This window comes from Ostrinia nubilalis, chromosome Z, assembly GCF_963855985.1.
Source record: "Ostrinia nubilalis chromosome Z, ilOstNubi1.1, whole genome shotgun sequence".
Classification (NCBI taxonomy): domain Eukaryota; kingdom Metazoa; phylum Arthropoda; class Insecta; order Lepidoptera; family Crambidae; genus Ostrinia; species Ostrinia nubilalis.
In genome coordinates this window covers 27583565-27727743 of record NC_087119.1, presented here as the reverse complement: position 1 = coordinate 27727743, position 144179 = coordinate 27583565, and the positions used below count along the sequence as shown (strand labels likewise).

Genomic DNA, 144179 nt, shown 5'->3' with positions numbered 1-144179 from the left:
GGCTTAAATAGAAAGACCCTAAACGTCAAGCCGTGAGTGCGTAACGTAACTCATTAATAAATGTCGCGTTAAGACCCGTGTCTTTCTATTTAAGTCAGAATTAATTTGTTTTAGACTTAAAATTCGAAATTGAACTCTCCCGCCATCGGCATTTGAACAACATTGAATCAGTATTTCCACCAATGATTATAAATCAAAGCCGGTTTCAAGACGTCATCGGATCCAAGGCGAGTTGTTCACACAACAACACGCTTGGCACGTGTCACACGTGTCGTGCGTTTGCAAGACCACACACTATAGTCAATTTTATTCCGAGTCAGTTGTCATACAATTTACCGTGTGACCTGCAAACGCACGAAGACCGACACCAAACGTCTAAATTGAAAGCGCCCTAAGTAGCGACTGAGTACAATCCAACAATGTTAACGAATACCAGTTTGACAACGATATGAGTTTATTTACAGTTGTGATCTCAAATTAAACATCTGACTGTGAAGATTAACTACGATAACGTCGAAGCGTTGTGCGGCGGCTCAAGCGGCGACGCCGGCGGGCTCTCGACGTAAGGTTAATTAACATAATCTAATACCAATATTATCATTGTAATAAATATTTTTCAGTCTTTGGTTCCATTCCAGTTCATTGCATACGAGACACGAGTACGAAGCGTCGCGCGGCCGCGCGGCGGCGCTCGCGCGTCTCTAACTCTAGTATCGCCTACCAGTAACACATCCAATATTCATTATTACAAAATGTATTGCACGGAAATTTAAGTTCGTCAAAAATCACAGGAAGTTTCGCGAGATCTAACATTATCAGCAACGAGCCGCCGCAAGCGAAGCGGGGCTCCGCGGCACCGCGCGCGTGCCGAGCGATCTATATCATACCAACACGACTATAAACACTTATTACCATTACTGTACAAATCAAAGTCCATTCTTAATAATTTAACTCGCACTCGCCAGTTGGAGCGGTGTCGGGTGCAAGCGTCACACACTATGTACACGCCGGCCGCGTCGCCGCCGGAACTTGGCAAACCAACAAGCAGCGCGGAATTTTGAACAACGTCTCTATGCGAAAAAGAACCTCTTATGAGCTCTAACGTGCAACAACAAACAATCGGTTCATAACTTGATATGTTCCTCACGTGACCGCGCCACGTCGCTCGCGCCGCGCGGTCGGCTGAGACATGCGCGAGCTGACAATAATTTATTACAATTTTATTCCCTACGGCGAGTAATATTAACAAAATAATTTTAAATGCTTCTACAGAAAGAGGATCAGTCAGTCTCTCATGAATACAAAGAAACATTTTGAATTTGAAATCAAACCACAGGTGTCCTACATAGCTGTAGAGTGTTCAGGCTTGCGCAGCGGCGCGCGCTCCTCATTCCGCCAGGAGGTCTGCGGACAAACAGGGCGGTTACTGACTGTCGCTGGTGGAGGGTTCCGTAGATGCCCATCTTGGTCGACTATAACTCTAAGACAAACTGATTACAGCTCTCCAGTGCCAGCGGTTTCTTGTCAGGGCTTGATAGGACTACAAGCTGATTACAACTCTCCAGTGCCAACAGTTCCTTGTCAGGACTTGATAGGCCTACGGAACCCTAAAAAACAGTTGGGTTACGAGATAATGTATATGTTGCAGTCAAAACTCATGAATTTTTAATTTTAAACCTTTTTTCTTTGCAATTTGAAATGAAATGGCCATCCAAACACGAGAGGAGTAAATCCGGAATTGTCTGCTTTTTGAGTTTCGCGAGTGTAGTAACACATCAGTTGCGACCAAAAACATTTGCGATTTTTATACAAGTGCATTAGACGTTCATGAATCATCATCATTTCAGCCACAGGACGTCCAATGCTGAACATAGGCCTCCCCCAATGACTTCCACATCGCACGGTTGGTAGCGGCCTGCATCCAGCGCCTTCCTGCTACCTTTATCAGGTCGTCGGTCCACCTTGTGGGTAGACGTCCCACGCTGCGTTTTCCGGTACGTGGCCTCCACCCTTGCTGCCCCATCGGCCGTCAGTTCTGCGTATTATGTACCCCGCCCATTGCCCTTCAGCTTGCTAATCCGTCGGGCTATGTAAGTGACTTTAGTTGTTTTACGGATCTCCTCATTTCTGATTTGATCTCGTAAAGAAACACTGAGCATAGCCCTTTCCATAGCATGCTGTGCAACTTTGAGCTTCTTTATGAGGCCTATAGTGAGAGGCTACGTTTCGGAGCCGTATGTCATCACTGGTAACACATACTGATTAAAGACTTTCGTCTTGAGGCATTGAGGTATTTTGGACGAAAAGATGTTATTTAGCTTCCCGAATGCTGCCCAGCCGAGTTGGATTCGACGATTGACCTCTTTCTGAAATTGGACCTACCTAGTTGAATCGTTTGTCCAAGGTCATAAAAAAACTCATAATACTCATTTATTTCCGAAAATAATCTTTAAAAAAGCACATTTACACATCCCAACTTGTCAACAATCTCGAGAATCGAGCTCCCAACCGAAAACGGGTACGGCTATAAGCTTCGTTTTGTCCATGTTTATCCGAATGTTCCGTTCATGTTCTTGTTCCGTTCATGAATGCCTAAGATGGTTTTCCATATCCAGATCAGCTAATTTGGACCTTTTTTACTGCTATCGATCAGGAAGCTCATCGACATTAAATAACGGACATCCTAATGGGATAAGTGGATTAAAATCCATGTCAAACACTCGAGGAACTGTGAAATACCGTAACTAGCCTTGGTCGATCATCCTGAAACATTTACAGCAGATTCAAAAAATAAGCAGATCAAATGTTCTGGTCTCCCATCTTTCCGAAGAAAATGAGGCCAGCTGATCCATCAAATGCAACTTACTGCTACAACAGCACCATGCAGAACCATTTTTTTATCACTGGAGACGATAAATGGGTTCTATAGGACAAACCAAGACGCAAAAGGCAGCGATTCTCTTCAAATGAATGACTACGAAAAACTGCGAGCCAGGGTCTAAATTTCGAAGAGGCGTTCCAGTATTAGGCTCGTCATTTCATCTCAAATTAAAAAAAAAAGTTGAATATTGGTTTATACACGAGTGTACGTACACCTGTCACAAATCTAGCCGAAGACCCAAGAGCTAGATTGTCCCGACACTATACCGAAGATATCCCGGACGTCCAGTCTGTACGAGATTAGAATGGCTCTCAAACAGCTGAAAAACAACAAGGCACCGGGTGATGATGGAATCATGGCTGAGTTTCTGAAAGCAGGCGGTACGCCGGAACTAAAGGCTCTTCAAAGGCTGTTCGATTCCGTCATACTCGAGGGAAAAACGCCTACGGCTTGGCACAGAAGTGTGGTGATACTCTTCTTCAAAAAAGGCGACAAAACCTTGTTGAAAAATTATAGACCGATCTCACTTCTGAGCCATGTCTACAAGCTGTTTTCGAGAGTCTTGCACGTAGGCTCGACGATTTCCAGACTCCCGAACAAGTCAGTTTCCGAAAAGGCTATAGTACCATAGACCACATACGCCACATTCTAAATTGTTGACAATTATGTATACCTGGGACAAACAGTCCAGTTAGGTAGGTCCAACTTCGAGAAAGAGGTCAATCGTCGAATTCAACTCGGCTGCGCAGCGTTCGGGAAGCTTCGCGATATTCTCACGACCGAAATACCGCAGTGTCTCAAGGCAAGTCTTTGATCAGTGTGTGTTGCCAGTGATGGTATACGGATCTGGGACGTGGTCGCTCACTATGGGCCTCATAAGAGGGCTCAAGGTCACCCAAAGGGCGATGGAGCGTACTATGCTCGAAGTTTCCCTGCGTGATCGAATCAGAAATGAGGAGAACCAGAGTGACTGACATAGCCCGCAGAATCGCTAAAGTCAAGTGGCAACGGGCGGGGCACATAGCTCGGTAGAGCTGATGGCCGCTGGGGTAGCAAAGTTCTTGAGTGGCGACCACGAGCCGGGAGACGTAGCGTGGGCAGGCCTCCGGGCCAGGTGGAGACGGGAGGGCACTGACCGGCGAGCGGGCGGCGCGGGCGGAAGCCGCGGCCGCCGTCGGGCCCGCGCGGCGCGCGCAGCACCACGACGCGCGGCCCGGCCGCCTCCTCCAGCGACGCCGTGCGCAGGCGCGCCAGCAGCCGCTCCGGCCGCTCGCCGCGCGTCTTGCCCGCGGTCTTGCTGGAACACGCATTCGCACTCTTGAGGCCACACCGAATAATGTGAGCGCGGCGTTTAAGTTTTATCATTATCCGATTCCTACAGGAGCGTGATCCTCCCAACTTTACCAGAGGAAAATGAAGGATTTGTTTTTGTTTGTCCTGCACTTCCCACTCTAGTCAGATTACTTGTAAAAGTTTGCATATTTATCACAGTCGCCTTTTACAACATGAAATGAAATAATGCTCTGCCCTATTTTACTATATCGGATCTAATCGGCTATGGTATGTAATGAAATTAAACGTTTTATCTTCAATGATCAATACCAGAGTTGACTAAGTATACCAACATAGATTACAAATCATTTTAAAAACATTCCAACCATTATAGCGGTTAGCCCGATAGCCTAGAAGCTATCAGATATATCTGTTGCTATTAGATACTATCATAAATGCCAAAATGATGGTCCAAATTGAATAAAATATTATTGATTTGATTTGTTGTGTGGGTGTCTGTCGTGAAACTCACGCGACTTTGACGACGTTGCAGGCGGAGGACTTGCCGTTGCGCGGGTTGGTGAGCATGACGAACTCCACGGTGTCGCCGGGCGCCAGCTCGGACGGGTTGCCGCGCACCTCCGACATGTGGAAGAACAGCCGCCGGCAGTCCTCGCCCTCCACCGACAGGAAGCCGAACCCGCCTGCGGACAACGCTCACTGAGCCACGAGCCACGAGCCACGCCTCCAGCCACCACGCCTCCAGCCACACGCGCAGTGGCGCCGGCGGCCGTCTGTACACTCTTGCGAAACTTCGCCGCTTGAGGCAAAGGATGACAAAGGCCTGTTCACTGTATAAACAGGTCCAGGGAAGTTGTGATTTAAATATTAAGCTCTCTTAATTTGAGAGTTTCTAACATAGTTTGTGGGTGATAGAAGTCCACTCTTGATAAATGAAAATAATCCGTGACCAAACTTTAAGGGCGTGGTCTATGGAATTTTTTATCGATGAAAATACTTTACACTTTTTAATACTTCCACACCATCCTAAATGAAAAAAGTCCTCAACGAACGATCATTTAAAAAAAAAAGGTTTCGAAGTCCCAAGTTTTTTGCATTTTTCCGCCAGTAGTAAACTTATCATAAGAATAGATAAGAAATAGTAGTAGACTATAGAATTATCTATTAAAATTGTCCTTACTCCTTTTAAGAGTCACGGTTTATGAGGTAGAACGATTCAAAAGTCAGTCCCTGTATTACTTTAACCCTACCACTGCTTCGGGACAGTAAATGCAATGGGCCAGTGTTGGGAAGAAGCAACGCAAGAAACTCTTGAATAATAAACTTAAAAATAAATGAGAGGTGAATTTAGTACGAATGCAGGTTAGGGCCAACAAAAAATAAATGTAGCGGCTCGGAGCAGTTCACAAGCGAACACGGACTAGCATCAGTGCCACATTACGTATGTAGTGAATGATATGTACATGCGTGTGAACCTTTGATGGCATCGACCGTGGCGCGGCGCTTCTTGCGCACGGGCACGATGTTGGCGGCGCGGCCGTCGGCGTCGGCCTGGAACGTCACGGGGTCGCCGACCTGCAGGATCTCGCGCTTGCACGCCAGCCCCGTGATGCCGAACTCGTACGCCGCGCCCGACCCGTCCGCCTGGATCATGCCTGCGCACACACACACACACACCCGTCTCCGTCAACTTGCTCGCCAATCGCCATGCGATCGACTCATTCGCATTTCACGGAACAGGACGGATACTGTCTCTAGTACAATCAATGCGATCATTTACTAAAGTGGAGTCATTTTAATAGGCAACATTTGACGACTGTCAGTTTTATCTTCATAGAGATGACCTGCTTAAAAACGTCGATTAAAGCGAATGAATCGATCGGACTTCAAACATTATTATGTGAATTTTAAAAATCATCGGTCCAATCCCTGTCTAATTATTATTATTCTTTCGTAAATTTAAGGAGCAAAATAAGACAAGTACATAATTTAAGAAAAAAAATGCATTTATTCCGTTGAACTATCGGAGCTGTTATTATAGTTCCAATGTACAGAACTGTCCTATCCATGACATTGACAGCGGGGCGCCACCGTCAATACCGGATCGCTGGTTCCGATTTTTTGCCATGTTGGAAACCATAATAACTGAACGATGGTAGCGCCCCCCTGTCATTGAGTTTGGTGGGACAGTTCAGCGTGGGTCATCTATAGTATTGTCATCTTCATCACTGCTGTCAGCACTCAAGAGATATTTTCATTTTCAATAATATTGTCTATTCTCACATCTCGTTCAAAATCTTGTAAAATTATTTTCTTTGTTGTCTCTACGACTTTTTGCCAGTCTTCTATAGTGACTTCTGCTCACGCAGTTTGTAGCAGTCATCATTGTAGCAGTACTGAAAGGTGGTTCAGTATTGTTCCGCGCTGCATGACCCTTTATTTGTGCCCAAATAAGCTCGATGGCGTTATAATGGCAATGATAGGGAGGCAATCAAATAACTTCGCGTTATCAGCTTTCGATTTTAAGAATAACATCCCTAGTGTTTTAAGCGTTTAAAAAGAAAAAGGGTTAACTGACGCAACATTGTAACGACGTTCAGTCCTTTAGACCAGAAATTGTTTATTATGTTCAGAATAGTTTATTAGGGAAAGCAAATCTTATCGGTCATAATTATAATAAATATGCAATCGTAATTGAAAAAAGTTAAGCAATTTAGCAGTTGTAAGAAAAAGAAAAATGTTTTATTTCATGGTCGCCGTTACAAGGTTACGTTGTTGAATTTGGATGCGTGGAGTGTGGAGTGGAGGCTCCCTGCAAGTGTCGGGTGTCGTGTGGCGCACCTGAGTAGTGCTGCTGGTCGGGGTTGAGCGCGCGCAGCGTGCGCGTGACGGTGCCGTGCAGCGTGGGCTCGAGCGGCGCGGCCAGCGGCACGGAGCCCCGCGGCAGCGCGCGCACCCACTCGGCGCTGGCGCAGCCGCCGCCGCCCGCGCCCCCCACGCCGCCGCGCCCCACGCTGTACTCCACCTCGGCGCCCGGCTCCAGCGCGTCCGGCGACCCGTCCAGGTTGCTGCGCACCACACCGATACACATCACACCGTTACACACCACACCGCTGCACGAACACCGACCATTTTCAAATTTTTGGTCGATGTGCGTAGCAACGTGGTACATATTAAACAAAAAGAGTTAGCCTAGGCAAGTTAATAGAATATAAAAATCGTGAAACAGTCTGTACTTCACAAATGACGATGTTTAATAAATAGAGGGGTCAATAACTTTTAAAACTTCGTAATAAAGATAATACACTCAGCGGCACGGAATTTGGCCCAAACCTAAACAACCAGATATGAGGCGTCTAGTTTCAAATCCCGCTAAAACGATTTTGATAAGATTTCGAGAAATTGAAAAAACCGCTTATCCATATAGCTTTGGCCTTAGGCAAAAAAAAATATGATACGAATTATTATTGTCATCTGGCAATACTAACAGTAATTGCTATTTATCTTTAAATTAAATATAATTTGAATTATAATGAAAACTATTTTCATTTTGGCGTATTTTGTTACGAACATTCGGTTTTAATGGGATTTGAAACGGACATGTTGTATTTTAGCGGGATTTGATAAGAGCAAATTATGAAGCAACCACGTTATAAAAAAATCTCCATACTGATTTCGCAGTCACGTGACCAAAATACCGTGCTACCATTGGTCAATCAACTTTTAGAGGGTTTTGAAAGAAACGGACGGCGTTTTAGCGGAGTTTGTAACACAAACCTAATTTTAAGTGCTAGTTTAGTAGTCTTTTAGTGTATTTTGATCGAAAATGATTGAACAGTATGATGAGAAAATTGCAGTAGCATCATTTAGAGATATAAACAGAAATTAGTGGCAGGAGCGTTTTAGCGGGTTTTGAAACTAGACGACTCATATGAGGCCAAATAGGTTGTATACTAAGTTTCTTGTGACATGTTAACAGAACATTTATTTTTTTTTTGTTAATTTAAGAGCCTAGGTATATTCTTTTAAAAAAAATGCGTCTGTTTAACTTTTTTGACTCTAGAAACGCATTTCGTTGTTGGAGCGTAAAGAATACGAGTAAGTTTAAATTCTATATTAAATGTTGTAAAGGGTTTGGCGTTATGTTTTTTGTTTTTAAATTAATCTTAAGATTATTCTCGTTTCCATAATTTGAGAATAATGCTAATTACTCCAGCTCAAGTTGCTCAAATAGTGTTGCTTAGAAGTCAAGGGAGTATGCAGCGGGAGATTGGTGAAACTTTCAAATTATCGCGTACAAACTTAAGATAAAAGTTACGCCAGCGTTTACAAACAGCAAGCCCAGTGAATGTCAGTGAGCACACAATAAGAAAAAGAATGGAGGAACATAACCCACATACTCGAAGACCAGCTCGAGGACCAGAACTTCTCCGATACCTTCGCGAAGAGCGACTTAGGTTTCGTAGAGAACAAGCAAATTTTGGACGCAAGGCTAATGGAGTTCGAATCACGATTTTTCTGTTCAGTTTGGGTGGTATTTAAAAAAATGTATGCTCAATGTCATTAACAATATGGTGTAATTTAGCTTGTCTCAAGACTCGAGCACCATTTTGTTGACAAACGTCAGTGATCGGTACTGACTACTGACCGAAGCCATAGGGCTGACTTCGGTAAAATGATGTGTGACGTGAGGTGCCCAACTGCGGAAAATGGCGGAGGAAATACATGAATAAGCATAAATTATATTTTGTGTTTCTATTATTATTCAGGCAGTTAAAAAATACTATACTACATATATCAAGCGACGTCGTACTAAATGGATTCTACTGTATTTTTAAACTAGCTGACCCGGCCAACATTGTACCGCCTATGTTTATCAGAATTAATGTAAAGGTATTCTAATGGTAAAAGAATTTTTCAAATCGGTTCAGTAGTTTCGGAGCCCATTCAATACATCAAATATTCCCTTTTTCAATTTTAACAAAAAATAATTATTTATGAAACAATACTTTAATAAGTATTCTCATGTTTCCAAAACTGAAATATTATCTAATGGTATAGCGCACAAATGAACATGTAAATGAATATGAGATGTATATTTAACATTGCAACAGAAAACAAAGTTACAAAATTGGTCGCATAGCAAACAAATTCAAATAATATGAAATTAATTCAACAAAATTTTAACAAGCAGGTTTTTCTACATTTTGTATACGATATTTAAATGTGTTCAATTTACCGATGGTATCCTAATAGGCATACGTCAAGATCTTTAAATGATTACAGGAGTTATCTGATGACGCAAGCCACTGTACTCCTAGGCGGTTTTCGGCGATGGCTCTCTCGTTATAAATAACTAGCCTGTCCCCGCGACTTGGTACGGGTGAAAATCATTGGAACATTTTTCCTTTTGCGCAACATTTTTCATTGAGGCTTTGCTTTTATTGTTCGTAGTTGTAATCAGGCCAATAGTTACTGAGATTAGCGCATTCAACCCAACAAATAAACAAACAAACAAAAACTTCATAATATGTTTAAAGTATAGTAGATGTTCAAAGGGAGTTTTCGAATACTTCACCATAAAGGTTTTACCACGCTGGAAGCGGTCTGCGGTCAGGTCAAAGCGAACGCAACCCGCATCATGTTTGAACAACATTGTCAATCTCTATACATTTTAACAGGTGAGGGCTGCGTTTATTTGACGCAGCACGCATTCAGCATGACAAATGCTAATTCACAACACATATGTTTACAACAAAAACAAGCTAATAGCATTCGCAAACAGCTTCGCGCGCGTGAATTCGATTTGTTACAGTAATACATTATCGCGAACGTGTTTTCGTTTCAAAAACTTCTATGATATTATTCCTAGGTTAGAAAATATCTCTATACCAAACACTATCTAAGTCGATTCAGTGGTTTAAGCGTGAAAAGGTAACAGATGGGTAGAGTTATCATCATCCAATAATATTGATTAGGCCCGGTTTCCACCAAAGGGAAGCGGAGCAGAGGAGTCTGCTGCATAACCAATCAGATTTCATTATTTCCACTTCTCGTCGTCTCGGGCCGCCGCTGTCAAATTCTATAGAATATTTTGACGGCCCCACACTTCTCCGCTCCGCTCTGCCTTGGTGGAAACGGGGCCTTATGATAATTACCTGCACGTAAATCTGCTTGAGCTCATCAAATGTTCTCAAGTTCATAATATAGATAAACAATAAAAAAATTAAATACTTTCGCAAAAGCTGACTGACCACATAAGTGTTAATAACATTTCTTTATTTGACACGATTCACGATACATATTAGTATCAACGATATAAATTGATGGTAAACAGTAATAATATTTTTGGCTTTGAGACAAAAACTCGTCGTTTATAAGGATGCGCACTTTTTTTTAGCGACTTTGGGTATGTTTACCTGAAGTGGAAGAAGACTTCCTTGGTGTGGTCGGCGGTCTCGATGAAGCCGAAGCCGTCCTTGAGCGCGGCGATGAAGCCGTAGACCAGCGGGCGGCCGGCGCCGTTGGGAGGCGCGCCCGCGCCCGCGCCCGCCGCGCCCGGCGCCACGGCCACCGCCACGCCCTGCGCCACCAGCTCCTTGCTGCGCTTCACCTGCAGCTCGAGAAACGATCACGTTTCACTACTGACAAATGCACTGGACAATAAAAAACAATCACACTTTCGCCAGGAATCTCAATCTTTATAACATTTTGTCTTCGAGTTGTATTACATGCATATTAGAAGTACTAAAGCGTCGTGTCTTTCCAATATTATTTACTCTGTAGTCCTGGGGAATGTCTCCGTCATCCGAAATTGCAACGTTTTTCGATGAAAGAAAGAAACATTTATTGCTATGGACACAAAGACAAAAAAAGGTAAATAAAAAAAAGACAAGAGCTAACACATAAAACATCCAATGGAAGAGAAAGTGAACTGAGCAGTGCCACCCTATCGCACAGCTATGCATATCGCAATGGGACCCCACTCAGCATAATCATGCCGTGGCAGTGGCCCACGGTGAGGAAGGCCACGACGCTGGTTTTCAGTGTGCTCCATGCCGAGTTAGAGTCACGGACACTAACCTATACTGCATAAAATATACATACATAAATAATAATAGTGCGCGAATAAATTTTAAATGTACAGTTAGTAAAAGATGTGATAAGATATCGGCCACAAACCCAAACAGCTATCCTTACTTATATTACGATCAGCCGCGGACACACGCGTTGACGAGCCCGTTAGATACGAATAGAAAATGGCGATGTGACCGGTGCGGCCTCCAAAGCGCGACTGCCCTCAAGTAGTCAATAAAAATCCAACTCGAAGGACGGAGCGCATAAGCAGCACAATATCGCTGCGTTTTGTCACTACATTGATACTTATGCAGAGACATCGATACCCGCGATTATTATGAAAATTAAACGAAAAGTTACGATGACGGAACATCCCGGGTTTCGGCACCAAAAAGAATGTAGCAAACGCACCACGATTAAAAGGCGATTGATGGCCTCCTGCTACACCTGGATCAAACCGTAGAAGGCTTGCCGGTAAAAAGGGATCGATGTTCTGTACGAGCAGTACGCAATGACAAAATACTATGCACTCACGTACCTTGAGCAGATCGTTGACAATTCCACCTCGAGTATATTACAATGCGAAAGTTTGTGAGCATGGATGTATATTTGTTCCTCTTTCACGAGTTCACCACTAAAATGCAAAAGCAAGTAACATAATAAAGCCAACTAAAGTACGGCCAACGAGAAGCGATACCAAATGTAAACAAACCCAATGTCATGGTCAATTGGAATAGTAGGGGTGGGTTGCACCACCTATCTTTAACGGTAACTATGACGATAACCGGTGCTTTTTGTATGGAATTTGACAGATTTTTGACGTTTGTCAAAGTTAAAATAAGATGGTGCAACCCAGCCTAAGGGTTTGACTTTGACATATTTTGTCGGAAGAACGAGACATTACGACAAATACACAAGATGGGAAGAGACAGAATAGATTGTCAGTTCGACAGTCGAATCGACCTTTTGTATCGCTGCTAGTTGGCCGTACTTTATGTGCTCTTGTTCATGTCTGCTGACTAAATAATTGGGCACAAGCAGTTTTGCTGAAGCTCACCTGGTAGACGTCGAACACGACCTTGTCGCCGAGGCGCGGGCTCATCTTGGACTCGCACTTCTTGGCGGAGAACGGGATGGACTTCTTGGCTCCGTTGATCTGACACGTGATCAGTCCGTTGGATTCCTATTTCGAAACCATATATCACCTTAGTTTGTGCACAGTTTTAAACTTTTCACAACTTTTCTATAGAGACGAAATTGCGACGTGCTCGCATTAGTTTTTACCAGCAACCTACTTTCCGCTACCGCTTTGCAGCTGCGCAGTATTTATTTGAATGATACTTGCATGACGAAGTGGCGATAAAAGAATATCTAATATTTAGTGTTTTATATTCAACTAGCTTTCCGCCCGCGGCTTCGCCCGCGTGGAATTTTGTCTGTCACAGAAAAACTTTATCGCGCGCGTCCCTGTTTCAAAAACCGGGATAAAAACTATCCTATGTTCTTTCCCGGGACTCAAACTATCTCTATGCCAAATTTCATCAAAATCGGTTGCGAGGTTTAAGCGGGAAAGCGTAACAGACAGACAGACAGACAGACAGACAGACAGACAGAGTTACTTTCGCATTTATAATACTAGCTTTCCGCCCGCGGCTTCGCCCGCGTGGAATTTTGTCTGTCACAGAAAAACTTTATCGCGCGCGTCCCTGTTTCAAAAACCGAGATAAAAACTATCCTATGTTCTTTCCCGGGACTCAAACTATCTCTATGCCAAATTTCATCAAAATCGGTTGCGAGGTTTAAGCGGGAAAGCGTAACAGACAGACAGACAGACAGACAGACAGACAGACAGACAGACAGACAGACAGACAGACAGACAGACAGACAGACAGACAGAGTTACTTTCGCATTTATAATATTAGTTGGGATGTATATTTGAAGCAAAACAGCAGCAGGGGGCTTATGGCTGATTGAAGTATTTTAGTGTGAGAGTACATCAAACGTATTCGATATCGACTGCGTAAAAAATGACATTAAATGTCTGATGGATTGTACAGCGTCCCTAGCGGATACTTTCAAGACCTAAAATCTTCATACTTTTTTGACGCACTCGATATCGAATACGTTTGATATAAACTGAAACTGAGGATAGCGTTGTGGGCTACATTACTAATATTGTCATGTATTTATCTTTGTTATGATGTTTTGTAATAGTTTGCTCATCCCTTTTAAAATAAAGGACTCCCTTAACGGATCACTTTGTTGTCTGTCCGTCCGTCCGTCTGTCAAGATTATTCACAAAATTAAATAATAGTAGCTCGCTTGTCAAGTCATTTATTTATTGTTTTTGACCTGAATAATCGTACAGGTTGTCATCTATTTTGATCCCCTTAAATTCACACAGGTATGACTAAATTCAAATGTTGCACTATAAAATGCCTCTACACCAGGGTTTTTTTATGATTCTGGTCGGGCTATACTATTTCTACCGATTCTATCTATGTGGTTAATTCCAAAATTCCGTTTTGTTACCGTTCGTTTCTCTACCTTATCACTGCTTCACAACACGTGCATGGCAATACAAAAAAATGTGAGTGTGTGATGATGACCCGCCAGCGTGCAGCTGGTGATGGTGTTGGTGTGTCAGTCGGCAGTGGGCAGTGGGCAGTGGGCAGTGGGCAGTGGGCACGCACCTGGGGCTCGTGCGAGTGCGTGGGGCTGGCGGGCGGCGGCTCGCGCGTCACCACGCCGCGCACGCCGCGCTCCAGCAGCGCCTCGAAGCTCACGGAGCCCGCCGGCAGGTGCTTGATGCGGATGGCCGACTGCCGCGAGCTCATGTTCGAGAACGAGCTCACCGGGTCCACGGTGAACTCCACCTGCACACAGCGCATCGACCGACATCAACGCTCCACGCTTGTCTGCAAGTCTGCACCGTCACCGACCGTGCTCGTGCGCTATCTCAAATACAACCCAAAATCTCACAATTTGAGGAGACAATTTATTACCCGACAATGCCGATTAAAGACCGCTAATTCCGATTCTCGTCGACCGTTGGACTATTTTTTGGAATCTATGAATTAAATGGCATTTCCTAACAGTTTATTCACCTACGCGTTTTTTAACGTCGCCCCCTGACATTTCTCTACGCCCCAAAAAAAAGTTTATTTAAAATTGTATTCATTAAAACATTTTCTCTTTATTTTATTATGCTAGCAGTACACCTTATTGTGTCACGCACACAGTTACGCGTATACAAATATGAGATTTACCACATGTAAAGATTTCATTATGTCAATCGTTGAATAGACGTATTGACACCACCAATCAATCAATTGACGTACTTTTTAAAAATGTCAAAACCTGACTCTCCTCTCAATATCTATATTGTATGGCAATACCTGGCAATACAAGCTAGGAATGAAGTGTCTTTTTAAAAAAGTTGTGATTCCGAATGGTGTCAAATTAGTCTATTGGACGCATATCTATTAGACTAAGAGCTAGTGAACGCCAGACCTACGTCATTTTATAAAAGCTGAAAGTTTGTTAGCGTATGCTCCCAATATAGGATATAATATTAGTGAATTATGAAGTTTGGGTCATGGTGGCTTTGGGCTACCCTAAAAATCTGTCTGGCAAGGAGTTGGAACTGTCAAAACTGTCTGGCTGTTGGGGAAAATACTTCTAATTATTGTCCAAATATCATACATAAAAATCAGATTTTATGGTATAACGTTAGTAGAATTACAGTCTATTGAATATACAGAAAAAGCCACCGTAAAAGTTAGACTAACGGACGAAGTCGGCTCGCATGAGCGTGTCGCACGGATAGTGCCAATCTTAATCAATCGCGCAGATCGCGCTCCTACTTGACCTGACTGCGATGTCAAGGATAACGAAATAATAATGCACTACTGTTTCAACAGCCAGCTGACAGCTAGTTCCAGAGTCACAAGGAGTGGCTTGCCACGTGGCGAGCGTGTGTGGTGTGTGTGTGGTGCGTGTGTGGTGCGTGTGTGCGTACCTCGTCGCCCACGGAGAGCTCGTGGCCGAGGCGCAGCACCTCCGCGAAGTGGAAGAACATGGTCTGGTCGCGCTCCACGCAGCGGATGAAGCCGAAGCCCTCGCGCAGCGAGCACACCACGCCCTGCTCGCGCCTGCACACAACCCGCCGTCAAACAACACAATGCTTCTCAAAACTGATACAATAAGAAATGCATCAACTCGTTACTCGGCTGGCCGCCCAAAGGCTGGCTGCTTGAAGTGCATCTCATTACACCCCTACCGAAAACAGTTGATATTCAGTCAAGTATTTCATTCAAAAACTGATGTCCAAGCTGTGGTCATTTATCAAAAATGCAAGTTGTTCACAAAAATGGAAAATTATTCCTGGATGAAGTGAAAATGTAATAAATAATATTTGTATAATACGCCCGAAAAGGTAGAATTTGAAGCGTTTCTATTGTTAAGCCGTGTATCTGCTATTTTTAGCTAAATTCACATTCACAGTCTTTTCATATTAGGTATTTCATTTTAAAAAAATACATTCTTTGTTAAAACAGTATCGAACACCCTGTCTGTGATCTATTGTAGAAACAAAGTATGCCCAAATGAGTCTGAATAGTAATTATTATGTCAAATTGACAACGCATCAAAGCGTTCAGATATGGCCAGTAGGCCAAGGAAGCGCGCTGTGAAAATATTTTATCGCATTATTTTATAGATGTAACGCGATAAGCCGCATTCTAAAAAAATCGTTTCATTTGTCTAAATGTAAAACATCGATAAGATTGTATCACGGCGCGCATCCCGCAACAGACGCGCACGCAGCACGCAGCACGCAGCACGCACCGCTCGCCGGAGACGTTGAAGGACTCGTCGAGCAGCGAGATGTTGGTGGCGCGCTTGAGCTGGTCGCGCCGGTCCGTGGCCACCTGGAACTGCACCCAGTCGCCGTGCCGCAGCGTGAACTCGCCGCACTGGTCCTTGTCGCCGAACGGCACCTGCGCCCGCCCGCACACTCTTACTCTCATCGATCGACAATGCGGATTCAACACACGCGGTAATATACTAAAATCTCAGTCAATAGCCCGTAATTATTAAATGTACGATTTATTTTGATATTGGTGTTCACCAAAAACGTGAATGTTTCTTAAATTGTTTAGCGACGTTAAGCTCATCCTCGTCACTGACACGGCGTCGAGTGTCACCATTTAGCTGTAATTACCTATATGACCTTTATGACTAATATAATTTTGCTTGATCGTTTGTACTTTACAGCCCCATTGATCTCAATATTACTTAACTATCAATTTTTAATTTGTTGACATTGTACAGGTGCTTCTGCATACCTATTACAAGTACCTACAAAATAATTTCATGTATAATATTGTCTAAAATGATGTAATATCTTGTTGGTTTTAATAAATAAATAAAGAGGGTTCAATTAAATCCTTGCCATAAATTTTCAGCAATAGCATTAACAGTTAGCGGGCAGCGGGCAGCGGTTACAGTACCTCGACCTCCGAGTGGTCGGCGGCGCGGTAGCGGATGCGGCCGGGCAGCGGGTCGTTCTGCGGCGCGCGCGCGGCGCCGCGCTCCAGCGGCTTCAGCACCTGGCCGCGCATGACCTCGGGGCTGACGTCCTCGAACACCACCGAGCCGCCGGGCAGCTTGGTGATGTTGCACGCCACCTCCTTGCCCTGCACACACACACGCACGCGGTCACGTCACGAGCTGCACGCGCGAGCGATACACGAGCTGCGCGTGCGCTGCGAACCGTTCTTACGTTTCTGGTCTGGATGATAAACTCGACGTCATCTCCGAGAGTTAAATCTTCCTTAGTTTTAGTTTCAGAATAATGAAAGAATATTTCTTTCACCACGTCCGCTCTTTCAATGAATCCAAAATTTTCTTTCATAGAACAGACAACGCCATGATACTTGACTGGATGAACGGGATTTTCAAACCTTACGTGGCAGGCGCCCAGAGTTCCCCTAAAACAAATAAAACATTCTCATAATTTAATAGCTTTATATTTCACATACTAATTTAATAAAAATACGTGTATTTATTATTTCCGTTATTGTTTATATTATGTGGCCCCGCATAGGTAAATTATGAGGCTTTTACTCAAAATCTGACAGTTCTTATTAAAATATTGTATTAGGCTAGGCTCCTCCCGTCATTTCTGAAATATTGAGGACCTGAGCTGAGGGGAAATGCGCACATACCCACCAAGCACTTGCTGTAACCTTTTAAGAAAGAAAACCAGCCAAGTGCGAGTCGGACTCGCGCACCGAGGGTTCCATACAAAACTTTGATTTTATTACATTTTAAAAGTATCTACTATAAACCTGAGTATTTGATAAGAATTTCAATTTAATACCTCTACGCGTTCATGAGGAAAGGAGTTATAACTTTAAAATTTATTAAAAAAAATCTACTAACTAGATCTCGATCAAAACAATTTTCGTTGGAAGTTTGCATATTAATGTATATCATATATTTTTTTTTAATTTTGTCATTTTCTTATTTTAGAAGTTACAGGGGGGGAGGACGACACATTTTACGACTTTGGAAGCGCCTCTCGTGCAAACTATTCAGTTTAGAAAAAAATTATATTAGAAACCTCAATATCATTTTTAAAGACCTATACATAGATACCCCTCAAGTATGGGTTTGATGAAAAAAAAATTAAGTTTAAGTTCTATGTGGAAGCCCATAAAAAATATTAGATTATTGTTATTGTTTCATTTAACTGGCCATCCTGCCCTGCTACAGGAGTGGAACCCGGGAAGAGAGCAGGGCAGAGCTACGCATGTGCCGAACCTGTTGCTCTTATTCACACATTTATTATTGACATGCTCGACTCGAATACCAAACAACAGCCGCAAGAAAAAGCAAATGGGTGACTGTATGAGAGCTGTATCAGTAATTCAGTACATAACAGTAGCAAAAGCCCTGCCCTGCCTCCTTCCTTCTGGAGTTGGGTCGTTTACTCCGTCTCTCGATGTAGTATTTTCTGCACTTACCTTTGGTTAGTAGCTATCTGGAAGCTCACGGCATCACCAGTGCGTAATGTCACATTACCCTCAACATCATCTTTTGTGTACGGTAAGAAAAAACATTCACCGCGGTTCTCATATGAAATTCTCCCTGTATTATCTCCAGATCCTTCACCTTTCACCTCAGTCGTGACCGTACCGGTGACGCGAGCTTCGCTCAGCACCTTATTTAAACATAAATATTTTAATAGATAATTGTTTGAGAAAATAACACAAAATTATGTTATTATTTTTATTACTATCTTAACTCATTATTTCTTATCTTCTACATGGGAATTTGTTAGCCTGTTCACGTTCCAGAGTCACACTGTGCTTAGCTGGAGAGATTTACGGGTAAATAAAAAAAAACATTATAATATCTATACTTTCTTTGACTTAGGCGATTATCACACTGCCGCGTGATTTCATATAAAAAATATTTAAAATGTATGTCTTTCATATGACACTGTTTCGGTTTTTTCAAATGCTTTTTTACTGATTTGTGTTTAGTGTCAGTAAAATAAATAGCTCTTTAAATAGGGCAAGAATGCAAACATCGTGTATAGTGTGATATCAAGCCTAGGCGCAGACCACCGACCTTTTGTCGGTCGATAGTTGGGCCCAATTCTGATTTGTATGAAATCGAAATTTTGCGCACTTCCATACATGCCTATACTGATTAACTGTCCAACTAAACTATAAAAGTCGGTGGTCTGCGCCTAAAGCTTTTGAAAAAAAGGAGGTAAGCCAAAATATACAAATATGCAATCTAAGATTAATCATACCACTTCAGGAGCAATCTTAGTGACTGTGGATGCGATGGGTTTCCCAGTGCGCCGGTCATATGTCATTTCAAATTCCACAGGGTCTCCGATTTTAAGATGTTCAATATTTCCACTGAATTGACTAAAGTGAAAAAACAAGCGCGCTTGCCTCTCACAGCACTGTATGAATCCATATGAATGCTAGAAAAAAGCAATAATCTTGATTACATTTCAGATACACACACACAGTATAATATTTTTAAAATTTTACAGGTGTCCCAAAAAAAGTACATCACGCTGATACGATAGAGGAGGTTAAATTCACTGAAAAAGTCTAACATATCCATAGAAAAGTTTCATGAGTTTTGAGATAACCAATTTTAGTGGTTAAATAAATAAATAAAAAAAATAAAAAATTTTTATTTCGAACAACTCATAGTTCATAGTGTGGTCAGTAAACACACCTTAAATGCTAATGTTAGTAATCATTATCAAGTGATTATTATTTTCCAATGTACATAATATCAATATTATAATTAAATCAAATCAAATTTAAAAAAAAAATAATTAATTAAAAATCAAACTAAATTAAATCAATTAAAATGTAATTAAATTAAAAATCAAATTAAATTCAATCAATTAAAACCAAATAAATAAAAGTAAATAAATAAAAGTTAAAGAGCTCTTTAAAAAAAACTGTGATACAAAACAATGTTATACAGACATTATGAAAAATCTGTTATTTTTACAATAACTAAAATTGGTCATATTTTAAAACTCATGAAACTTGCTATAAAACATGTTAGGCTTGTTGTTGTTCGGTGCAGCATCTGAGGCTCAGCTATCTGACCTCCAGCGGCAGTGTGACGTACTAATTTACCTGGACAAAAATTATGTAATCATACTAGGATACTTAAATCAAACTAGGATACTTAAATTTTTAATCAATTTAAATATCATTAGCAAAGTAGATAAAACAATAGCAACTTAAAAGGGTATCTCTTTCATTACAATGCACATTTTACCGCACCAAAAGCTCATCGAAATCAAAGTGGTTTAGAAGTTATAGACTGACTAAATATGTATGAAAAATCATGAGTTACTTGTGATTTTTACCAATTTTTACAATCTATGTTGCAGCCAAAACTCATGAGTCAAAACCACTTTTAACTGCAAAAAATCAGTCAAAAGTGGTTTCGCTTTAATTAAAATTTTACATTCACTACAAATTCATACAAAGTAATGTAGTAAAAATTACCAGGAAATCATCAAAAATATGTTATAAAACAATGTTAAAACCTAATGTTAATGTGATTTGTGCATACAAAATGATGACACCTACCCTAGTTAATAATCTACCTATCTTTAATCTGACGAATATCTAGATTTCTTAAAAATAATGAGAAAAAAATAAAATGCAACATTATTGTAGTACCTACATAAAGTAGATGTGATCAATTTGTAGACACAAATCACTTAAATGTTACACTTTAAAATTGATCATATCATATTACTGTGCCTAAACGGTTCGGACACCAGTGACAAGACACACTGCATAGACAGATGTAGATATTTAAGTACATACTTATTTATACACTCACCAATAGTTTTTCAATGATTCCTGTCTCTCTTATAGGGGGGTGGTTCATGGAGTCATATTGAGATGAGGAGTTGTTGGTAGAGCCAGAAGATGAGTATACTCCGACGGAGTCACCCATGGGGCACCCATCCAGGTTGTAGTTGCCGAGAGGGAATCGGTTGCCACCACCCGTCTTACTCATGTTGCTAAAGTTGTCCCTGGGTGAGCTGGGGTACTCACTGCTGAAGGTGCCTGCAACACAAGGACCGAGTGAGCGGCGAGCGGAGACGACTGCGTGGCGGACAGCACTGGCGGCAGCAGCACTTACCATTGCGGTAGGCCTGTTTTGCCTGCATGTTTGAGTGCTGGAGGTCTAGTATATCCTGCAGGGGAGACGGGTGGGAATCTGGCGGTTGGAACATTTTCCACTGAGGATTACTGGACATTGCTTTTTGACTGTATTCCTTGTATATAGGTCGAAAATCTCAGTTTTATTAATGAATATAAGTATCACAGAAAATCGCGTGGTGTTCAAGTTCCTAAACAGCAGCAGTATTTTTAAATCAAATCACATTTTTTAGTCTTTGTGTTCAAGAGAACACCACTGAGATAGATTGCAGTCACAATTTAAACACCAAAACCACTAATGTTGAAACATAAAATAAAACTACGACTATGATAAAATATATCCTCAGATGTCTTCAATGCTTGCTGAATCGGAGCTCTGCGGTGCATTAGATCGGTTCGGGAGGGTGTATCGTGTGCGGTTACTGTCTGATACGTCCTGACCCGACTCTCACAAGCTGCAACGGACACCGTGATTATTATCGACATACGAAAACACGGGTAAAAATAAAAGCATTAAAGGTATAATAACGACCGATTGCAACATAGCGTTGCCTCGAAATATGCTTCTACATTTTAATATTGCTATGTAGTAGGTAGATATCGGCCGCCCTGACCGACCGATGTGCAAAAATTATAACGCTCTAAAAGACTCGTTTGACTATTTCCATTAAGGCAAACAGCGTATCAAATACATTATTAAGCACTGGATACCATTTTTTAACGAACTTAACCATATATTTTTACAAAACTAATAGTTACAAAACCATGAAATTTAACAAATCTCACCACGACACAGCATAGCACTGACGACATACCGCCATATTGAATGTCAACATTATCACTTTGATTCAGCCATACACAAATTGTATTATTATTTTGTGAAAAGTTTATGAAAATATTGAATTTATTCTGGCCTACACTTACGGTAACAATATGAATTTTTAAATTTTGTGCTTATTTTTTTGTCGAAATGCGAGAGACTATCGTAAAGATTTGATTTTTCTCTTATTTTGTGGCTATAGAAAAGTGGCCATTTATTTTGTGGGTATTAAAAAATTTAGTAGTAGTTTTTAAATATTTAAGTCATCAAAATTTAAAGTACCTTGATTAATTTGCTCAAATTCTAAAAAGTAAAATTTTTATTACAGCCTAATGAAACATTGTGGGTGTTTAAAAATGCCGCCTATTTTCCTAATACTAAACCATCATGCATGCATAATTTTTTAAGCAAATTACATAAATGCGATCCAAATCAAATTTAACCCAACTTGGAACTTATTTTATAATCAAATTTGAATTATTATGTGTTATAGCTCTACAGTTTTCTAACATGATGAATCAGTGTGAAAACTACCAAAATAAATATTTTTTTGGAGTGACAACACATTGGGTCAAAGATTGTATTGTAGCCATGGAGCTAGCTAAAAAGAGTAGAAATTAAACGAGGGCACCACTGAACTGATGTCGTTTACATAGCAACCCTTAAATTATATCTTGCTTTATTTTTTTTAGTATAAAATTACTATACAGGATGTTTGGTGGAAGGTTAGATAAACTTTGTGGGTGTATACGTATAGTATAAGGTAAGGTCATTTTAAAAATACAGATTCGCCCATTTGACCCTAATCAGAGTAAATACAAATGAATAGGTCATCTTCATAGAAACGCACCGAGCGCGGTTTGTATGTGAGCGCGCGCCAATACGTATGCGCCGCGCACGCACACACTGACGAAATTCGGAGCAACTCACCACCGCTAATCAATGCAAAATTTTGTCAGTGTGTGCGTCCGCGCCGCATACGTTTTGGCGCGCTCTATGAAGATGACCTACTCATTTGTATAAATTTACTCTGCCCTAATTGAGCTACTTTTTTTTAAATTTATATTTTCTATATTCAAAATCCATACAAAGTATATTATGGTTTTTTTTAGTTCTTTATTATTTTCTAAAGTGTTTGCAAGGGATCTGTCTGTTGGCCAAAGCCAACTGACCAAGCTGAAGACCGAGGATGGCAGAGACATCAGCAGAGAGTCGGAGCCTGAGTTATTGGAAGAGGTTGAGAAGTTCTACGGACAACTATACACGAGTGTACGTACACCTGTCACAAATCTAGCCGAAGACCCAAGAGTTAGATTGACCCGACACTATACCGAAGATACTGTCCATTCGTTTATTACGTAAGACTATTTTCGCTAGTTTATGACCCTATCTCCCCCAACTATAAGAAAAAATAAGAATTGGCCGACCCCCCCCCCCCCTGTTTAATATTTATTACGTAAGAATCTAAAGGAAAATATTAATTGGTTTGACGACTAGTGCACAAGCAGGGAATTTCCGGGAGGCACAGTGCGGGTAGCGCGGGTCCTTTGCCATGGAAATGGAAATCGTTTACTTTGGCAATCGCGCGGTTGCCCACGCTTTTTCATTCAAAGTATAATTTCACTTTGCGCATTTTTGTAATCTTACGTAAGAACTATCGAGACTTCCTCGCACCTACATTCCTTGTAAGAAAAAATAAGACAATAATTATGGTCGACCCCCGGGGTTCTCTCCTAAATCGTCTTACGTAATAAATGAATGGCCCCTTTTATTATAATTATGACTGTTATTTTATTTTAGTAGTATACAATGTGTTAGGTAAATGGGTTTATAAACCGACTCTAGCCCATGTTAACATCATGGATATAACTAAATGGTATGGTGAAGTCAGGATATCATCATTTAATTTTTTTAAATTTTCATACAAAACAAAGTTTATAAAATCAGATTGTACCTATGAATTAATATTAAATTAACATTAAAATAATTAAAATGACGATATCAATTTTCTGACTTCACCATACCATTTATTGTTAACATAGGCTAGTGTCAGCTTATCATTTACCTAACACCCTGTATAGATAGGATAGCATTAAAACAGCAAGTTATGAGTTTACTTATCTTTATTAACCTTTTCAGCGCCACGGTCTTTTAAAGAAGACAATAATCTAATCACAACATTTTCTTCACTAAAAGTAGGTAGGTAGGGTAAGGTGGGGCACAATGTTACACGGGGCACAATGTTACAATGCACATTTCTCCGTCCCTTTCTATTAATTGTTTGATGTTGGTATACACGTATGTCAAGCTCATAAGCCGCCATCTTTGAACCGTTGTTCCTGCCACAGTTTGTACCGCGCTTGAAAATTAACAAACAAAAATTGTTTTTGTGTTATTAAACGTCGAAAAAACCGTTTCAAAGTTTTTAATTTTTTGCCGGACGTGTTGTATTCAGGTCAATGTTGATATTTTTATTAATTTTTATGTTTATTTAGCTACATATTACCGTTGAATTGTTTGTTGTAAACATACCTTAAAATATTAATTCGAATTTTTCAATTTGGTTTGCCTCTCTGGGGCACTGTGTTACGGGGCACTGTGTGACACTGTAAAAGTCAGCCCCAATTACAAAATGTTTTTGTACCATTTCAAGGTATTAAAAGAAAATGGTGCGGAATCGTAAGAGAAAGACAGATTATGGTCTTTACAGTGAAAAAGATATGGCAGAAGCGATTTTGATGGTTGAAAGCATTATTTTTGAAAATTACTGCCAGATATTGAGGATACGACGACGACGTTAGCTACTTACGTCGAAATGGCAAAATTGACAATCGTCTCTATTTTCCACTTGAACCGAACCTATTATTTTGTTGTAACATTGCGCCCCTTACCCTGTATAACAGTCTACCCCAGATACGGGGCTCAGTGTTACAATCGACTGATTTATTTAAAGTACAATTTAAATTTAGTAGTTCCTAATAATGTTAATGTTTAAGCTATTTCAATTAAAGAGGGATTGTTAAAGTTTATTTTTATACCAAAAACTAGCGGCCGCCCGCGACTTCGTACGCGTGGATCCTGTTTTACCCCCTTTTCCCGAATTTTCTTTGCTATAAACCTCACGGAGCCCGAGACCTTTCCAACGAATGCAAAACCGTGGAAATCGGTTCGTGCGTTCTGGAGTTATAGCGTCAGGGAGGAAAACCCGACTTATTTTTATATAGTAGACTAGCTGATTGAAACAATATTTTTGTCATTCTAGTCCCATACATTTTTTTTGTAACACTGTGCCCCATCTTACCCTACATTTAACAAATCAGCAACCACATTCGTGTCATCCAATATTTTCGGAACTTTGCTTCGCTATTCTTCGCACTGTTCGGTCTACGTACATTGCACAAACGCGGCCGTCAGCATTTTCGCGCATTGGCCTACTTTTTCATTTTAACCATAATTTTAGTTTTATATTCAGTACACGTCGAATCACCATACCAATCGCGAGTGCTCATTACCATTCGACCATTTTAGCGTAATATTAATTATTCGCAATATAGTTATATTTTCTACCAGTGACTTTCATTCATCTATCTACCATCTTCTTTAAATGAGCGGACAGTAACCGAACACACTGTAATTTCAGACACACTTATAACAACAAAATAAAATTAACTGGAGTAAAATACTTAATCCCACTTTCTGTTTACAACTTAAACAAGTGGGTTTGAGTTATAATAAATTTCGTTTGTCACAAATCGTCATAAATTATAGCCTTTATGTTAATTTGGGTTATAAACAGTAATACTGTAAAGTTTCATCAAAATCTGTAGTTTTTGCGTGAAAGAGTAACAACTTCCAGACATTTTCAAACTTTCGCATTAAAATATTAGTAGGATTTACTACACTTCAATGAGAATGTCATGTCACAATAATTTATAACGATTATGATCTTTAGTCGCACTAAATCACCACTATTTACATTTAACCAAATTTTTTATACGTCAAACACTACAAATGTGTACCAACAGATGGCGCTGTTACGAATGCACTATGCTATGGCATACTCCACCGCACGTAGAATCCTGCATCGCGGTGTCGGAGTTTTCTACCCTGCCAAATTTATATAGACAAACCAAGTTGGCCCTTGGTCCCCGAGCCCCCGCTCGAAAGGAAGCACTAAAACCTAGCTTCCATAATGTGGATGAACATTATATCCCACATTGGTGACCCCGACGTGATGTGAGATGTGTGTGACCTACTTAGTTCCATCACCACTATCTTCGGTGATCTTCGGAATCTAATATTAAAATCATAAATAATAAATTAATTTTACTTAGGTATTTCTTGCTTTTTAGTTAACTAATTATTACCTACCTTGATGTTACCACTGAAGGTGGGGAGCACATTGAGACTATATTCATGTCAAGTGTAAAATAAAATTCCCTGCATAATACAGGTTACCATATCGGCAACCTAAAAATACCTTAAACCGTCAGCCCACCTTAAAAACATAAAAGAATACAACTGTTGGTCTATTTGTACCTATAATATTTAAAGAATTACCCTCGAACTCCTAAGCGTTAAGGAGTTGTACCTACCATCACCAGTTCATCATGATGAGATGATGACTATCTGATGCAAACACTTGAATAACTTTATTTATTTATTTTATGGAAAACAAACAGCATATATGCAGTGGCGGCGTAGCATGGGTTGGCACCCGGGGCGATCCCCCCCCCCCCCCGTCATTAGTCCTAAGGCACCCCCTAGGTACCCCCCAAAATTTTGGGGCTAACTACCGATTCGAAGATGAAAGACAATCGCGTATCATGACATAGATCGTAGATTTGCTATGCAGATGCGCCAGTGAGTACTAATCTGCGCGACTTGTGTCACCCCCTGATGCTTGGCACCCGGGGCGGACCGCCCCCACCGCCCCCCCCTTACGCCGCTACTGCATATATGTATTATTAATAGATGAGGCGGTTTATAAACTATACTTATCTATAAAATTAAAAGAATTATCTTCCAACTTCTAAGCATTAAGGAGTTTTTCCTTTATCGTCAGCTCATTAATTTGAGATGACGATTTCCATCATCAATACTTGAATAACTTCAGAAAAAATATGAAAAACGATATACGTGCCTATAAAATTTGAGGGTTGCCCTCGATTTCCCTAGGATCGCATCATCAGATCCTGACTTGGTGACAATGGGACCATCTCAGAAGTGTACCCTATCGAACAACCGAACGGTCACGGCTCAAGATTTTTTTGTCCATTTCGGCGTTCTTTTTACTCTTTTGACGTTGCGTTGACAGTTTTTACCTAAATTCGCGCGGAATATTTTTGTGAAATGGCTCTTAACTCTTCCAAGAAAGCCCTTAGTATACCTAATTTAGTTTGGTACATGATAGATTTTAAGTAGGTAGGAATAGGAAGGTAGTAAAAGTATTTATTGAATAAGAAGCAACGAATTAGTACAAGTTGACTATATTCTCAATCCAATTTCGGTAATAACCAATGTGAAGTATCACGAGAGGTAAATGTCCGCTCTTGTCTCCCCAGGCGATGAGCCCCTTGACCTCGGCGCCGACTAGCATCGCGGAGCCGTGCTCTGCAACGGTTGCAGTACAAATGACTTTTTTGTCCCAAAATTGTGATGTCAAATCAACATGTTTATAAAGGTGGACGTGCACTTGTCCGCGCCGCACGCGCCGCAGTCATCGCATTTTCTCATAGCCTCGCGCACTTGCCCGCATCGTACTCGCGCGCCGCACCTGCCGTCCGCATCGAACGCGACGAATTTCGCGATGCTCTATCTATACTATTTCATATAAAGATTTATAAAGTGCGATGACTGCGGCGCAGTGGCTGATTTACAGTTTTTCCGCCCGTAGGCTAGCGTGGCGTTGGATTTTTATTTAACTTTTATCTTCTGAAATCGAGTAAGCGTCATCTGAAATCTGCCGCCCCTAGGACGCTGCCGCCCCTAGGCCGCGGCCTATACGGCCTATTGACAAATCCAGAGCCCCGATTACGGTAACTTTTAACGTCTACAATCCAGACACGCTTCTCGATTCTGCGATACGATTGGTCGTTCAACAGCGTACGTCAGCTGTTTTGACCAATCGTATCGCAGAATCGAGAAGCGTGTCTGGATTGTAGACGTTAAAAGTTACCGTAATCGGGGCTCAGGACTGCTGCGGTGCGTGCGGCGCGGACAGGTGCGCGTTCACCTTTAGTGTTACCAACCAATAGTATAGTTTTTCTTTAATTGCATGCAGAATTCATAAGATCTTAGTTCGAGGACTGGATTCATATACTGCCGACAGCGTTGTAAGGGTACGGGGCTCACAGGAACGTCCATAGGCAACCCTGCAAACAATCCTGATAATATCATAGGCGCATGTACTAGGTATTCTACTTAGGTTCTTCTGGCTGATCCTAATTACCTACTTACTCCGCCTCTAAACAAACCCTAAACCAGTACGGGGCAGCTAAAGACACGTTACCTGTGATGCCCTCCCATCCCACCACTGACAGGTTGTGCGCGTTCATTTGTAGGTATTCGTCGCTCACATCTGCATCGTCCACTGCCAACATAATTGTTGATTATGTTCATGGTTTTGTATGACAAACGGTATCATTAATTAATAGGTTACAGAATAAAACTGGATCTATCCGAAATCAATGTTTCCGGCCTCTATTAGTATTCCATATACATTTTTTAAATTGAATTGGAAGAAAAAAACTTCTATAATTTTTTTTAAAAAAATCTCAAAAATTTTTTGACCTCTTTTTTGTCGATAAAAATATGTCTAGTTTAATCTATTTTCATATGTACCTACACTTTAACGTGACTCACACTGTATAATAGAGAGAGAGATGGCAACTAATGTATCTATACAATTAATTAGGTATTGTGAGAGCCTGAGAGACTTATTTCCAAGGTAATTTATCATTAAGGTAATCATTTGTAGTGTAATAAGCTTTTTTTAGTAAGTGTTCTTTAACTATACTTTTAAATTTATTAATGGGTAGTTTTTTATAGTCTTCAGGAACTTTGTTATAATAGTGAATACTCTGTCCCATAAAAGTACCATATACTTTTTGAAGTCTAAGATTAGGTATAGCTAATTTATTTTTGTTTCTCGTATTAAAGTTGTGAACGTCGCTATTTTTCAAGTATTTATTTATATTTTGGTGAACAAATATAATACAATTTAAGATGTATTGTGAGGCGGCCGTGAGAATACCAATTTCTTTAAACTTCTCCCTAAGGGATGCTCTTAGTTTCAATTTATAAATGGACCTAATAAGTAGATAAGAGCTGTCCTAACTACGTTTGACAGCCAGGGTGGCCAGCCGAAAAAAAAAAACTAGGTATAAGGGTTCCTTGTCAGGACTACGGAACCTTAAAAAGTATGTCGGTGGCGTAGTTTTGTGGTTGTGGCCTGTAGCCTGTATGTGGGGGCCATATAATGACGAGAAATAGGCTACTGCCGATGGTCCTATCCCGTGCACCCAACACACATGACTTGTGAGCCCTACCTGGCGGCGAGAGCCCTACCCTACCACCATAGCCCACAAGCCTCCTGTCCCCTAACTGGTGAATATGTCAATATGCATTTTCCTGACGTGAAAAAAGAGTATGATAATACCGTCGGAGTATTTTTTACGAGTAGGTAGGTAGGTCCTACCTACTCTCCATTTAAAGCTAAGCGTCCACATGTCGGTATCGTACGCATCGGACGTATCGCACGCAACGGATCGTAGTATTATTTATATGGAACTCATATAAGTGCGTCCATCTGTACGCATCGTACGCATCGCACATCCGATACGATGTGTTTCGTACGATGCGTCCGTTGCGTACGATACCGACAAGTGGACGCTTAGCTTTAATGTACACTCCTTACATCGATAATCATCCGTGAAGATGGGATCTGCTTGTTCGAATAACCCTATGTTGTTGCTGAAATCCTCTCCATTAAAGTGTGAATGCACTACACCCCGGACGATGTCAGTTTCTGAAAAATATATTTTATTAAATTAAAAAGTGCAAGTTGGTGTGTCGTGTACTAATTTGGTGTTACAAACTTAGGTTTCTTTAATTAAAAAATAATTAATAAAATCGGAATAGTTTTAACTAAAAATTTACGATTTTCGCAGACATTGCTTCGTACCAAATTTCAAGATTCTAAGTTCACGGGGAGTACCCAGTAGGTTTTGATTCCCTCGCGAGTGTCGATTTGAGGCATAAACGGCTGTATCTTTTGATTGTGTCGACTGTTTGATTTTTTCACAGCTCCCGGGGATGAGGGACAGTATATGTATAGGTAACTCAAAGGTGACTGACATAGTGATCTTGAATATTCTTAAATTCTTAAATATTCTTGGACATTTTACACTGCGCCGCTAGCCCCAAACTAAGCAAAGCTTGTACTATGGGTACTAGACAACGGATATAAACATACTTAAATACTTTTTTTTGTAAATACATACATATTATACATAGAAAACACCCAGTCCCTTCACAGAAATTAAAATTCATCATTTCAATTTCTGTCCGGCCGGGAATCGAACCCGGGACCTCTCGGCATAGTAGTCCGTTCTGCCCCCCTAGACAAAACGCACTTTTTGATCGAATCGAAAATCGAATCCGTCAAATTCCATACAAAAAAGGGGCTTTTCGACCACTTTTCGACTGGTTTGCGATTATAATGGCACTTTGTCTAGACCCACTGAACCACTACACCAAACGGCCGACTATCAACGCACAGCCCAAACCACTGGACGGATCGGGCTGCATGCAGGTAGATGTTATGACGTAGGCATCCGCTAAGAAAGGATTTTACGAAACTCCACCCCTAAGGGGTTACTAATATAGCCAGGTAATTTTTTCGCTTTGATTTAACACCGCTCTGTTTAATAGGTATTTAAATATCTCATTATCTGTCATCCATTTGCCCGGTTAATAATACCCCGGTTGATATTGTATATTTTATATTTATTTAGTTTCGTGCTATATTCTATGGTCTGCGAGCACGTAGAATTTTATCCAATGACCCCAAGCTACCCATCCTTATCGCTCGCTTAGTTGTATTTTTGTATGATAAAAAATTTAAGGTAGGTAGGTATCTTGCCTTGACCAGTCCCCAAAGGTAGCCTATTCCTTGGCACAGACATGACGTGTGAACCAGCCATCACGCATCGGTTCACTCGACCATATATTCTTTTTTAAACAGAACAAAGTAGGTAAGTATTTGACCGCAATCGCACCTGATGTTAAGTGAGATGCTGTCTAGGATGGTATATAAAACATCTGCCCTGTAAGTGCTTATTCCCTCTCGCCTCGAATTTAGAGAATGTAGCGACCCGCCTCACAACTCACACGCCACTACCCCAGAGAGATTTTACTGAGCATATCATACAAGTCCCAGATAATATCCTTCTAATCCTACCAAGTAGCTAAGTTTAAGGTAAAGTGCAAGGTACGAAAACTACAGACAGAAAAGCAAGTCACCATAATAAAATAGAGAGAGATGGCAACTATTAATACAACATTACAAAATTTATAACTTTATCCACAGTCGCTGGGTCAATTTCCTTAAATATCACTCACTTATTAATTTTACTTTTTGAAAATGTGTATAAATTTGGGACTTTATATATACAGGGTGGAATTTTGTAATGCCACCTGGAGGGAAAGTACTCTTAATACTGTAGATAGAAAATTTTACTGAAAGAAAACATTCCTTTATTTTTGAAAAGAAAGAGAACTGCATTCAAAGATTTTTGATTTTTTTTTTCGAAAATTCACTAGCTACCATACCATACAATTTTCTGTACATAATTAAAATAATTTAAGATTTCATGGTTTTCCTTTCATTTGATTTAAATTCAAATTCAAATTTATCAAGTTTGTTAGAGAGATTTTATCCTTTTATACTTAACCCTAACGATCGATGCAATAAAATACAGGGTGTAATTTTTAACAGATTTTAGATGGTTCGATTCCCGAGTGTGGCAAGCAAATTTTGGAAATCTTTGAATGCAGTTCTATTTCTTTTCAAAAATAAAGGTAGTTATGATTTCTTTGAGAAATTTTTTTTATCTACAATATTAAGAGTACTTTCCCTCCAGGTGACATTACAAAATTCCACCCTGTACAGCATGTTGGAAACTTGCAAAGACTCACCAAAATAGAGATGCGAGTGTAGACGGTATGAGATCTTCCAGGCCGACAGCGAGTGCGCGGAGAGCGGGTGCGCGCGCGCCGCCACGCAGTGCGCCGGCGCGGCCGCCCAGCGCGCGGCGACCCGCACGCCGCCGCACGCGCGCCGCCCGCCCGCGCGCACCAGCGCCGCCCGCCCGCGCCCGCTCGCCGCCTCTGCGTCACAGTCGCAAAAATCTTCGTTCTATTCACTTATCTAGACACGCGGCAGCGTGTCAAGCCAAGTTCATGCAAAGGAACTGGATAGCCAGCGCCGAGTGTAATATTACACGAACCATTTGATGCCACTTTTGACCCTTCTCTAACTCAAAACCTCTTTAACGTAAACACATAAAACTAGGGGAAAGTAGGAGGCTTCCGGCGACTGGGACCGCAATTAACTGGGACCGCGGTCCCAGTCGCCGGAACCGTAAAAAATAAATAATTTTCTTCCGGCAACTGGGACCACTCATAGATAACTTACAAAAATATATTATTCAGGCTAAAATCGGTACAGTCATAAGAAAAAAAAAATCTAAATTATTTGTTTGAATTATCATTGACTCGTTCTAGATATGATTTTATACTATGCACTTAGCAATAAGTAGATTAAGCTAGGCCATTTTTACATAATTACATACATTAATACAAATACTAATATTGGACTGAATACTTTAAAACATTTTCTACCAGTAAATTATTATTTACTGAATTTCATGTATGTAGTACAACATATTTTAATGCTTATTATTTTTCCCCTTAGAATCTACTATAAATCTACTATAAGTCCTATAAATCAAACGAATTATTTTTTTATTAAATCAATATAACCAAGCTATGGTGTATAAAGCTTCGTCGATTTAAAGGTCAATAAGCCCTTTTTAAATATACATTTTATATTAATAAATTATGTTTTTAAATTAAAAAGGATTTTTCTTCAATTATTTCACCTAAAAATGTTTAGTGTGACTGTACATTGTTTTATTTCAGTTATCATTTACGAGTGGTCCCAGTTGCCGGAAGAATATTATTTAATTTTTAAGGATCCGGCGACTGGGACCGCGGTCCCAGTTAATTGCGGTCCCAGTCGCCGGAAGCCTCGAAAGTGAGAAAGTGAGGCGAAAGTAGTACGAGATGATCCCCTTAAGCGGGAATCGCTGTAACATGCATATTTTTCCAGGTAAACCAAAAATAAAGACGATTACTACTAGTATATTAATCTATCCAATTTTCATAATACTCAAAATCAGAAATTACCTAATTGAAGTTTCAATAAAATATTTAATTTTTTGCAAAACCTTACAAAGTAATCATCTTGTACTCCCCGGTGGGTAAGATGATCCCTCAGGTAGGGGTAAGATGATTCCTATGATTCTATTCTATGATCTATTCCTTTCTTTTCTGAGTACTTACCTAATTATGTGAAAAAATCGTTCAAAAGTAGCAAAAAATATTATATTTACGAATTGATGACGAAGATAACTTGTCTTATTCTCCCTTAGCATCTGCGTTTAAATTTTAAACGCTTTTTGGTAGGTGCTGTGTTGCATATATCAGAAATAAATTCACCAGCTTCATCACCTTATATTCCTTAATTACCATAATACAGACACTCCGTATCATCTTCTTCAGACTCAGGTGAGTTATATGAATTCTCTTTCTTTTATTTACTTCCCTATACCTAGTAGGTATAGGGTCCACTGCCTTTTTTGTTTTGATCCCCAGGGATCATCTTGTACATATAGAAAGGAATCCTCTTGCCCCAAGCAAGTCCCACTTTTTGTTCAATGTTTGCTAACATAATCTACAAGTAAGTACGCGACTATTTTTAACCGACTTCAAAAAAGGAGGAGGTTATATGTTCGACTGTATGTATTTTTTTTTCTATGTATGTTCACCGATTACTCCGTCAATTGTGGACCGATTTTCAAAATTCTTTTTTTGTTCGATAGGGTATACTTCTGAGGTGGTCCCATTGTCACCAAGTCAGGATCTGATGATGGGATCCTAGGGAAATCGAGGGCAACCCTCAAATTTTATAGGCACGTATATCGTTTTTCAAACTTTTTCTTAAGTTATTCAAGTATTTGCTCCTGGAAATCATCATCTCATATTGATGAGCTGATGATAGAAGGTAAAACTCCTTAATGCTTAGGAGTTGGAGAATAATTCTTTTAATTTTATAGATAAGTATAGTTTCTAAAGTTATTCAAGTGTTTACATCAGATATTCATCATCTCATCATGATGAATTGGTCATGGTAGGTACAACTCCTTAATGCTTAGGAGTTGGAGGATAATTCTTTAAATATTATAAGTACAAATAGACCAACAGTTGTATTCTTTCATGTTTTTAAGGTGGGCTGACGGTTTAGGGTCTTTTAGGTTTCCTATATGGTAACCTGTATTTTGTATGGAATATTATTTACACTAGACATGAAGAATATGGTGTCAATGTACTGCCTACCTTCAGTGGTAACATCAAGGTAATAATTCGTTCGTTCGTTCGTTCGTTTCAGCCAAATGACGTCCACTGCTGGACAAATAATTAGTTAACTAAAAAGCAAGAAATAAGTAAAATTTTATAAAAAAAAATAAAACCGACTCCAAAAAACCTACACTAAAAAGTAGAAAAATAATTAATAATTTCCTACTTATTTATTAGGACGAATTAATATTTATGTAGGTATACCATGATTGATACTTTTGGAGTCGGTGCAGGCAAACTTTACATGTTTCTTATCTTGGCACCGACTCCAGAAGTATCAATCATGGTATACTACATAAATATTAATTCGTCCTAATAAATAAGTAGGAAATTAGTAATTATTTTTCTACTTTTTAGTGTAGGTTTTTTGGAGTCGGTTTTATTTTCACATGACCAAAATATTAAAATTAAACATAATAGAAAACCTCAAACACAACAGTTATTACATAATTTAATATTGTTTGAATAAAAGTAACATAAGCTCAAAGACACTCTCCTCTTAGATCAGCCACATACACAATTTTAAAATAGACGTCGTGTATCGCTCACGCGACCATTTCACCATTACGATATGACTGAGGTGGGGAGGTGTCCCTGTGGGCTGAGCCATGAGCTGAGTGTGAGTTTATATCAAACGCGCTCACTAGTGATGCAAAATGTATAAAAATTTTAGTTTTTGAACGTTCCCGCTAGGGGCGCTGTGCATTTCGTCATACATTTAATGTCATTTTTTGACGCGCTCAACCTGGTGAGCGCGTTTGATGTAAACTCACACTAGGCCACACTATGTTTTACCAGTGAAAGAAATTACATAAATGACGTTAGTGGTTTCAGCACAATCGCGAACGATCATCTTACCCCAGGGGATTAACAGACAGACAGAAGATCCCGAGATTACGTCCCTTACAATTTAACAAATATACCTACAAACACACAAACTTTACCTCTTTATAATATTAGTATAGATAATAAATATTTTTAATTCTGATAAAAGCTGTCCTATGGTACCTGAACTTACCGTGAACTTGTCCTTGGGTACCGTACCATGGGCCACCCCTAAGCCGCCTATTTAATTTTATATTTAACGTACATAAATGATTTCATACTTATTTATCACATTTATCGTATGTAACATAGACACGACTCTTTACAAAACCCTAGAAAAAATTCAAAGGTGTTAGATCCCATGACCTTGGCGGTCGGGCCTTTTGAAAGTTTCACTGTGACATGGTTTCACGCAAATCATCTGAACGTTACACGCGCTGCAGCGCTGTCTTCATCCATATCACCATAAATTCCAATTAGTTTACAAAAAAAAAACGGTTACCTATCATGCGCCAAAACCGCTCACAGGGAGACTATTAAGTTGACCATAATCTTTCCACAAAAGTCGATAGATACATCATGGTTCCTACAATCTGTAGAACCACAATTAACCCGTAGAGCAATGGTAAAGCGAGTATTTTGTAAATGTAGGGTTACAATAAACTAACATCTGACATTTGAAACACGCGCCATTAAACTAACAACTAAAAATGTACAGCGTTGCCAAGCCGTTAGATTTTTAAAAGACTGGCTGCCTTCTTCTAACACATAGGATCGACTGTATGCACAACTATCTTAGCGAACACCACTGTCTACGGTAAAAACAAAACTCTAACCCCTTACTAATAAAAGTTATTCACTCGTTGAACACTTGATTAAAGTGACGTTAAAGTTTGTGACTCCTGGCAAGTAGGCAGGTATAGAGCATCTGGATGTTCCAATTCATCAGCGTGAGTATCTCCTGAATCTCAAACCCCTTAATACTAAACAAAGAGACAAGACATTCGGAACCATAGATGAAATGCCACTCCCTGTGTAAGTAAGTTATCTTTTTTCAACTGTAATTAAAATAAATAAGTTGAGGCGCGAGTCTTCAGGTCTTTGATCGAAGATATTATTATAATATCCACTAAACTGCGCAAACTCGGGATACCTATTTAGCTCTAATGACATAAAAGTCTCAAAATCCTTGCCAGGAAGATCAGTTCTGCCAGAATGTCGTGTGGCCTTACTGGGGTTCCGCTACTGACATTGAAGCTCTCTTTATCCTACAAAAATATCAATACCTACGTGCAAATTTATTGTTTCATCGAGCGCCTTCTATTAGGTTCAATTCGATCTCGCAAAGGAATCTCGTAGGTACAGAAGTTCTGGGCTATGTAGGTACCTACCTTCTTTCCTTCTTCTCAGCACCAGTCCATATTATGCTGTCCAGAAGTTGCTGGTGGTAAGCTACATTTGGAACGTGTATAGGTGCCTCGAAAAGGGCCTATTATACTACTGAAGTATTTGAAGTAGAGCACGCACGGGAGGGAGCGCGCGCGCGGCGGGAGACGCGCCACGCGTCGCCGGCGTGCGGCGCGCGCCACAGGTGTGCGAAGTACACCAGCACCAGCACCAGCATTAATACAAATGTCACAACTAAATGTATAAATAGACATTTTTCACCTCGCGAAAATTTTGACTCCTTTCTAATATTTCCCCTAGATGACATGTTTGTTAAAAACACGCAAATCGACGTGGTCACGATTTGAGACTGAGGTCTACTTTGACCAACAAACGAGTTTAACAAACATTTAGGTTCATGGTGCGGAATGTTGTTGTTTCCACAACAGATACTTATAGAATTAAACATGAAAAGTAATCAAATCGGAAACAATTCCCAATAAAAAATACTGCCCTACTCGAACAAAAATTGGCATTTGAACTATAATATTTTCAAACGGATCCCTAAATCGAAAAAAGTCTTTAAAACCCCTAAGCCATTTTAAAAGACCTATCATATAGAAGATGATAAAAATGACCCACTTTACATGTAGGGGAGCGAGCTACACTAAAAAAAATTTTTTTTCTAAATTTTATTCTACCACTTTCTCGGCATGATTAATAAACATACATACCTCAACTAAATTAGGTACCTACAGCTCTTTAGTGCCAATAGTTTCCAAGCAAAACCTCGGACGGACATGACGAAACTATAAGGGTTCCTTGTCAGCAGGACTACGGAACCCTAAAAAAGAATCCAAAAAAAGCGCATTAAAAATAGAAAAATAATTTCGTTAATAAATAATCTTTGGCAGTCTAGGTGACAGTTAAGCTGACTGTACTCGCACTAGGTTTGGCTTAAAATTTTAGGCCATTTATTGGCGAGCATAAACCCCAAAAATTATAATTAAAAAAAAACTTTTTTAAAAACAAGCTTTATTCTAAAATGCAGAAAGTTGTAATAAAACGAAAAAAATAATTTTATGCAAGGTTCAAATAATTTCGAAAGCTTGTACATGTTACGGTCAAAGTGATAAATGTGAAAATTATGAATAATCGCCGGTTATTATGAATAATTATCGCATGATTTGGTAAATGTGATTAATATGAGGTCATTTATGTGTGTATAAAACTAAATAGGCGGCTTAGGGGTGGCCCAAGGGCCACCCCCGCCGCACCTTAACCTATGTTTCACTTTAAATCAAACATTATGTTATAGGCATCATGGAAAAGTAATATCATGCAAGAAACACTCCAAACTCATATAAGCCAAATTATATTAAATGATATCAAAACGTTCAAAAGTTTGGCTGTACACGAGCAAGTACACAAGATGTTGTTCTTTTTTATGAAATTTGTTAGTACTAAGCTTGAATTAAATGTGATTCATTTATCACTTTTACCGCGACTGTCGGTAATTATTCATAATAACCGGTTATTATTAATAATTTTCAATTTATCACATTAACCGTAACATAGTTACATAACTACTTATCACACATGGAATTTATTCCTCTTTTTTTCTGTTTGCGCTACAAGCTTTCGAAATTATTTGAACCTTGCATAAAATTATTTTTTTCGTTTTAGTACAACTGCATTTTAGAATAAAGCTTGTTTTTAAAAAAGTTTTTTTTATTATAATTTTATTTCATACTTTTTAGTTGTTTCTCAATCTCAGGGCCCTGGTCATCATTTAGCACCAAAGTGATCGGGAAGACAAATCCAACGAACCCAAACTCGATGTGTTTGAGCCGATTCGTTTAGGAGTTCCTATGGCCACCTCCGGAATCCATCATCAGGACCCTGGAAATTATCTAGTAGTAAGTGATTGAAAAGACAAATCCAACGAACCCAAATTCGATGCGATTGCGCCGTTTCGTTTAGAAGTTCCTATGGCCACCTCCTGACTCCATCATCAGACCAGCTCAATGGTACCATAATATTGCATTGTCATCGTACTTACATAAGTAGGTATACCAAATTTCAGCTCAATCGGTTGAGGGGAATTGGTCTTAAATTCAGTTGCAAGATTTGTCCCAGTCCCACACATACTAACAAGTGAAGTCAATATACAGCTTGTAATAAAACAGGCCATTTTGTTGTATATGTTACGGCTATAGATAGGTATGAACATAAACTTAAGATTAGCCGGCTAAACTTAAGTTTATCTTCGACGAGGTGTTAATGTTAGTTTCTTCTATCTTTAGCCGGCTAAACTTAAGTGTAACCGCAGGCCCTTGGCTAAAAATGTAAAAGAAAATGGAAAAGGAAACAATGTAATAATGTTTACTATTTTGACCTAAACTTTATTAAAAAATAATCACTTTCATTACACATACTTTTATGTAACTATGTAGGTATTCAAAATTACAATTATTTCAATAACAAGATATTAATTACTTAAAATAATATCTACCTAATCATTAAAATAAAATAATAAGGAACCATTTGGTTATTGCAGGATCTTCTGTAAGTATTTAAAATTACAAAATGCGCGTTGTCTCTTCACCGCCCCCTCAAGCCCTCCGCCCGCCTGACGCGCCCATCGAATACATTTTTAGCCGTTTCGTTTTGGCTAATGTGCACATTAGCCGGCTAAAGATGGAATATCACGACGCAAACTAACATGTTATCGAACTTTAGCTGCTTCTCGCAGATAAACTTAAGTTTAGCCGGCTAATCTTAAGTTTATGTTCACACCTATCTTTAGCCGTAACATATATAATTTACTAGCTTTTGCCCGCGGCTTCACCCGCGTGAAATTTCGTTTGTCACAGATCGTCATAAATTATAGCCTATGAGCCTATTATGTTATTCTGGGTTATAAACAATAATACTGTAAAGTTTCATCAAAATCCGTTCAGTAGTTTTTGCGTGAAAGAGTAACAAACATCCAGACATCCAAACTTTCGCATTTATAATTGAAGATCAAACGAACTTAACAAGTGAAGTTCGATCAATATTATGTGAGCAGCTTCATTCGACGCGATTTACGTTTAACATGGTGTAGTAGCGCCATCTACCATAGGCCTTTGCACAGATTAGTTTAAAGTTTTTTTTTTTTTTTATTGGCAACACTGGTAAGCATGGTGGGACGCTCCGATTTTCACGGTCGTCATTTTGTTTAAAGTTAATTTTATTATTTATTTTATTCCAGAAGGGCTGGGGGCCCAGTATGAAGTACTTCATTTAGGGTGGGTGTTGGTAAATCGCGTCGAATGAAGCTGCTCACATAATATTGATCGAACTTCACTTGTTAAGTTCGTTTGATCTTCAATTATGTTTCGCAGCTTCATTCTTTGCGATTTACGTTTAACATGGTGTAGGATGTTTAACGCAATGATAATAAAATAAATAATTGACAATGTAAACGATGATGATTTGAGTATAAATAAAATATGATTTCTTTCTTACTTTATTAATTTAATAATAGTAAACATGAACTAAAATATTTCTTATTAGAGTACATTATACAAACGATTAGTACATTAATTAATCCTCATTTTGGCAGGAATCAAGTAACGATTCGGCGAACTCATTATTATTTATAACATTCTTGTTATAGAATCGAGCAAAAGCAGATGATGAGTTGGACCATCCAGCAGTCTTTTTAATTAACTCTATACTAACACCTAACTTATTTGCCTTTGACGTACTTGCATGTCGTGTACTATGACCAGTAAATATTGATGTATCAACAATCAACACCACTTTCATGTAAAGTATCTTTTAACCAATGGCTGATAGTTTGAAAGCTAACTTTTGAATGTGGCTTTTTAAGGCTGATAAATAGATTATTAGTGTTTCCGCGTAATATTTTAGTTTTTTCTATATATGATTGTAAACATCGGGCTGGACATATTTCTGGCCGAGAATTATAGAATGGAAGTCTTAGAACTGGTTGTGTCGAGTTTAATTTTGTTGTCTTTATAACATCGGGAATTTTGATAATAACTTCGTTAGAATTTGTAAAAATATTGCTAATTTTAATTAAAGATAAGGTCTGTACACGATGTGCAGTTACTAAGGCAAGTAAGGCAACTGTTTTCTTGGAAAGTGTTTTCAAATCAAGACTATCATTGGGCCATTGTTGGGCCAAGAAACTTAATACAATGTTTGGATCCCATGTTAAGTTGTACTTAGGATTTGTTGGCCTTAATTTAAAAACACCCTTCATGAAACGTTTTAACCTTTCATCATCGAGATTATTACCTAGTAATAGAGATAAATCGGATTTATAAGAGTTGATTGTCCCATACTTGGCACCATTATCAAATATTTCTGTCAGAAAGTGAATGATTATTGGTATGGATCCACATGTATAATCATAATTATGTTTGGAACAATAACTTATCCAGGCTTTTATGCAACCATCATATTGTTTGTAAGTATTATTTGACAAGGATGACAGCATTATTTCTACAGATCGTGGTGACAAAAATTTATTTAGTAAAGTTTTCCGGATAATCTCGCGGCAACCAATATTAAGCTGCGGTGAAGGCTGTGGCTCGATCTGTAAGGAGATTTTAATAGTTTACTATCAGGTGTAAAATAGACAACTTCCGATTGGCATATTCTATTGAATAGAGGATACCAGGGTTGTGTTGGCCAGTATGGGACAACAACGATACCTTCTGCATTATCAGATATGATTTTTTGAATCATTTTTAAGACCATAGAGATTGGTGGAAAGGCGTAAAAATTTAAATCTGTCCATGAAATCGTAAACGCATCAACGGCCCATGCATCAGGCTCATTTTTCCAGGTAACGTATAAATCACATTTAGAATTGCAACGACTGGCAAATAAATCAACATCTGGTGTACCCAATTTTTGTTTTATTTTTTCGTATGCATGGTTACACAATTCCCACTCCGTATCTTTAAACTTTTTTCTAGATAGCTTATCAGCCTCAGTATTCTGTTTTGTATTGATGTATGATGCAAAAACTAAAATGCGACGCCTTTCACACCATTCCCAAAGATCTCGTGTCTCATTATTGAGATGTGGGTATTGAACACTACCCATTCTGTTTATACATGAGATCGCTGTAACATTATCTATTCTCAATAACAATTCACAATCATGACAATCATTAGCAAATACTTTAAGTCCGAATAGAGCTGCTTTCAGTTCTAACTGATTTATATGTAAATTCGTTTCATATTCCTTCCAATGACCATATGACTCATCTCCATTACAAAATGCACCCCAACCCGTGGATGAGGCGTCGGTGTATATTTCTTTTAAATAATTATTTGTTTTTATGGAAGAGTAACCAAGATCTATGTTGTTAAGCCACCAGTAAAGATCTTCTCTAATAAAATTTGGTAATAAATTGATTTGATTGTAACTATCATTTTTTAACAATGTTCTAAACTTGAGTTGTTCAAATAGTTTCGTATGCATCCACGAGTATTGTATTGCAGGGCAAGCCGATACCAAAAGACCAATTACTCTGGCAAAATCTCGTAATTTACATTTGAGAGTTTCTAAACAATTTTGAACATAGCATTTAATTTTTTCTTTTTTATCTAAGGGTAATTCTAATGTCATTTTTCGAGAATCGAAAATAAAACCCAGAAATTTACAACGATAGTTCGGAAGTAGGCAACTCTTTTCGTTATTTATAATAAATCCTAATTTCTGAAGTAATATAAAAGTTTTCTGTACATTAATATTGCAATCATTAAAGTCCCTTCCAATGCAAAATATATCGTCCAAGTACACTACTGAGATCATATTTTGGGAACGTAGATATTCCATTACAGGTTTCAATAATTTGGTGAATACGTATGGAGCTGTGCTTAAACCAAACGGTAAACAGTTAAATTCATATAGGGTTCCGTTATAATTAAAACGTAAATATTTCCTGTGATTTTTAGCTATGTTTATAAAAAAGTATGCGTCTTTTAGGTCTACTGACGCCATATAGCATTCTTTAGTTATTAATTTAATTGCTGTTCGATAATCCTCCATTTTGAAATGGCTAGTCAGTACGAATTTATTTAATTGTTTTAAATTTAAGATAAAACGTTTTTCGCCGTTTGGTTTAGGCACTAGAAACACGTTAGATATGAATTCACCTTCCTGATGACAACACTCTGATATTGCATTGATATTAATTAATTTTTTAATTGCCTTAACAAACTCGGAATGTTCTTGTTTTGATTTTGGTACAGTACATGGACTTTCAGAACGAGTAGGAGTAGAAATGAATGGTATTTCATATCCCTTAATCCATGACAATAAAGTTGCATCATCAGTTATTTGAGACCATTGTAAGTTGTAATATTGTAAACGGCCAGCGTATTGATTTACCTGTGTATTTATCGACGGTAATTCCTCGTGTTCGGCGAAGGTGCTTTCGGCGGAGGCGGCGGGGGGCGCGAGTAGGTCGGCGCGCGTGTTTGCCGCCCTGGAGGTCGTCCTCGCGATGACTCGCTGGTTCTGTTCGGTGGTCTTCTTTGAGTTGGACCCCTGAAGTTTAAATTCCTCTTAGGGTTACTTTTAGAGTTCATTGTCTTGCTTGAAGATGCAACTGGATTGGTCTTAAGAAGGGATTCACCCGTCTTTTGAACGGTTTTGGCAACCTTTAACTTTTCTGCCAAATCCTCGCCAAATAAGTATTTATCGCGATTTGCATTAGAGAGCGTGTCGCGTAGACTTGTGTTGATGGAACTCATAAGTATGCTGCGCCGAGTTTTTGTTTCCACATTATGGCTGTCGCATAAAATGCGGCAAGCGTCACTTAGAGGTTGAAGGAGCGCTTGTTTTGAAGTCTCGTTTCTTAAAATCATCTCTGAGACTTGAGAAAGCGCAGCTAAAGCAACCCCAATCTGATTTTGCTTTTGCATTATAGTTGTGTCTCTTTTAGCCAGAACCTCTGGGAAGGCAGCCTTAGCTTCGGGGTTCAATAAGGGTGCCACTAAAAAGTGACAGTTAGCCGGTATGAGGTATTTCTTCGAGATCGACTCTTTCACTTCCTTTGGCAAACCTTTGAGCAATATATCCTGCCAACGGGAAGCGATGTCTTTATGAATGCTTTTCCCCAATGCTAAATCTGGCTGTGGAGCTTCGCCCAAAATTTGTAAGATGTCATCATCCAGTTCAGTCTCCTCCTCTTGGTTTGAGACGTTAGTGGAACCGATATCTGGAGCGGTAGAGGGTCCTGGTACTGCCAAAGGAAGGTCCACCTTCACATTCGATTCTTTGGGTTCGAGATCACGCGATGGCGTTCTTGGTATAGGAGAGATCAAACTAGGCATGTCTAAACCTGCTTCTCCGTGATTGATTGGGGATGCTCTCGGTGTGGCTGCCGGCGAGCTTGATGGTGTCAGCGAGGGCAAAACTTGCAACTCGATATCTGAATCTGCGTAACAAACAAACTGCATGTTACATTTGAACATTACGGTTGAAATTCAACCGATAAAACCAACATTACCGCCAACGACAGTCGTTGATTTTTATGGTTTATTAATATCCGCCAACGGCGGTAGTTATGTACTTAGTAATTAACATTCGTAGTTATTAACGACAAAAATTTTATATAATAATTTTTTACTGAATTTATCATCCGCCAACGGCGGGGTAGTTATTGTTAGAATTATTATCAACGATAATAATTTTTGAGAATTTACGAGAAATTAACACTTCTTTTTAAAATATTTTGTCAACGACAGTCACTATTAAAATATTAGTATAATTTGCACCTACCGTCATCATCCGACGAGATAACACGTCTCCGTCGCTGTAATTTCCTTTCCAACTTCTTTATTTTCTTGGTAATTCTTTCTTCTTCTTCTCGTTTTCTTTTCCCCATTATATGGCTTGTAGTGCTTGTAGTTTGTGTGCGCAGGCTACGGTGAGATAACACAGAATGACGACCGTGAAAATCGGAGCGTCCCACCATGCTTACCAGTGTTGCCAATAAAAAAAAAAAAAAAAACTTTAAACTAATCTGTGCAAAGGGTAGATGGCGCTACTACACCATGTTAAACGTAAATCGCAAAGAATGAAGCTGCGAAACATAATATTAGTAGTATTATAATTTATACATATAAATAGTGAAAACTACAGAAAATTAAACAAGATTTAATAATTGCAATTATTTATTCTAAGAAAATATTGTAAAATGGTGCTATGTAGATAAAGATCATAATAATTGTCATTTTATTTAAACAATTTAAAAACTTTCGCGTGTAGCACTAACTAGCGGATACTAAAAGACTCGATCAAGAGGAACCTATACCTATACAGGCTGTTGGGTAAATGGGTTTATAAGCCGACGAAGCCCATGTTAACATTATTATGCATATAAATGGTATGGTGAAGTCAGAAATTTGATATCATAATTTTAATATATTATACGAAATAAAACGAATTTGTACAAAAAATTAAAATGATGATATAAATTTTTTGACTTCACCACACTATTATGGGCTAGTGTCGGCTTATAAACTCATTTACCTAACACCCTGTATACGCGAAAATTCAGGCTTAAACCCCAAATATATTAAATATCCACTATGATGTAGGTACAAAGGGGGATAATATGCAAGTATTACAGGCAAAGTTTCTCGAGATCGAACCTATACAAACAAACTTAATATACATTTACATAGTCCACGACATTACACTATCGTTTATGTGCATGTAAACGTACACACACAAGTAAAGCTCACTCGCATTCGTGAGTTGCAGGAACTATACTACTTGTGTTTGCAGGCAGGGCCGGATCGTGAATTTGTGGGGCCCTGGGCTGAAACTTCTTATGACGTTGTCACGTAAAAATATCGTCCGTAAACCGACTTTACAGACAACTATTTTTTTTTTTAATTATGGCCTACTTTTTTGCGGGATCTGGGGGCCCCTTGTAACCCCGGGGCCCTGGGCTGCAGCCCAATCAGCCCATAGGTAGATCCGGCCCTGTTTGCAGGATTACTAATGTTTGGCCAAAAAACGTTTCCCAAATTATCACATCGCAAACGTTTCGCAAATTTTCATTTGGCAAAACAACTTACTGAATATTTTTAATTAGCAAATGTCGTTTTTGGCATATTATTGTTTATAAAATTATTGTTTAAAACCTATAAACCTACTTCAGATTTCCCTTTGCAGGTTGATAATGGTCCAGAAAAAATGTTATTATTTAGTTATAATTATGGCCATTAAAGTTTATAACTCATTGCCCGCAGAATTAAGAGGGCTTAGCGGATCTCAGTTTCAAACCAAACTGCATGCATGGCTTGTGGAGAGGTCGTTCTACTCATTAAATGAATATTTTAATTGTAATGTTAAGTGACGTTGTACAATAAGTACATTATTATTCTGAGGTGACATTTTCAATATGATATGACAATAATTATTCAATATGTCATTCTGTAGTAACTAGTAATTTTTTAATTTAATTAATGATAATTTATTAATTCTTTATGTTATTAATCAATTAATGTAGGTATATGACATGTTGTTATTGTTGGTATTTTTTTCGATGTAAATAAAGTCTTTTTAACATTTGCACGCTTCCTAGTTCGAGCAAATTTCAGTAAAACCTACCAAATCTATGTAAGACTACTTATGTACCTGGAATTACGCAAATAAAGAAATGTGATTTGATTTGATTTGTCAAAGTCTGTTTTACCAAATGTTTCATTTGGCAAATCTTACTTTTCCCAAAATTTTTTATACAGTTTACAAAATAATTTGATTGGTGCATAGAATGGAATACAAATTAGCTTGTGGTTATTATTTTGTTTAGTGGGACTAAGTACTAAGATATTATAAAATTTATATAAATTAATTTTTATATTTCATTCCTTTTATCCTCATTCATTTTAAAGTTGTATTACCTCTAAAAAACACCCTATATAAGAAAACCATGATCATGATGTATGTGCCTTATGCTTTGATTTGTGGGTAAGTATGTAAAGTGTCAATTTGACCTAACAAATTATTTGGAATATACCTACTTATTTGGGAAAATAAAACATTAATTTGCTATATGAACATTTGCCATGAAAAAACTTGACCAAGTAAAATTTTGCTAAATGATAATTTCACCAAATGAATTAGGTGCGAAAAGTAACAGTTGCTAAAAGATCATAATATTATGGAAAATTAAACTTTGGCGATAAGTTGTTTGCGAAATGAAATTTGGCGAAAAGTAATTTGGCCAAACGAAAGGATACCGTGTATGCAGTCAATTGCACCTTAGAGTCTTGTATATGTCAACGTGAAATTGTGAACTCTGTCAGTTTATAATACAGGGTGTTACTTTGCATTCTTGCCATATTTACAGAGGTTACTATATTACTGATACTGAACACAAATCCGTAAAAAAATAATGCCCGAAAAATTTTTTTTTTTAATCTTGAGTATTTTATTTTATCGACAATCTGTTAAACACATCACTAATTATCGTAACGCATGCACATCACTTGTTGGCGATGGCGATGAAGACTTTTTTACTTTTTATTGTATTTTTAAATATCTATTGCAATCTCTTGTCTTTAAAATGTCTTTTTGACACTTGTAAAAAACTGAGAAATCCATCAATCACAAATCACGTTATAAATAATACAAAAATGTCTGAAGTGTATTCAAACAACGAATAATTTAATCAAAATGGTGCTTGGAGTGTCTGCAAGACGTCTTAGACGAACGCTTGATGACGTACCCTTAGCGTTACACCAAATGCTCTACTACCAGCAGGATGGTGCTCCCCCACAATAAGGACGTCAAGTGCGCGAATAATACGTTTGGTGAACAGTGGATTGGACGAGTGGTCCAGTAGCTTGACCACCACGATCCTCGGACCTGACACCAATGGATTTTTGGAGTGACTTGAAACGACTGGTATGCGCAGAAGAGATAAACAGTGTAAACGCGTTACATGAAAGGATTGTTTTAGTGAAACTGTGAGACAAAACGTTTATGTGTTGCGAAAACTAAAGCGAAAAACCTACGCTTCGCCGTGCTAGACTATGCCTTCATCAGAACGGAGGAAACTTTGAACACTTGCTTCGCAGTACGTAAACTTTGTAAGTAGGAACTTATAAATAAATAATTAGTTGTGAATAAGGTGATTTCATTTCATACTTAATTTATTAATTTGTAAAAATAGGGTACAATGTTAAAATTAATTAAAACCCTAATAATTATTACGTATTTTTGACAGTCCTAAGCCCGTAAAGTAGAAAGGAAAATCTGAAATCAACTGAAGCGTATTTTAAAATAATTATTATGACTGGATAAAAAGGCTGGTACCCAGAGCCATAAAACGACAGATTATGAAGAACTAGGCCACGCCCACTAGGTTTATTCCACTTGCACCTGTAGAACGTGCGAGACAAAATGGGTTTATTCCAATTTGTACTGAAAAACCAAATTTACTAAAATCTTAGTGTACTTTCTTTATGGGAGTCTCTTGTTTATCTTAAATAAAAGGTATTGTTCCCTACTTTTATCTCTGTGAATATGGCAAGAATGCAAAGTAACACGGTGTATAACGCGTTAGATTGTAAACTAACAGTGGGTTAGGTTAGGTTAGATTGTAATTTAACTACGTCAGATTATAATCTGACAGAATTCACAATTTTACGGTGACATATACACACTAACTCACCGACCCTCCAATCCCGCCACCATATTGGGTCGTCGATTTTTTTTTGGCGGGTTAGCTAATTCGATTTCCGTCGGCTTTTCGACCATCTTTCGATTTCCGATTCGATCAAAAGTGCCGCTTGTCTAGACCGCTAGTAACTTATTTGGCAGTTGTTATCACAATATCAGCCCTCTTAGACAAATTCACTTTTTGATCGAATCGAAAATCGAATCCGTCAAAACTCCATACAAAAAAGGGCTTTCGACCACTTTTCGACTGCTTTGCGATTATGTATATTACTTTTACAGCCTAAACGGCTTGACCGATTTTGGTGGTGTCGTTAGATTCGTCTTAATCGTGAAAGTGACACTGGCTACATTAAAGTTGAAAAAAAATCAAAATGGCGAATTTTAGGCGCCATAATGTCTTAAAAACACATTTTTTTTCTCCAATACTTATCGAGTGGGGTATCAAAATAAAGGGCTATTTAAGTAGTTTACAAGAATGCACGTTATTTAACTAAAAAGATTAAAATAAAATAATTATTGAATAAACAAAAACTCAACTGCGTAAAAATGAACTAATAAGATAAAAACAAGACAACTTAGTGTTGGGGCGATCAAAACGGATTTTGATGAAACTTTACAGTATTATTGTTTATAACCCAGAATAAAATAAAAAAAAAATCAAAAATCAAAAGTATTTATTCAGTTTAGACCACAAGTGGCACTTATGAACGTCAAAATTATTATAGAAAATAATAAAAAAGAAAGAAAAGTTAGCCCTTATGGGGCACTTTACATGTCTCCTTATCTTTTGGGCCCTACCAGCGCTTCGAGACAAACATATGGCAAGTGCTGAGAAGAAACGCCGGAACAAACTCAGTCACCACTAATTGCCGGGAATTATCTAACGCTAAGAATAACCAAATTCGAGTACATCAAATATGTGCAGACTGAACTGACCACGCATCCTTGTCATCAATATAGTCTCGAACCTTGTAGTAACAAATTTAAGATACATATAAAAAATACCCTTTGGACATAAGGGTATTTTTTATATGTATCTTAAATTTGTTTATTGGCAATTCGACAAGGTTGTGTGGTATTTTGTTAAATATGGTAATACATTTCCCCAAGAATGAATTACCTACTTTAATAACATATAGGCTATAATTTATACCGATCTGTGACACTAAATTTCACGCGGGTAAAACCGCGGGCGAAAACTAGTATTATATTCGGTAATGAGTGAGGTAACACTAACGAAAGTTTTCCAAAATTTTAATGTAAGTATGATGGTTGACCGAATGTTGTAAACATCAAGGGAATCACAAGTACCATCAAATTTAAAAAAGAAAGTAACATAAAAATAAATTTCATTAAATATTCTTTAAATTGCAATCGTTAAAGTTAAACTGGTAAAACTTTAAGGGCGTAATCTATGGACAATTTTATCAATGAAAATACTTCAAATATGGGGCTTTAAAATGACTTGAACACATTTTGATGATTTCCAAGTAATTTTCAGTAATCATAACCCTTAGTATGAATTTTGACAGATTGATAAAATTTTAAAACAATGAAACAACTAGGTATAGACAGATTTTTTGCACTTAGAAGTGGTTTTGACTAAAGCCCTTGGTCAAAACCACTTTTGATTGGAAAAATCAGTCAAAAGTGATACTAACCAAGGGCATCAGTCAAAACCATTTTTGACTGATTTTTGAAGTCAAAAGTAGTTTTGACCGATTAGGAGTTTTGACTGTAACACATACATACATATTCAGTAGGTAAACTACTACAAGCATACAGCGCATGTGTACAAACTACAAACGGTCAGGGTACAAACGGAGGACTGCATGCACCACACCACAATCAATTGATATAATCAATCAATATAATGATAAATTCATACAAATAATATTAAATATAATGTTGCTTATTATAGGTACTTAAGGTAAATGAATACCTAGGTATTTAAAATTAGTTAAGTTTGATAAAAAATCGATGGTCTGCGCCTAGGCTAAAATTAACAATACCTATATTGTTAATTTTTAGCCTAGGCGTAGGCAGATAGTCGGGCAGTTAAACAGTATGGGCACATGTATGGAAGTGCGCACATTACACCGATTGATTCTTCATACAAATTAGAATCGAGCCCAACTATCTGTATAAAAATCGGTGATCTGCGCTTAGGCTTATTATACCTATTTGGGTGAAATTCCACACCTTTATCAATGTTATTAATATATTTTTGTACTAATTTACAATTAAAAAAAATATCTCATTTAAAAATTACCAACCCTTTAGTACCTAGTTACTTCTTAAGGCGCAGATACACTATGCGCGAATTTGATCGGACCAGATGGTGTGAACACGTATTTCAGTATTTTCAGTTCGCTAATGTTCGGTTCATGTGCTTGCGGCGCACGCTCGAGCACCCGCGCCGCGCCGCGAACAATGTGAATAAACCACAGGAATATACTATTAGCTTCGTTTCTACTTAATTATTACGATTTCGATACCGCACTACACTTTCTTAGTACCTACCGCCCCTCTGGGCATGGGACGTTCACCGCGGTGATTTATTGCAGTTTGAGGTGTTCAAGAACTTGGCCAAAACTTCATAGAAAACCATAATCGCCAGCAACGAAATGTATAAAAATGAGTTCAATATAGTAAACCATTTACGTTTTAAAAAAATCTGCCTCCTAAACTATAGTAGGTACCTAAGTAGGATAGAAGTTGAACAGTATGAGAAATGGTAGCACGAACCTAATTTTGAAGTTTTTCGTGCTAGAGGTACTGTGTCTGCGACTTCGCTCGCGTGAAAATATTTTTTTCCCGTTTTTGCAACATTTTTCATTGATACTCCGTTCCTATTGGTCGTGATGTTATTTAACATTATGTTATTTAACAAACATTACTTCCTGTGATAAGCGCGTTCAAGCCAGCATTCAAATATTTAGTAGTATCGTTTTCGAGGTTTATATTATTGATTTACAAATTATTAATTATTAAGCTTCTGGCGATTCTGAGTATTTTTTGACCAATCCTTGTATATTTTGTCAAAATTAAACCAAAATGAATGCGTCACGGTCACGCGTATAGGTACTTAAGTATACCTACCTACCTAAGCTACTAGCTAAATAAATGGCACCTTACTCCTAACGCTATGAGCTTCGGCGCCGTGAGGCTCGGAGGTCGGGGCGAGCCGTGTTACTTCTAGAGCTTCTAATTAATTATCTAAAAAATTACAAAATACCGCGTCGCATTTATAACATCGACGTGCGCCCAACATCAAAAGTGACAGGGTAGGTACCTAAGTACTATAGTTTAGGACAGACAATACTACACTTAATCACTAAAACACTTATTTGTACTAATTGCATTTGATACTTCTTTGTACGAATTTAATTAAGGATGTATGTTTACCTAGTCACTATTAATGTCGTGAGTATGTAAAATATATTTTTACTATTCTTAATATTATAAAAGTACAAAATTATTACATCTGAAGACTTCAAGATGATTTTAAGTAAGTATAGGGTGCGTGGGCCAAAATATTTTCCCAATTAGCAAACGCTTGATTTCTCGAAAACGGTACGAGGTAAGGACGAGTGGGTGATGGGAACTGCATAATTTCGTGAATTTTTAGTTACTATGGAGCGCTTCATGTAATGTGTATTTATTTTTTTACTAAAACGCCTCTTAGAAATAAATGAAGAAGGATTACTTACGCCGTGTCCAAATGTATGTTGAGTATTCATTGTAGATCTCGTTTGCTCGAAGTTCTCGACCCAAGTTATGATTAAAAACCACATGAACACTCAGTAATTAACTCGGCGTAATTCGCCAGTTCTAAACATGCATTCTCTTATACCATTCATCATATGCTTCGCCAGTTCTATGCAAATCATGCCCAAATAACTACCTGATGCAAACACTTGAATAACTTTAGAAACTACGTATCTATAAAATTAAAAGAATTTATTGTCCTCCAACTGCTCAGCATTAAGGAGTTTTACCTTCTATCATCAGCTCATCAATATGAGATGATGATTTAAAGGAGCAAATATTTGACTAACTTATGAAAACATATGAAAAACGATAGATACGTGACGTAAAAGAGGGTTGCTGTCGATTTCCCAAGGATCCCATCATCAGACCCTGACTTGGTGACAGGTGGGACAGGACTGATAATTGACGAAGTTCTTCGGTAACATACTCGTACATACAAAAAAATCCAAATTTAAAACATAACCTACACACGAATTTAAAACCTCCTCTTTTTTTGAAGTCGGTTAAAACACGATGTTATTTCATGAAGCGCTCTACAGGGTGTTAGCTAAAAGGTTTATAAAATAAATTTTATAAAATCCAATTTGTATGAAAAGAAAATAATTAAAATAAAGATATAAATTTTCTGACTTCACCATACCATTTATATGCCCATGTTAACATGGGCTAGTGTCGGCTCATATACCCATTTACCTAACACCCTGTAGTGACTAAAAATTCATGAAATTATGCACAGTTTTCTATCACCCACGCGTCCCTACCTAGAACCGTTTTCGAGAATTAAAGTGTTGCTACATATTTGCAAAAATTGTAGCCCACCCTATAGGTACGTATTTAAAAAAACCGGTCAAGTGCGAGTCGGACTCGCGCATCGAGGGTTCCGTACAAACTTGTAGGTTATATACTTTGATTTTATTACAGCTTAAAGGTAATACATAAAACATATAAACTGAGTATTTGATATTAATTAAAATTTAATATCTCTACGCGTTCATGAGAAAAAGAGTAGTAACTTTAAAATTATTAATTTATACTGTCGGCGCTCTACCTATATTTGGGTTGCAGGGTTCGTAGGTTTGTAAAAATAAAAGTTCATATAGACTGGTGAGACGGTAACTAGGTAGGTATATTGTGTAAGCGTGGATAGGCCTTCAAGGCGTCCGACCGGTACCGAGGTTGGGTACTGACCCTTATTATCACAACTAAAATAGGAAGCAAAATCATATAATGTCCGCCCCGCGCGTCCTCGCTCAAAAAACTACTCACTAGATCTCGTTCAAACCAATTTTCATTGGAAGTTTGCATGGTTAATGTACTATCGCCAACAGTGTTAAATGCCCATTGAAAGTCATGTCATCTCGTTCTATCGCAAAGAATCGCCATTTGATTAGAGCGAGAGCAAAAACGGAAATGGATAGTTAACAGTGTGGGCGTGTGTACATCATATATTTTATTTATTTATTTTATTTATTAGGACAACCAACAAGACAAACACGCATACATGGAATTACTATAACTAAAAGTGCTTAGAACTAAGTCATATATTTTTTTTAGTTTTATCATTCTCATATTTTAGAAGACCTATCCATAGATACCCCACACCTATGGGTTTAATTAAAAGAAATTTTTTGCGTTTCGATTCTGTTATATGAGCATTATTTGGAGAAATTTATCTAATAACCAAAAAAACATGAATTAAAATGCAGATTTTTCTCATAATGTATTTTTTTATTATTATTTGTTGCCATTTTCTGAGTATTTTATGTATTTTTAGTATCGCCTGTTATTTAGCATTTTACTGTTTTTGTTTTATCAGGATATACCTCTTAGTTTAAAAGTTATTACGTTTTCTTTACAATAATTTCAAGAAAAATAAATCTGTAATTTTTTTTAATCTCAAAAAATTTTTGACCTTCATAATTATGTGAATTATTTCCATAATAAAATTTACTATCGTGACTCACACTGTGTAAAACTGTATGATGCGTCACTAGAGTTAACTGCTGACAGACGTTGAATTACTTACTATTTTTCAAGTTATTCACTTTTCAAGGTTTATAAAGTACCAAGGGTATTATGAATATTTTTTCAAGAAAAAACAGTATTTAAAAAAAAGCGAAAGAAAAAACAAATTTTCAGGAAAAAAATGTCTTATATATCTTTTTTCATGCTACTTGACAGGTGAGTAGTAGCACTAGCACGTTATCCTAGCAAAATGAATGAAATGAAATGAATGTTGTGTCCAACAGCAAGGACCATGTCCAACAGGTTAAAATGGTGTAGCCAGGAATGCCAGGATAGCCTGTACTTTAACTGCTGAAACAGCTGAGGGCTCAGATTTAAAATTTCGGGCACATTTACACCAGATAGGGCCCAAATTACTTGCATCATTAGATTTTTGAAAGGACACAACATTTTGCTAGAAAAATGCACATAGGTTACCCACTTGATGAATTTCCGCAGTAAAATTGGCGGTTCGTGTCGCGACAGAGACAAGCGATCTCGACCGTTACTTGACTTTAGGCAATGTAACCTATAAGCGTCAGTTCGCGAGCGAGGAGACCCAATGCCCAAGTCAAGTAAAGGCGGCGGTTCTACCTTATTTCGCAGAACTTTTTTAATCATAATTTTACTATGCATAACAACGGATGGCATAATCTTTACGCAGAAAATCGTTAGGCATACACTCATTTGGCATACATTCAAAACTAATAATTTTGTAAGGCAGAATCATCTTTAGGCATAACTTTAATATCCTGAATAAATAAAAAAGAACCATCATATCGCAGAAAGTTCTTAGTCAGAATCGTCTTTTTGCATACTTTTAAAGGTAAATTTTGTATTCCCCTATCGCATTATTAAGGGTTGTAGGGGTGAGGTGGAGGAAGAGAGGGGAACTCCCCCTGTGAATGGGGGAGATCGGAAACTTAGTTTCTTAAATTTTGTGGTTATGTTGCGTTTTTTGGGTAGTTTTTATTGGAAATCAACTATTTACGTACGCTATTCTAGACTTAGCGCTCGGCGGCCGCTGCCGCGGTACGTTCGCTTCGCTCGCTCGCTCACTCACCTTCACGTTGTGTAAGGTCGCAAGTCTAACCTAACCTAATCTATAGCTTTGTTGTCCAACAATTTTTTTAAAATGATCTTCGTTGGTACATTTGAAAACTAGATCATGCCGATCTTACACTGACAAAAGGACGTCTAAGGCTGGACTCTATTCACTAAAAAAACACGCAAAACCAAAAGTTGGGTAAGCACTCTAAATGTTAGCTAGTGTTGCCGATCGATAGTCGACTATCGATAGTCTATCGATAGTCTTGCGATAGTTTGAATAAAAAGCTATCGATACTATCGATTGTTCTAGACTATCGATAGTTTGGCAATTTACAATAGTATCGTTTACAATATTTGGGTATAATAGTCAATAGGCACAACAATAGGGTTATTGGAATACTTGAATCTATACTAATATTATAAAGCTGAAGAGTTTGTTTGTTTGTTTGTTTGGTTGAACGCGCTAATCTCAGGAACTACTGGACCGATTTGAAAAATTCTTTTTGTGTTGGATAGCCCGTTAGTTCCTGAAGGCTTTAGGCTATTTATCATCACGCTAAGACCAATAGGAGCGGAGCACCAATCAAGAATATTTCAAATCAGTGATTTTTTTCCTTTTGAGAGCTGACGCTGCGTAAACGGTTAAAGTTTCGCAAAAATCATGTATGACAGGATTGTTCCCCTTTAAAAGTTCTTTAAAAAAGTCCGCGGTAGCATATGTCTATCTTTTAAGGTTGGCTCATAGTAACCATTTTTATGCAAAAAAAATCTGTTTTAAAATAATGCATTATTTGCGAAGGTGTTTTTATAAACATGATATTAATCCTTATCCAAATAAATAAATTATTCACCACAAGTATTTAATTTTAAACATTCTTGCCCTTTACACCATTCGATTTCAATAAATATCTTAGGAGATATCGCAGTTTTAAAATCACATCGCAGCAAAATAATGATCAAGTACTACGCGCGCTACTGATGGATCAATGCACAGCCTAAACCGCTGATCGTAAAGACCTGAAACTTGGACGGTGTGTTCTTTGTATGACGTAAGCATCTGATAAGAAAGGATTTTCCAAAATTCTACCCCTAAGGAGGTAAAAAGGAGGGGCAAAGTTTGTATGAAATAACGAGATTCCTTCGTCCAATCTACTTAAAATTTTGCATAAGCATTCTATAACAGAATTAATGGAAGACGTGTTTCGTATTTTAGTGAAATGCACCCCCTAACTATGTTAAAAAGGGGTAGAAAGTTATTTTAGTGGTGATTTGCTTCAAAGTTGATATTAATTACTCATTAGTTCATTTTTTTACAATCATGACGTCATGTTAACGACTACCATACTCTAGGGGCCTCCACTTAACCTCGGAGTGGGTGCCCGCTGCGTGCGCTCGCCCAACAATGCATAGTAATGCATGAAAGTCATGCCGCGGGCACCTGCTTGCGCTGTATACATAAACTCATTTTCGCGCGAGAGTTTTGGCGGAGGCCCTTGAGGTAGTGGGAGTAGTCTTGAGGAAAAGCTCCTTCTCCCACGGCCAGTGGCATGCTGGAAGCTTGGTGATTCTAGCACCCGTAGGAAAATATAAAAAAAAGTTTACCAATAATACTGCGGTAGGTGTAGTTTTCGATTTCGTTGTAAAAAAATAATACCACTGAGTAACTTTCACCGGATCAAAGGCCGAGCTGCATATTCATAAAATATAAGAAAAAAATATTTTCATGTTTATTTAACCTGATTTTTATATTTTAAAAGTATTCAAACATTTAGATAATAACGTTAAAACATTTAAAAATAATCGTATGAGAACGTTTTCGACTTCTCCACGGACGAAGTCGCGGGCAAAAGCTATTTGTAAAATAATTAGACTAAATTATTAAAAGTGCCTACCCAAAGTCATTATTCCACGCGGACGAAGTCGCGGGCACAGCTAGTTATTTCATATAGTTAACCATAACATTTATTTAATTATATTATGTTTCCAAAATTGGCAATACATTTTATTTGCTGTACTTAACTATTGCAGGTAGTTTTAAATACAAGTGAGATTATTATTGTTAGTTATATGTTTAGTTGGTAAGTCAAGCGAAACATTTGAAATATTGTAAAAATGAATTTAAACATACCCAATACTATTGCAAATTTACAGACTATCGATAGTCTAGAACAATCGATAGTATAGATAGCTTTTTATTCAAAAGCGACAAAACTATCGATAGTATCGATACTATCGATAGTTTATTATTCACGAGCAACAATACTATCGATAGTATTGCACAAATTCAATAATATTGCCTCGTTTTGAGCTATCGAAAGGCCTTTCGATGGAGAAGGCTTTTTCGAATGAAAACTATCGAGTTTTACTATCGATAGTTCGGCAACACTAATGTTAGCCGTAATCCACCATTGGATACCATTAAATAATGGTGCCAAATAATCATGGTGCTAAAGAAACATTATGCTAATCGAAATTATGCCAAATAAAATTCTGCTATCTTAAAAGTATATATAATAAACATTCTGCCAAACGATTATTATATTTAACAATGTTTATGCCTCATAAATTCGGTTAGGTATAGAAGATTATGCCAAGTGAGTTATGCTAAATGAATTTCTGCGTAACAAGATTCTGCCAGATAAAGGGGAGCCAAAGGCGGCGGTTCCCCGCGACAGAGACAGGAGAACGAGACGGGAGACCGCGACCGTGACTCTACTAAGGCAGTCTCCTGTCCCTGCCTCGATCGGGAATTGACGCTTATACGCAAGTGCTTATACGAGCGGTCTCCGGTCTCGGGCTCCTGTCTCGCGGCGCAACCTAATTTATAAAAAAAATACTTAAAAATATGAAGTAAATAAAAGAACGTTTATTTAAATTAAATTTAATAATTAAGGGAATCATTGTTGAATGGTTAAAAATCAAAATGTAAAAAGTAAATTAATTAGTCAATTATAATGAAATAAAAATTAAAACATTATTGTGAAAATAATACGGGTATTATAAATGTAAAAAATAGTGACAAACTATTACCTACCTACTAAATTAAGCAAAAAACACATTTTTAAACCGAATAATCAATAACTAAAATTCTTTTTAGGCCAGTAGAATTAAACACAAAAATGAATTAAATCGGAAATAATTCCAACTAAAGATTTTAGTGTTTTAATGGCTTCATTAGTTGCCCATAAAGATTCTCCTAGGTTTTCGACTTCGACGGAGTTGTGCTTAAGTGGTGGGGGCCTTCAAAAGGGGCGCTTTTTCGGTTTTCCGGTTATACCGCGTAAAGGACTTACCCTATGGGAAAGTGGTCTTTCTGACGGTTGAAGGGCATTAACTTGTCGGAAGGGTTAGAGGGTCATTAATTATACGCATATTTTCTACTTTGCCGAACATTTGCACGAGAACGGTTTGTCCAAAACATATGAATTTGGTCTTATTTAATGCAGGATTAAATGCCCTTCAACCGTCAGGAAGACCACTTTTCGATAGGGTAAGTCCTTCACGCGGTATAACCGGAAAACCTAAAAAGCGCCCCTTTCGGGGGCCCCCATCACTTAAGCACAACTCCGTCGAAGTCGAAAACCTAGGAGAGTCTTAATGGGCAACCAATGAAGCCATTAAAGCAAAAAAATCTTTTGTAGGAATTATTTCCGATTTAAAATCTAATTCTACTGGACTATTTGTCCAATGTGTATGTCAGTTTTAACACATCTCTATACTTAAGCCGTCTTTTTTGTGATTTACTGAGATGGAACAGTCGGCCCTTAGATATGATAATGTTCATAACTTTTATTCCTCAGGTAATGTATCTAGCAATGTTTTACCGCACCATTAGCTTAGCCTCTACAGATACCTTAGTTATCTGAGGATTCTGAATCTTCACACATTTAATTCTTGGACAGCAATTTCTTATTTAAAGGAACTTTATAATTTATTGCGGATTGAGCTCCGGAAGCTGTTTGCGCGAAAATCTATGCTTTGATATCAGCCGTAAGAGCGATGTGCGTGACTTGACACGCTTCTGGAGAGAAAAAGCTTTATCCCGTCGAGATAAAGGAAATAATATTAAGTAAATGAGATTGTTTGTTATTTCGCCCACAGTATAGTTGGGCCCACGCGGCCAGCTTCATCCAACACGGAGGGCTCACCGACGCCACTGCACGCGGCGCGTCCGGTGCGGTGCGCAGCCGTGGACAGTAGCGCTCATTTATAATTACTACTTCAAAGTAACTTACGTATACTATTTTACGGTGAGTAACAGGGTGAGTTTGAGTCACCCCACCGATTTAAAGTAATGTTTAATATGACCATTTAATCATGGTTACAATCGCCAAGAATCAACAGTAACTATGAATGTTAATGAAGAAGATAAATGATATAAAGTACTTCGCAATGGAATACATATTACATTACATTATACTAATTCGTAAGAAGCCTTGCGCAACAACGCCTAGAGTTACAAGCTTATTGGATGCGCTCAGCATATCACTCAGGCGGGCTGCCCGACGTTTACGTTTACATGCCAGCGCTCACTTATGTGCTGTCGCCCACACGCATGTGACTATAATAATTTACATTTATAATTATTTAGGACAAAAAGTTATCTTTAAATACTTAAAAAAAATACCTTTTTAATGTTCCGTATGCACGTCAAAAACCACACACATAAAATAAAAATAATAAATTCATATTGTTTCGACTACCTAGGTAGTTATTTATGGACTAAAATCTATCAATAAAGAACATTAAAAAGGTCTGTTTAGCTAAGTATATCAGTTGCACTGTTTATTTCTGGCAGCCTGAATTGTCCTACATGCTGGAGTTCAACCGAGGCGGGGCGCCTACACAATATGTACATCGTGTCCAGCGTCCCTAATTTATAAACACACAAAAAAGGAAACTAGCCGTTTCGCTACGAACTATGGAATTTTCTTTGTTAATAGTTAAATTGTCAATAAAAAACTAGAATGTATCTAAATCTGTACATGTAACAAAGTCTCAAAATGGCATTGAACAAGTTTTTAAAAGATAACTTAGTGTCCGGTGCGGGGCTGACTGGGCTGGCTGGGCCGGCGGGGCCGGGCGCGGGCGCGGCGTCAGGCGCGCGGACGGCGGCCGCGGCGGCCTCACGATCACGCCGGCTCGTGCGCGTTCTCGCGGGCCTCCGCGCTGCCGCCCAGCAGGATCTTTGCGATCAGCATCTTCATCTGAAAAGAGAGGTCGCCGTCTAAATTCCTTCCCGCAAAGCGATCATCGTCGGGCATTCCGCCCACTGCGCTATGATAAGAAAGTTTAATAGTGAAATAAGGACATTTCTCATTAAAAAGGCATTTACAACTTAAAAGACGGGGGGGCACGCACCTGCGTCATCATGACGCTGCTGCTGGCGTCGGCGGCGAACAGGCGCGGCGCCGCGAACGACGGGTTCAGCTCCTCCAGCGCGCGCTGCAACAACCACACACCAGCTCACACCGCGGCGAGAGAAACTGTTTCATGCTCGCTCCTCGCTCCTCGTGCCGCAGTGGAAGCGGACATGAGTGAAATAACAGATGACAGTCATTGTCAATACTTAGGTTGGGTTGCACCATCTTATTTTAACTTTGGCATTTTCTGAGTATTTTATATATTTTTTTAGTATCACCTGTTATTTAGCATTATTACTGTTTTTATTTTATCAGGATATACCTCTAATTTAAAAGTTATTACGTTTTCTTTACAATAAGTAATTGGAAGAAAAAAAAATATAAAAAATAAAACTCAAAAATTTTTTGACCTCTTTTTTGTCGATAAAAATAGGTCTAGTTTCACCTAATTTCATATGTGCACTTTATCGTGACTCACACTGTATTTAACAATGTTTATGCCTTATGAATATTCGGTTAAAGGAGATTATGCCAAGTGAGTTATGCCAAATTAATTTCTGCGTAACAAGATTCTGCCAGATAGAGGGGAGCCCTAGTTGGCGCTGTCTAGTAGTATTGATAAAGATGACCTACACTGAACTGTCTCACCAAACCGCCACCATCGTTCAACTATTTAATTTCCAACAACCAAAAATCGGAACCAGCGATCCGGTATTGACGGTGGCGCCCCCCTGTCAGTATTAAGGGTGGGACAGTTCATTGCATTGGGTCTACACAGTGTGAGTCACATTAAAGTGTACATATGAAAATAGATGAAAGTAGACCTATTTTTATCGACAAAAAAGAGGTCAAAAAATTTTTGAGTTTTTTTTTTTCAATTACTTATTGTAAAGAAAACGTAATAACTTTTAAACTAAGCGGTATATCCTGATAAAATAAAAACAGTAATAATGCTAAATAACAGGCGATACTAAAAAATACATAAAATACACAAAAAAGGCCAACAAATAATAAAAAATGATACTTTTTGAAAAAAATCTGCTTTTAAATTCGTGTTTTTTTGGTTATTTGATAAATTTCTCCAAAAAATGCCCCTATAACCGGTGGTTTTTATTACTTTGTATTATTCTCTATCGTATAACCTTCGTAAAACCAAAAATCGCATGTCTCTATCCCTATCACAACGTTTGCAATGATCGTCTGAATTAAGCCTCTCCGGGCGCGCCATTCAACGCTTCGTTAACAACGAAACTGAAAATGGCTCTAGATTTGTAATATTCATAAAGAAAAGTTAGATTTCTAATAAAAACAAAAGATTTCGAAGTAAAATAAGCATTTTAGTTAAAATTAAAATTGTCTCTACCTCTAGCGGAGAGTAATGTTGTGGCAGGCCTTTGTTCAAACGATCATAGCAAATGTGATAGGGATAGAGACATGCGATTTTTGGTTTTACAAAGATAATACGATAGAGAATAATACAAAGTAATAAAAACCACCTGTTATAGGGGCATTTTTTGGAGAAATTTATCAAATAACCAAAAAAACACGAATTTAAAAGCAGATTTTTTTTTAAAAGTATCATTTTTTATTATACAGCGTGTTTGGCGCATCGTGTGCCAAAATGATTTGGCGGTTAGAATGGGTCATTTCCTATCGTTTTTCAATGTGGATTTCTTGAATTTTAGGACGAAAATAACTATTTTGATCGTTTATTAATTATTACAAATTTTGTTCAAAATGTCCGCCTCGGCAACATATACACTCACGACATCTTCTTCTAATTTCGACTGTTGTCGTATGCAGCTACATTTCTCTTTTTATTACTACAAAGGCGTTTTCTACTCGTGGATTGGAAGAGATGGCCCTATACAGTGGCCTGCACGTTCCCCAGACCTAGTTCCGTTAGATTTTTACGTCTGGGGATGAGCTAAAGAACTGGTGTACGTAACGGATTCAAACATTAGAAGAACTACAACAACGAATAGAAAACGCCTTTGTAGTAATAAAAAGAGAAATGTGGCTGCATACGACAACAGTCGAAATTAGAAGATGTCGTGAGTGTATGTTGCCGAGGCGGTCATTTTGAACAAAATTTGTAATCTATACTTATAATAAATCTGTAGAGAGGTCAATTCTGTACATGAAATATATTTTCAAAATAACTATCAGGGGGTGATTAGTGATCGATCATCATCATCATCATTTCAGCCACAGGACGTCCACTGCTGAACATAGGCCTCCCCCAATGACTTCCACATCGCACGGTTGGTAGCGGCCTGCATCCAGCGCCTTCCCGCTACCTTTATCAGGTCATCGGTCCACCTTGTGGGTGGACGTCCCACGCTGCGTTTTCCGGTACGTGGCCTCCATTCCAGAACCTTGCTGCCCCATCGGCCGTCAATTCTGCGTACTATGTGCCCAGCCCACTGCCACTTCAGCTTGCTGATCCGTCGGGCTATGTCAGCGACTTTAGTTCGTTTACGGATCTCCTCATTTCTGATTCGATCTCGTAAAGAAACACCGAGCATAGCCCCCTCCATAGCACGCTGTGCAACTTTGAGCTTCTGTATAAGGCCTATAGTGAGGGGCCACGTTTCCGAGCCATAAGTCATCACAGGTAACACACATTGGTTGTAGACTTTCGTCTTCAGGCACTGGGGTATTTTGGACGAAAAGATGTTGCGTAGTTTCCCGAACGCTGCCCAGCCGAGTTGGATTCGACGATTGACCTCCTTCTCGAAAACGGACCTACCTAGCTGGATCGTTTGTCCGAGGTAGACATACTTGTCAACAATCTCAAGAATCGAGCTCCCAACCGACACCGGGTAGGGCGCAACATGGACGTTCGACATAAGCTTCGTTTTATCCATGTTCATCCGAAGGCCCACCTGTTGGGAAACTCGATTAAGGTCTTCGAGCATGGTGCCGAGGTCCTCCAGCGATTCTGCCATGACCACGATATCGTCGGCAAACCGAAGGTGAGTGATGTACTCGCCGTTAACGTTTATGCCGTATCCTTTCCATTCCAGGAGTTTGAAAGCGTCTTCCAATGCCGCGGTGAAGAGTTTCGGAGATATAACATCTCCCTGTCTTACGCCTCGCTGTAGAGGAATCGCCCTCGTGCTTTGCTCCTGTACTCGGACCGACATGGTGGCGTTTTTGTACAAGCACTTTAGTACCTCGATGTACCGATAGTCGATACGGCACCGCTGGAGAGACTGCAGCACTGCCCACGTCTCAATCGAATCAAAGGCCTTCTCATAGTCCACGAACGCCAAGCATAGTGGCAAGTTATACTCCTTAGTCTTCTGTATAACCTGCCGCAGCGTATGGATGTGGTCTATGGTACTATAACCTTTCCGGAAACCGGCTTGTTCGGGAGGCTGGAAGTCATCGAACCTACGTGCGAGACGATTCGTAATGACTCTCGAAAACAGCTTGTAAACATGGCTCAGAAGCGAGATGGGTCTGTAATTCTTCAGTAAGGTGTTATCTCCTTTCTTGAAGAAAAGCACCACCACGCTTCTGTTCCATGCCTCTGGCGTTATTCCCTCGAGTAAAACGGAGTTAAAGAGCCTCTGAAGGACCTTCAGTATCGGTGTACCACCCGCGTTCAGAAGCTCCGAGGTTATTCCGTCATCACCCGGTGCCTTGCTGTTCTTAAGTTGTTTGAGAGCCATCCTAATCTCGTATAGGCTTAGTATAGTGATCGATACTGATGCCAAAAATACAATCAGTAAAATTTTTGTCTGTCTGTCTGTCTGTCTGTCTGTCGGTCTGTCTGTCTGTCTGTCTGTCCGTCTGTATGTTCCTTATAGAAACAAAAACTACACGACGGATTTTAACGAATCTTGGTACAATTATTCTTCATACTCCTGGGCAGGTTATAGTATACTTAGGAATTCCCACGGGAACAGGAATTAGCGGGAAAATCCTTTTGTATGAAAAATCTAAACCGCTTAAGTTAGACGCTTGAAATTTGGCATGCAGGTACCTTAGTAAAATTAAAGCTTAGTTACAACAGGATATTGCAAAATTCCTACGGGAACGGGAGTAAGAGGGAAAAAACATTTGTATGAAAAAATCTAAACCACGTAAGATAGATGAAGGGGGTAAAACGGGATCCACGCGTACGAAGTCGCGGGCGGCCGCTAGTAATTAATAAACGATCAAAATAATTATTTTCGTCCTAAAATTCAAGAAATCCACATTGAAAAACGATAGGGTAAAGGTTTTTACATTGCATAAGATAAATAATTTTTACCTGTTAGGTGTTTAACGTGCTATTCACACAAAAAGGGGCTATAAACACAAATTTCGCAAATCAGTCCGAGTAGAATCAATGCACTAATTTAAGGAATTTGTGAAGTTGTTGTTATTATTTAAACAAGATTAATATACCGTTTGAATGGGGATAGACTAGAGAAGTATTAATAAAATCCGAAGATCGCTATCTCTTTTAATTATTTTTTATAGCCACGTAAACTTAAATGTTCAGTCCATTTTTAACTTTTCGGAAAACTTCAAAGCTGAATTTAAAAAAAATAGATCACATTTGCCAGTAAATTTAGATTTGATGCAACCCTACATCAATGCACGTCAAAACAAAATATTTACTTTGAAGCTACGCCTAGTAGTTTTTTTTAAATCGAAATCAATTGATGCGATTTGGGTATTTTGGTGAAATTACTAAAAAAATTAATATAAAAGTAGCCGGCTGGCATGGAACGTGTTATGGGGACTGAAAATATAGGAAATGACCCATTCTATCCGCCAAATCATTTTGGCACACGATGCGCCAAACACCCTGTATGTTGGCCTTTTTTGTGTATTTTATGTATTTTTTTAGTATCGCCTGTTATTTAGCATTATTACTGTGTTTATTTTATCAGGATATACCGCTTAGTTTAAAAGTTATTACGTTTTCTTTACAATAAGTAATTGGAAGAAAAAAATCTATATTTTTTTTTTTTTAATCTCAAAAATTTTTGCACCTCTTTTTTGTCCATAAAAATAGGTCTAGTTTAATCTATTTTCATATGTACACTTTAACGTGACTCACACTGTATAGCATTAGCCTACGCGTAGACCACCTACTTTTAGTTGGCCGATAGTTGGACCCGATTTTAATTTGTATGAAAATCAAATCGGTATAATGTGCGCACTTCCATACATGTCCATATTGTCAATAGTGATTAACAGCCCGACCTAACTATCGGCCGACGAAAAATCGGTGGTCTGCGCTTAGGCTTACGCTACGAGCAATAGGAGCGAAGCATCAATGTAAAATATTGCAAAAACAGAAAAAAATATTTTCACGCGTTCGGATATGCGGGCACAGCTACTCAGTTTATAAAATCAAAGGAAAACGAGTTTCACAAATCAGCGAAAATTTGGAATTAAAACATCTGTTACGGTTTATCAATAATTTACAATGGCAATTGCATACTGGTTACAACACCATTTTAATTGAGTAAATATATACTAAAAACGAGGGAAATATAAAAATATGTAAAAATCTGGTATGGTTAACTAGCAGAGAATGCCTTACGGCATTAAGTTCGTCTTATGTTTCAATTTATATGGCATTTAAGATTGAATAAAAATACAGTCGCGTAAGCAGCTAATATTAAATTGAAAATTGTGTCAGTAACAAAAATTGTATACTAACAATGATGCCGCAAAAATATAATCGTAGGTAAACTTACTCGTAAAGCTTCTACTCAGTTATTGAAAAAAAAACATCGTCATCTAAATTGGCATCTGTATGAAGAAGCATGTAAGAACGCGGGGTAAAGCGAACAGAACAGGGCGTACCCGCGGCTTGAGCAGGTTCTTGAGCACGGTGAGCAGGCGCGCTTTCTTCTTGAGCACGACCTCCAGCTTGGCCTCCAGCTCCTGCGAGCTGCGCCTGGCCTCGTCCGCCGCCGCCCGGCGGTGCTGCAGCCTGCACCCAACCCGCGGTCACTCGACGGCTCGACCGACGCCGAGCCGCCACTTGCGCGCGTTCTGCGTCCGTCAAAACTGTACGTCTTGACAGATCGTAGAACGCACTCGAAAAATATCAACTCATAAATACATAAAATCGATTGCAAAGGAGTGTCGGTCTGTATTTTACATATCGCGCAGTGGGCGTCAGTGAACGCCTGTGTTTATGTTATCCGCGGGCCGAGGCCGTGCAAATAACATAACAAAAATATAGTTAAAATACAGGGCAGAGCACACGTTGCAAGTTTTTCAGCATGCGAATACAATTATGTTCCGAAGCGTTTATACTGTACATGTTTCTAAAGCAGCGATACTTAAAATGCATAAGTGTACAAAGTACCGATGGAAAAATCTACGAAATGTTGAAATAACGATATTAGTATAAAATTGGTAGCAAATATCGCTATAGCTAAGAAATTCGCTTGGAGAGCAATACCTTAGGGTGGTAATTTCGCAGTTGTTGCATTTCCGCATTTTCCGCGCAGGCTCGGGCTCCAGGCCGGCCGGGCTGCTGCCGACTGCCGACAGAGGGAGGTCAACACAGTCGCGCGTGCCTTCGAGGCCGACTCGGGCAATATAAGCAGACATTATTACACGCCGGGCGTCCCGTGGTCACGGAGCGCATTGAGTACAACATATTATATCATTTAAATATATATAAATTTTATAAAATAATACAAATGTCATCGATCTTCATCGCTCTTAAAAGAGCACTGTCCAATAACACACGCATAAGACAATATGTAAATATGAATTTAATATGCTTATGGTGGTTTCGGTTGATGATTATACATAATGCAATTTGCAATTACTTAAATCGAATATACAAAGCATACAACTACCCTTTCCAAAAATATATTTAATTATATTTCATAGAGCTTCTCAATTTGTAAATAGACAATGTAACATACAATTTATAAACATAAAATATGTTGGAATAGAGGTCAGTGCCCAAGTTTATAGCAAATTATTACAAGAGAACATAACAGGGAAATATTGACTCCGAAAAATTGGTCGCAGGTCAGCGTCATGATGTATTCAGAGGCCAACTGTGGCGGCAGTCGCTCTTCCAAATAAAATGCCAAATTAATCATTTCATAATCGCATAAATACAGTGAGACATTGTCTTGGCTGTAGGTATAGTGGACAGCGCGAAAATAAAGCGAGGTGCACCACAAATGGAAAAATTGGGGCCAATTATAGGTTAGCAATCGTCGGACACGTTTATAAATCAGAATAATAAATTATATTTTCTATAAATATGAATCGAACGACCGAAAAATCAGCCTTAAATAAATTGCTAATAAAAATACTAGCTGAAAATGAAACACAAATAAAATATATTTATGTGTTATCGATAATTTTTAACAAAGTATGTAGGTATTAAGCTTTCCAAAGTATGGAATCATATTTTATTCAAGCAAGTTAATTAAAGCTTGTCTAAATTGCAAATAAAGTGATGTTACAATAGTATATCCCTCATGGGAGTCGAACCCATAACACCAACGGCGTACGAATGCGTTACGGAAACGCTGTAGTCACAGCGTTACACTGAAACGCTCTTTACATAGCGTGTGTAAAGTTTTTAAGTAGGCATTATTGCAACATCGTGAAATATGCATCAAAATGGCTTTAAATATTGGAAATATGAATAGTAGACGACGGCACGCGGCGCGGCAGGGAGAAGCGGTACTCACAGTCGTCGTCGCGCCACTCGCGCTTGAGCGCCACGGCCGGCATCGGCAGCGCGAAGGCCTCGAGCGCCAGGCGCGCCTCGAGCGCCGCGCCCGCGCCGCCCGCCGCCGCCGGCGAGCCGCTCGCCGCGCTCCTGCAACGCACGCGCGACAACCTCTAAGGCCCGGTTTTTTGATTCGTGGTTAAAATAACCAATGGAGTAGCAAAATTTAACAATTTGTTATTTTAACTACGAATCAAAAAACCGGGCCTTAGTGACACTATGCGTGGGCGTGAGGCTCAGACAATCTGAATCATTGAACATTTTAGCTTCAATCATTCATCGATTAAAAGAAAATAAAAACACCTCCTCTCGTGGGAGTAGGTAATGTAATTAATAATTATAATTACGTATCAATGACAAGCTGCTCTGAAGTCGAACTGAACTACCGCTCACTAAAGGATGACACATTTTTATTATTTTAAACAGCATAATATCCAATAGTGTCTGTCATGTTACAGTCAAAATCCATAATCGGTCAAAACCACCTTTGACTGCAAAAATCAGTCAATAGTGGTTTTGACTGATTCAAATTCAATTCAAAATTTCTTATAAGACACATTTACAGGGGTTGGGTGTCTCCTGTTAAGTTTAGAAAACCTGTATTAGGAGATGCCCGCTCTTTCGATCAGTTTTAAATTATACAATAAAGAAAATAAAATAAAAAAATTTACATGATTTTTTACTGATGGCCTTGGTCAATATCACTTTTGACTGATTTGTCCAGTCAAAAGTGGTTTTGACCAAGGGCGTTAGTCAAAACCACTTTTGAGTGAAAAAAATAATATGTTAAAAGTGGTTTCGCCTGATTTAAAATGTTACCCATCAGTCCAAATTCATAAAATGTGTTACGATTAAATTAGTCAAAATTAATTGAAAATCATCAAAAATGTGTTAAAAAAACATTTTAAAGTGTAAAATTTTTGTGATTTGTACATACAAAATGATCACATCTAACTTGGGAAACCTACAACAGTAATGTTCAAGTAAAGGTAAAAGGTATTCGTCAGGTAAAAGATAACTCGATTACTATGTTTTTTTTAATAATGTCGCAATGGTATATATTTTTTAATTTGTTTGGTCGGATAAATAAAATGTTTGCACTCTAAAGTGGTTTTGACTAAAGCTCTTGGTCAAAACCACTTTTGACTGGAATAATCAGTCAAAAGTGATATTGACCAAGGGCATTAGTCTCACTTTTGACTGATTTTTGCAGTCAAAAGTGGTTTTGACCGATTATGAGTTTTGACTGCAACATCTAATCAAAATTGAGGTTATTGTCGTGCAGCTGTAGTGTGAAAATGAATATTTACTAGAGATGAAACGGATATCCGGTAACTATCCGGTAGGCCGGATATCCGGCCGGATACCGGATAGTAACTCACTATCCGGCCGGATACCGGATAATAAAAAACTACGACAATTTCCTATTAATAAAATGAAATACATTAATCTTTGAGGTAAATATATCAATAAAATGCCTTATAATAATGACGGCTTTTATTTAAAGTCCAAAAAGTTACAAAAGCCATATTAATTAACCAAAAATTACTAATTTTTCTTTCTGGGCTATTCACTCTAATGACGAATACATAAATAGTAAATATCTGTTAATGTCGAAATATTGCAAAATAAAAAAGGCGATCTTTTTTTCACTGATGGTCTGATGACAATACATGATGCATGCAAACTAATTTAATTTTCGCTATTCAATCACACACTCACGATAGCAACCGAAATCGCCCGAATTGATCTGCCCCCTAGACAAGTGGCAAAATCTGACATTCTATTCGGACGGATTCGGTTTTCGAAAAGTGTGACTAGTCTAGTCTACTCATAGACCCACTGATCGCGTTCGAACCACCTGTGCGGCGTTAAACTCGTCACGACATGCAACGAGACAATGGGCCAACTATCCGGCCGCCGGATATCCGGCTATCCGGCCTAGCAACTGGCCGGATATCCGGTATCCGGTATCCGGCCAAACAACTATCCGTTTCATCTCTAATATTTACATAAGTGTGAGAAACAGCGTTATTGGTAGACACTCACCCGGGAGCGGAGGGCGCGGGGGGTGCGGCGGGCGCGGGGGGCGCGGGCGCGGGCGGCGCGGCGCCGAACAGGGGCGCGGCCGCTGCAACAACGCGCGCTCGTTACTACGCCGCCTTTTGGCAACTCACTATCAAACTATGTAAAGCCTGGTCCGTGAGCACGTAGAATTTAGTCCAATGACCCCAAGCTACCCATCCTTATCGCTCGCGCGTAATTATATTGCTGTCGCGACTGTGCGACGGGCGCCCGCAGTGAGTGTGCGAGCGCGACAGCAACATAATTACGCGCAAGCGATAAGGATGGGTAGCTTGAGGTCATTGGACAAGATTCTACGTGCTCACGGACCAGGCTTTAGTGTTGGTATAGGTTGGTGTTACAGGCATAGGCCGGATCCGACAATCAGCGACTGACGACGAACAGTTAATTAACAAAACCATCAAAGGAAAAGTAAACTTTACCTATTAGCTTTTCCATCTCAAAAGTTTGGCTCGCAAAAATCACTCAAACAATGCTAGTAGGTACTCTAGAACTTTGGAAATAACTGAATCCAAAGATAAGGATGATTCTGATTCGACTAAATTTTCGCGACTCAGCAATCATCTAAAGTTTAGATTTTATTTAGATTAATTTATATTCTAAACAAATATGGCGCCAAGAGATCAAACAGCTTATTTAGTTAATATTGTGATTTGTGTCATGCTCAATAATTTGCCCTACTGAGAATTTGATACTAAAAAATAACAGTATTTATTGATACTATTCCTGACACATTATTGTTAAAATGTAGTGACACATTTTTCATATGAATCGGTTCCATGATTGCTTCGGAGTCGGCCAACCGTAAACACCTGAAAATTCACCTTGCTTGTCCAACACATGGTTATTAATACAGGATGATTTTGTTATCAGTGTCCAATTTTTTTAAAATAATAATATGAAGCTCTATAGAACAATTTTACAATACAACTTTATCTTAATTTTTTTTAATCGCGGTATTTTTTGCGAAAAATCTTAATTTTTAAATGTTTAGGCTTATTTTCGCGTACCACTTAAGGTTTGCAGTTAACGTATTATTCTATGAACGAAGCGAATAATATCCATTTGAGCCAATTTTGAAACCGCGCGCAGCGGATAAAAATAATTAAATATGAAAAAAATATATTGTTTTCTTTACGTAAATTGATTAAGTTACTGATCCTGAGTAGCTCCTAAAAATTTGGATACTGATTGCAAAATCACCCTGTATAATAACGTATCTAGAACACATTTACAATAATTTAAATGAAGTTTAACATTGTCTCATCATATCCCTAATGCTAGGAACTACAAATAAATATACACAGGGCAGGTATGTACACCATCGTAGACTGCATCTCACTTAACATCAGGTGTGATTGCGGTCAAATACCTGCCTTGTTTTACTTAAAAGAAAAAGGCCCACAATAATGGAAAAACTTACGATACACAGACCAATCACTAGTTCGCAGATAATAACTACATCGATAATTGTCCGTAAATAGAGCCGCGCGGGGCGCGGACGCGGCGCCGACTCCGCGGGCGTTACCTTCGACGGGCGGCGGCTGCGGCGCGGCGGACTTGAGGTGGTGCAGCGCGTGCGGCGGCAGGTAGGCGGTGCGGAAGAAGTGCTCCTTCTCGAAGGTGGTGGCGTGCACGAAGTAGCACACCTGGCGCTCGCAGCGGTCGTTCTCGTAGTCGCGGCAGAAGCGGTACACGCCCTTGAGCTGGCTCTTGTCGAGCTCGTGCGCGTAGATGCAGGCGGCGCCGCGCGCGCACGTGCCGCGCACCCAGTCCTTGCACATGGCGGCGGCGGGCTTGCGGCGCGCCGGCTCGGGCTCGGGCGCGGGCGAGCCGGCGCGCTCGTACTCCTCGTCCTCCACCTCCTGCTTCAGAGTGAGCGGGCACGCGGGAGGCGAGTCCGGAGGCAGCGGCGGTTGCACCACGGAAGTGACTTTATTTTTTCTTTTTTTTTCGTTCGCTTCGGATATTTGAATTTGATCTTCCTCAAATTTGGACTTAAGATATTTTTTCATGTGTTTAAAATTTGGCGAAGGTCGGAAGTTGATGGTGTCGTCGATGTGGTGTTTTTCTTTGCAATTGCCTGTCGATTAAATAAAATTTGATAAAATATTGTTAGTGTTCTTTCAATAACATTGTTGATCGTTTTGATCCATTCGTTGGTGATCTCATCAGAAATGATAACCATTTTAATTTCGCACTAGCGCCCACAAATAATTCGCAAAAGCACTCGTCCACATATCAGGGTTGAAAAAATAAAGTTTTTTTTTATTTTAATAAAAAATTATTAGGTTTTACGGTCATTGCTTTAAATTTTCTTGCGGGGAACATAATCAAATTGATTTATAGTTCAAACAATTTTTCAAGTTTCTTTATATTATGTATGACTAGCAGTCGCCCGCGACTTCGTACGCGTGGATCCCGTTTTACCCCCTTAGGCGTGGAGTTTCGTAAAATTCTATGCCTACGTCATAACATCTACCTGCATGCCAAATTTCAGCCCGATCCGTCCAGTGGTTTGGGCTGTGCGATGATAGATCACTATGTCAGTCACCTTTGAGTTATTTAGAAGAAGCTCCGAATGAAACTACTGGACCGATTTTTGTTAGTGGTACGAATTTCGCCAGGTTCGAGACGATTAAATTATAAAAATATTTTATGTAACCCGCCTTTATTAAGCTACTAGCGGCCGCCCGCGACTTCGTACGCGTAGAACCCGTTTTACCCCCTTCATCTATCTTACGCGGTTTAGATTTTTTCATACTAATGTTTTTTCCCGCTAACTCCCGTTCCCGTTGGAATTTCGCAATATCCTGTTGTAATTAAGCTTTAAGTTTACTAAGGTACCTGCATGCCAAATTTCAAGCGTCTATCTTAAGTGGCTTAGATTTTTTCATACAAATGTTTTTTCCCGCTAACTCCCGTTCCCGTAGGAATTTTGCAATATCCTGTTATAACTAAGCTTTAAGTTTACTAAGGTACCTGCTTGCTAAATTTCAAGCGTCTAACTTAAGCGGTTTAGATTTTTCATACAAAAGGATTTTCCCTCTTGTTCCCGTTTCCGTGAGAATTTCGGGAATTCCTTGTTGTAACTAAGCTCTAAGTTTAATAAGGTACCTACATGCCAAATTTTAAGCGTCTAACTTAAGCGGTTTAGATTTTTCATACAAAAGGATTTTCCCGCTAATGCCCGTTCCCGTGGGAATTCCTAAGTATCCTATAACCTGCCCAGGAGTATGAAGAATAATTGTACCAAGTTTCGTTAAAATCCGTCAAGTAGTTTTTGTTTCTATAAGGAACATACAGACAGACAGACAGACAAAAATTTTACTGATTGCATTTTTGGCATCAGTATCGAACACTAATCACCCCCTGATAGTTATTTTGAAAATATATTTCATGTACAGAATTGACCTCTCTACAGATTTATTATAAGTATAGATTACATTTTTAGTTCAAACATGGTTCAAACTGTCCCTCAATATTATTATTGTTAATTGTATCTTGCACTATACAGATCTATTGTTGATTTTTATTCTATTGTAGAGTCGGAAATGTGACTGACTACCAAATATTTATTTGAATCGAATTATACATTGGTTGTTATTTATTTTGTGATAAATAACTTAGCTTGCATTTATCGTTTAATTTGAATTAGTAACATTGTTTCCCAACATTTCATTATAGTAGGGTCACAGGTAGGGTTTCTTACGATCTCCTCTCGTACTATTAATTCCATTTTCAAATATTGATTTTTATTTTAAAATAAAAAATTAGACAAGTGCGTGTCGTGCCACGCGCAGTGTAGGGTTCCGTAGCACAGTGTTTTATTTTGGCTTAGAAGCGGACATCCCTGTTTTATTAATTCAATCGTTAGATATTACTATTATGTATAAAATTGATAAAGGAACTAGTAGTTGTATTTGTTTAGTTTCGAAGAAATATTCGATTTTGTGATTTTATAAAAAAAAAACAATTTTAGAAGCATATTTTCAAAAAAAAATACATTAAGTCAGAATTTTGTAAATAAATTTACCTATCACTATAACGTCTACCTTTATGCAAAAATAAATGGTTATTGCTGCAGTAATTTAGGAATTATTTAATAATTTATGATTTTCAGAAAACATTTTTTTCTTCGTTGTCCTAGAAAATTGGCAGCTATATTTACTTTATATTGATGCATGATATAATTATCTATAATACCTGAAAATATTACTTGCCAATCCCGTGGAAGTTCGAAGATATTTAAATTTCTATGAGTTTAGAAAATTTATATGTAAATAGGGTTGTCATCTGAATATTTTTTAGTTTTTTAAATGCCGTCCGTAACAATACGGTTTTAATGCCTTTGTTAGATAACTATTGAAATTCATTGCTTTTACCATTATTAATTTGTCTGGTCGAGTTTGATAATTATAGAGTTGGCCTTGGCCCTGTGGCGGCTTATTGGAAATCCTATCGTTTTCGAAACATCGATATGTTGCAGTCAAAACTCATAATCGATCAAAACCACTTTTGACTGCAAATTTCAGTTAATAGTGGTTTTGACCGATGGCCTTAGTCAATATTACTTTTGACAAATTTTTCTAGTCGTATCATCGAACTCCCACGGGATAGGCAAGTAATATTTTCAGGTATTATATATAACTATATCATGCATCAATATAAAGTATATATAGCTGCCAATTTTCTAGGACAACGGAGAAAAAAATGTTTTCTGAAAATCATAAATTATTAAATAATTCCTAAATTACTGCAGCAATAACCATTTCGTCGTCGTCGTTTCAGCCAAATGATGTCCACTGCTGGACAAAGGCCTCCCCCAAGGTTTTCCACAATGAACGGTCCTGCGCTGCCCGCATCCAGGCTCTTCCCGCGACCCTTACCAGATCGTCGGTCCACCTAGTAGGAGGCCTGCCCACGCTACGTTTTCCAGCCCGTGGTCGCCACTCGAGAACTTAACCACCAATAACCATTTATTTTTGCATAAAGGTAGACGTTATAGTGATAGGTAAATTTATTTACAAAATTCTGACTTAATGTAATTTTTTTAGAAAATATGCTTCTAAAACTGTTTTTTTTTATAAAATCACAATATCGAATATTTCTTCGAAACTAAGCAAATACAACTACTAGTTCCTTTATCAATTTTATACATAATAGTAATATCTAACGATTGAATTAATAAAACAGGGATGTCCGCATTGTCCGCTTCTAAGGCAAAATAAAAGACTGTGCGTAGTTGTCTGTCGTTAACAAAATATATTTCAGAAGCAAGCCTTTACTTCATCTAAAGTCACTTTTTCTTCTAAGGAATTTTTATTAGTTAAGAACACATGAGTTAAATGACTATTACTCTTAAACTATCTGACCTATCTTAACCGTTATAATTTTCCTTAAAAGTTCATGAAAAGCAGTATTATTATGAATTTTTCCAGATTTTTCAAGCCAACAGTTTGGTTTTTAGACCCCTCTGGTGGGGGAGCGCCCTACTCGAACAAAAATTGGCACTTTAAACTTTAATATTTTGCAAATGGATCCCTAAATCGAAAAATATTCTTAGAAACTCCTAAGTCATTTTAAAAGACCTATCCAACGATACCCCACACGATAGGGTAGAACTTTACATGTAGGGAATTAACCCTAAAATTTTATTTTACCGTTTTGTTGGCGTGATTAATATACATACCTCCACAAAATTACAGCTCTCAGTGCCAATAGTTACCAAGCAAAGCCTCGGACAGACAGACATATTGAAACTATAAGGGTTCCTTGTCAGTACTAACTACGGAACCCTAAAGATCATGCAATAAAAATCGTGACCCCTGGCACATTAGAGAACCCGAGGGAGACGGCAGGCTGCTCCTGCGTAGTCGAAGTTCGCACAGCAGTACACACACTGGATAGTCACAATGGTCACTCACGTCACGTGTAGCATTAAAAATTCGCACGTTGTTAAACTTTGGCGGCTCATAACTAGCTATCCAATCAATATTAGAATCTAAAAAATGTTTCTATTAAACCAAAGACATACTCTAAATTAATACTAACTAAATAATAAATTCGGTCGAAAACATGCGAGAAAAAAAATTAAGCAGTTTTTTACCCGACTGCGCCAGAAGGAGGGTTATGTTTTTCGAGTGTATGTATGTATGAAACTTTCGAATATCCGAAATAAAAAAATATCCTTAACCATAACAGATTCAAAGGTTTCGGATAGTTTCGGATGTAGGCAGAGTCAAGCAAGTCCTACGGTGATTTAATGATTGCATTTTGAAGTACACAAGTTTTTTCCCTGATAAAAGCTTTTTTGTGAGACCAAAAGAAGGTGACAGATGCCAAAGAAATCTCTTCTGTACCCATTCTATTCGTATGGCATGAACTGTATTAGACAACTATTGGAATTTGCATTCTATACTTAGCACAGATATCCGTAATCGTAACCGAAACTTTCGGATATCCTAAATAAAAAAATATTCGTAACCGGTATAATATTATTCCAATATCCGTAACCGTATCCATAACCGAAACTACATATTCATAGCATCCCTAATTGATACTTTGGATTGGAGTCGGTGTTGGCAAACATAATATGCTTCATAATCTTGGCACAGACTCCTAAAGTATTAATCATGGTATACAGTGTGAGTCTCGATAAAGTGCACATAATATGGAAATATTTTTATTTTATCAGGACATACCTCTTAGTTAAAAAGTTTTTACGTTTTCTTTACAATAAGTAATTGAAATAAAAAGAAATCTATAAAATATTTTAAATAAATCTCAAAAAAATTTTGACCACTTTTTTGTCTATAAAAATAGGTCTAGTTTCACTATTTAATGTATTTAAGTATGTTTATATCCGTTGTCTAGTACCTATAGTACAAGCTTTGCTTAGTTTGGGACTAGAAGCGCAGTGTAAAATGTCCAAAGGTTATTTATTTATTTATTTATTTTCATATGAGCACTTTATTCACACTGTTTAAAGAGTCTTCCTAAATGAGTAAATTATTTTTCTGCTTTTTAGTGTGTTTTTTGGAGTCGGTTTTATTTTTTATTGAATAGGCTAGGAACATTATGAAAAATTCTTTCACCATGAGAACCCTATTTTTTTATGAACATAGGAATATTTATTGATTCATGTTTGAATTTTTTTTAGATCTATTTTCATAAATAAAACACTGAATACTGAACTTTCACATTATATTGTCTCATTTTATTAATTATTATTAACAAAAATAAATAATCATTGTTAATCATATAACTTAACTATTAATGGATAACAGTATTATAACTAAAAATAGGTAAATAATAAAATAGCCAAGTGCGTATCGTGGTACGCGCAGTGTAGGGTTCCGTAGTTGTCCGTCGTTACCACAATATACTTCAGAATTAAGCAATTACTTCATCTAAAGTCACTTTAAATATTTTATTCTAAGGAATTTTTATTAGTTTAGAAATTGTATAATACATGAGTTAAATGACTATTAGCCTAGGCGCAGACCATTGATTTTTCGTCGGCTGATAGTTTAGTCGGGTTGGGCTCTCAGTGCGCACACTGATCCAACTAAACAGTTGAATCGGGCGTGGGTGCGCAGGCCGCCGATTTAAATTCAAGCCGATTGCTTCATTCGAGAGAAAGAGATCTGTCGCCCAGAAATATTATTATTTCTTTATACTTGACTATTTCTTGTCCGCGGCTTTTTCCAAATTTTATTTTACCGATTTGTCGGCGTGATTAATATACATATCTCCACAAAATTACAGCTCTCTAGTGCCAATAGTTTCCTCGGACAGACAAACAGACAGACATATCGAAACTATATGGTACCCTTCCTTGTCAGGACTACGGAACCCTAAAAATGACTAAATTGAGCAGTCATATTATACAATTTTAAGAACAAAAGTGAAGAGATTAAGATGTAGGGACATCCATTTCATAAGTGTAATAATAACAGTAATGTAATCAAAAATATATAAAATTAAATACGCACAGCAACATAGCATATTATGGTATATGGATGGGTCAAAGTATTCAAGAAACTTTAGTACACATAATGATGACATTGAGGCAATATGCCTTTATTTTTATTTCTCACATTTCGGTAGCCTTGGCATTGTCAAATCATTGGTTGCTTTGCAAAACAAAAAAACACCAATCATAAAATATAGACATTAGAAATCTCTTGATGTCAATTGCCACATTAAAGAGGCCCATAATAGGTATTCTAATGAAATCACGCTCAGCTGTTTTCATTACTTTCCATAAATAAAAATGTACTATATAACTTTTTAGTTGATTAAATTCTTATAATACTCTAAGCTTCAACCACACCAACGCATGCAGATCGCGCCGTGATCGCGCAGGCGATGGCGATCTGCACGCGTTGGTGTGGTTGAAACTTTAAGAATCTGACTTAAATACTTATTTTAAAGATATTATAGGATTTAACTAGTGTATATTTAAATGCAATTTACTAACAATAAAGGCGCGCGCGCACGCGTGACTCTTGTCACCGTGACAGTATGTCTCTCCAATCCAGATAAGAATAAGTGGTACATTGTCTCTTTATAAAAATGTAAAAAGAAAGCAATACTGTCACAGTGACAAAAAGTCAGCAGTGCGCACAAAGCCTAACCACTGAGGGGAACTAAGTCATTGGACTCCATGCTATGACAAAGAAACGCAAACAGACATTGCAGTGGATTATTGTATTACCCTACAGGATTCCACTGGGGCCTGATGAAGAAAAAAAATCTATTAAAAGCGATGTATATTTCCCATTACAGTGCCACATTAAGTTTGTTAAAACTCATGTAAATACTTCTCATGTACAAATACTTAACCATATACAGGGAGACCAATAATTCGATGGTTATATTCTTTGTAGGGGTAATGGTAGAGCTCATTTCCAAGATTAGATTAGATATTTTAGCACAACAAATTTTCCTTGAGTATTGCATTTTGTATTTTAAATTAATTTCGTATTAAATTGACTAGTAGAAAATACCAAAAAACGTATAGGTACTATTAAGCTCCGATGATTACAGTACCAATCCGATCACAAGTTGTACAACAAAATTTATTGGAAATGAGTTCTACAATAATTCCTTTCAAGGACTGCATCAAATTATCAGTCACCTTGTATAAGTAAAAGCTTAGATGGGTAGTCTTCCTTTACAAGCACTTCGTCCTAAGTGATGCAAAAATGTTGTGTCATTCACAGTCATTACATTGTGAAAAATTTACAATAAAGATGATTTTTCTGTAGTGGAAGTATCATTGTTACAAAATTTTATTATTTGTTAGATAATAAAACATTTATTAAAATAAAATACATTTTTGTACTTGAAGTAAAATTTCAAGTGAGCCAGAATGGTCCACTCGAGTTGCCCCACTTTTCTTGCGCATACTATTTAACTAATCTATGACCACTGTACTCAAAAGTTGATCTTACATTAAAATTTATGAATTGTATATGTATCATATTATTACACTGAAAGTACCTTGTATACTACGAGACTTGTGTTGTACCTATTTAGACCATGGCATCCTGCACGCCACAAAACACACAACTCATTGCTATGAGCTGTTAATCGGCATATTCAGCAGCACTATGTCGTAATCATCAGCTATTTTAATTAATGTTTCTTACTTTGTCAATGAAGCATGTAGTTTTTATTATTTGGGGTTGCATGCGTGCTGCCGAATTCGTCGAAATTTAAAAATCGATAACATTAAAAGTTAAGTTACAGATGATTTAAGTACTCTAGACTAAACATTAATAAAGTCATACTACTCGTACATATACACAACACCTTAGATTAATAAAACCTAGATGGATAGTCTTCATACAAACGCTTCGTCAAGAGTGAGGCAAAAATCTTATGTCATTAGTGTCAATTTTGTTGGGGAGTGTAGACAGTGAAGGCGATTTTCCCGAAAGTAGGGAAATTTTTAATACGTTTTTAATAATTTTATAATTAACAAAAACAAAACGCATCATGTACTTACTTATTTATTGAATTCAAAGTACCTACCTAATAACAATAAGATAAATCGACTTAAAAGTCTCGATTTCATAAAAAAGGAAGTGTATTTGTACGGCGAACAATTGGGAAATAAATTTTCTTGTTACTGGTATCATTCCCGTATTTAATTTTTGAAAGCCAAATTCAAGCAAAATACGCGTCGAATCGTAGTACTTACTTAAGAAATGTAACACTGGTCACTTTCTTTTGTTTTTCTGATGTATTTTAGACACCCTTTCACAGCACAAACCGTTTTAATTAATTAAAATTCGTCGGACGTGTTTACCAATTTTTCACTTTGACAGTTCATGTGACGTTTACGGGTAAGCCGTGCCGGCTCCCTAAAAACTGCCTCACCTTTCGTGCACTGACTATCTATCTAGGTTTTATTAATCTAAGCACAACACCTTAATCAGTAATAAACAAAAATATAAGCAAGTAGGTAGGTACCTACATTCAATCAAAAATAAATAACACGATCTTGAAGGCGCCATCTTAGAAAAAAAAAAGTAAATGACTCACTTCAAGACATGATTAATTTTCGCTGTCGGGAGTGTTATATTAAAACAAGCACTGCACAAATAACTAATTTATATAAAATTATACTTCATACAAATTAATCCAGAAATTCGCTATCGCCTTAATTATAAATAAAATAAAATCTAAAAGTTCGCTGCGAACGTCAACAAAATAAGTTGGGTGGCTATTATAAATATAATTTAATTATAGTATACATTTTAAATTTCGTTTGTTGACCAATGATTTCGGTATGACAAAATACTTTCCTATCTACATATTGGCAATAATCGTGGCATTATAGCATCACGAAGGTTATATTCAGTAAAACTTACTTGATTCGGTGGCCTGCATTGTCTACGCTGTTAAAAATAATTTCGTTCGAACACAATGAAGTAAAGAAATACACTTTTTGTTTATATTTAGAGTGGAATATTTGTAGCGAATTAATTACCACAGAACACTTTAATTATTCAAAAGAAATACACGTAAACAATGAAAAATACTGTGTCCGCCCTTACGCCATACACTTCACCTCACTACTACAACAAAACGTCACAGACAGACATCTGTGAGACAGACTCACAGTACGCCGCAAGTACGAGTACGACGTACGTACGTACATACACACAATATGCACAATACCACAGATATGGATTAGAGCACAATACCTACACACATACAAACAGTTTTAATTCATCATCATTCATTCTCACAGTTCATTCTCCTCATTCATTCATTCAATTCTCCATTTACTTTTTTTAGATTACGGCTCTAGTCTGTGGCTCTAGTTAAAGATATTTCAGCCATAACTTGTCATAGACTTATAATGAAATATACATATACTTGGTGGTAAGTGGTAATATTAGAAAACGTGTATGAAAATGAAACCTGTGGGTCTAGACAAAGTGCAAATTTTAATCGCAAACCAGTCGAAGAGTGGTCGAAAAGCCCCTTTTTTGTATGGAGTTTTGACGGATTCGATTTTCGATTCGATCAAAAAGTGCGTTTTGTCTAGGGGGGCTGAAATCTGTGGGTCTAGTCAAAATGCCATCGCAAACCAATAGGAAGTTTTCACTAATGTCAGTCGCCGCGTCACCAGTAATTCGATTCGATCGGAAAATGGCAGCCAAAATGCACATTGAACCACCAACGACGCGGCGATATAAAAGTTCATTCAAAATCGAATAAAAGTTAAAAAACGTCTATGACTTTGCGATTGTTTTTACTTTTTAAATTAGTTTCTTCCTTCTTAGCTTTTTTTTTTAAATTAGTTTCTTCCTTCTTTCTGCTCTCTGTTTACGTCTATGCTTCGCTGTCAAATTAGCTGTCAAAACGACATCGCGATACGGATTTGTCAAAACAGCCTTATGGTGGGTTGCACCATCTTAGTTTAACTTTGACAAACGTCTAAAATCTGTCAAACTCCATACAAAAAACACCGGTTAACGTCATAGTTACGTTCAAAGTTAGGTGGTGCAACTCACCCTATTGGTTTTCGATTGAATCGCAGCTTATCACCGGGGTTTTAGTAATCGCAATGAAAATGGCGGGTGTTGCGATTCGATTCGATTTTGATTGAGTCTTATATGTATGTTGGCTGCCTTTGTATGGGAAATTTCAATCCAGTCTTTCGATTATCGATAGGTACGGCTTTGCGATTCGATTTTTTGCCGTTTGACTAAGCCTTTTTTGTTATCGACCTCTTTTGCGATTTGTTTATTTGTTTGCGACTGGTTTGCGATGGGTTTGCGATTTTAAAGTGCGTTTTGACTAGACCCACTGAATGGATATGCATCATTCTTTTTTTTATGAAGCTCTTTTCTATGAGTGTTCAAAAAATTGGTAAAATTTTAGGAACAGATTTTTCGGAAGCTATTGTTGCTAGTTTTTGAAGTACCTAACTTTTGACAATAAACAACTGTGTTTTGAAATTCCTTTTTAGTCTGTCTGTCCTGTCCTGTGTGTCTGTCTGCCTGTCCGAGGTTTTGCTTGGAAACTATTGGCACTAGAGAGCTGTAATTTTGTGGAGGTATGTATATTAATCACGCCGACAAAACGGTAGAGGTGCACTGAGAAAGGAATTACCCGAAATTCCCACGGGAACGGGAATTAGCGGGAAAATCCGCTTAAGTTAGACGCTTGAAATTTGGCATGCAGGTACCTTAGTAAACTTAAAGCTTAGTTACAACAGGATATTGCAAAATTCCCACGGGAACAGGAGTTAGCCGGAAAAAACATTTGTATGAAAATAACCAAACCGCGTAACATAGATGAAGGGGTAAAACGGGATCCACGCGTACGAAGTCGCAGGCGGCCGCTAGAATATTATAAAATTTCTTACATTTAAAATTCCTTAAAAGAAAATATTAAAAGTGAAGTACATAGATGAAGAAATTGCTTGCTTTTGAAATATATTGTGGTAACGACGGACAACTACGGAACCCTTCACTGCGCGTGCCACGACACGCAGGCCAATTTTAATTTTTACATAGAAAACCGGAAGTAAAGTTTTTAAATAGAATTTCAATTATTGTTCGGGATAAAAAAAAAATATTCTAAAACCGAATCCAAAAAACCTTTTATTTTTTTTTATAAAATTTTACTTATTTCTTGCTTTTAGTTAACTAATTATTACCTTGATGTTACCACTGAAGGTAGGCAGTACATTGAGACCTTATTCTTCATGTCTACTGTAAAATAATATTCCCTACAAAATACAGGTTACCATATAGGAAACCTAAAAAGGCCTTAAACCGTCAGCCCACCTTAAAAACATGAAAGAATACAACTGTTGGTCTATTTGTACCTATAATATTTAAAGAATTATCCTCCAACTCCTAAGCATTAAAGAGTTGTACCTACCATGATCAGTTCATCATGATGAGATGATGAATATCTGATGTAAACACTTGAATAACTTTAGAAACTATACTTATCTATAAAATTAAAAGAATTATCTTCCAACTCCTAAGCATTAAGGAGTTTAACCTTCTATCATCAGCTCATCAATATGAGATGATGATTTCCAGGAGCAAATACTTGAATAACATAAGAAAAAGTTTGAAAAACGATATACGTGCCTATAAAATTTAAGGGTTGCCCTCGATTTCCCTAGGATCGCATCATCAGATCCTGACTTGGTGACAATGGGACCACCTCAGAAATGCACTCGGCATGCATTGCAACCACGTAAACTAGGTAACTACATAACATCGATAAAGATAAAATCCATAGTCACCTACCTTTATTACACTAGCTGACCCGGGGAACTTTATACCTACCTACATACTTACCGCCTAAATTATACATTCATAAAAAATATCGGGAAAACCTGTTAACTAATTATTTTCAATCTTATTCACTTTTCAAGTGTGTATGAAAAAAAAGGTAATAAGTACTTAGTTAGACTTTTGTTCCGTAGTCCTGACAAGGAACCCTTATAGTTTATGGACAGCTAACAAGGCATACACAATCAAATGGAAAGAAACATTGAAATCAATACGTATTTATAGTGTAGCCTTAATTAAAAGCTGCCACGATGTGCATAGATTGCGTGGAAGCGTAGTATCACAGTAGTACTTATTGAATAGTCTAAAAAACTTGAGAATTTTAAGAATCTAATTCAAGCCAGGAATCCTGCATATCAACTGCGTGTTTTAGATATTTAGTGACTGAAGGTAGAATATAATTAAGACTAAAATTAAAACAAAAATACTTTTAAGTAAGTCTGCAATGTCAGCCTGTGTATGAGGTGGGCGCTAGCAACTGCGACACAGTCCTTGACTAATGCAGTTGCTAACGCAACAATGTTTGTGCATGTAAGTGTTGTTGTTGCCAATAAAGATTTATTTATTTTTTATTTATTTTAATATTTTTAATGCACTTTCATATCAGACCGCTGACTGAAATCTAAAAACCAGAAAATAAACCAGAAAGCCTAGAAAAGCACAGCTTTTTTTTCCTCTTCTACCCTATCGTATGGGGTATTGTTGGATAGGTCTTTTAAAGTGACTTTTTTTAGATTAAGGCATCCATTTGCAAAAAATTAAAGTTTAAAGTACCAATTTCTATTCGAGTAGGGCGAGCCGTTGCCCTCCTTAGAAGGAGGGTGGGTAGTCTGATTAGTAGTATGATGCCTGACTTTTACCTATACCTACTAGCTAAGAGTAAAAAAAAACTAAAATAATGATCTAATTAAGCAAGAGAAAAGGGTAAAGCCATGTAGGTGTCTAATATGCAAAAAGCGAAGTAGTCAAGTTCTCCAAATCATTATTTACGCAATCCAATGAGATTTTTTTCAAAACAATATTGAGAATAAAAACTACCAACCTGTTTAAAATGTGTGTTTGGTGCTTGGATGTAAGTAAGCTTCTCATAGACATCAAATTGGAAAAGTGCATAAGCGTTAAATCAAATGAACTATAACTAACCTTACTTCCTCCTCTGACGGGCTGGGTGCGCGGGAGTCGGTGTGTGCCGTACCCTCTGAGGCCTAGGTACTGATACTGTCAGTCGACTGCCGTGGATGGCGAACGTAACGCTGCCATACGCTGCTTACGAACGTAGGTAGGGTAAAACACCCAGTAGTCAGGCTTTTAGTGAGAATTCAAATTTCAATCAACTGTATTTTAAATATTAAAAAAAAAAACTAACCAATCGTTATTTTCAAACAAGTTGTTTAATCAATTTTCTAAATTATATAGTATGTCCGGGCATGTAGTGATCAAACTTTAAAGGCGTAATCTAAGATAATTTTATCGATGAAAATACTTCAAATTTGGGGCTTGTTGACCCATTTCTCGCAAAATTACAAGGATTTAAGTTTTTAATTTTTAGTTTTCACCTCTTCCTTCAAAAACAAGTAGCATAGGTAAGGAAATATTTTATATCATGTGATAGCCAATAAAATTATCTATTAGTAGAAGTAGAAAACCGTGTGTCTGTTTTCTACTTCTACTAATAATTGTTTTCTAATTAATAATTCTATTCTATTAATAGTTTCATACTTTTTAAGGGAGTAAGAAAAGAATGGATTTTTTTCACTTCTTTTTCAGTTATTTTCCAACACAAGAAAAACCAAGTCGTTAAGGTATGTTTTATTTGCATTGTATTATTAGTATTTGAGCTATGCTACAAAACGAATGTAAATTTATTAGTCTACGTCTATTAGTTTCGAAGCTATTGTTGAACAAAGATGCCCCTTCCCAGCAGTTTCATCGCGCTGTTAACATGCGAAAATGCACTGCCTGAAAGAATCACACAATCTATTCCGACTACATGACTAGCCGCGCTATGAAACCGCTGGGAAGGGGTATCTTTGTTCAAGCCACCATTCATCGCCAGTCCTCCCGCACTGCAGTGACGATGACGAGTGGACCATTGAGTGCGGTTTTGACCTGGTCAGTCCTGCGCACGGGCGACTTGCCGCGCGCTCTTGTGCCCTTAACTTTCCCCTGCACGACAAGTCGTTCAACAGAAGCGCCAATAGTCAGCCATATTTCCTCTCAACTCAGCCATGTCCTACCCTGTACGGGACTATTTCCACCTGTCGTATCGGATTTGACGATATTTATATATTAAGGTGTAACCAAATAAAAAAAAAAACAATATTTTTAAGGAAATATTGTCCTTATAGGCTGCCTACTGGAGCTGGGCTGACCACTAGGAGGTTTACCCTATGTCCCTATTTTTACCCAAGCGTTTTTGTCTATGGATCGAATGAATATCATTCACTCAATGTTCGCAGGATCTTAAAAATCTCTTACTACCTACATTGTTTAATGTATCGTGGGTCCGCTCCGAACTGCCATAATGGCCATTTTTTATTTAGGTAGTACTTAATGACTTTCAAAACAAGTGATAGGTAGTTACCTACCTACCATTCCTCGAGGTATCACAAGATTTAGAAAATCTAAGATATTACTTAAATTTCAATTAAATTAAATAGAGAAACACGGGTCGCACTCAACGCAACATCTTTAGTTTAGAAAGTCATTTTGGACTTTCTCAAAATGCTGTACCTACCTACTTTACGAGAATTTGTTCGGAAGCTATGTATTTTAATTTAAACGGTTTCCACAAGTCATTTTTATACATTATTTTCATTATACTTTGTTAGTTTTATTCATATAGATAAGTAGGTAACTAATCTTCTTTCTATCCAAATAAATAATATATAAGAAGGAAACCGATATACAAATGACTGACTGACTTAAAGTCTGTTAATAGCAGACTCTAAAGGCACGTGTACATAGGTTCTATTTTAACAAATCTAGCGGTGCACTAAGTAAGAAAGAATTTTTCAATATTCATCTCCTAGCGAGGTGATACGGATGAATGGATAACCAAAGACTATAGTTTACCTACTTATTGTATTTGAAACGTCACAGGTGTAGTGCTCATAAATAAAAATTATATAATAAAATAATAATAAAATATTCACTTTAATATAAATGGGTACTTTTTCGAAATTGCATTCTTCAGTTGATTGTTAAGGACAAAATTTAATTCAATTTCAGGTTTGTACAGGGTGGCCCAGAAGAAAGTTCACTTTTGAAAATTCAAGGAAACGAAAACTGTACATTTTTATAGAACTTTAACTATTGCAATTTAAAGGAAATTTATTTTTAAATTTACATTTATTAAATTACATCGCCCAGGAGATTTCCTTGAAGCTTACAACATTCGATCAACATACATCAAAATCTTGAAATGCGTTCGTTAAGAGTTACTTACCTCGAAACCTATTTTTTGCCGAATGCTCAGCTTTAGTTGCTACATGGTTGTTGGATTATAAAAGTACATACTCTATTCTTAATGTAACACCACAAAAAGAAATTTTCTGGAGTGAGATCAGGGCTTCCTGGGGGCCAGGAGATGTCACCCCTGCCTGAAAATATTTTTTAGTGGGAACATGTCTCTTACCATCTAAATGCTCTCATTTGAAGTGTGACACGTAGCCCCATCTTGATGAAACCAAGTCCTCCGGTTATAGCCTTGCGAATCTTGCAGCTTTGAAATCAAAAAGCTTTTCAGCCTACCAGTATAGCGCTCTCAAAAATAAATCATCCTTTGAATGCAACAAACCAATTAAGCAGGGGTGAAATCTTACTAACTCTGAGAAGCGCTAATCTCATTCCAGCAGACTTCTTTTTGTGGGGTTACCTTATGAGCAGAGTATACTCTCATAATCCAAAAACTGCAGCATTCATTCATCCTGAATCCATTTCGAGGTAACTCTAACGAAAGTTTTCCAAAATTTTTATGTAGGTATGTTGACCGAATGTTGTAAACGTCAAAGGAATCACATGTACGATAAAATTTATAAAAGAAAGTAAATTTTCAAATAAATTGCACTAAATTTCCTTTAAATTGCGATAGTCAAAGTTCTACAAAAATGTACAGTTTTCGTTTCCTTGAATTTTGAAAAGTGAACTTTCTTCTGGGCCACCCTGTACATGTAATTCAAAATATTCTGTACTTAGACCGAGTTGCACCATTTATAGCAGTTAAAGTTAAAGTTTATGTCATATTTAGCAGTAGCAGTTTTTCATATGTGTAGCAGTGGTGGTTACAGCAAATGGGTTGCACGGTGCACCAGCCAATTCATAAGCTTGTTAAAAAAATTAAATAGCATTAAAATATTTTGTATTTCTCATTTAATCTCATTTTGTATTTTAAGATCCATATTATTTTTATGGTTGTGGAGTGTATCTGCGATTTATTTTTTGTAATAGGTTAGGTATACAAACAGTTTACAGTCTAGCATTGACTGTGTAGTATGAAATTACAGGAAATAAGTTGCCGGTGAACCAATAAAATAAAATAAACCTTGGTATTCCTAATAAATAAATACTATACCATACTTCCATGACTACGCCTACACTACCAACTTGGGAATAATTGTCAAGCTAGATTAATGATGGGAAATAAAACACATGTATAAAATAAAAAAATACTTTATAGAAAGCTATACAATTCGATCCCTGTCTACTTAAATTTATTTTAATTATTTAACCTAACGGTAATCCGATCGAGTTCACAAGCTTTCATTCAATTCGTTATATATTAAATAGAATCAACTTCAGTCAAATTAAAACATAACATTGGCGATCACATAATTGGGTAAGGCACTCGGCACCGCTCACACGTACACCTCGCCGCGCTTGGAGTCGGGCTTGTAGTCGGCGGCGGGCGAGGCGGCGGGCGAGGCGGCGGGCGCGGCGGGCGCGGGCGACGCGGGCCCGCTGTGGTCGCTCTCGCGGTCGCGCTCGTCGGGCAGCTCCGTGAGCGTGGCGCGCGGCGGCGCGGGCGAGCCGCGCGGGGACGCGGGCGCCGAGCCCACCAGCGCCGCGAGCGGCGTCACGCCCACCGGCGCCAGCGCCACCGGCGCGCCGCCCAGCACGCCCGGCGCCAGCACGGCCTGCGCCAGCGCCGCGGTGCCGGGCTGGCCGGCGTGCAGCGTGTTGTTCACGGAGCCGCCGTCCAGCTCCTGGATGGGCGACAGCACGAGCGCGCCCAGCACCGGCACCTCGTTCTGGTAGCTCTGCGCCATGATGACGCCCATGTTCTGCATGCCCATGGCGAGGCGGTTCTCGCGGTCCATCACCTCCTTGGTGACGTCGGGCGTGGGGATGCGCGGCCGGTTGCGCAGCGTGATGGGCACCGCCGCGCCGTTGCTCTTGGGGCCTGGAACAAGCGAGCGGGCGGTGAGCGCGGGCGGGTCGCACGTGGCGGGGGCTGGGCGGGGGCGGGGAGGCGGGGAGGGTACGCACCGTGGCGGGAGGGCGCGCGCGGCTGGGAGCGGCCGGAGCGGCGGCCCACGAGGCGCTCGTACAGCGACATCTTGTGCGCGGGCGCGGGCGCGGGCGCGGGCTGGCCGGCCTCGGGGCTGGAGTACACCACGGAGTTGTGCCGGTGGCGCCCGAACAGCCCCCCCGACGAGTACGCCGTGGACGCGGACCGAACTGACCCCATTCTTGATATCTGTCTCTGAAACCAGTTTTTTCGTCGTTCTACCAATGGTGTATCTACACTCTCCTGAAAGCACGGGAAAAGGTTAGTCGTTAGGTTGTTTTATTCGGAAGGCTCTTTGTAATTAGTGAGTTAAATATAAACACTCATGCAGTGTGCTAGTGGGACAAATTCGTTCTAGGTAAGTATAAACAATAAGCTCTCGAATTTTTTCAGAAATAGGTAAAATAAGCACAAATGTTAAATGTACATACATAGTTAGGTACCTAACTAATAAATAAACTACAAAAAAGTCCTAAGTCCAACGCTGAGTTGTTCGAACCCATTCAGCTGTACTATGAACAATTTCGAGCACAGTACCTACACAGGATGCAAGTTATTGACTTTTGAAACTTCTATCAGATGAGCAAATGTTCGGGCTATTTCAAATTCTGGGATCTAGTGGCATGTCACAGCACGCAGCACGGGTGGTGTCGTGCGAGTGCGGCAAGCGTTGGGTGGCGCGTGTGTGTTGGGTGGCGCGTGTGTGTTGGGTGGCGCGTGTGTGTTGGGTGGCGCGTGTGTGTTGGGTGGCGCGTGTGTGTTGGGTGGCGCGTGTGTGTTGGGTGGCGCGTGTGTGTTGGGTGGCGCGTGTGTGTTGGGTGGCGTGTGTGAGAGTAGGGGCGGGTACTGACGTAGTCGGCGTAGGTGTCGTCGTGGCTCTTGCGCGGCGGGTGCACGTTGGCGTAGAGCGCGTCCTCGGCCTTGACCTTGTAGTGGTCGGCGGAGCAGGGCGGCTCGTGGCGGCGGTAGTGCTCGGAGGCCACGGTGTAGGGCAGCTCCTTGGGCACCACCTCCTCCCAGTACTGGTCCTTCAGCAGCTCGGGGTGCTCCTCGTGCATCTCGTCCACGATCATGTATGCCGCCTGCGAACGACGGTGACCATAATAATGGCAATTTTTTATAAAAAATAGCTTTTGCTTCTCAGATCACTCAATGTGTAAGTGCACAAAAAAGAAGGAGGAATGATACGAAAGGTGGCGGCTACTTGCGACTTACAAACCTCGTCAGCGCACTCGGGATTGGATCAAGTTTGGAGAGCGGGTTTTGTGGGCCCAATTGTAATGAGATCAGTGGGTCTAAAAATATGTAGTAAAATTTTTTCGTGCTAAAAAAATATGCATAATAGTATATAAAAAAACCGGCCAAGTGCGAGTCGGACTCACGCACCGAGGGTTCCGCAAAAACCTGTAAAGTATATAACTTTGATTTTGTTACAGCTTAAAGGTAACAAAGACCTGAGTATTATTTTGTGTGAATTTAAATTTAAGTACCTCTACGCTTTCATGAGGAAAGTGATAGTAAGTTAAGTTTAAAGTTATTAAAAATATTTTTTATTTTATGATGTAACAAAATGTAGGTACGGGTTTCGCAATTTTTCATTAATCTGTGCTATAAGACGTTTCTGCGTACTAAATTTCAAGATTCTGAGTTCACGGGAAGTACCCTGTAGGTTTTGGTTCTCTTGCAAGTATCGAAAATTGCGAAAATTTGCGACATAATTTTGATTGCGTTGCGATTTTTTCACAGCTTCTAGATTGAATACCTCCACGCGTTCCTGAGAAAAAGGGTTTTGACAGACTGACAACAAAGTGATCCTTTAAGGGTTACGTTTTTTCCTTTTGAGGTACGGAACCCTAAAACCAACCCTAGGTACCTTTTTGGTCCCTGTGGCGCTAAGAGTTAAGATCTACAGGCCTGTTTTTTTTATTATTATTAGATGAATACTAGAACTAGCTGATTCAAAGTATTTACATCCATAACACTATTGTAAATTAAAAACGTAAAAAATCCTGTATGTTGTAAAAAACCATAACTCGAAAACTATCACAAAAGCCGTTGTGATTCGGGTAAAGTCTGGTCCGTGAGCACGTAGAATTTTGTCCAATGACCCCAAGCTACCCATCCTTATCGCTCGCGCGTAATTATGTTGCTGTCGCGCTCGCACACTCACTGCGGGTGGCAGTCGCACAGTCGCGACAGCAATATAATTACGCTTGAGCAATAAGGATGGTTAGCTAGGGGTCATTGGACAAAATTCTACGTGCTCACGGACCGGGCTTTAGTGATGCTCTACCTCTGGGCTTTGCCTTGACGCTACTTTTTGGGACAGCCTGTATAGGCGATCGTTCTGATTAACCCGTAGTCCCGTACTCAAATTCATATTGTCAAGTCACCGTTTTCAATAACTCTATTCGCCCTCAGTCTTTCGCTCATTTAGTATTTCAGTGCGCCTAGTTTAGTAGTTAGTTAGTTTAGTTTAAATACCATCCATTTAATTTTAGATGTTTTACGACGGTGCGAAGGAAATAGCGATCCGCGCCAGGCCCACAGGCCTGCTTAGGATCGTGTGTCGTGAGCAAGTACCTTAATGTGTCGGTCGATGAGCCAGTTGAGCTCGATGTCGTCGTCGTCCTCGCCGAAGGGGTTGATGAGCACCTCGGCCACCTTCAGCCACCCCACGTAGAAGCAGAACTGCCGGGCACAATCAATCGGGGATCATTTAACATGTCACATGCAATGAGGAAGCTTTTGCTCACGACTTCACTCGCGTGAAGGTGACAGAAAGATTTCACTCTAGAATATTAGTTGGAGAGTTTATTTCCTACAAAGAAACTCACAAACTACCTAAGAATACCTATTTATAAAATTTGAGTTGAAATGTACCAAGGTAAGCCTATTTTACCTATTTATAAAACTGTAGGGGGCGCGCGTCGCGAAGCACCGAAAACGCACCAAACCTTAAGATGCTACGCCTACGCTCAAAAAAAGCATACAAATCCTTATCCTTCTCATCAGTAGCGGTTTGTTCCCAACGACCACCACTAAATCTGCCACCAGTGGTGGTGGTTGAAACGATTATCTAATACTAACTTTTGCTCGCAGCTTCACCCGCGTGAAATTTAGTTTGTCACAGATCATCATAAATTATAGCCTATATTATGTTAATCTGGGTTATAAACAATAAAGTAAAAGTTTCATCAAAATCCGTTCAGTAGTTTTTGCGTGAAAGAGTAACAAACATCCAGACATCCAAACTTTCGCATCCTACTTCCTACTATCCTACTATATGTATAATATGTATAATATTATAAAGGCGAAAGTTTGGATGTCTGGATGTCTAGATGTTTGTTACTCTTTCACGCAAAAACTACTGAACGTATTTTGTTAAAACTTTACAGTGTTAATATAATTTATGACGATATGTGACAAATAAATTCTAATAAATAAATAAGACGTCTAAAAAGCGCCATCTATCGTCATTGGTTAAAATCTACAGCGCTGGACAAACTACTGTTTTGTTCAGGCTTTATATATCAACATGATATCTAACGGGGGTAAAACGAGGTCCACGCGTACGAAGTTCGCGGGCGGCCGCTAGTTTATAATATTAGTAGGATTTGGCGCATTTTAAATTGGCACCCACCTGGAGGGCCGTGAAGAGCGGGAAGTAGACGTCGGGCTCGTACTTGGAGGTGCTGCCCGGCGCCGCGGGCACCAGCTGCCGGCCCATCAGCGCCGCCACGAAGTACGTGTACAGCGCCAGCGTCACCACCTGCCGCGTCAACAACCACATTACTGTCCAGCGGCTCAGGAGAGGCGCGTCGTAACAACGAGAGCTGGACTGACCTGCGTGTAGACCAGCGGCACGCAGACGGTGTCGTAGCCGATGAGCGCGCCCAGGCGGCGCCGGATGTCGGAGAGCTCCACGAGCAGCGTCTGCACGATGTGGTCGCTGGAGATGAGGCCCTCCTTGCGCGCGCGGTTTATGATGTTGGTGGCCCACACCAACGGCATCCAGTACTTCGACATCGGGCTCTTGCCGTCCATTTTCTCGAACACTTTGCGCTCGCTTTCCAGCATCAGACCTGCAACGTTACAACTGCTTCTTCATACAAGTTTTTCACAAGTTTCATATTTATTTCGCAATGATTTATTGGTTTTAAAACATAAAAACTTGTACGTGACTACGAATGTATGAAAAATGAAGGTAACAGAGACTGTGTGGCACACAAAAGATTATTTTATAGGTAGTGCCAGTGAGTATTTTACGACTTCAGTAAACATAATGTGTAAAGCGCACACATGTCCAACAAAAAGTGGATAGTTAAGTATTGTGTGTGACGGCTGCGTTGTGTTTATGTAGTATGTGAGCAGCGAAGTGAGATGACATACTCGTAGCTCGTATGGCAAGGATTTGGTCGGAAAGCACTGAACAAGGGTCGTGCGTCGCAGTACTGACCGGAGTCGACGACGTGCTGCCACGTGGGGAAGCGGCGCTTGACGCGCAGGGACACGCGCTGCAGCGTGATGACGTAGGCCAGGATCATGTAGCGCACGATGTTGCGCCGCATCAGGCGCCCCGTCTCGTCCTGCAACGACGCACACGCTCACTCTCTGCCAGCGCTCGCTGGTGCTGCTACACAAGTACACAACACTACCCGCGGGGCATATCTCAACCCTTTGGGTACGGAATCCAAAATGAAATTACAATAACTATAAAGACAATCTAATCGTAAACTAAGTATAATTCACTCCACTCTAAGTGAAGTGGAATACGGCATGCTAAGTATGTATAGGTCGCCCAACGAAAGTTGATGCAAACAACAAATTTAATTAAACTCACACTGATATTTGAATTCACAGTACGATGATACGATACACAATCCAGTACGATGAGAAGGAGTGGAAAGAAGAAGCGTATTAGAGGTACGTAGTAGACGCGAGTGAGTCGAATCGAGGAGTGAAACTATATTGAGATTGAGATTTCCAGGTAAGAAGGAGAATTAAGATTGTTTAAGACTGAAAAAAGTTTAAGGATTCTACTCGTAAGTTTTCGCCGAAGAGGGACAGGTAAGTAAGTAACCATTAGAGCTTAGGACTGGTATGAGGAAATGTGGTCATTTGCGAAAACATGAACCGGAAACAGTTGTTGAGAATCTTATGGAACTGAATTTCGTTCAGGGCCCCGATTACGTTAATTTGGTAATGTCTCCAATTCATTTGCGTTTCATCTGCAGCCGCGCGCGACCCTCTCCATTTTCGCTCCAGCTGATGTGCAATTCGATATCATGGTAAAGTTCACGCGCTAACAAAGACGAAACAACAGTTTCCATTAAAAGTCCGAAAACCTTATTTTTGAAACTAAAATTATTCAATTTAATTTCAGCAAATGTTCGTGAAGCGTTTGACGATGTTTTATCGTGTAACGCTACATTTTTACTAACCCTAAACTATCAGCTGTCGATTAGGCCCCTCGCCCACGGCGAATTTTTGTAGCGATGCAGTAGCGGTTCTGTTGCGCGTTCGCATCAATTCAGTTGCAATGCGGTCTCTAACTGTGTGCCCTCGCTCACATAAACACGAGTCAGTCGTGATGCAAACGTGATACTGTCGCGATGCAAACGCGATTCAGTAACCCTCCCTCCGTTCTCTACCTGATGTCGTCCGACACGGTCGCGCGTTTGCATCGATAAAGTCGCGATGCAGTTGCGCGTTGGCATCACTTCTGTAGCGCGATGCAAATGCGACTAACGCGCGACAGCATCACTACAAAAAGTCACCGTGGGTGGGCGAGGGACCTTAGTTTTATTTTTAGGGTTGTCAACACATTATTGCTTAATGGTGGCAAATTAAAATCGTGCTTTAATTTTGAGACACTCTTTATAAATCACTCCATGTTGTGACATGGCAAGTCAGCGGCCAGTCTAGGCCCCGAAAAATAACCGAGAGGTAAAGCCATAGGTACAACACTTGCCCTTATGCATTACACTGGTTCAACATTATTCTGTGGCAAAACTGTTGATTTCCTACGTGTGGTTTTCTAGATTTTGATACTAGTGATTTTGACGTGTACAGAAAATACAAAATTACATCAAAATCAACGTTTAGAAATACTTTCGTCAATGAGGTGTAGTGGAACAATCGCGTTGCATCCACCAGCAGTAGTTAGCCATCATTTATGCCGATCCTATTGTGCCCTGGTACATCTCTTCCAATGGTTTGTATACAGGGTGATAGGTGAGGACTAGACCTATCGATTTCACTCCCATATATGTTCTAAGATTTTTCGTAGTTTAGAAGTTATCGTTAATTTTGTGATTTTTTTTTTAATATGACCTTGTAGGAAATCTGAAACGTGGTCGCTTACTACGGGCCTCATAAGAAGGCTCAAGGTCACCCAAAGGGCGATGGAGCGGGCTATGCTCGGAGTTTCCCTGCGTGATCAAATCAGAAATGAGGAGATCCGCAGGAGAACCAAAGTGACCGACATAGCTCGCAGAATTACTAAAATCAAGTGGCAGTGGGCGGGGCACATAGCTCGTAGAGACGATGGCCGTTGGGGCAGAAAAGTTCTCGAGTGGCGACCACGGGCTGGAAGACGTAGCGTGGGCAGGCCTCCTACTAGGTGGACCGACGATCTGGTGAAGGTCGCGGGAAGAGCCTGGATGCGGGCAGCGCAGGACCGTTCATTGTGGAAAACCTTGAAGGAGGCCTTTGTCCAGCAGTGGACGTCATTCGGCTGAAACGAACGAACGAGGCTTTACATGTTTTTTATCTTTTTATGTGTTGACTTTTCTCAGATTTCTTTTTTTTACTGATTCGTTATGAATATTTCAGATGTTTGAAAAAAATAATCACCTTCCTATCTTTGATACAAGATACAATTTTTTTGCTAGAAACACACTTAAATAATTATTATGCTTTTAGCAGAACACTATTGAATTTTCAACTTAAAAGTTTAAATAAAAAAAAGAACTTCCATAGGCCTAAAACCATTTTAAAAACTGCGCAGTTTCCTGAACATTCATAATAATACAAAAAACATGTACTTAAAGGGGCACTATTTCCTGTAATCGCTCCACTAAAGTGGTAAGTCGGAACTTAGAAACAGAGTTTACATTTATAGACAATAACTGAACAGAACATGTTTTTATTTTCAACGAGGTAGTTTTTGCCCTTCATCACACCTGGTGGAAACTGATGATCAGGCTGAAGGTGGAACTTCAAGTACAGAGGAACTATGGCTTCCTACCTCCAAATGCAAATGACATCGACCACAAGAGGTTGAGTTTGATTTAATACACTTCCTTCTTCAATTTATTACTTGACTTGACGTGGTATCTGGGACTTCGTTTATCAAGCGTGTATATCTAGCTAGGACCTGTGTTATTAACCTTCCTCTTTCGATATATTTCAGGGAATATTGTGGGAGCACAACTCGGACTTTCTTCCTCGTCAGATTTTTGGTTTCCCATAAAATGTTTACTAAAAATTGTGTCGTCAGGTTTGGGATACCATGGCGACCCATCAACACTTAAAACAATAATGACAATAATAAATATCACATAAAATATAGCGCAAATAAAAATATTTAAAGGTTAATTCGCTCACTTATTCCTTTTTATAGCATCTATCCATTTATTTCTTTGATTTAATTTCCAGTCAGATGTAGGAAATATAACTTACACCGACTACGAGTATTTTTGTGGTGAGTCCACTCGTAGCACAAGCTTATTTAGCTTAACACGAGAGGCTAACGGGACTATTAGTAATTTGTGCAATACAAATTGCTAATAAATAGCAAAAATATGTATTAATAGGAATTTTTAAATGTTTTATTTATTGCGAACTCTGTGCAAATTGACTTTACTTTCCCGGATTTTTGCGTATTTCTGCTTTCAGTATCTTTTATTAATGTTCTTATAAAAGACAAAAAGGTAATTTTGGATGGCCTACAAGCCATCCAAAATTACCTTTTTGTCTTTTCTTTGCTCAAACCCATGAACCTACATGCTCAAACCAGGATTTTATTTTGTTCGCTCCATTGCAACGACGAGTTATTGGAACGCTGCCACGAAATTCCGATCGACCAGCAGATCAAGCGCCGCAGGTGGAAGTGGATCGGCCACACTCTCTGAAGGGATCCCGATCAAATCCTCAAGCAGGCTCTGGATAGGAACCACTAAGGAAAACGCAAACGTGTTTGCCCCAAGCAAACTTGGCGGCGCACTGTAGCAGACGAGACGAAGAAAATCGGCAAGACTAGGAGCGAGATCAAACGCGAAGCTCAAGACCGAACGCGACACGCAGACAAGACACAGAGATTGAACGAAAGCTTGTGTGCACCGTCCGACACGTTCGTGCTCGAGGAGCCGCGAGGCGCGCTGCACGAAGAATGCCATTGTTCCTCGGTAATGGCGCTTCGAAAGTGATGTGGGACGATTTTTGCAATTGCAAATTAGTTCGCATGACCTGCAGCACAGTCAGCATAGCCATTGTTCCAATTAGTCACCCTAAACATGGAATGTAAGTTTAATCACAAATGGCCTACGTTTATTTATGCTAACAGTACGTGAACATGAGGTTACAGTCGGCGGTAGGTGGAACTAGGCAAGTAGGCCGAGGGAGGCGCGGGAGCAGCTGTGCGCGCGATATTTGCAATGGCGGAGTGCCTCGTCCGCGTTTAGTATTCGTAGCTGCAATTGTTATAGTCATTGTAAACTTGGTACATAAAGTCGATAGAACCGCCACCAATGCCACGAGCTGCTTTTGATATTTGTAAAGCCTCAGGTACACTTGTTAGGACACGTGATAGGAATAAGATGACCGCCCTAATTATTCGGGAATTACTAATGTTTCGTCAGCATCAAAAGGATTACATTCTTGTCATGCATAAAAAAAATCATCATTTAGGTAAATGTAGATGTAGGTGTCAGATCATTAAACACAGGGAGTTAACGCAATATCAAAAACTAGCGGCCGCCCGCGAATTCATCCGCGTAGATGTCGAAAACATTCTCATAGGATTTTTATTTTACATGGTTTGTAACGTTATGTTAATGTTTGAATAGTTTACAACGAAATCGAAAACTGCACCTACCGCAGTATTTCTTTGTTTTCCTACGGGTGCTAGAATCACCAAGCTTCCAGCATGCCACATACAACTGGCCGTGGGAGAAACAGCTTTTCCTCAAGTCTACTTACTCCCGCTACCTTATGGGCCTACCGGGGCGCCCGCGCGCGTTCGTTAGCCATGGCCGTCATACATTACTAAACATTCATAGGCGGGCGCACGCAGCGGGCACACGCAGCGGGCACCCGCTCCGAGGTTAAGCGGAGGCCAATAGAGTATGACTCAAGATCTTTGTTTATGGTCATTGCGAAGCAGACGTTGATGGGAATCTGCACTCTCTTATATTCTAAGGGGTAATTTCATGGTATTAGGGGAATCCTAGGAATAAAAAGTACAGACGCCTCGATAACAACCAGTTAGCATTAGTTACCTCGATTACATTGGGATGCAATGTATAAACTTGCAATCTGACATTGAGTCTTCAATCATGTCTTGTGTCAAAAAAATGCAGTAAGGAGTAATTGATATCAACTTTCAAGCAAAGCACCACCAAAATAACTTTCTACCCCTTTTTAACATCGTTAGGGGATGAATTTCAATAAAATACGCAACACATCATCCATTAGGTAATTCTGTTAAAGAATGTTTATGCAAAATTTGAAGTAGGTTGGACGAAGGAATCACGTTATCCCATACAAACTTTGCCCCCCTTTTTCACCTCCTTAGGGATAGAATTTTAGAAAATCCTTTCATATCAGATGCCTACGTCATACAAAGAACACACATTCCAAATTTCAGGTCTCTACGATCAGCGGTTTAGGCTATGCGTTGATCCTTGATCCATCAGTGGCGCGCTCAGTACTTGATCATTATTTTTCTGCGATGTTATTTTAAAACTGCGATATCTCCTAAGATATTTATTGAAATCGAATGATGTAAAGGGCAAGTATGTTTAAAATTAAATACTTGTGATGAATTATTCATTTATTTGGATAAGTATTAATAATATCATGTTTATAAAAACACCTTCGCAAATAATGCATTATTTTAAAACAGATTTGGTTAGCATAAGAAAACTTTTAAAAAGGGGAACAATCCTGTCGTACATGATTTTTGCGAAACTTTAACCGTTTACGCAGCGTACGCAGCGGCAGCTCTGGTAAGAACAAAAATCCTCAGATTTTGAAACATTCTTTACTGGTGCTCCGCTCCTGTTAGTCTTAGCGTTATGATATAGAGCCTATAGCCTTCCTCGACAAATGGGCTTCACTGAAAGAATTTATCAAATCGGACTTAGTAGTTCCTGAGATTAGCGCGTTCAAGTAAACAAACAAACTCTTCAGCTTTATAATATTGAAATTAATTTATATGAGAACCATCAGAAAACAGAGACTATCGCGTGCTTGTCTCACCTTAATAAACGAGAAAGTTTTCCCATTGGTCTTATACTATCTCTATAGTAGAGTACTTCATTTATAATATTAGTTGGATTGGATACGAATTTAAGATGCTGAATAATTATTTTCATAATCCTGACGTTTCAATGTCGATTGGCAGAGCAGGCAAATGGCAGCGTTCCAGATGTAACGCGTTTATGTCTTTTTAATGGGGAATCGTTTAGTCCAGACAATTACCTACCAAACATTTATAATTTACTTATTATTGGGTATTTTAATATTAATAAAGGCTCTGAAGTAACGATGCAAAACAAAGTTAATTTAATAATACAATTCGTTTTCTGTTTAACTGTAAGTTTTTAGTTGATTATGAAACATTAATTATGCAGTGACATGTATGTGTTATTCACACCCCCGAGTCGGTCGAGGTCGATGTCGCGGGCGAGTTCGCGCCAGAAGTCGCCGTCCGGGCCACACAGTCACTGGACTCGGGCCGCGCGGTGGAGCGCCGGGCCCGCTGCGCCACGGCACGGTGATGGCGACTATTGGCGAGGGACTACTGAGAAGCGGGGGACAGTCTACACTAGACTGGACTACTACATTTCTTACGAACCTTAAAAAGAAAAATTGCTCTAAAAGTTTGCGTCTCGTGAGAAGACTGTCCATCTTGACATGTTGCAGTCGCTCACAGCAGCTTTTAGCTTTTTTAGACAGATCAATGCTAGATTGAAGATGCCGGTGAAGCGGCTTTTGAATACGTTCGGTTCGATACTGAACGACCGCAACCGCGACACTAAGCTTAGGGGACCCAACCAGATAGCGGTACGGGTACTCTCTAGAATGTAAAAAGTACAATCCTGGCCAAAGGGATTAAAAAGAAAGTTTTGGTCACCAATGGCATTAACCTCCCCCAAGATTGTTTATAATAATTAGTCAGCAATTTTTAATTAAGGGTAAGGTAGGATATTCTACTAGTATTGCTCCATTTTACCAAACTATCAATCAAGTATAACTACTTATTTGCTGTATGAAACTCCTAGGCAATTTACTGCATGAAACTCTTTTAACGAAAGTAGGTTTAGTAAGTATTCAGCACAATAGGTTTATCTATAGTTATAATAAATCTGTAGAGAGGTCAATTCTGTACATGAAATATATTTTCAAAATAACTATCAGGGGGTGATTTTAGTGAACGATACTGATACCAAAAATGCAATCAGTAAAATTTTTGTCTGTCTGTTCCTTATAGAAACAAAAACTACTCGACGGATTTCAACGAAACTTGGTACAATTATTCTTCATACTCCTGGGCAGGTTATAGTTTACTTAGGAATTCCCACGAGAACGGGAATTAGCGGGAAAATCCTTTTGTATGAAAAATCTAAACCGCTTAAGTTAGACGCTTGAAATTTGGAATTCCCACGAGAACGGGAATTAGCGGGAAAATCCTTTTGTATGAAAAATCTAAACCGCTTAAGTTAGACGCTTGAAATTTGGCATGCAGATATCTTAGTAAACTTAAAGCTTAGTTACAACAGGATATTGCAAAATTCCCACGGAAACGGAAGTTGCGGGAAAAAACATTTCTATGAAAAAATCTAAACCGCGTAAGATAAATGAAGGGGGTAAAACGGGATCCACGCGTACGAAGTCGCGGGCGGCCGCTAGTCTATAATATAAATATCTTCGATTATACATATAAAAATGAATAATATATGTTCCCCTTGGTCATCATCGCATCACGCGTAACGGCTGGACCGATTTCTTTAGTTCTTTTTTTTGGGCTATAAAAATAAACTCCGACAAACGTTACTTCGACGTTACGTTACGTTACTCCGACACTACTGAATATCGACATGACTTCACTTCGACCACAGATACTTCGGCACTACACTACTCGGACAAAGGATATTACGCCTTTGTCTGAGTAGTGTAATGTCGAAGTAACGTTTGTCGGAGTTTATTTAGGTAGCCCTTTTTTCGTTGTGTTGGTTACTGCCAAGATAAAGTTCTTATGTATGTAAAAAAATTAAAGAAACTGACCATATTAACTTTTCTTAAGACAGCTTAGGACTAAGTCTGTCGGGACAGCCAGTTTACAATAAATATTGTCTCTGAATGAACAACTGAATGAATGTTTGGTACGAGTATAATGTGTAGTGCCTTTCAAAAGGGATTTTGTGAGTTGATTGATTGATACTTATTCACAATTAACAAGAAATAATTTTTGCGAAGTTGTGACTTCATACAACAAATAAAAGTGCTGCTGGCGCGGCCTTGACCTGCCCGCGCGCCGCTGGCAGGCTGCGCACGCGACGCTGCGAGCGCCGACACTCGAGCCGCAATCAAAAGATACAACGCACTACATTTGCCTCCTGTCCCATAAAAAAACACCTACCCTTAAACGAAGTTCGAGAAGGGCGTCCCCCCCCCCCCTCTAAAAACTAAACTGTTGGCTTGAAAAATCTGGAAAAAATCGTAATAATACTACTTTTCATGAACTTTCAAGGAAAACTATAACGGTTAAGATACATTTAAGTTAGTTTAAGGCTGGGTTGCACCATCTTACTTTAACTTTCACGAACGATGTTTCAAAATAATAAGAAATGTGTTGTTAGATGCATTTTCCAATATTTTTATTTTCTGCATTATATTTATTTTGCACAAAATGTGCGCATAAAGTTGGAAAATTAAATATGTAACTAGTTTATGATATCTCTAGAAACATTTTTTTTTTAAATCGGTCCAGGGAGTCATTGAATGAGTAACATACGATAACAATGATTACGATGAATAGGGAATATTCTCCTTTTTGTTAAGTCGGTTAGTTAACAAGATACTAATCATTTTGAAAAGTAAATAAACCCAAATTATATTAAATCAGAAGCAGAGCTGCCGGCGCGTTACGTGCGAAGTGCAGTGCATGGAAATGAAAGTGCTACTCGTATGTTATTTCGCAGTGATAGTTACACTTCGCGATCAACCGTCGTCCGCTAGCTAGTCGGGCACTTGAATGACATCCAGTCTGTTGTTCACTCGCATGTAGGTATTTAACCGGATTCGTAATGTGACAAGTAGTGGCAGTAGTGTATGAAGGAAATAAAGAATCACACGATTTAGGTGTTCATTGAATAGCACGTGATCGAGTGGCACCGTTGGCAAGGCCCAGCGAATATACATATAAGTGAACAGCAATTATCGGCAAGACTTAGTCGACAACGGCCGCGATTGCGATCAGTCAAAGGAGCGGACAACGCGTCGCGCCGCGCGCGCGCTCGTATCTATATCATTATATTCGATGAGATTTTCAGTTTGAATTGCAGCTCCTTTGTAAAAATTTCGCGACTATGATTGTTTTAATCGCAACATTTCTTTGTACCTACGTAGTTTCTTCGCTCCGTGAAGCGATTTCGAAATAAAATCTGACACGAATGATACTCTGTCTAGGAGGCACACGGCCCCTAGATCCGCTGGTGCCCGCCTCTCGAACGCACTCGCTACCCAGTTTCCTCACGGCTTAGGTGGTAATATACAGTAACAGATACATATAGGTACTGTAGGTTTAAATGCATCGTGTCTGGCTGGAAGGAAATTGTTGTCCTTCAACCGAGCTCCCCCCCACATTTTCCAACGCAGTGCCGCAGCGTGGTACTTATTCATGCACATGACTCACGTTTTATCCGCGAGCATAAAGAACGGTTACAAGAAACAATGTAGCTAAGAATAACAAGTAAACAAAATGCATCAATAAAATGCAATTGCACTGTTCTAAGCGATAAACACTTATGGGCATAAATGATTCGGAGGATTTAATTGTATTGTTTCAGAAGCCGTGAAATTATTGATCAAGAACAATGTTGGAGAGTGTATTGGCGTGTGGTTTTGGGAACGCCGCTACTTGTTGCAAGGATGCAACAAGCAACCGAGCCATCCCGTGCACTGTGAACTGTATCTCAAACATGCAATTGATTGTCTTCCAGTGTATGCCTTGTTGGTTGTCCTATTAAATAAATAAAAAAAAAAATGCAATAAATTTTTGGTCATAATAGGTACCTACAATAGTTTTTCTTATGAAATAGTAAGGTGGAGAGAAAAACTGGTCAAGTGCGAGTCGGACTCACGTACTAGGGTAAAAGATTTCGTACAAACTTGTTTGTAAATATGTGGTACCTACATACATAGTTTGCAATTTTATTTTCTTCTTTTTAAGAATATGATAAGATAACTACCTAGATAAGTAAGATAAAATATTTATTTGTTTAAAACATTACTATCTTTTTCATTGTAATAGGTTTTCAAAATCTTTGGATTGCAATTGCGTTGACGTGCATGATATTTTTTTACGATTCTTTTATGAAAGTGTCTTTACGCAACTGAATTTCAGTCATTATTTTACAGAGATTTAAAAATCTTTATTCTGAATTTAATATGAGAAGTTCATACAAGACTTGATTATAAGACGAGCATGCTCAAGTCAAACATCTCAATACGGAAAGCGGGCCTATAATTATGTATAATAAAAATTAAATACTCGGCTTATTGTATTAATATTAATATCATATTAATATTATGTATTTTAAAGGATTTCAAGTTATTGGGAACCCTAAAACAATACCTGTTTATTTATTATTTCAAATGGCACAGAGAAACAAAGCACAAGATAGAAAAATTAATCTTCATAAAAGTTTTACAAACCATGTTTAGGTACGAGTACTTTTGTACTAAATAATAGGTAGGTAGGAAATTATTTCTGCCGGAATGAATGGGACTCATAACTGTGTTAATTTCCTTATAACTTTTCAAGATTTGAATTAAAGCAAGTCATTCAATAAACAAGAGCCGAGGCCAACAAGCCCGCGGACGCTGCAGCGCTGCTCGCCGGGAGCCGACTGACAACTGGCTGAGTAGCTCCTCCCGACTGGAATGTCTAGCGGGCTGCTACGTTACGTTTGAGCAGGCCGTGACCGCATGTGACGTCACCGGCGGGCGGAAGTGACGTCACGGCGCGGTGGCGCATTACGCAAAGCCCGCATGCGCACGAGGCACGAGCATTATCATGCACTCACGCAACCCAAATATTTAGTCGGCAACTGACTGAGTTTCCCAATAATGGTCATGTACGTTTACATTTAGATTTGTATTAAACATCGTTCAGGTTTTGCTTATCAATCTACAAATATGAATTAGGGAAACCCACTGTCACAGCATGATGCATCAGTACCGAGATAATACCTATCGAGGTTTAGGTACAGCATGTATACACTATAATATTATTATACCGAAACAATAAAATACTTCACAAAAAGGCCAAAATAAAAAATCATGACAAAGGGATCTGATGGAACATTATTGCGTTTTATCAATTGAATATACAAGACGTAATTACTGCATGCGCTCATTTGTAGGTACATGACTGAGCTCGACTATTATGCATTGTGCAGCGCTTTCCATGCCACATATTAAAGAAGCTGACTAAACGAGACAACACTGGAGTTACCCTATGTAGTCAGGTAGCTGGACTTGCTGATAAGATTGCTAGGACAGAGGTCACACAAAATACCATTGATATACATTTAAATACAATGAAAATACCATTGAAATACAATGGAAATAAGTATTATAAATACGACATTGAATCTTTCTGAAAGTTTTCCGCGATGTCGCAACAAAACGTGCTCCGCTCCGAGACAACAATGATCACGAACGTGATCGCTGCAGCCGACGGCCGGAGCCCGGCCCGGCGCTGCTGCTGCGCAAACAGCGATGCAACTCTCGGCTGTTTGCGCAAACAATACCCGGACACTTGCACTTGTGAACTCCGTGTAACTGTACTTTTAGTGAGCTGCAGCACTGGCGGATTGTAAGCGTTTTCAACGCGGAGCGGAGACGCCGCGGATGCGCGCAACCTTTCCGCCTAGAGTTTTCTCATCGTGTTCGCCGCGGAGCCGCAACGTCTCCGCTCCGCTTTGAAACCGCTTGTAATCCGCCAGTGTGACAAGGCCCTTAATGAAACAGTGGCGTACCTACGGTCAAACGCAGGATTGGTGTGACTGCAATACAATTATTATAATAGCTACTCAGCCCCATTTCGACTTAATAGTTCATCACAATCGAACTAACTAAAACATCATAAAGAACAGTTTCATTGCTGTAAATGGATGTGTCTGTCGCTTGTTCGTGGAGTTGACCGCGGACCAGTGCGGCGGTCAAGCTTCAAAGCTGTACGAGAATAATAAAGTTGAGCTTCCCTGGTGCTATCAAAACAACATCTAACGATTATTGCTTCTTTTTTCTGATGAGCAAAAAGTGTAATTTACATACAGCACCTCAACGTTGGCAAAAAACGCGAAAATCATTGAATGCCTGTGTAAGGTCAAAATGTTGCGATTACACTGGCAAGGTAATATTTATAATGCGTGTGAACAAATTGATCCTTAAAGCAGCCAAGTGCCTAATTAAGGTAACTGAGCAGTTTCATATCATAAAGGTACACGCGAGGCGCACACAAGTTGATCCGCAACATATTTCGCTTTAGCTGGAATAAAATAAAGTCGCTCGAGCGAATCGCATATAACCTACAGCAAAACAAATAAAATGTTTACTGTCTTTCGCGAGCAAACCTAAGTACACGTGTGTACCGTGTACATTTGTATTGTGTTAATAATAGATAGGAACAGAGATAAACTATTTGATATAAGTTAATGCAGTTAAACGTGAAGCAGCACAGCGGCGGAAGATGGGGGGGGGGGGGGGTGCAGTAGTAAGAAAGCGCGTTTACTTTACTGACCGCTCCGGGGATGCCGGCCGAGATGAACAGCGCCAGCGTGTCGGGCCACGGCAGCAGCTTGTACTGCTCCCACCAGCGCTTCACCACCAGGCTCACGTAGAACCCCAGCACGAACGACATCGGGATGGACTCGCTCTGCGCACCGAAGTACTGCCGCACCTTCTCGAATATCCTGCAACAAGCGAACTTTCAGAAATTGTGACCAGGGCATCTGACTGAGGCACTGCTGACTTTCTTCATCGAGCGCGCCGCGAAGTCGATCTGAACTGTACTCTGAGATACACAGGTAGGGGTACGTAGGTACGCATTTTCCAAAATTTTGGAGTATAGTGCTGAAACAATACGTAGGTAGGTGTTTGTGATGAGATATTCACGTACTACCTCACGTACTACGCTTTACACGACAGTATAAAATTATTCGATTCCCATTCGTATAATATTATTATGTATAGGTCGAAATCCCTAAGGTAGGAATCTTCTACCCACCTAGGCAATTCGATTTATTCAAGTTACTAGCTGACCCGGTGAACTTCGTACCGCCTTAGCGTAGAGATTTTCTTAATATTTTTTTCCGTAAGAACCATCCTTGGACTTCTACAAACATTTAAAAAAAAGAATTATCGAAATCGGTTCAGCCGTTCACACGTGATGCCGTGACAACGCGAAACGGGTTTCATTTTTATATATATAGATTTTCTAAATCTCTCAATCATCGCATCGTGCTTTTAGTACCAAATAAATATATTTTCTTTCTTTCTTTCTTCCTTTATTTCTTTCTTTAGGAGAGAGGTTCTTGCGTTTGGATTAAATGTAATATGCTGTTCGTTTTCAGTTCTTCCAGTCAGTAACTTCGCTAAGTACCCAAATTATCTGTACCTACTCGAGACTCGAGACAGAGAGACATATTGATGACCTCTCGCCCGAAGGCGCCGCTCTCGGGCAGCGCCACTCGGCACAAACACACTCGCTGTGCATTCGGCACGCTCGACGCTGCGGCCGCGGCTTCCTAAACCTGTCTTCGTGTGATGTAACTAATTACGGATTTGGTTAATCGGCACCAATGCCGAGGCTACACTCGTGGAGGCCGGCGAGCGTCGTCGTGGCCGGACCTAATGCTCTGGAACTGGACGTTCGTGCACACCCATTGTTCATATTTTTAGGATGATTTGATTCAGTTCATCGGTATGTACTTATACCGAGTATTGAGTCTGCGGGGTGTAGTAGTCTACACACGGCTAAATCCATAGGGCAATGTTTAGGCGTAGGTTCCTTGCCTTGTGGCTGAAGCCTATGGCCAAGTGGCCAAGAAGTGCGCGCTGCCGGCGCAGGCGCAGCCCGCGCTGCGCGCGCGTACAATGTACCTACATCGCGTGCGAGGGAAAGCTGCCTGTAACCTCCGAAAAATTTATTAGACACCAACGAGGCCTCACTAATAGTAAGACATAATAATGAGATACATACCATAACATTCAATTATTCAATGTGAATCTACGTCATAGGTAAATACCTAATATAACCTTTAAATACTTCGAAACCGGTTTTTTCACAAGACACGGAAAACCAATGCTCATAATTTAATTACCTAGTTAATATTGTGTTATGATGATACAACCCACGAAAATAAGTGTGTAGTCTCCCACGCTAGTCTGAGATAACAATTGTTAAGAATAATTTAACGTTCCCTTTCGTTGGATCGCTACAATGAAAATTACTAAATGCTAATTTATACAAAAACTGCGCACCTACAAGCCCGCGTATAGAGCGCTATTGTGATTGTTATGAAGGAAAAACCGCAACTGCAATTAAATACGCAATTAATGATGAGATGCTTAAGTAAGTGCGCACAGGCGTGTATTGTTGGCGGCGTTCTAGCCTCGCTGGGCGCCGGTCGGCAATCAGGCAGGTATTTATTAGACCCAGCGAATCCCAAACGATTTAAAATGTTTGTAGTTAGTACGGTATCGACCACGTTCCGTGGCTGTCACAGTGTTGCGAAAGTTCCGCGGCTCAGCAAAGGAAATCGGCCAATTAGCACATCCGAAAGTTATCAACCTACATTCAGAAGCCGAACAGAACAAACCCTGGTTACCAAATAACAGATAGGTTTTGTGAGATTACACTGAGTGTTCCACCAATACATAGGTATTTTATCCTAACAAAAAAGTTTGTTGATTTAATGAAAATTAGGCTAATACTAAAAAAAGCGACTCCGAAAAGTTAGTACCTAACTAACCTAAAAAGTAAAAAAGTGACAAAATAAATATGTTACTTTCTATGATTGATATTTTCAGAGTTGATGCCAGCCTGCCCACCAAGGTTATGAATAGTACCCAGGGTTCGAAAGGATAATAAATTATCAATGATAATTATAGTGATCTAATAACAGATGGATAAATTATCGGTTGATAATAACAAAAAAATACGCTCTTGAAATGAACTGTATTCGAAGTTTTCGAACGTGTATTTCCGCACTTGCGTCTATATAGTGGTGAGCGTCTTATTATAGATATAGTTATAAAACCTATCTATTTAGCTCCACAATGATCACGAGTTATCTAGCGTCAAAATTTCCCAAACTCTATGCGACCAGCGATGGATAACTTGACAACCATCAGCAACCAAAAACATCAAGCAAAATTATGATACAATAATGACAAATGTATCTTTACTGTGGATAATTATCTGATAATTAACATGAAGCGTAATTATCTTGATAATTTCTCAAAAACTACGGGGGGCACAAATGTCGCTGCTTGACCATGGAAAGGCACAAATATAACCTACCTATTGAGATACTTTAAATCTGGCTAAGGCTAATAGGTAAAAATCATGTCGCTGCAGTAACGTTTTCAAGCATTACTGCAGCGCAATCTTATTTTCTCCAATTACTCCGAAACCTTATTGGGCACAAATGCAAGATTCTCGGCACATTTACAGGATATACGGCACTAACATTTCCACATAAAATATGCACATCTTGATTAGCGTAACCATGTCGCTGAGGTAACGCACACTGCAAAACATACCTAAATCAAAACAGTACCTAAGTAGTTCAAGATTTGCGCAATCAACCAAACAAACCCTTCAACTTTATAATATTATGATATTGCATTTTGAATGTCTCCATGTTTTTTTTAATTCACTGCCCTATATTCTGTATCCTTTCGCATCACCCGGGACGATTGCTCTTAACCCGTAAGCAGACGGATTGCACGATAGTACTGCTAAAGGAGACTATTGCCCTTCCGACAAACCGGTCGCGGTCGCAGCGTGCGTGCCCGGTGTGTCGGAAGTAGGGCATGTACCTAATATCGGAAGGTTTTCAATTCCGATATTGAATTCCGATATTAGATCTCAATATCGGAATTCCGATATTAATATCGGAATTGAGTTCATGTGCTATAAAATTAATATTTGGTTATATTCGTAAGAATTCTGAATTGTTTACAAAAAAATAATGATTGTAATCAAAATTTTTAATTTGGTACAAAACAGCACTTCATAAAATTGAAGTTTTAAAACTATTTTTACGTTACCCATAACGTCCATTTCATTTGGTTTTTTATGTGACAAGCGGCAAACGAGCAGACGGATCACCTGATAATGAATGGTTACTGATAATGAGCTTATATGGACTAGCAAATAATTAAAGTGTTTTTGTAAAATCACAGGTATCAAACAAACTTTTACTCCTTCATTATATTACCCTGTTTTATGTTGGCGGAACGAATTTTAGAGTCATTTAAATCACGTGCTACAAAAATTGTAGAGAGTGGTAAAAAAACTTGAATATGCTTGTAATTTGTTCCTTTTTGATTATCGATGTACAACTCACAAAACCACGGGCCATCATCATCATCATGTTAGCCATAGGACGTCCACTGCTGAACAAAGGCTCCGATAATGATTTTCACAATGGCCGGTTGGTGGCGGCCTGCATCCAGCGCCTTCCTGCTACCTTTATGAGGTCGTCGGTCCACCTTGTGGTTATGAGTCCTATGCTGCGCTTTCCGGTACGTGGCCTCCACTTCAGAACCTTGCTGCCTCATCGTCCGTCTGTTTTGCGTACTAAGGCAGAACCGTTGGAAGACCTTATCACAATGCTCGAAGACCTTAATCGAGTTTCCCAACAGGTAGGCCTTCGGATGAATATGGAAAAAACGAAGCTTATGTCGAATGTCCATGTTGCTCCTTACCCAGTTTCGGTTAGGAGCTCGATTCTCGAGATTGTTGACAAGTAAGTAGGTATATGTCTATTTCGGACAAACGATCAGCTAGGTAGTTAGATGCAATTTCGAGAAAGAGGTAAATCGTCGAATACGAAGACGAAAGTCTTCAATTAGTGTGTGTTACCATATAGGGCACAACGTGCTATGGAGAGGGATAAGCTTGGTGTTTCTTTACGAGATCTAATCAGAAATGAGGAGCTCCGTAAACTAACTAAGGTCGCTGACATAGCCCGACGGATTAGCAAGCTGAAGTGGAAATGGGCAGGGCACATAGTAGTTAGTACGCAGAACTGACGGTCCATAGTCCAGTAAAATTAATGTTTGAAAGGGAGTTGAGATGTCGTTCTTTGTTGACCAAGTACCTATGGCAAATGCTAAAATTGATTTAGAACAAGTTAAATTAACCATAAATAGTAAAGATATTAAAATATTTGCAGTGGAACAAAAAGTGATGGTGAGAGACATGAGAAAATCATTGGTCTTTGCCAATCATGTACTTTGGGCTTTGTGGCAGGTTGTGGCGAATTTAAACGCTTTATTTAAAATCTCAATTAAAACTTTTATCTGATTCCGATATTACGATATTGGGTCGCTCAATATCGGAATTGAAATATCGGATCTCGCAGTCCGAGATTCCGATATTACGAGATTCCGAGATTCCGATATTCATGCCCTAGTCGGAAGGGTACACAAGGCCCGTGTGCCGGGACTTTAATACCATACAAATAATTTTTGCGTTGATAACTTACTTTCACGCATTATACTAAGAGAAGACGTAAAATAGTGAAGCTGTTTTATAGCGATGACAACTGAGCAACCAGCCTGATACGCAGGCCCGAATTTTTCATACAAATTGGAAGCCGACTCAACTATCGGCCGACTTTAAGTCAGTAGTCTTCGGGGTGTGTATTGTGAACAGTAGGTTCTCCCCCTCTCCTAAAATTCCCGACAGGGTCTATAAATAATTACGATGCCACCTCTTATGGATGCAATAAATTATTGAGGAGTATGAGTATCATTCTAACTAATAAGTCAGGCAAATGATGTTGACCTCATCTAAGTTATAAATGTTATACATATATTGAATAAAATTGCTTTTGAGACCATCAACTAAGTAGCTGAAATATGACGGAGCGGGCGTCCTTGCCCGGACCCTGATCTAATGCAATTTAAAATAACAACAACAGCTGATGTTACGAAATTCAATGACAGACTTTAGTTACCTGTCAACTAACGCCCATTTCCCTTAATCAATCCTTGTCCAAATCCGGATTTCAACTGTCAAATTGAATTCAGTTTTTTTAAAACTATCCACTATCGATGAATTTATTTACACTTTAATATTGTTTATACAGGGTGTTAGGTAAATGGGTATATGAGCCGACACTAACCCATGTTAACATGGGCATATAAATGGTATGGTGAAGTCAGAAAATTGATAGCTTCATTTTAATTATTTTAATTTTCATACAAATCGGATTTTATAAAATTTATTTTGTATGATAATTCGTGCAATCTGTCTTTAAATGGCAAAAAGGGATATTACTGTCTGTAGGTACTATAGGTATTGGCGACATTTGAAGGGATTCGTAGGAGGATTCACTCACCTTTGATGCTCCTCCGAGAGGCCAAAGCGGTAGATGAGGTTGATGGTGTAGTACAGCGTGAGGTAGGCCAGCAGCTCGCGCCACACCAGCTTGTACACGCTGCCGCGCCATCTGCAACGCGACAGTCGCCGGCTTAGCAACAAACAACAAGCGCCTTCGCGCTGAACCACACAACTATTACTTATCACTAGCTTTTGCCCACGGCTTCGCCCGCGTGAAAATTAGCTTGTCGCAGATCGTTATAAATTATGCCCGTGACGCGTGAAAATAGTTTGAATAATATTTCCCGTTTTTGCAACATTTTTCAACACAAAAATAATTTTCAAATCGGACCAGTGACCCGTTTTATTCCAGCTGTGGTGCAACAGGGATGTTATGGATATCCGTAACCGTAACCGAAACTTTCGGATATCCGAAATAATAAAATATCCGTAACCGTAACCGAAACCGGTATAATATTATTCCTATATCCGTAACCGTATCCATAACCAAAACTACATATCCATAACATCCCTAATCTGCGACAAGCTAATTTGCACATTGTGCAATTCGGTATCGCGGTAAGTTCACGCGCAAAAAAAAAAAAAACATACGGGTCGAATTGAGAACCTCCTCCTTTTTTGAAGTCGGTTGAAAAAAGAAGAAACAACAGCAGATCTACGCCAACGCACTTTGCAAAGTCCGAACACCTTATTTTTTAAACTACACTCGGCATCAAATAAATCGCACCTCCCGCGACAAGCACTTACAAACGTATGCATCCCAAGTTCCCACCAATATTGGTACTATTTGAAAGCCTAGTAACTTCATTAAAGAAAAGGTTTTTACCCCAAAAATTTATCTTTAAAAGGATCCAGTTCCAGTGTCTCTTCTTAAAGCGACAGGTTGGCTATAAAACTATTAAATTGGGATTAATCACTATCCATCTGTTAAAGAGGACACGTGAGATCATTATTTGGATATAAAATTGGTTTAATTGGTCCCAGAGGTGAGCCCCAAGTGAGATCTTTTTTCAAGACACATTTATGGCACCTGTTAATTGTTTATAAAAAAATGAAATGTGTTTTTCGTTAAGTTTATTTATTGAGCTTTCAAATAACACCAATAAGTATTGGTGGGGCACCATGTTTGTGTCGGAAGAAAATCTTTAAAGTTATTGTTGCCGGAAGTGCGATTTATTTGACACCAAGTGTATAAGTAATTACTGAAACACAGCAAATTATGTTTCGTGAAGCATTTGAGATAAGGTTGCTTTCTGTCAGCCTTTATGTTTTAGGGCTGATTTTTCAATCATCGGATAACTTTTAACTGAAGAATAAGTTTGACACATTGACAGTTTCAGTATGGAAAATATGTCCAAATTAGATGACAAATTATTTCTTCAGTTAAAGATAGTATCTGACGATTCAAAAATCGGCCCTTATTCGATTGAACTAGCATGGAACTAGCTGTCAAAACGACGCCGCGATACGGATTTGTGATTCTCGCTCCGTGTTCCAGTAGCGTCGCAGCTGAAAATTTTTACTTACGGTAAAAATTTCGGGGCCCAGTAGTTCCTAAGACTAGCGCGTTAGTAGTAAAGAAATATTATAAAATATACTTAATACCCATACCAAATTAAGGTCATAACTGTGGCCTAATTCACGTATTTTGACACAGTCAAAATCTCGTTGACGTTTAGAAGTCGTCCTATTGAAAATCCGTATTCACAAGGGTCATGATAAAATGATTTCTCGATAGGATCGCAACTCAGCGATTTGTTGTCGTTGAAGTTTTGTTAGGTGAATAAGAGTAGGCGCACACCGTTGATTTTTCGTCGGCCGATAGTTTAGTCGGGTAGACTACGCCGATTCGATTTGGCCGATTCTTCATACAATTTAAAATCGGGCACAACTATCGGCCAACTAAAAATCAACGGTGTGCGCCTATTCTAAGTAAGGCTAGGTCTTATTCCTGCACTGTCAGAATCAGACCCATCGATTATTAATAGTCAGGAAGTACCTACCTACTAGGTACATGCTTAATAAGCAGCTTATTATTTTTTGCACCCATCATTCATAGACAGTTAAATAATAGAGGTAAAATTGCTTCTCATTTAAAATTAAAATTACCTTAAAATTATGCAAATTAAAATTATTAAATAGGTATCTTCTACTTATCTATTGCATACACTCGTGTTATGTATCTAAAAGGCAGGCCTGAGTCAGCGTCAGTCGTGAGGATACAGAGTTAAATCGGCTTCAAATAACTACAATGATGTGGAAAATTGTTGAGGAAACTTGTCATGATGAAGCTCATCGGCGCGGCGCCGCGGCGTGTGCGCAGGACACACTGTTTCTTATAATTACTTATTTTTCTATTTGGAAAACATACAGTTGCAACTAAAATCCATCCTACAAAAAAACTAACAAGTACCTTTAAATTAATCTTCACTTGAACACTTGAAGCCCATGGCACCTCAGCTACAAACAATATGGATGACGTCATTGATGCAGCAAGGCAGGATATACCCTCAACTTTACCTTCAGAGGAAGATAAAAGATAACTCTGAAAACACACCGAAGTAAGGACTCGTCTCGTACGCATACTATGAGAGCATCTTCATTCCATTGATCTTTGTAACGGTCTACCTGAAACATCCGGCAGCTTGCACTAAGTCCATCTTCAAACATCATGTGTGCAATCATTTTCTTGAAAACATCCCATATTCGTGAGTTCTGTTTACTTTTTTTGTCATCCATCTTATTATTAATTATTGTTTTATTTATATTTTTATTCTTATCTAGTGCCAGGGTGGAAGTGATAAGTGATCTGAACTCGATTATTACTGTAAACTGTACAAGATTCGAAAAACTGGTTCCTGATCCGGAAAGTGCTTCATGAGCTCTAACAAGCGGTATAATAGGATACAGCAATGTTCCTTACTTTTACGGTGACATATTATCATATTACCATTAGTACCCGCCCTAGACTTAGCTGGGGCCCTCTGAAGATGCTATTTTGTTACTGAAGATTGTAAACTTTTAATCTTGCACTCATTAAGATATTGGCCAAACCGCTCGACCTATACGAACAATTATTTTCTTCAGTGTAAGTAGCTAGGTACCTACATTTAATTTGCTTTCATTATACATAGTAGTTGTTTAGCGAACGAATTATCTCGGCCGATCGCGTGGATGGGGCCGTGAAGTCGACCCTCCAACTGCAAACTAATCTGATCATTGGCAGAATTCATTACCACCATTTAGGTGCTAGACAATTCTGAGAAACGTTTCAGGAAAATTTAAACTTTGGGAAATCACAATTCCATTTTCCTTATAGAGCACATTATATGCAATCGCTTTTTAGGGTTCCGTAACCAAAGGGTAAAAACAGGACACTAATGCTAAGACTTCGTTGTCGGTCTGACATCAGGCTGTATGTGTGATGTTTGAATAAACAACGGAAGCCTCGGGGACTCTTATTTAGGTTTAAGTGTTAAAAGAACTCCCAGAGTCCTATTCAAATTCACAAACGTGATTTATTTGCGCTTGAAATAGGTATTCATAATATTTTTTTATTACAATATTTAGTTATAATAGGTATACTTCAAAAATGTAAATAAAATAAATATTTTATGGGGGCTCTCATAAAACAACAAAAACGTCATACATTCGCGCAAGAGTTCGACTCCCACTTGCCCGGTTTTTGGTTTTTAATAAAAGGCTCTACTTATAGTAGAGAGCTTTCAAGTCATTTTAACTGAATAAGTAGGATACTTCCGCTTACAAACAAGAGTTACTTATTTTTAGAATATTTTTTGAAGTAGCTAAACAGCGTTTTCCTTAAAATACCTGTTGTGGCAGTAATATTTTATAATAGGTATTTACGAATAGCTATAATCATTAATCTTCTACCACAAAGTTACATTACAACTGTCTACAGCATTTTTGCGCACGGGTTATGCATAGCTTATTTTTATTGCTTTATGACCTAGAATTAAGAATAACAACAAAAAATTGTTCTGAATTTGCTTTTATGTGTAAAAAATAGAAAAATTCATATCAATGAATGTATGAAACATGAACATAGAGATGATTCAATTTGTTGCCAAATATATTTTTTTCTTTCTTTCTTTCATTCTTTCTAACTATTAAAACATACCAAACATCCATTTAAGATTCATTCTCACAAGAGAAAATTTAAAATAGAATCCAAATATTTATTAAAAATGAAAAGTTCTAATTTCCTGTCACGTTCCATAGAAGATTTTTCGCATAAAAATCTAACCCTATCATGCTTTCAGTATACTGGCCTTGGTAACGTCGTCTCTCAAATCTCACTATATTTTGATGAAAGCGTGCCCCTTGTTCTTGCGAATAAGCCCCCATAATTATTTATAAATATATCCCAATGAGAATGGGACGTGCATCTTTAGAGACATTCTACTATGAAGATGGAAAATTCAAATCGCTATAACTTCTTAAAAAGCAAATATTTTCGATTTGTAATCGCACTTTTTTATATAAATTTGCTTATATAATCAGAATATAATAAGTAAAATCCATGCGCAAAAAAAAATTTTTTTTTTGTTGACCGGTGTTATCGCTGAAGTCTGATGTAAGTTACTCGTTTTTGCCGTTTACGAAGTGATTGTGTTGCTTTGGCCAGGCGACTCAGCAGGACTCGTCGCACTCCGCGCCAGATCGCGTTTGTTTCCTTCGTAAAAACCATGCTCGCTGGCACGAGACAGCCAAAAAACTTGATGGGCGTCAGTGTATTCAAACTCGTTTTAGATTTGGATGTTGGTAAAAACTCGTGTTTAATTGCATATCTAATCGCTTTAGCGCGTCTAAGTCTTTGAATATTCATAGAACAGCCGCGGAATGTTGAGATTTCGTAATCATTTTTCCCCAGCAAAATGTTATTGTTTCACGAATAGTACAACTAAGTATTTAGCGAGAGACAAGGTTCAAAATTTTATGAAAAATGTCTTTCAGCACACATAAACCCACAAGACACTCGTGAAAGGGCCGGGCTGTGCTCGTAGGCCAACTAAGGCCGCGGTCTTTCTAAGGGTGCCATTGCACGCTTTTAGCGGCTCTCCTGATTTTTAGCCCTCCGGATGCGCCTTGCAAAAATGATAAACAAGTGAACTCGTTCACTTCACAATATATTTTCTTACAGTCAACCAAGCAGAGGTTCATTTTAAATCTCAGTGAAGTTTGTTTAATTTTTTTTTAAATTCGAGTTTGACGCTTTTTCCACATCTTGCTTTTTTGTCCCAAGTCCGTTGTGATGTAGGTAGGTAGAACCGATTTTTGTATTATGCGGTTCATTCATCCAAGGTGGCAATGCTAATCACTGCTGTCTAAAGAAGGTTTCGTGTAGCAAAGTCAGCGTAAGTGCCTGTAATCTTTTATAATTTAGATATTAATTAGTAACAACTGGGTCAACAGGTGTAAGTTTAGTTGGGTCATTCCACAAAAATCTGTATATTTTCGACGTCATTTTGTCCCAAACTTTTTTAAGATGCTTTTGAATACTTTATTAGTCTAAATTATAGTTTATTTATTAATTATTTAACCTCGTAAGTCCCCGCGTACTTGTACAAGTACAAACTAAGCATAGTAGTTCAGACCTGACATTTAAACTACATAGCAAGAGTAACTGCCTAATGTACTTACCCAAGTACAAATTTTTCTTTCCCCATTTACCGGGTAGTTTTTTTACAATGGCAAAAATGATACGACCATACTCATTCAATACTCTATGGTCAATTCTGCCACGGTAGACAGGTAACGTCAACTGTCAGTGTCAGTGTATTTTTTTCGCAAAATGGTCACGCGGTCGGATTGCCGGCCGGCACGAGGATAGTTTATCTGTTTGTATCAAAGTAATCTTTTGTTTTTTGTCTTGTTTTTTAAATGTATCAGTAAATATAAATTATAGTTTCTATAAATTAAACAAAATTTAAAAAGAAACTTAGTATTTTAGGAGGTTCATGAACGGTCAAAATAATTTGTACTTGATATAGTACGTTAGGCGTTGGTTACACAAATAATAGTATGAAAGTTGTATTAGGTATGAAATCAGCGATTTTTTTTCTTCAATGTTCATTACTATGTAATTTCTTTCATAGTATAGCTATGTCCATCATTCTTTTTTTATTTGAAATTTGACTTCAAGGGCTTACTTTTGCGTATAAAATGTTAAACTTAATTTTATTTTTTAAATTAGAATTTAATCTTCAAAGACAGCTCGTCCTAATTGTCGTCCGTTTCCATTAAACAAAAATAAATATATTTTTATACAGATACCAATTTTTTAAAAATGTCTTAATTTTTTTTATAGCTTAATGTTGTTTCAATCTATCTACAAAATTTCATTAAATTTAAATTTATGCTTTTTTAAAAAATCACAAAAAATTAGTATGGAAAAATTAATTTTGGTGAAATTCTCCATATAAAACGCTAAGGCCAAATAATTTTGTCTTAAAGACTGAATTTTATAATTATTGCTTACTTAAGTGACGTTTAGAAGAAAAATATGATTTATTTTAAATATTTAAATAAAACTATCTTAATAAGATTATTTTTTTACACTGTATAAAAAGCCTAACGTACTTACAGGAGTACAAACTATTTTCAATATTTTTCTTTTAAAACAGGTGCTAAAGATGCTAAACTTACAGTAAAAAATACAAAACATAAGGTAACGCTTAAAAAACTATGTAAAACCGTCAATACTTTATCTCGGTCTGAAGCACATTCCTTAGTTTGTACTTGGTATAGTACATCCGGCAGATACGAATACTGCTGTTGAAAAAACACAGGACTTACGAGGTTAATATCTAAAAGGGCCAGTCACTTTATGCTTTATTTTAGGAGAAATCATAATTTTCTATTTCTTCATACTACATTACTCCTTTATGACTTTTAATAAAGTATAAAACTTATAACCTTAACATTTATAGACAAATTAATATAACATGTTATAGTTGTTTTGTTATTATTACTTTATTATAAACGTCATTTCCTACTATATACGTTTGTCCCTTGCACCATTAAAAGCTAGGGCCTGACGACTAGGGACTGACGATTTGGAGTAAAACTTAACACAAATGCAGATTAACTTTATATTATAAGATGTTTAATACGATGTGCCGAAAATGGCCGAAAAACCACACATAAATACTATTAAATTATATACAATTTCCTATTATAATCAATAAAGCTACTCAACTAGGGACTGACGTAGTGACTGGATCAACATTATGTTTCCGCAACAACTGGCGCGTTTGCACTAATTCAAAAAACGGCTACCGCAAAGCCAGTATGGTCTGAGGATAACTTCGTGTCGTACTTTAAACTCAACTAAATGTCATTCACTCTACATACATATTAAAGCGCAAAATTATAAAATCAGTGCGTGGCGAGGGAATGACGATAAAAATTGTGGACATTTTTTCAACTTAAGAAAATCAATTCATTGTTTATTGAAACCGCAAAATATTAATAGAATTTGGTGTAATATACATTTAAATTGATTATTCGTTAATTAAAACAAAGGATAAAGTTGATGTTTTTATAAATGTGGGTCCCAAAACACAAACTTTTGGAGTACGGACATGCCTAGGGAATGACGTTTTGGGTCATTCAAAAGTAATTTAAGATGTATTAAAAATAGTTTCAAAAAATATAAATGGGTGATGAATAAAGCACATTGCGAGCTGTTATTTAACAATTTTGGAATAAAATATTAACAAATATTTCATGTGAAATGTGGCGCGGACTAAGAGTTGACATATTTTTGTGGAATGACCCAGTTATGTAAGTAAATCTTAACTTCTTATGTTTACCTAGGTAATTCTTTGAGACAACCTCAGATCATAGGAGACAACTAATAAATTAGGTAGGACTCTACAAGTAGGAAAAAATAAGAACTAATATTATAAATGCGAAAGTTTGGACGTCTGGATGGATGTTTGTTACTATTTCACTCAAAAACTACTGAACGGATTTTGATGAAACGTTACAGTATTAGTCTTTATAACCTAGAATAACATTTAGGCTATAATAATTTATTGATCTGTGACAAACTAAATTTCACGCGGGTGAAGCCGCGGGCAAAAGCTAGTGAAGGAATAAGCATACAACATTGGCCGAATGGTTTGCAAAGAGGTCTGTTTTCACGGTTACAAATGAGATAAGAATGAAAAGCTTTATAAAACAAGGAACATAATATTTACCGTTACCGTTTAACCTAATCCATCTAAGTATTAATTGTAAAGAATTGCGTGGTAGCAGTCACAAGCGTTTGAAATAATAAGTAGGTAATTTGGCCAATTGGTTCGAGGCACGTTTCAGTCGATAACTCACACTCGCGGAGGTTGCGGCGGCCAGTCGGCGCACGCGCACGTGTGCCTCACTACTTACATTAGACACTTATTCCGTCTTATATTTCCCTTATTGTTTAGAATAAATAATTCAAAAGTACCTTTGTGCCACTTTTATACACTAAACTTTTTGCCCGCGGCGTCACCCGAGTAAAATAGCTTATTATGTGTCATTCACTTCATCTATTAAACTCGTAATCTCAACTGTATCTCACCTCACAGAGAGTGAGAAACCGAAAAGTTGTACCTACCTAGTATGCGGAACAGTCTTTTGGAGCTCTTCATCAATATTTGATGTTCCATATTTAATATGGACTTACCTTACTTTGCAAAAGATCTACCTAAGTAAGTATTATGTATGTATACCTACATAATTATGTTACATTATTGTGTTATGTGCTGATGACACATCTAATAGTTGATAGAGGTAAAGAAAATGATGATACAATAGACACACTGTCACAGGTTCTCTTCATTACTTTAACTGTTAGTATGTCGGTACTAGATATTAGTGTTAAATGCAAATAAAACTAAATACTCAATACCTGGAAACGTGTAGCATGTCTCTCTCTACACAAATCATATTATTAATAACATGTTCCACTACATTCTTGGAAATCACTTCAAATTACCTATAGTACCTACTTTTTGACTTATAATTTACTTTTATTCTTAACTTCGGTCACTGTCTATGCTGTAGTGGGGTCCACATTACTCCACATATTGGTCTATCTTGTGTTGTGTCAACAAGGGCGAGTTTCTTGCGCTGCTTCTTCAGCACAGAAGCGCTTCTTCAAAGCCTATTTGCCGAAAAAAGTCTAATGTTTAAAAAGCAATACTGTATCAGCAAAATCCGTCCACCCCTGGTGCCAAACTGCCAAGCATCAGTGGTGACAACGGAGTGCCAACTCAGTCGTGCAGATTAGATGCCACTGGCGCATACGACAAGGACGGCGCGGGCGCAAGGCCATCGGGTGCTTATCACCAGACGCTTCTCTGTGCTCTGGAGCATGCCACATACAACTCTACGCAATCATATCGTATCCAACTTCCGCCCCGGGTGCCAACCCATGCTACGCCGCTACGTGAGAACAAGCTGTACCTACTTAGTTTGGTGGAACAGTGTAGTGTGCATATTGGTTGTAGGTTACCTATTAGTCCTAAATTACAAAACCTGCGCCCACCTCGCCTAGTCATCTTACCTAGGTACACAATGTGATGTGTACATTTAAAATGTCAGAAAATATTAAGCTGAATGTTTTCCAATTAAAAAAAAAAAATAATTCACCTTAGATATTCGTGTCTATGTTGTGCGAAATAATTATTGATTAACAGAGTGTATTTTTTCCTTTAACGCGGCCATGATCGACAGGTCACATGTGCCGCGCCTCTACACGAACAGAGGAGCGCGGTCTTGCGCGGAATACCAAATCATGGGCTACGGATTCGGCGCAGCCTTGCACTGACGCTTAGGCACCGCTTACTAATTACTAAGTTCAGTGTCAACCGGCCTTCTAATTCGTAACCTACTTACAATGAAAAATACGAAAACATTAAGTACACAAACTGCTGTTAACTTAGCCGTTTAGCAACAATTACGCGAACGTCGAATGGGTTCAGCTACGAGAGCACAGAACGAAGGTGTAGGTAGGTAATAATTTGGGGTTATTTATCAGGGGAGGCCTGGTGTAAAGATGCTGATTATCAGCATAATCAGCATCTTTACACCAGGCCTCCCCTTTGTACATACAAAGCCCCATCGATAACGAAGAAGTAGGGGTACACGTCAAACTATAGACCTACGACTATGAAAATTTCACAGATAAATAATAAATAAGTAAATAAATAAATCTTTGGACAATTTCACACAGCGCCAGCTAGCCCCAAGGTAAGCAACTAATATGCTTGTGTTAAGGGTGCTAGGCGCTAGCTTAACGGATATAGGTAGGTACTACATCTGCCCGGCCGGGAATCGAACCCGGAACCTCTAACACCTAAACAGAACGGACTACTATGCCCAGAGGTTCCGGGTTCGATACTACTATACTACTTCGAAGTATAATAAAAAAATAAATATTATTTGATGTAGGTACCTACAAGAAACCCACAGCATACCTCTTAAGGTTAGATAGGATTATTAGATTAAAACCATAATTTTAAACTTCAATTTTTTTCTAATGAACATCTTTTTAACCTTTAACTGGTGACCTGCCCGTCTCTCAGACACCGCATTTCGTTTTTTTTATTTATCTCTCCGCCTTTTTGTCGCTTCTCCCCGTGCGTTTTGGTACCTTCCGCGTTTGCCATACACTTTCGCTCAGTAGGGGGCGCAAGAGCTCAGGGTCTCCTGTGTTGCCTGTGTGGAGCTTTCGCCGTCTCACAGACGTCAGGTCAGTGCTAATGTGTATTCTACCTATGCGTCTGTTGTTCGTCACCTCACAGTTAGTTTACACAACTTCATAGTGTTTGAGGAACGTCACAGCGGTGGTGATGTATTGTATTATTTTTTATAGAATGTCTCACGATGAACAAACGAGGTCTGCCAAAAGAAGAAGGGTTCTTAGTCAGCGAGGTATAATATAGGAGTTTCTAACAGAGAGTGACGACGAGTGCAGTAATTTTGACGACGATATAGGTGATCCTGACTTCGTTTTAGAAAGTCAGCATGTTACCAAATCTGAGCAATCTGGAGACGAAACCAACACCTCCACCATTGAATAACAGTGTCCTAACGAAATAGGAGGGGTTGATGGATGAGGTGGAACAAAGTATTTCAACTATTCAACATCCTTATTGGCCTATGTATGACCATATTCTATAGCTTAGCTTAGTCGATATTTTTCAGAAATAAATTCTGAAGTCTTATACAATGATTGCGACAATACTAACAAGGTATCTAGGGGCAGCTTCTTATTATCATTGGATAGCTGTTTAGTTATACGTCAATTGAAACTCCGGGCTTATAATTATTACTACCCTACCCCGAGAGCTGCGTTTAGTTGGTGTTGATGAATTACCACCTAGACCGACTTCTGCGTCGTCCCAAAACCATCCTGGGGTTAAAAGAACACGTGACATTTATCCTAGCCATGTAAAAAAACGTACTAGGTTCACTTGAACCTATTGTGATAAACCTATGTGCCTAAATTGCTGCAAGCAAAATTGTGATGTCTGTAGACGTGATCATTTCTAGTAAGTGATTTTTGATGATTGTAGTTTTTTTAATTTCTTATCTTAGGATAGCTTTAGTAGCTGAGTTTTGTTGATTAATATCTAAACAAACAATCTAAAAATAATGATAAGAAGGTCCCAAAGTGCATTTCTGAGGGCTAGAATGCCCATTTTAGGATTCTAACTTTTTTTTTGATGAAAAGTACTTTGCTCAAATAAAGACTGATTTTGTACCAAAAACTGTTGGTTTTTTAAACCATCTTTTTATATTATTTGTATAACTATATATTTTACTAAATGCTTGGCCTCAAACTTAATTTACGTTAGCCAATTTTTTTGTACATTAGTTTTTCTTTGACGTCTCTTAGACGTTACCTCACCAAATACGCACTGTTGACTTCAGTACCTCTATTACGAAAAACTTTCGAGTTCGTTTCGTTGCGTATTCAAAGTGCCATCGAAAAATTTTGTATGAAAAATTAAACAGCGCCCCCTAGGGCGGCTATAATATAGGGGGCGCTGTTTAATTTTTCATACAAAATTTTTCGATGGCACTTTGAATACGCAACGAAACGAACTCGAAAGTTTTTCGTAATAGAGGTACAGGTCACCAGTTAAAGGTTAATATATAATATTTAATTTTTTAATATAGTATTTTTTTTATTATAGTAATTTTTTTATAATAGTTAATTACTTACTGTATACCCTTAACGTATGTATGTTACCCGTGCGAAGCCGGGGCGGCGCGGGCGGGCCGATAGTATCCTAAGGTTAAACCGGATCACTCCATTAATTAATTAGAGAAATCACGGATAATATGATTCGTTGCAAAATAATTTTGTCGTTCTTAGTTAGGTAATAACAAATATTTTCGATATAGGTACGAGTATGAATTTTCGTTTGGACGCATTTCGTCCAATTCGCAAAATGTCCAGCGGGCTCAAAACAAAATGTCCAATTCTCACATTGTAGAAATCGCAAATTGTCCAAATGGTCCAATTCACAAATTGACCAATTCAAATAACAATCGTTAATTACATACAAAAGTTAATAGTTACACACCGCATGGAGCTTATGGCTTATTTTCGTTCGTTTCAGTCGAATGACTTCCACTGACTGCTGGACAAAGGCTTCGATTTCCACAAAGTCCGGCCCTGCGCCGCCAGCATCCAGGCACCTTCTAGTCTAGGCTTATTCAAGACTTTTGTTACTTACCTACACTTTTATGGGCTATGCCTGAATTAAATACCTTTTATTTTATTTTAGGCCTTATACAGGGTATTGATTTCAATCCTCGCCATATTTAGGGAGTTAAATAAGTATTTTAAATTTCAATAGTGTACTCATTGTTGAAAAGCCAAAATAAATAAATAGTTTAATCTGATCGTGTATCATTAAAGCAAATTACTTCGAAATTTTAGATGCTAAATAATATTTGCCATGCTAAGTTATATTTACAGAGGCTAACATCTAAGATAAATAGTGGCTAAAATAGTGCTTTATTGGTGCGCATTGATTGTGGCTGACTTAAGAAGTAATTCAGAGGACAACATACATTTTTTGAGGACAAAAATGCTATTAAAAAGAAGCCGGTTTAATTACTACCCATAAAGTAATAGTTAAAACTGTATTTATATTTTTCTTGTAATTACTTTCATGTGTACTACCACCCCTGAGATGAGCGTTGTTTTACAAAACCACACCCTGTGTAAGTCATCCTATTAGATCACCTAAATAAAAATGGCGAGGATTGAAATCAACATCCTGTATGTATAAAAACCGGCCAAGTGCGAGTCGCAGTCATCGCGCACCGAGTTCGACTTTTTTTTTGCTAATAGTTTCCAAGCAAAACCTCGGACGGACAGATGGACATGATGAAACTATAAGGGTTCCTTGTGATGACTACGGAACCCTAAAAAGTTTACCGTGCTCATGACTTCGTTATTATAACTTGAGGTTTGTGAATCCCTTTTTTTCACAAAGCGCTCCCCCTCCCTTCCTTTTGGCGCTGCCAAACCAAGATCCCAAGATCCTAGCCTGGATGGCCGTTTAGTCACAATATTAGTGTAGCGGTTCAAACCAAACTAGAATGCCAAGAGGTCCCGGGCCCGGGTACGATTCTCGGCCAGGCAGAAAATGATAACATTTTAAATTTCTGTGACGGGTGTGGGTGTTACTATAAGTATGTATATTTTAAAGTATACATATAAGTAATAGCGGCCGCGGCCGCCCGCGACTTCGTACGCGTGAATCCCGTTTTACCCCCCTTAGAGGTGGAGTTTCGCAAAATCCTTTCTTAGCGGTACAAAAATATCAATTAAAAAAAAGTAGCTCACTTAGGGTAAAATGGGCGAACTTGTATTCTTAAAATGACCTTACCTATACACCCACGAAGTTTGTCTAACCTTCCGCCAAACACCCTGTATATTATAGGTACATCCGATAGATATATCCGATAAGCTAGCACTGTGTCAAGCAAGAGGTAAAATCTAAAACGAGTAACAATTACATTTTTATTATCGGCCGTTTGGTGTAGTGGTTCGGAAAGGACTACTATGCCGAGAGGTCCCGGGTTCGATTCCCGGCCGGGCAGAAATTCAAAATGATGAATTTTATTTTCTGTGATGGGTCTGGGTGTTTCTATGTATAATAGGTATGTATTTACAAAAAAAAAAGTATTCAAGTATGTTTATATCCGTTGTCTAGTACACATAGTAGGTACAAGCTTTGCTTAGTTTGGGACTAGAAGCGTAGTGTAAAATGTCCAAGGATATTTATTTTATTTTATTATTTATTTATTACACCCACCAGTACTACCTAGGCCTTTGTTATTAGGTCTCATTCATATCTGCCAGCGACAATCATAATCATTTATTGCTTCGTAAGTTCATAACATCCGAATGCAAGAATACAAGCAGTTATAGAGGACGAACATAATTTAGTCATAAAGTCATTTATTATTTGCAAATAGTCTTTTAGAAGCGCTTTTACTATTTGGATTAACAAAGAGAAACAGTCTGTATTGTGTAGAACGTGAGCAAAACGAGAACAATCCGACAGGTCCTGTTATGTAGTACGCGTTGTTGCAAGTTCGACTCATTGTGACTTATTGCATTTACCGTTGACTTATAACGCGTTTGCGAAATAAGCAAAATAAATAATAGGAGTCGTGTCCAGCTCCGCGCATAGCTAGCGGTACCTCAGCTGACTACGTCGACGGCCCAGCGCGGGAGGAGTGCGTGCCTGAGGACTGCTCTGAACCATCAGAGGTTGGAGCGCATTTAACAATTGTGATTGAAATATGGCACATGAGGCAGGAGTTCAGTAGTCGTTCTAATAGGAGTAAAGAAATTGACATGAAAAGGAAATCACAGCAGCGTAGTAATGTCGAATCAGGTTTGATTCGATCGGCGCATGCGTCACGGTTACTTTCGCCGCCTTTCGTCGCGGCGCGGGCTGGCATTCATCAGCCCCGGCAGCGCCAAGGTCGGCGCGATCCTCGGCCGCTGCACAGCCAATAACAAACTTTCGATCGCGCGACGTAAACACGGGCACGGCTCTGAGAACCGCGGGTTATTTTATAAACGAACACAAACCTCACGTCACAATAGGCGACCGACGGCTACCGAGGCGGACACTGTGCGCGAACAGCTGTTCGGGCGCCGGCGTCGCTCGTGCACTTACTTGAGAAGGATCCTCCAGAAGCATCCGAAGCTGCTACCGTTGGGGACCTCGCCGGCATAAGATATAGTCATGTCGGGTACCGCTTAACGCACTATACAATTAATATTTATTTATACACACACACGTTTTGTTGTCGCGAGTACGAAGCGAGACACACGCGGAAAATTGAATACGTTAGAAAGTGATAAAAGTTTGTCGACGTCAACGTCGCAGGGAAGGCGAAGGAAGCGACCATCGGTGGCGTACACTCGTTTAGTCACATTCTGATGATGTGACGCTGCCCTCCGAGCGGTGGCGAGCGTGGGGTGAGCGCGGGCGTCCGCTCGGCTCGTCGGCTGCGACTGGCGGGCGGCGGGCGGCGCGGGCGCGGGCGGCAGGCAGCGGCCACCCCCCGCCCCGCCCCGCAGCCGCCGCGCAGCCTGCACTTGTCGCCCGCGCCGCCCGCGCGCGCGCACGGCGTAGGTGCGGTCGGCTTTGTAACGCAACAGGTGCTTTATTATTCAGCTTTGACCTTCACGTATGTGCACGTTGATTTATGAGAGCCCCTTGTGTCTACGCTGTCGTAAAGTAAAAACAGTCGAGTCGTCGTGCCGTGGCATCGGTGATCGGTGGCACGCGCTTCGTCAGTGTCGGCCGGTTGGTCGCCCGGATCACATTCTCTCGTCGCTTATACTCGCAAAAGGTATCCGTCATCGGTCTCGTGACATTGCGGGATTCGTATCTGTATCGAGGGTCAGTCAGAATTAATAAAACCGGTCTACTTACAAACTTCTATATTTCAATGTCAAGAGGTATTTAATAAAAATAGAAATCACACTAAGTACATTAATAATATAATAATAATTAATATATATCTAGAACAGTATCGCCATTAACATCTCCCGAGTTTGTATCGTTTTACATCATTATGGCCAAATTGCATTTTCATATTTATTTATTAGAACATTTTTACAACATGAGTGCAATGTGAACGACACCATCTGTACTATATTACTTGCCTAACTTATATAGAACAGTCCCACGCCCCGACCCTGACGCCCGCGCCACTTCCACGGAGCTGGCTCCAGAGACCGCACCAGCAACTACATCTCCACCAGAGGTCCGACGGCCGGCGCCCGCGGCGCGCCTGCGGGACACGGCGAGGGGACCGGCCGGTAAAGATGGTCTAAACTAGTGCTATTCACGATAACTTAGCACAGTTGCGTTATAAAAACTTAGTTATGAAAACTCTTCGATCATTTGGGTTGATCAAAAAATCACAAACGGTTGAGTGACACTCGTGTCCCGCAGACGCTTGTCCCCTGCAGGAACTAAATACAACCTTCTACGACCTTACTTGACGACTCTACCGTTATGGAAGCACGTGAAGAGCTTCTTGGAGGTGGATGATCAACAATACATCTTTCCGCTGTGCCGCTTTCAAAATTGGGTTATATTTAGTTGGCACCTCTTAGTCAATTTACCCACTTTTTATGAACTGTCAATAGGCTTTAAATCAATTTATATTAAATATAATTTTGCACCATAGAGAAAGGTATTGGATTTTCAGGACTAAATTGTCTCTGTTGACTGAGTTGTGTCTCTGAGTCTAGGGTGATAAGGTGTCGACTACCCAAGCCTGGAGCGGCAGCAGACGCGCGACGTCGGCGTCCCCGCCACGCGGCCACGCGGCCACGGTGCGCACAAGCTTCTTCGACTAGCATCGATTCGTATGCACGAACAAAACAACCCTTGTGGTGTGAGACTGCGACGCACGAAAGCAGGACGGATATCGTATTGCACACGGGTTAAGGGTTTCCCGATGCCGATGACTCGACACGACTCGTGTCTAGTGCGCCGGCGTCTGTTGTCTAATTTTGTTCCGTTAAGTCAAGTTTAGGCAAAAATCAAGTTTAATTTTAAGCAAGGCTTTTTTTTTCTGTTACCTACCATTGAACATAGATAAAACTAGAAAAATTACATTGTCTATGAATTCAACAATTAAATAATATGGGATACGATGAAAGATTTATTCTTATTTCGCATTTTCTCACGACTACCTCCACCAAATAATGAATGAACATTGAACGCCCTCACCTACCCGCCGGGGACGACGACCGCGGGCCGCGACGTCTCCAGCCCCGCGCCGCGGCGTGCGTGACACAATCACGGGATTTATTCCCAGTGATATACAAAACGTGTTTTATACCTACATCGTAGACTTAGTTGTATTAAAATAGTAATATGATCTGCGGGAGTTATTATGTCTGTTCAGATCCCATGGCCGCCAGACCTACGTTACCTACATTATTCAAAATAGCTGTAATATAAATACGCCTAAATGGAACGACTTTGTCGGGATAGCACAGTCTCTATTAGCTGTTTAAGGCAAGACTTTTATGCACTTTTTTATATTGACCTGCTCCTCCATCGATAGTCAAGCGTTTACAGACTACTTATGTAAGACGGCAGCACGCCAAGCTGAACACGGCGGCATCTTAAAGCAGTTGTGATAAATTAAAATTAGCAATAAAATTAGTCTGATGTGCTGATGAAACGTTTCGCTACGTTGAAGTGCCGCCAGTGCCGGATCTCGGGCCTGTGCCCGGGGTCTGCTGCCAATTGTAAACAGTTATCAACGCGCATAAGAGTTCAACGTTCCGTACAAAAATTATTTCATAATGATATACCGATATTACTTCGAAACTACAACATTTCGAAAAAAAACACAGTACTATTTTTTAAAGTTTACGCTTCTTCCGACAGCACAACAGTTACTGAGTGTCGTACTTGCGATCGAGACTTGGGACACTGTCAGTTGTTCAAAGATAACCTGACGGGTCCAGCGCATGAGCCGTCCCGCGCCCGCGGCCAACTTGAAACAACAGTACTGCGCACCCTCTTTACTTTCATTCTCTCTATCTATACAACAAAAATATACTAAAAATATTACATTCTACAAAATGAAAATAGTGATTTTATCAATGTTTTCTTAAATTAGGGCTATTCTGCATCGTTTGACAGGCAAGCGACAAGGTTATACAATTAATTAATATATTTTTTACATTTAATAATAATCATATTCAAAGATATTTTAACGTTATCATGTATTTCAAATTATTTTCTAATAATATTTACATTACGTGCCTGTTCCAAGGCTAGGCAACCTACATATAAAATATTTATCATATCTAGCTTTAAAAACACCCAACGCGACGTCCCTTTACTTTAAAAATCAATATGAAATTCCTAGATAGTACTTATGCCCTTATAGGGCAACAGCTTGCCTTACGTAAGCGCGCAAGATGGCTCCTGTCAAACGGTGCATTCAACCTTAAACGGAAGTGACGTTCGAAAGAATAGATCACGAACGCAGCCACGCCGAGCCCCCCCGCCCCGCGCGGCCGGGCCGCCCTCGCCAGCCATGGACGGAGATGCAGCGACGTTACGCCGTAACCTCTAAATCTAATTCTCTTTGCTATCGTTCGTACGTTTATTATTGTCAATTGAATTGTTTATAATCTCGAAAAACAATGAAGGACTCGGTAACATCTGGAATAGGGTTCACCAAAATTTCCAACAACTCGGATGTTTTGGAATTGGAAAACGACCTCGATCGTTATTCGGAGTAGACTCGCATCGGCGACCGCATCGCCTAGAATGAACTTAGGCGTCAACATAGTACGTGTGAAGTGTGAAATAAAGGACATTGGGAACTTTAATATGAGAAAATGCCCCACGGCGGACAAAGATGAAACGTATTTTATTTCAAAGCTTTATACTTGTAGGTATATTCACTTAAAGCGCTATGTTGTGATATATGGGAATTCTGAGATATGACGAGTCTAAGTTGAAAATATATTTGTCTAAAATGATTTGATATTTTAATATGTTATGTTGTTTGGCATTGCAGAGTAACCAATAAAAGTAAATAAAATAATATAAATAAATAAAAAATATAAATAAAATAATATAAATAAATAAAATATTATAAATACTTAAATTAATATTAGACAACATCTCATATATTACTCCAACCCAAAATAAGTAGCTAAGGCATTTGTGTTATGGAAATCGGGAACGACAAACCACAACACACCCAAACCAGAGACAATGTGAAAAGATCATTTTCTATATTGTCCCGGCCGGGAATCGAACCCGGGACCTCAGGATTGGCCCGGCACACCTTGAAAACCGGTGTGTGCGCCTCTCCGCCACCGAGGTCGTCAAAAATGTTACCTAAATGTAAAATAAAATAAAATATTAAAACTTCATTTTCTCAATATTCCCATATAAGAGAGAAAAAAAAAATGCACGGAAATTCATTGGATATTAGTATGTATCATCTGTGATAGGTTTCGTTTGTGTCCGCTACTTTTCGAAAAGTGGGGCAAAAAGTTCCCAATGTCATTTTGATGAATCAAAGGCTGTGTAAATAACAACATCAAAATTGAACAATAGCGTTGATGAGTCTGCGATTTCATTGTTTTGTACTATACTTATGTAAATTAAAGGTAAATAGTATTAATGGAACATAGATCGACTAAAGTGAGCAGGCCGCTACCGCCGCGGGCGCCGGCGCCGCGCGTTGTACGCGCGATCTTTACGACTTACAGTAAAGTACCTTATGGTAATCTTATTTTTTCTTTTTGTACGTGAATATTCTAATTTATGTCGTTGTAGCACATTTAGAGACAATATTTATGTAACCATTTTGACCACTTAATACAGGACATTGTTTCCGTTTGGTCATCACAGGACACATGGGCTTATTCCATAGCACCATTCAGTTGGTTTAGTTATTTTGTCAGCATGGTTTAGTTATCTTGCATAAAAGAACGAAGACATTGTGCTAGTGCTTATAGGTAATGTAACAATCCTTATAAATTTTGTATCGATGAAACGATGTAAATGTACTGCTTTTTAAGTAATTTGGAATGTTACTTTATCTAGGAACCCCGGGGCGAGTAGCAATGCCTTCTTCGGGAAAGTTTTGATATCCAACATAAACTGTCTAATCGAATTTGCCAGCTCATTTATACATTATATGTAGCGCCCCTAAACTGTTTACAGAACAAATGCGTATTCAATTTAATGTCACATACACACACATGCACATCTTTTTAATGTAATCTAAGGTATAATATATTATATTTGGGTATATATTAGCTTTTAGCTGTTTAAGATCGATGTTTGATTGAAAAAGTTGTGCAGGTGAACGTCAGTGTGAAGAACGGATTGGCAGAGATGGCGCTGTTACTTCACGCAGGAGGCGGACACGGCGCGGCGGCGGCGGCGGCGGCGGCGGCACTAACTGAACAGCTGCTCGGTGGCGCGCTCCAGCTCCCAGTCGTAGGTGGACAGCGCCACGCGCGCCTGGTGCTCGTCCACGCCCATGTCCAGCAGCCGCTGCACCTGCGCACACACGCCGTCACACTCCACTTGCACTCCCATGCTCCCGCGCGGGCCTTTTCATATTATGTTACAGTCAAAACGCATTATCGGTCAAAACCACTTTTGACTGCAAAAATCAGTCAAAAGTAGTTTTGACTGATGCCCTTGGTCAATAAGAATACATTTATTTGCTTAAAACACGGTATATACAGATGTTACACAGAAAAATGTTCAGTCATGTTTTGCTTAAAGTACGGCCAACTATAGTCTTTTTCACTTAAGATGATCGGTATGACACTTCAAGGTTATCCATATTACGCATACTACATACTCGTATGCAGAATATTTTTGAAAAATAATTTGTATACATATAATTAGCAATACAGGTTGTTTGGCAGAAGGTTAGACAAACTTTTTAAGAATACAACTTCGCCCATTCGACCCTTAGTGAACTATTAATTGAAGCATTGGGAGCAACAAGGGCGTTCGGTACCGAAAGTCCGTTTTGATGTTATTATATCAAAACATGCACTGTACCATCTTGTTTAACATCCCAAAAACTGGTTTCGATCAGACGCTCCCTGATGGCGTGAGAATAATTTATGTCACAAGTGGCGCTACGCCCTTGTTGCACACAGTAACAAAAGTGCATCTAAATTCGACCTGTATGCAGTTTTTAAAAACTTATTAATGTAAAAAATGACTGAAGACTAATTTTGAGTCTTCCAGTGACTTGGCCCCCTTTTAGATTGGTCCACGGATCAAGTCGCCAGACTGAATTTTCAATTATTTATTCCTCCGGCAAATGGACTCACTCTAAGATTCTAGAGTAGATTTGTGTTGATTTGGTGTTTAATTTATTAACAAAAATATTGAAGGTTCACCTTTTTAGCTCTGGAAACTGCGGCAACCAGTTTAAAAAAGAAGAAAATATTTAAAAATCAAATCCGGCGACTTGATCCGTGGACCTAGCTAAAAGTGAGCCAAATGAGTGGTTGAAACTGGTCCTGACCTTCCAGGCAGGCCTGGAGGATCAGGCTGGACCTTCCAGGCCAGTTGCAGCTGATTCGAAAGATTCAGTCGAGTGAATATTTTGATACATCTGATTAAAACACGAAAGTCGAAAAAAATATTAAGAAAGTTTAATATTTTAACGGTGATTGAAATAAATACACATGTTTGACTTACATTTTAATTACAATTAATAAAATAAGTATTCAAATTGTTATTTATATTCCATAAAAAATAAAAATTTAACTAACGCCCTATCTGTTTACCAGTTTGGTGCAACAAGGGCGGATAACACAAGTAAAAAAGATGTTACCGATTGCTTTAAAATAGTTATAATACCTTAATCTTATTGCTAAATCATGGGACTAACAAATAATAAAGTAAGTGTAAGTCAAATTATAAACATTAAAAAAATATAAGACATTGAAACTTTCACCGTCAAAAGACAATGCCGGAAATTGGCGTCTTTTTTTTTCGCGCGGCCTTCGACCAAACCTTGTTTTTTGATTACAAAATAGTGTAATAAACCAAACTTACTATGACATGTATACCTCTAAACTCAGTCTGAACTGAGTTACGAGCATTAGAAGTTTGACGATTTCACATACTATAGTCTATCCAATATAGCTTGATTAGAATGACGGCTGTCAAACGAATGTGACTAGTGATGGGTATGTTTCGTACGGTTCACATAGATGTATCGATAAGTTTTCGAAAAAATGATATGAAAAAATGCACCCAATTTTTCTTCATATATCTTTATTCATAAAAATGACAATTATGATTTAAATTTAAAGACAGTAAAATTTAAAATTCATGTCAAGGGTGTACAACCTAAGTCGTAGTCATTATCATCAGTGTTCTTCAGTGGTTTTTCCTCTCGCTAGAGGGCGGTGGGCATCTCTTCTAGAGCAACGGTGCTATGAATACCCAAAAAAATACCGGTGATTGATTTCCGATGTTTGATTATTTAAGAATGAAATGTTTTTTGGTTTTTAATAGTGAACATTTAGAAAAACGCATAACTTGACTTAAATATGTTAAAAAATGAGTTAGAAAAAAATTTTGTTAAACATGTTAAAAAAATAGTTTTAATTTAATATGACATTTGTCGATATGTCCCAACACTAACATTTTTGTAACTCGAGATAACCTTGTAGAGACGTCGTTAATACTCTAGCTTGATTTTTATAATTTCGAATTACTACTTATTGGTGTAATTTAACGCTGCATTTACACGAAATTATCATTTTTATTGGAAGCACTGTCGTCGAAAATATTGTTTGTAGGTCAGACGTGAATTATTTCTTGTCCGCCAATATTTAGCTCTCATTGATCGCTACTACAAAGTTATGTCGTTACTTTTGATGACAGCTGTCATTCTAATCAAGCTATATTGGATAGACTATAGATTTGCTTTTTGCGCACAAGTTTTGTAAGAAATTACAAAAAATAGTGACATTGTATGTGTAAACAAACAATACTATCCATTAAAGGCTCCAGACATCAGTATGGAGCAGAATCAGTGCAATAAAAAAATAGCGCAATATTTTGTTGCAATTTCTTACAAAACTTGCGCGCAAAAAGCAAATCTAGTATGAAAATCATCAAACTTCTAATACTCGTAACTCAGTTCAGACTGAGTTTAGAGGTATACATGCCATAGTAAGTTTGGTTTATTACACTATTTTGTAATTAAAAAACAAAGTTTGGTCGATGGCCGCGCGAAAAAAAAAAAGACGCCACCTTCCATACAAAATCTGGCATTGCCATTTCTCGAAACTCAATTTTACGAGATACGCCCTTGTTGCACCCAATGCTTCAATTGATATTGTTGTTTTTATTAATTTTTTTCCAAAATTTGACCTAAAAACTGCAACAATTTTTTTTCTCTCGCTTCTTTCAACCGCTTTTTTTATTTGATATTATTATCGAATATGTCTTTAGTCAAATAAAATACATTTCAGATCCAGATAATGATTGGATAGCTTGTTATGAGCCGCCAAAGTTTAACAAAAGTACAAACCACGATAAAAAAATTGCATTTAAAAAAAAACTAAAGGTGATAATGGATTGCCAATGATCTTAAAAACATCTCTAGCTTCTCTTCTTTCCAATGATATATCATGTGTAGTAATTAGATATTCAAATTCGTCAAAAATTCAAAGTTTATGAAAGACAATGGAATAATAATACAAAAATTATCCTTTATTTTTTTATTTTTTTCTAGTTGAATGATGACAACTCTAGAAGAACTAGAACTCTAGAAATAATGAAAATAAAATATCAACAAGTAGTTGACATTATGCGAAGTCGACAAAATGCGAATTTGTCATTGTGAGAAATAGACATTAAGAGAAGTTGTCTTTTAGCGAAGTTGACATTTTAAGAAGTTGTCATTTCGAGAAGTGGACATTTTGCGACCCGGTTGTCATTTTGAGAAGTTGTCATTACGAGCTGAAACGTATTTCGTTGTTGCAATTCACGTGGGCGAATCTGTTACTACTTGTTGGTTCTTATTTTATTTTTCCGATACATATATTTAAGTCTCTATGAAAAAGGGGTAGGCTTGTTGCCATACACCGGGCACATTGTGAGGCAGAAATGTTATTATTATTCTCGTTATTTAATTTAAATGTACATTATACAATAATTCAAATTATAACAAAAACAAAATTCAATAAATCATCTATTTTTATGGTTTGCCAGATATTTTTAAAAACTATATTGTCTACAAAAATATGTAAACTAACTATCTAACTATTAAAAAGTTATGCACCCCTGCTATTCCAAATGACCGTGACATTGGGTTTGTTTACATTTGGTGTCGCTTCTCGTTGGCCGTACTTTACACGACGACACATGCAATTTGCAAATATTCATTTTGGTCAAATAACCTAAACAACATCAATATCACTTTTGACTGACTTTTCCAGTCAAAAGTGGTTTTGACGGATTATGAGTTTTGAACTGTAACACATACAATTTCTAGAAGCGAAGTCGCAGAGCCACCATCGTGACTGACGCGGCGTGCGTTGCGCTTCTATAAATTGTATAAAACCCTGCAGCGCTTCCTCACGCTTTTAATTTGAAAGCACCCTAATATACGGAAACTGCGTCAGGGAGTTGATCAAAAGGACTGAAAGCTTGTGAAAATTTTAATAGAAAAAAGAATAACACATGACTTGGGAGACTTCTGTGTCGCGACTTCTTAAATAAGAAATAGGGAGTGCTGCTTAGTGCAAAAATATTATGTTGCAGAACATGGTAAGGTTTTAATTAAAATAGTAAGACACGGGTCTTAACGCGACGTTTATTCACGAGTTACATTATGTACTCACGGCTTGACGTTTCGGCTGCGATGCTGCAGCCGTGGTCACAAACGGTCGCGTTAAGACCCGTGTCTTACTATTTTAATTGAAATGGAACGCGAAAGTTTAAAATCATATTATGGTAAGGTTATATTAGTCCCCCTGTGGGGAGTTCAGTACCTTGGCGTCGAAGTCGCGGATGAGCGCGGGCCCGCCGGCGTAGGCGCAGGTCCAGTGGCGCGCCGTCATGGCGAACAGCCCCGGGTTCTCCTTGTACTGCTTGGCCACCACCGCATCCTGCGGACACCGAGCACGCACTTCACTCCGGGGCCATCATTCCTCATTAACTCATAATTATATGTATATCACCTTCTATTATTAAAGATTTTATTATGTTCCTCCTACCACAGAATAATAATAAGTACTACGTACAGAAGTTTTACTTCGCGATGGTATTAAAAAAAATGTATGCTCAATGTCATTAACAATATGGTGTAATTTAGCCTGTCTCAAGAGTCAAGCACCATTTTGTTGACAAACGTCAGTGATCGGCACGGCGCCGAAGCTATAGGGCTGACTTCGGTAAAATGATGTGACGTGAGGTGCCAAAGAGGAAATACATGATTTGCATGAATTACCTACTATCATGAATAATATCATCTACTTATTTACCTCTCAGTGTCTTGAGGCAACTTAAAAAAAAAGTACATTCTGTGTTTTTATTATTATTTAGGCAGTTAAATACTGCACAGTATTAAGTACACCATTTTCTTTATTTTCTTCCATCATACACAAGAATATGCGTGCGTGAGTCAATGTTCGCTCGTATGTGAGGCTTGTGAGGCCTTGTCGAATAGTATCCTGTAGGTGGGCTATCGTGCGTGTTTTGTTTTCGATGTAAACTCGCGGAGATGAACAGGCCTGCTCCTACCGTCAAGCTATTTGGGACGTGTATATAAGCGCCCTGCCGGGCTATACTTTAGCGACGCCAAAACGTATGGGCCATTCTCCATTCTCGTTTTTGGTTGGCTTTTTTGTTATTCATGTTTTCTCGTTAGCTAACTATAACTTACTCGTTAAGTTGGGTTATTGCAATGATTCGTACCTGGGGGTCGTTGGGCTCGGCGGCCGACAGCAGCGCCTGGATGGAGAGCAGCACGGTGCGCAGCGTGAGCGCCGCCGCCCACTGGTCCTTGAGGATGTCCAGGCAGATGGCGCCCGTCACCGACGACACGTTCGGGTGCCATATCTTTGTCATGAACCGGATCTGCCGACACAAGGGCCCGTCGAAGCTCTATTACGACCGTTTGTACTGGCAGCCGTGACGTCACATCGACGCTCTGGTGTGGACGGCGCAACGCGGGGAGGTGCGCGGGTGAGTGGGAGGGAGAGACTCGATTGGGCTGACAATACAATTCTACCTTACGTAGTGCCTTGGGAACACTACCGCGATATACATTTAGATCAGGAAGTCTAATTTTTTTTTAATATACAAAAAGGCAGGTATTTGACTTTGAATATCGGTTCATTTTCAACCGACTTCAAAAAAAGGAGGAGGTTCTCAATTCGACCCTTATGTTTTTTTTTCTATGTTTGTTACACGAACGCGTTACGCTTACGCGTTTTTTCTGTTTGTTGTTCGGCGTATAGGTAATACCTCAAGGGTGGTCCCATTTAAATTTAATAATAAAAAAAACAACCCCCAATGGTGGGAAATTGGGGATGAACTTTTTTATACGCAATATCTCCGCCGATTATAAACCAATTTGAACGATTATTTTTTTGTTAAATAGGTATTATCAAAAGGGTGGTTTCATGCGAATTTCAAGAAAATATTTCACCCCCAAGGGTGGAAAATTGGGGATGAACTTTTTTATACGCAATATCTCCGCCGATTATGAACCAATTTGAACGATTATTTTTTTGTTGAATAGGTATTATTTATATTCACGCATTTGAAGTCGGTTTTATTTTTTTTTTAAAGTTATTATAACATTATTCATTTAATTTTTTTTTACAAGTAAATATGTGTAAGCAAAGTTATTTGTCGACAGACATATGATTCGGAAAAGCAGTTATTCTCTCCTTTAAGCCCCCTTAGATACGCAAGGACAGGCACTGTAGACCGCATTGCAGCGAGTGCTATATTAGCGGCCTGACAATTGCGTAGGAACTTGAGTCGCTGCATAAAAGAATTGCTAGATTTTGTTCTGTAATATGATGATCTATTGTTATTTACAAATTTTTCAGTCATGAGAAAGCACAAATGAGTTCAGGATTGCCGAAATGCAGAGTCACTGTCAGACTTGGCTGGCTTTCAAAATGTATATTCGCAACACTTTTCACTTTCTCCATGCAAAAAGAATTGAGACATGTACTCTAGCGTCATTTAGCTGTAAAATATGCTCTCTGTAACAAACAACGCAAATGAGGTCGAACGTCTCAGTTGAGTACAATCTTGTGGACCGAGAGTAATAATTATGAGATGTAATATGTTTCACGGGTGATCAGTGGCGGATTTACCAGCAGGCTGAGTAGGCTGAAGCCTCGGGCGGCAATTTTCAAAATTATACACAATTTAACGAAAATCAAAATACGCATTGGACTATATTTTGATTGTCACATAAAAATACCGTTATTGATATTGAATTTATAGAATATCGCAGAAGCGAATATTTTACATTTTCTTGTGGCCAGTCGTTTCCAACCAACACATTTTGACATTGGACGTTGAGTCATTTTGCTCCAATTTCTCAACTTTGGTCAACAGCATTTGCAATTATGGCAAATGATTGCTTTTGGGGCGGGGCAATATCTAAAGCGAGCATGGTCTTTCAATACATTAAAATATAAGAAACCACAAAATTGATAACATTAAAACAAAATCTAAAACACTTCGAATTTGAGCGGGCATCGAGTGTCGAGTGGGTTGTCGTAAAATCCATGTTAAAGCAATAGAACTAAAACACCCATGTTCTATTGTAACATTATTTTAGTAATCACTTGACATTGATTTGGCAGAAATAAACCTCGAAAAGAGCTTTGAGCTGAAAAGAAACGCCAAATAAGCAAACCATAGAACAATTCCTATCGAACAATTTTATCAACATCATCAACAACACTATGCATTTAAGGGTTAAAGTAATAGTTAAAATTTTATTTATATTTTTCTTGTAATTACTTTCATGTGTACTACCAAACCCTTAGATGGTGTTTCACAAAACCACACCAATTTAGCGAGTAGTTTTGATGAATGTTGTAATGGCAGAAAGCCATTGTGTATCATGTCTGCGCTCTCAAATAGTACAAACAAAACTATGTTTTGGGAGTAGATATTCTTCAAAATCATAATGTTTGTGCTGGAATTCAGCTTAACTGCTATTGAATTAAATATGATACACTTCAAATGCAGATATTGGACCACAGTTCAAACATTCTTGCCCACTGTCCTTTGTAGGCAAAATACTAGATGGACGGCATCCAGTATTGAAATTATTGGGGAAGGCTAATGATGTCAGCAATGGAAATCCTGTGGCAAGTGTGGACATACATAGGTTCTACAGTTAAATAATGACAACTGCTAAAGTAGCCACTAGATTGAATGAGAAGGGGAATTATGGGTCGTCGAGAATTTCAGGTTACCTTAGGCGGGTTGAAGGGGTAGGTCTCCGGCACCTTGATCTCGAGCAGGAAGGTGCCGCCCTCGTAGGGCGTGTCGGGCGGGCCCGCGATCTCGCCCTGCAGCTCCGTCCAGCTGTTGTCCACCAGCTCCAGCTTGATGGCGCCGCCCGCCACCTGCACAGCGTCACACTTCAACATGGAAACCCATCAAATACCGGAGCCAGTAGTTACTATCTCTGATGCTGTATTATGAGTGCTGCTATGCTGCTTTCCTGTTATGATATTTATTAGATTACTAGCTGACCCGGCGAACTTCGTACCGCCTTAGCGTAGAGATTTTCTTAATATTTTTTTCCGTAAGAACCATCCTTGGACTTCCACAAACATTTAAAAAAAAGAATTATCGAAATCGGTTCAGCCGTTCACACGTGATGCCGTGACAACGCGAAACGGGTTTCATTTTTATATATATAGATATATGTTATAGTCAAACCTCGAAGCTCAGGCGCTCCTAGGTTTGACTAGTCAATCCTCAGGTCTGACTAGAAGTCTTAGTCAAAGCCCAAACATTTCGGCCTTTGACTAAAGAATGTTAGTCAAACCTAGGAGAGACTAATTTGGTCAGTCAAACGTCGAAACTGAATTTAATGAAATCGGGGTTTGACTAGTCAAACCTCAATTAAGACTTTAAACTAAACTACACTTCATTTTGAACTTATTACATAGACTTTACCGACCGGTTCTCTCTTTAGGTGAAGGTACGAGTACGAATAACTAAACTTGTTTACTGCGGTAGTTTATCAGTGTTTCTAAACCGATCTTGAAATTATTATTTTTAGGGTTCTGTACCTTAAAGGATTAAGGGTAAAAACGGAACCCTATTACTATGACTTCGCTGTTTGTCTGTCACCAGGCTGTATCTCATGCCTTTCCCAAAATATTTAGTTTTATAGTCACTTTAAAAATCATCCCTATTCGCCATAACAATAAAAGAGTCGTACGGAACCCTTCGTACGTGAATCCGATTCGAACTTGGTCGGTTTTCTATAATTGCTGCCGGCCTCTGTAACGCTGCGTCTACTTTTGACTGAGTCTGCCAGTCGTTTCTAGGATTGGCTAGGCAAAGCCCGAAACAGATTATTTTAGTTTCGACGTTTGACTGAACAGTTTAGGCACTTCTAGGTTTGACTTAGTCAAAGGCCGAAATAAGAATTCACTTCGGGGTTGGCCCGAAGGCTTTGGTCAAACCTAGGATAGACCAGTCATTCCGCGAAGAGACTGCATATCGACCTTTGACTATGACATATAGATGGGGTGCAAATTATTGTTTTTAAGTAATACAAGAAAGCATTCAAATAAGGTTTGTTATGATTGATACATTTATCAGTATGACTAGGAACTGACATCATGACAAAAAGCAACATATTCATAGAAGATTGAAATCACAATCATACTGTATATAAATTCCATCAATCTCTAGTACTACATAAATTGCAAGCCAACTAAATAGGCACATTTTCTTGTGTGCAAGTTTATCTACGAATTTTAGTTTATAGCAGCTTGAACTGTTTGGAATTATTGAATTAATATAAAGTAAAAACAAAGTATTTGTAATGGGTAAACTTACAAGTCGAAAAGATTGGAAAATAAGTCTCGCCTTCGGTATGTGAAGTAAGAGTTTTGTACGTTTTTTTTTACTACTTACCTACAATATTGTCTAATAATAATAAATTGACTCACCTACCATACACACAAAGCAAAAGGTTACAAAATAATATCCTATAAGGTATGCACAAAAATCGCTCTTGCATTCTAAAAAATAAAATCCCAAACAAAAAATAGAGCATGAGCATATGCAATATTTGCCTGCTTATAGTAATAATCTTATGGGATAGAACAGTGCCAAAGTACCCAACATTGTAAGTCTAAAAATCATGTATTTGTAGGTACCTACCTCCTCCACCTATTCATTAATTTCATTATGACAAAAACAATTTATACTTGCACATTTTTGACAACTACATTCTCCAGTGTTTAGTACAAACATATTGAGCCCCAAGCCAACTTTACGGATTGCCGCAATTTAAAGGTATGAACCTAAGATTGAATTTGCCTCCGAGAGGAGGTAAACAAGCAACAATGAGAGGGGAAAAGTTGCTGAATCATGTAAATTTCAAAAATACACGCGGGCGCCACACATATTAAAGATGATAACAATTATTAATTAGTCACAATATTTTCAATCGCACTTTGTACTACAGTAAATCGATGTTTGCAAGAAAATATGTCATGTTATTAAAAGTGCAAGTAAGTGCCATCAAGTTATATGTTGCAAATAACACAAATAACAATGGGTACTATAGAATTCTCACCTCTTCACTTTTCATGACCTCCTTGAATTCTCTTTTTATACGGTTCGCTGCTATGTTAGCCATTATTTATAATTTACTGAGGTATTAATTTATTTCAAATAGAAGGCAATGGGAATGAAGGAAGAAACGAGTTCGGGGTTGCCACTTTTTAAGTCATTTGATTTATCTATCTCTAAAAGCAAAAAAAAAAATTTATACATTCATTCATGGTTACACATACACTATAAACAACATAAAAACCTTTAGACATACTCTATAATCTGTGATAAAAACTAAACAGTCTTTGAAAAGAAGACTGAACAACTATATTTTCACTCCAAAGACTCATTTTGATAGAAGACTTATTACAAGTTTATAAAGAAC

General features: G+C 38.7%; 5 protein-coding genes across 8 annotated transcripts in view; all 5 read right to left on the bottom strand.

The window, feature by feature from the left end:
* The window catches only part of LOC135086579 (cold shock domain-containing protein E1), a 25210-nt gene extending 3191 nt beyond the window's left edge, over nt 1-22019 (bottom strand). Inside the window, exons 1-17 of one of the 2 annotated variants that reach the window (XM_063981332.1) lie at nt 21772-22019; nt 20966-21440; nt 20660-20889; nt 19080-19259; nt 18283-18479; nt 17037-17244; nt 16765-16950; nt 16100-16251; nt 15273-15405; nt 13945-14127; nt 12309-12434; nt 10594-10787; nt 7016-7242; nt 5638-5829; nt 4686-4857; nt 4018-4178; nt 1-1404 (exon numbers count right to left, since the gene is read on the bottom strand). The exon at nt 1-1404 is cut by the window's left edge and continues 3191 nt beyond it. In XM_063981332.1, the coding sequence (XP_063837402.1) occupies nt 1388-1404; nt 4018-4178; nt 4686-4857; nt 5638-5829; nt 7016-7242; nt 10594-10787; nt 12309-12434; nt 13945-14127; nt 15273-15405; nt 16100-16251; nt 16765-16950; nt 17037-17244; nt 18283-18479; nt 19080-19259; nt 20660-20889; nt 20966-21083 (2676 nt within the window). In that variant the 5' untranslated portion in view covers nt 21084-21440; nt 21772-22019 and the 3' untranslated portion in view covers nt 1-1387. The remainder of the gene's footprint in view (nt 1405-4017; nt 4179-4685; nt 4858-5637; nt 5830-7015; nt 7243-10593; nt 10788-12308; nt 12435-13944; nt 14128-15272; nt 15406-16099; nt 16252-16764; nt 16951-17036; nt 17245-18282; nt 18480-19079; nt 19260-20659; nt 20890-20965; nt 21441-21771) is intronic. The other variant, XM_063981333.1, reaches the window with a different exon arrangement.
* A 5243-nt stretch (nt 22020-27262) lies between these two features.
* Nucleotides 27263-36956, bottom strand: LOC135086469 (complement factor D-like). Its single transcript, XM_063981195.1, has 6 exons — nt 36860-36956; nt 32006-32197; nt 29724-29834; nt 28317-28397; nt 28057-28179; nt 27263-27418 (listed from the first exon to the last, which is right to left on the bottom strand). The coding sequence occupies exons 1-6, from the start codon at nt 36954-36956 to the stop codon at nt 27279-27281; spliced, it is 744 nt and encodes a 247-aa protein (XP_063837265.1). The 3' UTR covers nt 27263-27278.
* Nucleotides 36957-70578: 33622 nt separating this feature from the next.
* Nucleotides 70579-85504, bottom strand: LOC135086989 (uncharacterized). Of its 3 annotated transcripts, none has more exons than XM_063981841.1 (2): nt 85438-85504; nt 70579-72536 (listed from the first exon to the last, which is right to left on the bottom strand). In XM_063981841.1, exon 2 carries the CDS (start codon nt 72466-72468, stop codon nt 71836-71838), a length of 633 nt encoding a protein of 210 aa, XP_063837911.1. In that variant the 5' UTR covers nt 72469-72536; nt 85438-85504; the 3' UTR covers nt 70579-71835. The 3 variants fall into 3 exon arrangements, with proteins under 3 accessions (XP_063837911.1, XP_063837910.1, XP_063837912.1); XM_063981840.1 differs by lacking the exon at nt 85438-85504 and adding an exon at nt 81340-81565; XM_063981842.1 differs by lacking the exon at nt 85438-85504 and adding an exon at nt 81340-81565 and having other exon boundaries at nt 70579-72413.
* A 3646-nt stretch (nt 85505-89150) lies between these two features.
* On the bottom strand, nt 89151-128460 carry LOC135086468 (bestrophin-4). Its single transcript, XM_063981194.1, has 10 exons — nt 128129-128460; nt 112897-113007; nt 107052-107232; nt 94263-94392; nt 93650-93888; nt 93447-93575; nt 92387-92494; nt 90655-90885; nt 89782-90046; nt 89151-89695 (listed from the first exon to the last, which is right to left on the bottom strand). The coding sequence occupies exons 1-10, from the start codon at nt 128197-128199 to the stop codon at nt 89151-89153; spliced, it is 2010 nt and encodes a 669-aa protein (XP_063837264.1). The 5' UTR covers nt 128200-128460.
* A 426-nt stretch (nt 128461-128886) lies between these two features.
* LOC135086685 (ubiquitin-conjugating enzyme E2-22 kDa) lies at nt 128887-143959 on the bottom strand. The gene is made up of 5 exons (XM_063981462.1): nt 143817-143959; nt 141466-141618; nt 138929-139090; nt 138004-138120; nt 128887-133522 (listed from the first exon to the last, which is right to left on the bottom strand). The coding sequence occupies exons 1-5, from the start codon at nt 143877-143879 to the stop codon at nt 133418-133420; spliced, it is 600 nt and encodes a 199-aa protein (XP_063837532.1). The 5' UTR covers nt 143880-143959; the 3' UTR covers nt 128887-133417.
* Nucleotides 143960-144179: the final 220 nt, after the last annotated feature.

Coding starts and splice junctions, on each gene's coding strand:
- LOC135086469 (XM_063981195.1), bottom strand. CDS start 36,956: ATGCTGGTGCTGGTGCTGGTGTACTTCGCACACCTGTGGCGCGCGCCG. Junction 29,835..32,005: donor ACACTCGCATCTCTATTTTG/GTGAGTCTTTGC, acceptor TATATTTTTCAG/AAACTGACATCGTCCGGGGT. Junction 28,180..28,316: donor GGGATGGGAGGGCATCACAG/GTAACGTGTCTT, acceptor GATTGTTTGCAG/GGTTGCCTATGGACGTTCCT.
- LOC135086468 (XM_063981194.1), bottom strand. CDS start 128,199: ATGACTATATCTTATGCCGGCGAGGTCCCCAACGGTAGCAGCTTCGGA. Junction 107,233..112,896: donor CTCTCGGAGGAGCATCAAAG/GTGAGTGAATCC, acceptor CGCTTGTTGCAG/GATATTCGAGAAGGTGCGGC. Junction 93,889..94,262: donor GCAGCACGTCGTCGACTCCG/GTCAGTACTGCG, acceptor GTAACGTTGCAG/GTCTGATGCTGGAAAGCGAG.
- LOC135086685 (XM_063981462.1), bottom strand. CDS start 143,879: ATGGCTAACATAGCAGCGAACCGTATAAAAAGAGAATTCAAGGAGGTC. Junction 141,619..143,816: donor AGGTCATGAAAAGTGAAGAG/GTGAGAATTCTA, acceptor GACGCTGTGCAG/GTGGCGGGCGGCGCCATCAA. Junction 133,523..138,003: donor TCCGCGACTTCGACGCCAAG/GTACTGAACTCC, acceptor GTGTGTGCGCAG/GTGCAGCGGCTGCTGGACAT.